The sequence below is a fragment of the Papaver somniferum genome, chromosome 7 (genome assembly GCF_003573695.1).
Source record: "Papaver somniferum cultivar HN1 chromosome 7, ASM357369v1, whole genome shotgun sequence".
Taxonomy (NCBI): Eukaryota; Viridiplantae; Streptophyta; class Magnoliopsida; order Ranunculales; family Papaveraceae; genus Papaver; species Papaver somniferum.
The window spans coordinates 25590394-25734572 of record NC_039364.1 but is presented as its reverse complement, the minus strand read 5'-3'; the positions used below and the strand labels follow the sequence as shown (position 1 = coordinate 25734572).

Here is a 144179-nt window from a genome sequence, read left to right as displayed (position 1 = left end):
TATCATACTTATACGACTGTTGTCTCAAGAGTAGGAGATAGAGTAGATAGACTTTTGAGTGACAAGATGAGTTCAAGTCTCCACATACCTTTTAGTCGGATGAAGTTCCACCGGTTCCTTGAGTAGTTCCTCGTCTTTGCAAGATAATCTCCATGGAGTCTGGAGCTCAACTATTCCTAACTATCCCAGACCGAGACTTAGTCATAAGTATACTAGAAATCAAGACATATAGTTTTGATCACTAATATTGACAAACATGCTTGATATAACAACGCATACGAGTTCGACTGAGCAATGCTCTAACATAAGCATATATAGTGTGTTCCCACATTAGTGTATAAATCCACAAAACTGGAACCAAGTGTATGCATATGTGTGTATACCAAATTGGTGAAGGAGACAAGATAAGTATGCGCACCCGTACGCATACTGGTGGAAGTTTTCGAACCGAAAATATCTGCTGAGTTTGGGAATTACAAACTCCTAAACTAGTCACCTTAAGTATGCGTACCCATACGCATACTGGCGGAAGTTTTTGAACCGAAAATTTCTGCTGAGTTTGGAAACTTAACAAACTCAAATTCGGTTACTTAAGTACGCATACCCGTACGCATACTTAAGCTGGTTACTTTGTCAAATCGGTCAGTTCATGGACTTAAACATTTAAATCATAAGGAATGCAATCTTTGCAAACCGTGGCTATAATGTTCATGATTGATTCAAGTGAATCAAACCGATTTGGTTTCAGTTGTGTTTTCCATAACAATTGAACAACTCTTTAACTAGTTTCATTTGAGTCATTTGAACTAGTTATGTTTGAGATGAATATGGTTGATATGAGAGTAATCATATGGCTAACCTTGGTTAACTGTTTGTGAACCAACATGGTGTACACGTTTAGGCACGGTTACATAAACCTAAATGAGGGTACATTTTTGTGTAACAAGCTAAGTTCGATCTAACAGTTGAAAGATATTGAATCAGGTTTTTCATCTAACAATGATTATTGAATGCTTTGTTACCAAGGTAACTTGGATTGCAAACTCTGATTTGAAAACTATATAAAGGAGAACTCTAGCAACTAGGAAACCTAATCCCCACACCTCCCGTGTGTTACTAGTTGCATAACTAGAGTCGATTCTCCTTTAACCTTAGGTTTCTTCTCGAGACCCTGTAGGTTAACGACTTGAAGACTTCATTGGAATTGTGAAGCCAGACCCAACTATTATCTTTGTAGTTGCGTGATCTGATTTTGCTGTTTATATCGTGTTGAGTACAATTGAAATAATTGGCTCGAGATTTTATATCAAATTAGTGTATAAATCCACAAACCTGGAACCAAGTGTATGCATATGTGTCTATACCAAATTGGTGAAGGAGACAAGTATGCGTACCCGTATGCATACTGGTGGAAGTTTTCGAACCAAAAATATATGCTGAGTTTGGGAATTACAAACTCCTAAACTAGTCACCTTAAGTATGCATACCCGTACGCATACTGGCGGAAGTTTTCGAACTGAAAATTTCTGCTGAGTTTGGAAACTTAACAAACTCAAATATGGTTGCTTAAGTACGCATACCCATACGCATACTTAAGCTGGTTACTTTGACAAATCGGTCAGTTCATGGACTTAAACATTTAAATCATAAGGAATGCAATCTTTGCAAACTGTGGCTATAATGTTCATGATTGATTCAAGTGAATCAAACCGATTTGGTTTCAATTGTGTTTTCTATAACAATTAAACAACTCTTTAACTAGTTTCATTTGAGTCATTTAAAATAGTTATGGTTGAGATGAATAAGGTTGATATGAGAGTAATCATATGGCTAACCTTGGTTAACTGTTTGTGAACCAACATGGTGTACACGTTTAGGTACGTTACATAAACCTAAATGAGGGTACATTTCATTTGTGTGTAACAAGCTAAGTTTGATCTAACGATTGAAAGATATTATCTTGGTTGAATCAGGTTTTTCATCTAACGGTGATTATTGAATGCTTTGTTACCAAGGTAACTTGGATTACAAACCCTGATTTGAAAACTATATAAAGGTGAACTCTAGCAACTGGGAAACCTAATCCCCGCACCTCCTGTGTGTTACTATTTGCATAACTAGAGTCGATTCTCCTTTAACCTTAGGTTTCTTATCGAGACCCTATAGGTTAACGACTTGAAGACTTCATTAGGATTGTGAAGCCAGACCCAACTATTATCTTTGCAGTTGCGTGATCTGATCTTGCTGTTTATATCGTGTTGAGTACAATTGAAATAATTGGCTCGAGATTTTATATCTTCGATAGGAAAGATAGAAAAGTAATCACAAACACCTTCGTCTCATCGTTTGTGATTCCACAATAACTTGTTTCGCTAGTCGATTAAGTTTATTGTGAGGTTATTGATAATACCAGGCTGTTCTTCGGGAATATAAGTCCAGTTTATCAATGGGTTCCTGTTCACCTTGATTTATCAAAAGACGGAACAAAAACTCTTGGGTATTTCTATGGGAGACATATTTATTCAATCATATATACTTTTCTGTGTGAGACAGATCTGTCTCACACAGAAAAGTATATATGATTGAATAAATCTGTCTCCCACAGAAATACCCAAGAGTTTTTGTTCCGTCTTTTGATAAATCAGAACATGAACCAATTGATAAACCAGAATTATATTCCCGAAGAACAACCTAGTATTATCAATCACCTCACAATAAACTTAATCGACTAGCGAAACAAGTTACTGTGGAATCACAGACGATGAGACGAAGGTGTTTGTGATTACTTTTCTATCTTGCCAATCGGAGATATAAATCTCAAGCCAATTTTACAATTGTGTAGATGGTGGATTTTCGACAAAGGCTAAATTCGTAAACTCATAATTATACGAAGCTCTGATTCAACAATCAGACGTGAGTATCGAGACACGGGTCTCTCATCGAATTCTCAACGGAGAGTACTGATGAGTCCTAAAAAGTGCATATTTCTATATATTTTTCTTGGCATTTAACTCATCTTTTGTGCATTAATTCTACATTTTATCCCATATTCTGTATTTTCATTGTTTTCAAGAATAAATATTTTTATTAATTAATTTTGCATTTTTAGGTAATAAATAAAGCTTGGATGAATCGCGGAGAGAAAAGAGCAGAAAAGTGGTGAAAAAGCCGGGAGGAATCACGCAAGGAATCCGCGAAGAATGTCGTGCGCAAGACTCAAAGGCTAGAAGTGGGCTTGAAGAGGAAGAATTGTCCTTAAAGAAGATATGGGCCCGGCATACCCAAGGCCCAAAACCTTTACCCAAACTCATTTCCAATATCCATACCCGCCTTCATCTTCAGCCGTCAGATTGGATCCATCTCATCATCCAACGGTCGCATCATCTTCATGCATCGAAATCTGAAGCTCCTGTCAAACACTTCAGCACCTAACTCCATCTTGAGCCGTCAGTTTCGTTGTATCAGGCATCCGACGGTCGCTCCAAGCTTCCTTCCATCTCGCCGTCAGATTGATCTATCAATTCCCAATCCAACGCTTATCCTCGCTGTTCATCAACATTTTCTACACCCGCCTAACACTACAACACCAACCCCACCCTCACCTAATCGAACCAAACACACCCCTTATCTTTCCCATCGATTTCTTCTTCCTCCTCCTTCTCTACACAGCGACACCACCACCACCAACTCTCTGTCCCGTCGCTGCCACCACCATAACTCCCACCAAAAGCCATCAAGGGTTCTAACAACCACAACCCATCATCACTATCACGTCCTACATCTTCCTCAACAACTAATTTCATCTATTTTCACGCCACTGAACCCTAGGTGTGAAGTTGGTGAGATAGGTTGATGAGCTAGAAGTAATTGGAGCAGGACATGGAGCGGGAAGAGAAATAGAAGCATGGGTCAACGTATTGGAGTGGATATCAGAGATTAGGTAAGGGTCAATTTCACTTTTTGGTGAAACCCTAATTTTCTGATAATTTGGGGATTTTTGGGTTTTTGCTTGCTTGTATAAATAGAAGGTGTTGGGTGTGAAATTGAGGTATGCCCGGAGTAGCCGGTGCACCAAGTTGTAGTAGTTTATTTTCAGTATTGTGTTCATCATGTTATAATTTAATAACTAGGGTTTTGATGAAACCCATAATCATATGTTAAGATAATTCATGTTCATGTTGTTGTTCTTGTTGTGCTTCATTGCTTTAGGAATGATAGTTAGCTAATGGATCAAATTAGCCTGTGATCAATTGTACTGTAAGAAGACAGTTGATACTAGGGGTGAGTTAGTGAAGTTGGTTGATAAGTCATCCATTTGAGACCTCTCTGGAGGAAGAAATGTGCTTAATTGATAAAGGAATGACAGTTAGCTAATTGAACCAAATGAGCCTGTGATAGGTTGTGCTGTAAGAAGACAGCTTATACTAGGGGTGAGTTAGGGAGACTAACTGATAGATCATTCATTGTAGTTTTATCTGGAAAGGAACAAGAACATAATTTGAATAGGTATTGCCTCAGCTTAGGATTATTGGGTGGATTCAAATGCCCTAGTGCTTTTAGTCACTAGAAAGATTTAGAAAACAACACCATCTCCCTCCTTGTCCCTGTGGACTTCCCCTTATTTGCTCACTCACTACTTTAGATCCTGTATACTTGCAAGTTTAGGTTAAAACATAGTTTTAGGACTCATTCCTTGAGCTACCAAGTACCTTCTCTCAGAGTACATGTGGATATGTAGTCTCACGACTGGACAACGTCATATCTCATGAATACTGAATACTTTCAGTGATTATTTCTATATAGTATCACGAGATGGACGGCTCCTAGACAACTTGCTCTACTCGTATGGAGCGATAACGTCTTCAGGAACAAACAACGAGTTTACCCTGACTATATAAAGGATATGACTTATCGACAAGCTCATATCGGGATAATTATTACTCCTAGACAGCTTGCTCTGCTAGTATAGAGCCACAAAGTTAATTATTCCTAATTGGTCCTATTCCATGGTCGAATCCACGACTGGTCCCATGGAATGGCAATAACAATTGTTCTGATTCTATGATCGAATCCACGACTTGATCCATAGAATAGCAATAACTATATTATCTCATTACTCCGATTTCATGATCGAATCCACAACTGGTCTCATAAATGGTAATAGATAAATCTTAATTACTTCGATTCTATGGTCGAATCTACGATCCCATGGAATGGTAATGCTCACTTTATTATTCTGAATTCGTAGTTGAATCCTCAGCTGATCCTATGAATTAATAATAAACATCTTATTACTCAGTTTTGTGAATTATTCTCCACTGGATTCCATAATTAGTAATAAATAATCAACAACCGGGCGTCTGAGCTACCTCTAAGTAAGCCCCGATTCAAATGGTGAAGGTGTATTCAACGACGATACACTAACAGTCACCGCACGAACGAGTATTTCAAAAATACAACGAAACGATGAACCTATGCAAAATATGGAAGAAAATAATAAATAATTAAAAATATTAATCAGGGTGCTGGGAGCACGGACACACGACCGACCGACCGTGTCGTGGCCAATCCCACGCCAGTTTTATATTTTTAATGCATTTTTATTATTTTCCATGATTTGATGAAAATTCTCTCATTTTATCAAATCTCCTTCGTCTCGAGGAAACTCCTCGGTTTCATGGTACTTCCATAAATCCATAAAAAAATAATATAAAATTAAGGAAAGGAGTGTGGGGCGTGACCATTGGCCAACCGGCTATGCCTTGGTCCCAACCGGCCCCACACCCCATGGTTCCTTATTATTTTATTATTTTTATTATTATTTCTCTAATTTCATGAAAAAATTCCTTGATTTCATGGTATTTCTCTCAAATTAGGAAAAATTCTCTCAAATCATCAAAAATACCTAAAAAATATTAAAAAATTATGAAAAACTCGTGGGACCAGTCCATAGACGGCCGGCCATGCCTTCCACGGTCCCACACGCCCTTGTTTTATTATTTTAATATTTTTTTGCTTCCCTGAACTCATCAAAGCTCCTTCAATTCATGGAAACTCCCTAAATTCATCAAATTTCTCAAAATTCATGAATTTTTCATAAAATCATCAAAATATTATAAAATTAAGGAAAAGGCACCACGTGACCGTGGTCACGACCGGACGACCATGCCTTGACCACTGCGGTCCCACGCCTCCTCATTCCTTATTTTATAATTATTTTTCATCATCTCATGGTGTTTTCCTCAGTTTCGTCGAAACCCTAATTTTGGCATATTTTCTCGAATGGATGCTCAATTGCACGCCAGAAAATATCAAAATTCTCAGGACTGAGACGCGGACGCCTTGGGGACACGAGCACGCTATCTTGACCGACCAAGATTGGTTCTTTGGCTCACGGAAGCCGGTCCCATCAATTTTCACAATTTTGACCTAATTTGCAAAATTGCTCGTATTAGGTCCAAAACTCTCCCAAACACTTTGGATTTTCATGAAGTGATCGTCAGGCGGTCACGGGACAACCCAGGGCCGGTTTCATGACTCCATGGTCGGTCCCTCGCCTCGTCATAATTAATTAGGTTTTCTTACCTAAGGCTCAGACGAGCATTTTTGAATAAATGATTAAGCCAACATTTAATCATTCTTCAACCAACAAATCGTCAACTCTTCAGGATTTCTTCGTATTGGCTCACGTGAGCATATGAACACTACATTGTTGATCCACGGTCGCATGTAGTCGCTCCCTTCTTCGTCCCATGGTTAAGATTCTGACGAACCGTGTCAATTGATCAAATTAGGGTTTCTGAATCCAAGGATCATCATTCCAGAATCCAACCTTAATAATTTTACGACGACCTCATGGTCATTAATCTTATTAATTATGCTCGGTTCAACAACCAGTACTTTAATTAATATTTTTTTTGGTATGCTGCCAATAATCCATCAGATGAGCAACACATGCTCAGACGATCAAATATTCAACAATTCATCACATGAGCAGCATTTGCTCAGATGAGGAATACTTGCTCAAACCAAGGAATATTGGTTCAACAATCGATATTCAACGATCCATCGAATGAGAAATACTTGCTCACTTCATCGTAAGAACTATATCTCTGTCTCATGACATGTTCAATTCATGAGTTTCAGAACATCATGTTCAACTCAACGACTACATGGACTCATCGTCCCATCAAACCACGAAGTCATCAATTGACTAAAAAATCACGAGACGTCAATCGTGTCACTTGGGGGGATATCACTTAGGGTTTTGGTCTGGCGGTCTACGGCACATGTGTTCAAACACACGATGGAATGTGAGCAAGTCATGCAATCAGTTGAAGGAATTCACGAGGTAGTGGGTGGAAAATCGACCAAGTCTCCACACGTTGAGCAACTGATTTCAAACACGATCTCTACTTCCCCACTCCTTGATTCCATCAACTGTCACACTTCATGGAATCATGGTGTCTAAAAATTCCAGCAATATAAATAAGTCTCTGAATCATGATTGAATCATCAGCATCAACAATATTATCAATCTCACGTCTCATCGAAAACACGAGATCATCAACTCATCAATTGAGCAACTACTCTCGATTGAGCAATTTCAATCATTCAGAGCTTATCATATTCAGAATTCATACACCCACAATCTTTGATTACCATTCATTCCACACTTTTCTCCGCTTCCCTCCTACAGATCAACCCATCCTCTCTTGTGACCGAATTTACTCTGGAACGGTCATTGTCTTGATTTAGGCCGGAGTACTACAGATTGATCTCTCGAATCTAAAGCACCCCCTTTGCAGCGGTGCATCTGTGTGAGGTTTAACATTTCGCTCTGTTCGAGGAGTCTCCTCCGTACGGTCGTCTCCTCAATTCCTTAAAAACCAGCAAATCGTTTTTCCTCATCTACAGATTGGCGACCATAGTGGGAGATCATTCTCTCGGTTGCAATCTCAATTCTCACAAGGATGGACAGTCTTAGGTCTACCAATTCGGGTTCAAACCCGATCCTAATATCACAAGCTCTAGTGGTACCGCTAATGCCACTCCTCCGACGCAACCTGCTACTACTACTGCTCCAAGCACTGGTGCTCAAGTAATCACCCCTGCAAGTGACGACACTTGCGCCATCAACAATCTACTCTTCGTTGATCTCCTGAAGAAACCATAGGAAATCAGCCTGCCATTATTGATCTCATGAAGGTTCAGATTGACGTGGCTGCAGCACAGAAAGAGTTGTGTACTTATCCCAAAACTCTCACAGAAAAGCTTGCGTCTGAACGAACTCAGCCTCAGCGCGAGAAAAGAAAATTTAAAGAAACATCTTCAACTGCTGATCCTGAAATCTCTCCCATCCATGTTGTACATGATGAAGAATTCTGCAACGCTGCAAATGACTCTCCAGCAATGGAACCTGCAAGTTTCATCACTCGTGAAGACCTGAAGTACTCTTTTGAGGATCGAGGAAAAGACAAGACATCATCTGTCCATCTTTGCCAACCTCCATATCCTGCTGCCAATACTCAAAAACATATTTCTCGATTTCTGGAATTATTGGGCGAACACGAGAACAACCATGTCGTCCGTCTGAAGGAATTGTTCAAAGTCTTTGACAGACAGAACATACACCTGGTACAACAGCATCGCACCAGGAAGTATCACCGATTTATGAGAGATGATTGATGGTTTCTACAGAAAATACTTTTTCGTGTCAGAGAAAGTCACTCTCTCTGATCTAGGAAGGATGTTTCAGAGGATCAACGAACGTCTTGATGATTATGTGAAAAGGTTCAGAGTTCAAGCCTTGGACTGCCACGACCCAACGTCACATCGCAGCAACTAGTAGACTTATGCATCAATAGAATGATCCCGGTCTACAGAGCCTTACTGTTAAACCTCCGGTTCCATGCTTTCTCAGAGTTTTATGAAGCATCCAAATGATCCGCGACTACTGCACCTGCTTTCTTGAAAAGAAAAGTCTGCAAGATCGAAGAACCTCGAATCAACCGACGCCTAGTCAGCAATCAGTGCAATCTCCAGCCTTCGACAAACATTGTTGCTGAAAGAAGTGAAAGGAAATCCTAGACACGGCATCAGATCGCTTCTCCAACATCCCAGACTCCTCTAAAGGCGCAAAATATAACCAACCTTGAAATGCACAAACCTCGACCCGACATCAAACAACGGGGAAATGATCGGGGACTCAAACTGCCATCTTCCAACTAAAGAAGTGATCGAGTTACTGGAATTCTGGGTTTAAGATGATGCAATCTAATGTTCATCATAGAGGGCCAACTGAAGGAAAAATGGAGAATCCCAGGTACCGCCGTCTTCATAGACTCATCAATCATCCAACAAGTAACTTCAACATATAAGGTGGATCCACCATGGCTTCAACTGGGGACTGAAGGAGTACACAAGAATCCTCTCTCAATCGGAACCTTTACACTCTCCGAACAACCAGTCGAAGAAGCAGTTCAATCATTGATCGAGCATATCTATGAATTGCTCTATTCATCAAAGGCACAAAGAAAAGACATATTCACAACACCGAATCATATTGTGTCAGACGTCTTTCCATCCTGGAAAACTCCTTGAAATATTCATCCACAGACAAGGAGATGCACGACCGGGGACTGCTTACCACAGTCAATCTCAGAAGAAATGAATTTGCAAGAACGTTGATTGATGCTGGCACCGCCATCAACAACATTCCACTGAAAACCATCAGATCCGCAGGCATCACTCGACAAGAAGCCGCTCATGCTCCCGTCTCAGAGACCTTGAAGGAGCGCTCGGAAATACTTCTGGCTACATCACTCTCAAAATGAACATAAATCCAAACTGGGCAGAAACCATGTTTCACATAACCAGGAAGATCCAGGACATGACATGTCCTTCAGAAGAACGTGGATCCACGCTGAAAAGATGGGTACCTACAAAGCGCCTCTGGTTACACATCTCTCCAACGAAGAAATTTCTGATCCAGAAGATTTTACGGACATACCATCATCATAACACTTGGAGGAATTTCGAACTTTGACGAGATTGAAGCAAGAACCTGCAAAAGATGCATAGACATTCATAAAGAGGTTCCCTATTCAGGCAAGTCTCATTCCTCCCGTGTCTACGTCATTTATTTCTTCACATGCTATCCTAGCATGGGGACTCAATTCTGCTAGAAACTCTGCAAGACGTTGTGAATGGTAGCCTCTCCAAATCGAGCACCGAACATTCATTACCGAGATGATATCCAAGCATGGCAAAGAATACTTTGGGCGTTTCTCCATAGATTTGCATGAGTGTCCATGTGTGCCACAAAATCAGAAAACTCTGATGGCTGCACAAGTGTTGAATCTTACTACCGCAACGAGAAGAATGCTGCATCAACAGAAAATACTCAGGGCCGAGATGATCAAATCTACGACATTTGATGCTTAAGGGATATGATGCTTCAACAATCAAGCATCTAAGAAGCCTTCAAATTGTACTCCCAATCAAAGAGTACACCTTCGATAATGGCGCCTCTGGATTCAACAAAAATATTTCTACACTGATTCAACACCAGCACGATCACAGTATTACTAAACTACAATCGATAAGTCTTCATTATCCCATGATAATACTTCTGAAGCAGATGCAACATCATTCATACATGGATGGCATTAACTCCTTCAACATACACTGGACAACCTGAGGTGATTCCGTGAAACTTCATCAACGGGGACTTCTCTACATCACAAAACCCTGCATGACTGAGGAACTTCTTCCCTTCACCGATCCAGAATGGAGATTTATGCTGCTATCTTACACAACAATGTGGATTCACTTACAAAGACGCTTCACGATACAATCATGCTTCCAAGAACACTCAGGTTGAACTCCCAGTATACCGGATTCTCAACTCACTAACTAGTTCGTCAATATAAATGCTCACTGAATGGAGGAGCAACCAATAATCATGGTTCCAGCCTTTTTCGATCTCTAGAGCAGCTCTAACCATAGCATCAACATCAGCAAGGATATCTGGTGGAAATCCTTCCATGGTCTCAGCATCAATAAGAATATATGGAGAAAACTCAATCGTGATCTCAGCATCAACAAAGGAAGAAACATCCTCATGACATGGCTTCATCAACTAACCGTTCTCTGAAGTGTTACACATGAAGCGGGCTTCTCCAAGCACTAATGATTCATATCAAGGTATCTAGACGTGAAAACACGTTAGCATGAGCATCTTCCGAAAGCTTGCATGGTGGACGGTCACAAGCCAAAGTCTTCTACAAGATGTTCTACAGATAAAGTACAACATACTTCATCCCATGGGTTTACAAAAACGTACCAATGAGTGAGGAATAGGACAATACTTCCTCAACAAAAGATGTTCATCTATGTCTCTTCTGCAACATATCAAAAGGGTGCATCAATCAGACATATGAGCTAAAAGATATGGCCTTTACTGTCAGGTCTACGAGATCTGAAAAATATGTACGGGATTACAAATTACAAATGTGCACGCCTCGTTGGCTGACTTCTACAACTCCAAATTGAGTGATTCTTTTCTCATGTGATAACTCAATATCTTAGCTTCAAAAGTTGGGGTTAAGCATCGAATTCCGACATCGTATATGGTTTCTACAGCTTCCAGAGCATACAACGCGCAACCGGAGATTCGTGGACGGGATTCATAACTTCCACAGTCGATCGGTGTCTACCAGGTCTTTTCGCTAAGTCCTTCATCAAGGTACCTCCAACTTCGACCACCTAGGTCTTTACATCGATTTTTCTACCCGGGTCCTCTATCTAGGTCTTGCCAGAAGAAGGGAAAACGAAAGAGGGAGATTCAACAATATACTGGGGACTGTCGGTCCACCGATCATGACGATCAATTTCACATCCCAACACTCGTGGTGCCGGGCTCTCCAGTGCTAATCATTCATCATAAAAGGACTGCTACCACCGGGACATGAAACCATGGTCATTACATCATCCCCTCTTGAGAGCAACCTTAGTTATGGTCCCATGACCAGGGTTTCAGAAGTAATGTTTCTACGATTGACAGAAACAAGGTGGTAATCAAGCACCATGATCATGTGCCAATCAAGGAGTCCTTATATCAATTGAATCAATGGCATCAATCCTTCACAAACCGTTCAAGACACAAGCGAATGGTCTAAAGACGTAACATGAGTGATTTACAACAAGCCCGTCTGAAATAATTTTATGCTGTCCTGTACAAACCGACGAGCTGTGAGAAATTGGTGAAGAATCTAGGTATGTCATATACCATTTTCTTCGCATGGATGTCCTCTACAACATATCCAAAATTCACAACAATTGGAGAAACGAGCGAGGAGTTGTGGCCAAAACATTGGACCCCATGCCAGTTGTAAATTTTATGAAGGTTTCCTGGAAGTTTACTGTTTCGTCGATTTCGGATCCTAAACAGGCTCTAAACTCAAAAAGATTATTTGATAAAGCTTGGAAATTTTCTGGGCTTGAGGATACATATGCAGATGTCGAAAATACGACCCCAAACGAAGATTCTACAGCGTTTTTACTAAAGGCTGAAGTCTGAAATTTCTTGGTGACGTATTTCGGCAAAATTACTCGTGTATTCACATGGGTTTTCATTCATTCACTCACAAATCAGAAATTTCATACTTCTATTAAGAGGTCACAAGAGATATACTTACTAGGGGAGTCTCTAAACCATTTGAGGGTTCGGCAATGTTGGAATCTCCGTTGGCAACTCCATTATCTTCATTCTGTTCGGGATTTTGGGAACTCTCCATATTCTCATATCCCAAAGAAGAGCACGCTTCATCAACATAATGCTTATATACCATGATTTCTTCCTGGGTTCGTCAACAACAATTATTATGTCATTCAAGGAGATGCCACGATCACGTGCACAAAAAGGGTACTTACATCGACTTCTTCATCAGTGCTGGATTCATGAATTGTTTACCCGGGAACAAGTTAAAGACCGTCAATGGATGGAGCAAAAGTCTGAAAAGAAGTAACAAACCTTGATCTCATGATCCTAATTACACGGGTAAAGTCATGACACAAGGAGCGGCTGGGGACTGCACGTCATTTGCTAACACCCTATAGTCCTTACTTCTGGGCTCTCCGCTCCCGTAGATTTTCCTCCATTTCCATGGAGTCTACATTGATCCGGAATCTCACTACACGATCATCCTATGGTAAATCTAACGGAATAACCAGGAATACAACTCAGTATGAAGGATCTCTCACCACTCAGAGCACATCGTTCATACAAAGCGCAGGATTCGACAGAACAATGAATCATGGATTAAAGGTGCTCACAACAGCGTCTACAAAAATGGTAATCCTCCACTCTTACCTATTTACGTTTCACGAACTTAGTGATAATAACGTAAAACCCTCAAAAAACTTGCTCGCATCTTCAAACTTGCCAAGATGAGCAAAATTCATTATTTAAAACCAGCACCTGACTTTTCATGAAACTATGAATAATTCACATAACCTTTCATATGAACATTCGCTGGTTTTCTACATGTGTGCATACACTATAATATCGCCAAACTCACAGACATTATTTCGCCATGTATAATTGTCTATTTTCAATAGTTGTTCAAAATCAAAACATGATTTTACAAAATATGTAAATATTTAACGTGAAACCCATGTAAATTTGAAAAATATATCTATATACTTTTTCTCCTTCGCGCGAGCATCTGTCTTTGAAGCGAGAATATATTTTCAAAAATTTGTGAACGCTCACATATCGAAAATAAAAATTTTCATGAAAGCTCATAGACAAAAATTTTATTAACAGACCCACGTCTTTTCAAAAAAAAAAAAAAAAAACTTTTCTCTCGTGCGAGCATTCACCTTTGGAACGAGAGTTCATTCCATTTTGTGAAATTTCAATAAGATAAAATTTTGGTTTTCGTGAAAACTCATAAACAAAACTTTATATCATTAGACTCAAGTCTATTTGGTTTGTTCTTTAAACTAATGAACAAACGAGCGTCTATTCATAAAATAAGGATTTACTTATTGGGCCCAACCCGCGAATCCTAACCGACCACGGACTCGTCGTCCAAACCAGCGGTTCAACACCAATTTATGCTCATCAAACGACGTTCCAATCATGACATTGAAGCCTTCATCAAGTCGTGGTTTGCTCATGCTCTCTAAATCCGGTAACGTCTCAACTTACGACTAAGTTCAATTACTGGTATTATTATTTATGGCCGGAAAATCACCATTTAATGCTGACTGAGGAACACAGCTTTCCTCAGTAAGCAGGGGACTTAATGTAGAAGGTGGATTTTCGACAAAGGCTAAATTCGTAAACTCATAATTATATGAAGCTCTGATTCAGGAATCAGACGTGAGTATCGAGACACGGGTCTCTCATCGAATTCTCAACGGAGAGTACCTTCTCTCAGAGTACATGTGGATATGTAGTCTCACGACTGGACAACGGCATATCTCATGAATACTGAATACTTTCAGTGATTATTTCTATATAGTATCACGAAATGGACGGCTCCTAGACAACTTGCTCTGCTAGTATAGAGCGATAAAGTCTTCAGGAAAAAACAACGAGTTTACCTTGACTATATAAAGGATATGACTTATCGACAAGCTCATATCGGGATAATTAATACTCCTAGACAGCTTGCTCTGCTAGTATAGAGCCACAAAGTTAATTATTCCTAATTGCTCATATTCCATGGTCGAATCCACGACTGGTCCCATGGAATGACAATAACAATTGTTCTGATTCTATGATCGAATCCACGACTTAATCTCATAGAATAACAATAACTGTATTATCTCATTACTCCGATTTCATGATCGAATCCACAACTGGTCTCATAAATGGTAATAGATAAATCTTAATTACTCCGATTCTATGGTCGAATCTACGATCCCATGGAATGGTAATGCTCACTTTATTATTCTGAATTCGTAGTCGAATCCTCAGCTGATCCTATGAATTAATAATAAACATCTTATTACTCAGTTTTGTGAATTATTCTCCACTGGATTCCACAATTAGTAATAAATAATCAACAACCGAGCGTCTGAGCTACCTCTAAGTAAGCCCCGATTCAAATGGTGAAGGTGTATTCAACGACGATACACTAACAGTCACCGCACGAACGAGTATTTCAAAAATACAACGAAACTATGAACCTATGCAAAATAGGGAAGAAAATAATAAATAATTAAAAATATTGACCAGGGTGCTGGGAGCACGGACACACGACCGACCGACCGTTTCGTGGTCAATCCCACGCCAATTTTATATTTTTAATGCATTTTTATTATTTTCCATGATTTGATGAAAATTCTCTCATTTTATCAAATCTCCTTCGTCTCGAGGAAACTCCTCGGTTTTATGGTACTTCCATAAATCCATAAAAGAAAATAATATAAAATTAAGGAAAGGAGTGTGGGGCGTGACTATTGGCCAAACGGCTATGCCTTGGTCCCAACCGGCCCCACACCCCACGGTTCCTTATTATTTTATTATTTTTATTATTATTTCTCTAATTTCATGAAAAAATTCCTTGATTTCATGGTATTTCTCTCAAATTAGGAAAAATTCTCTCAAATCATCAAAAATACCTAAAAAATATTAAAAAATTATGAAAAACTCGTGGGACCAGTCCATAGCGGGCCGGCCATGCCTTCCACGGTCCCACACGCCCTTGTTTTATTATTTTAATATTTTTTTGGTTCCCTGAACTCATCAAAACTCCTTCAATTCATGGAAACTCCCTAAATTCATCAAATTTTCAAAATTCATGATTTTTTCATAAAATCATCAAAATATTATAAAATTAAGGAAAAGGCACCACGGGACCGTGATCACGACCGGCCGACCATGCCTTGACCACGCGGTCCCACGCCTCCTCATTCCTTATTTTATAATTATTTTTCATCATCTCATGGTGTTTTCCTCAGTTTCGTCGAAATCCTAATTTTGGCATATTTTCTCGAATGGATGCTCAATTGCACGCCAGAAAATATCAAAATTCTCAGGATTGAGACGCGGACGCCTTGGGGACACGAGCACGCTATCTTGACCGACCAATATTGGCTCTTTGGATCACGGAAGCCGGTCCCATCAATTTTCACAGTTTTGACCTAATTTGCAAAATTGGTCGTATTAGGTCCAAAACTCTCCCAAACACTTTGGATTTTCATGAAGTGATCGTCAGGCGGTCACGGGACAACCCAAGGCCGGTTTCATGACTCCATGGTCGGTCCCTCGCCTCATCATAATTAATTAGGTTTTCTTACCTAAGGCTCATACGAGCATTTTTGAATAAATGATTAAGCCAACATTTAATCATTCTTCCACCAACAAATCGAGTTCTTCGTATTTGCTCACGTGAGCATATGAACACTACATGGTTGATCCACGGTCCCATGTAGTCGCTCCCTCCTTCGTCCCATGGTTAAAATTCTGACGAACCGTATCAATTGATCAAATTAGGGTTTCTGAATCCAAGGATCATCATTCCAGATTCCAACCTTAATAATTTTACGACGACCTCATGGTCATTAATCTTATTAATTATGCTCGGTTCAACAACCAGTACTTTAATTAATATTTTTTTTGGTACACTGCCAATAATCCATCAGATGAGCAACACATGCTCAGACGATCAAATATTCAACAATTCATCACATGAGCAGCATTTGCTCAGATGAAAAATAGTTGCTCAAATCAAGGAATATTGGTTCAACAATCAATATTCAACGATCCATCGAATGAGCAATACTTGCTCACTTCATCGTAGGAACTATACCTCTGTCTCATGACATGTTCAATTCATGAGTTTCAGAACATCATGTTCAACTCAACGACTACATGGACTCATCGTGTCACTTGGGGGGATATCACTTAGGATTTTGGTCTGGCGGTCTACGGCACGTGTGTTCAAACACACGATGGAATGTGATCAAGTCGTGCAATCAGTTGAAGGAATTCACGAGGTAGTGGGTGGAAAATCGACCAAGTCTCCACACGTTGAGCAACTGGTTTCAAACACGATCTCCACTTCCCCACTCCTTGATTCCATCAACTGTCACACTTCATGGAATCATGGTGTCTAAAAATTTCAGCAATATAAATAAGTCTCTGAATCATGATTGAATCATCAGCATCAACAGTATCATCAATCTCACGTCTCATCGACAACACGAGATCATCAACTCATAAATTGAGCAACTACCCTCGATTGAGCAATTTCAATCATTCAGAGCTTATCATATTCATAATTCACACACCCACAATCTTTGATTACCATTCATTCCACACATTTCTCAGCTTCCCTCCTACAGATCAACCCATCCTCTCTTGTGACCGAATTTACTCTGGAACGGTCATTGTCTTGATTTAGGCCGGAGTACTACAGATTGATCTCTCGAATCTAAAGCACCCCCTTTGCAGCGGTGCATCTGTGTGAGGTTTAACATTTCGCTCGGTTCGAGGAGTCTCCTCCGTACGGCCGTCTCCTCAATTCCTTAAAAACCAGAAAATCGTTTTTCCTCATCTACAAATTGCACTCAATCAGATAGAAACAACAAGATCAGATCATGCAACTACAAAGAGAATAGTTGGGTCTGGCTTCACAATCCCAATGAAGTCTTCAAGCCGTTAACCTACATGGTCTCGAAAAGAAACGTAAGGTTAAAGGAGAAAGAACTCTAGTTATGCAACTAATAGCACACATGAGGTGTGGGGATTAGGTTTCCAATTTGCTAGAGTTCTCCTTTATATAATTTTCAAATCAGGGTTTGCAATCCAAGTTACCTTGGTAACAAAGTATTCAATATTCACCGTTAGATGAAAAACCTGATTCAACCAAGCTAATATCTTTCAACCGTTATATCGAACTTAGCTTGTTACACACAAATGTAATGTACCCTCATTTAGGTTTATGTAGCCGTACCTAAACGTGTACACCATGTTGGTTCACAAATAGTTAACCGAGGTTAGCCATATGATTACTCTTATATCAACCTTATTAATCTTAACTATAACTAGTTCAAATGACTCAAATGAAACTAGTTAAAGAGTTGTTCAATTGCTATATTCTCATGGATTTATACAAGAACAAAATTGATTCAAAATCGGTTTGATTCACTCGAATCAATACATGAACATTATAGCCACGGTTTGCAAAGATTGCATTCCTTATTGATAAATGTTTTAGGTTCATGTACAACCGGTTTTAGAAAGTAACCACTTAAGTATGCGTACTTAAGTAACCGGATTTGAGTTTGTTTTAGTTTTCAAACTCAGTAGAAATTCACGGACGTGAACTTTCTGCCAGTATGCGTACGGGTACGCGTAATTTAGGTAACCAGATGAGTTTGGTTTTGGTTTTCAAACTCATCAGAAATTCACGTACATGAACTTCCGCCAGTATGTGTACGGGTACGCATACTTACCCAGTCTCCTACAACCTTTTTGTATACACACAAGTATGCATACTTTAGGCTCCCGGTTTTGAACTTACACACTAATGTGCGAACACACTGTGCTTATATCCAAAGATGGTTACAAGATTCGAAACTCTTTATTTCAATCATTGAAACATTATTCTATAATGATAATAGCCGTTTTCACACACTATTAGCATCAAAACAATTTTCAAGATATTGAATATCGAAACATTCCAAGTCTTACACCAAATGATTGTATCACACAAACCATGTAAGATGTTACTCGGCAATTTTCTCATGATATAAGATGAACTTGGTCGAAGCGAAATCTTACCAACACATATTTCAAGAAATATGTAAGCGAGATATACTCAGTTCGAAATCTCAAATGTGTATAGAGAAAACTATATTGTAACACGACTTATGTCTCAATATATGAGATAGAGTAGAAATAGACTTTCCAAAGTGATAGATGAGTTTAAGTCTCCACATACCTTTTGTCGATGAAGTTCCACAAGCTCTCCTTAATAGTTCTTCGTCTTCAAGTGATAAGCGCCGTGAAGTCTAAGCTCAACTACACAAACTATGTCCTAGTCCGAGATATCTATAAATAGGCTAGAAATCAAGACTTATAGTTTTGATCACTAACATTGACAAACATGCTTGAGATAGCAACGCATGCGAGTTCGACCGAGCAGTGCTCTAACATCACCTAGTTTGTTTTTGCTTGAGAATCTTCTCTTCTGATATAAGATTCACTCAGACTAGATCAAATATTTAACGTTTCTACGAATCTAAGTTTTTCTAGATCTGTAAGATAGCTTCATTGATTTTCTATTGTTAACATACTCCGTTCTGTGCGACAAATCAATAAAGAATAAGTTTCTTTTTGCAGGTTGTTACTTTGAAGATTAAATCGAAGATTGAAGACTTTGAATATTTGAAGACTTTATTCTTGTGTTTGGATCTTGGTGTGACTTTCTGTGACTTGATTTTTTCGGGATTAAAAGGTTGTTTATTTTCGATAAACATAAGCCTTTTGAGATCAACAAGTTCTTTGTGATTTTATCATAAACCTTGTAATCAAGATTGATTATTTAGGTAATCATTGTCTTGTTTGATCTCGTAACCTAGGAGTTTCGGATGTGGTAACGGGTCTTCAAAACGAAGATCCGTAATTGTGCTTTTATCATATGTTTCGGTATTGTGATTAGAAAGTGAGTTTGGTTATCAAACAATTTTGATCATTTACTGTTTGGAATACGATTCAAAGGAATCTTGTCTTTCCAGTTGAAAGATTGGCAGAATAAGTTATTGTGAACCATTAAGAAGATAAACTAGATTTAGTCCTAAAGAGAACGCCTGTTCTGCTAGGATATCTAGTATCAAACGTCTATTGAGAACTTTCGGTTCTGCTAGATGTTATCAAAACAAGAATACTGCTGAAGCTGAGTAACTAGGATTTTAGAATGCTTGGTATCATCTACACGAAGTTGCAAGTTTACTTTTTGTAGCGTCTTAATTAATTGAGTATTCAAAACTGGACTAGGTCCCGGTGTTTTTCTATAAGATTGTAGTTTTCCTCGAAATTCTGGTGTGTGCTTTACTTTATTTCTGTATTATAATTGTGTTTATATTATAACTAAAGTAAATACACTTGTACGTTAACTAGGCACTTGATATTGATCTTATAATGGTTCGATCTTGTACCGTAACTATTATAAAGTGAACATCTTGTTGTTGTATTGTCTCGACCTTGTATCCATAAACGATCACACAAGGTGTATTGTGATTCGCCACTTGGCTTTGATTTCTCACATTTTTAGGACATTCCGGACTAACCCTGTTCCAAGTGGACACCGTGTTGAAATATTCCTTTAGTGATTGTTGCTTAAAGAGGTTTATACACGGTGGGACTTGAATAGGTTGTGATCAAAATAAAAGATTGTGGTGTATTTTGGTACCCTCGTCTTTTTTCCATGTATTTTATCAGATCACATCAACGATGTTATACTGGATTTTAACCATGCTGAAAACATTTCAAAAAACCTAAATGGAAGGAAACTCCTTAAAAGATCAGTGGGAATAATGCTCTGATCAATGACATCCTTGCATCACAGGACGTTGCCAGGTATGAAAACATAGTAAATCAAACCACGAGTGGAGTTCATGAGAGAGTTATTGAGGTTTTTGTACCATCCTTGGAAACAATTTTCACTATTCGACATTTGATGTTGTATACTTTCATTAAGTTCCCTAGCGAGTATCCAAATTATGGACAACAAGTTGCAATGCATTTACATATGTAATATTTTATAATGTTTTATACTATCATGTTTTGAGGAGACAACTTTCCAATAAAACCTGCTCTTCAGCACATTTCATGCCCAAAAGATGTTGATTATCAGACAACCATAGTTACAATAAGCTTTAGTATTGGAGGTGGTATTTGTATAGTCGTTGATGGCTTGGTTCATTTACCAAGAAGGGATCATGATTTAGAGGAGCTTGAAGAATATGACCGAAAGGAAGATGCAACTTACTTAATGGTTCAGAGGAGTATGAAGATAGGTCAGAGAATAATTAAATAAATTAATAGCAGGAGAGAATAAAAAAGCATACTACCTCGACGAAAATTATATGATTATTGCATACTTACAATTGTGGGATATAATATATGGTTTGATATCATTATCCAAAATTTAACATGAAAGGTAGTTTTTTTTTATATATATTTGATTGTGCGACTAAATAATTAGTTATTAACATTTAATAACAAGATATAATTAAGTTTCGTTTTTATTTGTAAATGGGGCAGTAAGAAGAAGCTCCCCCAACTAAATGGTTGAATCCTGAGGACTGCGCAAGATACACTCATTTTTTTCTCAACAAAAAGAGATGTAAGCCCGATGTAAACAAATACCCAAGGACACTTGTTGCGCTAAGGGATACCAATGATGCGAAATGTGAAATCATTTTCGGAGCTTACATTCCTCAGCAGGTGAGTATCTGCCAAAAGTTATATTTTAAGTGAAAGTTTCCACTTGAATGGTATTTGGAAATAAAACATAAGTTCTATAAATCGTTCACCATTGACGGATTACGAGGAGGAAAGGTTGGGGAACGCCTCTATTTTCTTCTTGTGGAAGTTTAATGATGGCTGTCGTAAGTGCAATCAAATTAATAATATTATTTCCACACAATTAACTGGTAACATAATGGAAGTAAGGATCGTTCCCACGAAGAGCAGTGATTTTTAGTTGTCAAAGTGTCACAAAGGGGGGTTTTGTTTTAGATTTTAAACAAAGTAAATAAAAGCAATTGAAAATATTAAATTTTAAGCAATAAGGAGAGATATAATCGAGGAATCCTTCTTCGTTAATAAACTGTCAGTGAGTTAATATATTAATATATTCGTCATTAATCATAGATTATCACCAACCGTAGAATAACAGGTACGCTTAGCTATTCCCAAAATTCCTTATATCACTGGATAACAGGTACGCTTAGATACCAGATTCTATTCGTCCGAACCACCTTGAGGTACGCTTACAAGATGTAATTCAGTCGACTGTTTTAGGGTTTGTGAATTTAGGTTCGATCCTAGTAGTTAGACTCAGTACACTCGGTCTACTTGCTAGGGTTGTGTTTACACGCGACTGCTTTACAGAATCCCTCTGCAAGGTTTCACGTTCTCTACTTGTGTAAGGAATTATTCAACAATTACGAATATCCTAACCCTTACTAGCAATAGATTAGATCAACAAATATATTTAGTTGTCCACCTAAACAATCAATCAATCAATCATAAGTATTTTTGATAGTAAACACAAACGATAATCATATGAAGAAATCAAAATAGATTCATCTATTAAATCAAATAGAGTTTACAACTTAGAATTCATCCTCAATCCATAGGTTTTTAGCTACTCATGTATGTAAAAACATCCATGTTATACATATCAAAAAAGTTTAGAGATATCGTTACGATTGAATAACCGCTACGAAACCCTAGCTTTCGATCCATGTGTTGTTTCTCATCTCCAAGACTTACAATTTCGTGACCTCTTGATGTGATATCATTTTACATGACCTAATACCTTTTTATAGGTTTACATTGCTTGGCCTTCAAGTATCTAAGTCGGTTCAAGAACCTAACCCGAAAAATAGTAAAGAAAGACCCTAACATGAATTTTAGCCTTCGTGGTTTGCATACCAGTTTGCAAACTGAAATTTTAGTTACTCATGTTTGCATACCAGTTTGCAAACTTGCTTGTCTTCGGTATTTGATAAAACTTGTTTCGGACGTAACCTCTTCGTCCGGACTCGGAATGACCTTATTTTTTTGCATTCTTTTCCTCTTTCAGTTCTCTTCAAGACGGTGATAAGAAATCCTGAATTTGAACGACTTAAGATTGGTATTTGTCCCGTCTCTTGATTTTGAGCGTTTTGCTCCTTTTCGTCGCATTTCTTTCACTTCTCTTGGACTTGGGCATTTGGATACTTGGAGTAATACTCTTCTTAGATCTTTTTAGAACCTTTTATATCTTTTTTGGATGATTTACCTAATCGGAACACATAAAAGAAAACAAGAGTAATAATACAAAACTATGCAAGAATAATAGCTAAAACAAGTATGGAATGGACACTAAAATCATATGAATTATGTATTTATCATTCAAGGTCGATAATAAAGTAAAAACCTCCAAAATTAAAATTTTGGTTAAGAAACTTGGCATACAAAAGCGTGAAAAGGTTTTGAAATATTAGTGATAAAAATGATAGAGCTACTACATAAACATATTTTGTATGGCATTATACGCGTAAGAAGTACATACTGAAAATATGAGAGGGTTTTGGAATATAAGCAATAAACAAGTAAAACTATGTTAATATAACATGTTTATGTACATGCATTGGAAACACATACTGAAAATATAAAAGATTTATTGTGGCCGAAAAAAATATTATTTTTGTTTGATCATTTTTTTCTTCTCCTATTCTCACCATCACCTATTTTTCTTTTTTAAATATGTTTCTTTTAAGTTATTAATATTAATATGAATTAAATTTGAATTTTTTAGTTATGGAAAGCCAATACTAAACGATAAAGATAATCATTCTTTTCTTTTGTGAGTATCAATGGGAACTATTGAAGTAAGTTGTTGTTTCAAGAAAAAAACTATGATTAGATTACCACTTAATATCTCGCTAGCTAGTTAACTGATTATATATTTATTATCGCTAACAACTTAACATATTGCATTAGAATTTCAAATGTCATTTCAAAAACAATAAAAGCTTAACATAATTATATATATGTATAATCCGAAGATTAAACATAATTCTAAAACCCCGATTCAGTTTAAGATATTATCCAAAAAAAAATTCTCTTAAACACCATTCAATTTCTCATTCATCCAACTCCTTACACCCTAATCCCTAAACCCTACACAGCCGATTCAGTTGAAACTTATTCAGAAGCCGATTCCTTGAACAGATTTTTTCAAAAAAAATCTCTAAAGAAGATCTAACTTCACATTCATCTCCTTCTTCACGATAATCTCTTCCATGATATGGAAGATTACCTTTTTTCCAGTATCAAGAACTTCATCAACCTCGGTAATCTTATAAATCTTTTCCTCCCATTTTTCTTCTTCCTTGGAATTTTTTAAATGGTTGTAAATAGACCAAGAACCCTAGACAGAAGCGCACCCAATCAAAGACCATTTTGCATAGACTCTATTTTTATCATCTCTAAAAATTTGAAGAGTCTTCATCATACTGTCGCAGGTTTCTTTCAGACCAGTGTATTTTTCCTTAAAACCTTGGTAATTCTTGTAAGCTTAATATGCACCATAACCAGCAACAGATGAAATAGAAATCCAGACTCTGAAATCCATGAGGGTTGGTGGTGGTGATGGCGGTAGGAGAAAAATAGATATACCTATATATAATATATATAAAGAAAATGATTTATGGAATGACAGTCTTTTTTTGTGGGCCGAAAAGCCCCTCCGTGTTTCCATTTTATTGAATGGTATGTCATAATAACATGGGAACATAAATGATGAGTTATATTCTCTTTTTTTCTGACCAAAAAGTCCTTATGTGTTTTTAAGGTTTTGCATGTATCTTGAAAAGATTTTGGTAGATTAATAAAAATAGGGGTATTTATGTAATCATCATTCTTTTTTTATTTTTAAAGAGTTATCGTTTCTTCCTCCTCCTCTCAAGATTCTTCCTTTTCTTCTCCACCAGCACTTCCCTCCGCCTCTCTAACAACATCATCACCACTTTTAATTTACCTACACTTCACATTGATGTAATTCCTAGCATGAAATAATCATATTTTAAATGTTAATAGGTAGGCCGTGATCCAACCCTAATAACAACTGTTAGAGCATAGATCGGTTGAACCCACCAAGCGTTGGTATGTTAAGTTTGGTTTTCATATTTTAGTGAATCAAAACTCATTTTAAGAGTCACTTGATTATGTACTAGAGTCAACTTCGTATATGTTAGCTTGAAAGTATTAGGATACGAGACATTACAAATATTGCGAAGACTTGAAGAAGTGAAGAAGTAAGAAGCTACAACGACAACATCATCCTTCCACTTGAGGTTAGTGATATTTGACTTGAACTGTTTCATTCCCTAACATATCTTTCAAGTCGTGCATATTGAATACGGAACTGCGAAGCATGAACACTCTAGATAGACATAGTATTAAGGAATACAATATGAAGTTTATTGCTTAACCATTAAACTTTGTAGATAAGACATCGACATAATCGTTTAAAGGATATTGTGATTATGCATGTGTATGAGGTGAGGATTTCATCCTAGGAAACAATGTTTTACATGTTTTTTAAGGAAGTAAGTTCATAAACTCGTTTATGAATCGAAAAGGAAATCGCCAGGCGTTATTGGGATTGTTATTCATTGCATATCTTATGAACATCCAATATGTGTGATTTAGTATAACCGCTCACGAATTGTTTGTGTTCTTGGTAAAACTATTCACAAAGGCCTGACTTATGTATTGGTATGACTTTTATTAGTGAAACCGATCTTAAGTAATCACCTAAGATGGTATGATCGAGTTTGTGATTTGTTGAACCGAATCTGGGTAAAGGGGAACCGATCCTATGAAGAGGTGCAACACATCACAAAGAGGAATCGATCCTTGTATGAGGTGCAGCAAGTTTGTAGCAGAAAGGGGAACCGATCCTATGGACATGTGCAACACATATAAGTTAGATACCATATATATGTGGGGAACCGATCCTAGTACCTAGTCAACCAAATTTTGGAAAGCTAGTGTGACTATGCACAATACTCACATGAAGGTAGAACTGAAACTTGTTTTGGTAGAACCGTTAAACCCATGATTTGTGATTGAGTGTTTCTTAATCAATCGCATAGTTCTTGAAAGTAAGATGAACTAATTCTAAACTTGTTTGGAAGTGTGGCAAACCGGTTTCAAGGTTGTAAGTATGAAAGAGGACATACAAAGTAAGAATGTCAACATACTTTGAACACGTACAATAATGTTTATATTTTATTGTTCAAAGTTATTCCTTAATAGCTACAGGAAGAAAATACCAGGATCGAAATATAAATAAGTTAAGAATCTTTTAATTAAGGTTGTTAATTTTATTTTAGGAAAATGAGAATTAGTGATGTGCATTTTCTAGTTGAGATTTTCCAAAGAGATTTTCGGTCATTATTTTGGACAGAGCGTTTCCAGGAATTATGAAAACCGAATTTTGAATATATAGAATATCTTAGAGAATATTTTCGGTTTTGGAAATTCCTTGGTGTCCAAACTTCCTTGTCTATAAATACTTGAAATTTGCATTTCTTGCAAACTAATCCTTCGTGATAGCAAACTTCCTTCGTTGTGTTGTTACTGGTGTAGACGCCTATTCGTAGAGAAGAGTAACCTAATTAGGCGAAATCTCTTATGGATGCTCAGTTTAAAGTCTTCTTTGGGATTGAGAAGCTCTACGAGTACCATTGGTGGGAAACTAGATAAGTGCGGTTTATCTTGTGTTTTCGATTGATTTGATTGACTAACGGTGGTTGAACTTTGATTGCACCTAGTTTGTTTATGCTTGAGAATCTTCTCTTCTGATATAAGATTCACTCAAACTAGATCGAACTATAATCGGTTCATAATCAAACTATTTATGATTTGGGGTTCATAATCTTTGGTGTGCACAATACTTGTTTCGGTATAAGAGGATCCAACTATAATCGGTTTGTCCTTGTGGTTGATTAGATTGATTAGTTGTGTAGATCAGCATCAATATAGTTCTTTGTGATTAAAAGTATTGATTGTAAAATCTTAACAATTACCTTTGGTGATTGAACATAAGATAGATCTAAGAACCCGACGAAGGAGTTTATGTTAAGATAAACAGAAGAGCCTTTTTCCGACTCACATCACTTGGTTGAATAGAGTTGATACCAAACAAATTTGTTGTTCCTTTACTGTTTGGAACGAACCAAAGAAATTGTTCCAAGTACGTGACTTATTCATAAGTTGGAGGCGTGGGAATACAGACGAAACTAGGTGAACTATAGGTTTAGTTGCTTGGTATCAACTATACGAAGTTGGCTTAATTTTGTGTAGCGGCTTAATCCTGAGAGTATTCAATTCTGGACAAGGTCCCGGGGTTTTTCTCCATTTGCGGTTTCCTCGTTAACAAAATATTGTTGTGTCATTTACTTTATATTTCCGCATTATAATTGTTTTATTATAATTAAAGTAAATTACACAAACTTTAATTCCTATTTACTTGATAAGCAATCCTATTGTGTTTGGTTAAGTCCGAACCTTTTTATCAAGTAAACATACTTCGTTGTTGTATTGTCTCGATCTCGTATCCATAGACTATCACACGAAGTGTGAACCGATTAGTTGCATTGTCTCGACTCAGTCCATAGACAATCACTTTCGGAAAAAGGACTTATAGGTAGGAAAAGTTTTAGCTTGAAGTATATTTGGGTACCCTCTCCTTTTAAATTGGTATCAGAGCAGGCAAACACGAAAAGATCTAACAATCTGTGTTTGGTGCGATCCAACATATAAGAAATTGAATCTTTGTCTGATTCAGTTAACGTTATGCAAGAGTTTGAATACTCAAAAGTTGAAGATGTTACTGCTTCGTTGACTCATGATCCAGGAGTTGCGAAAACATCTGTGTCCATCTTTGATGGAAAGGAAAATGCTGATAAAGAGTTGGTAAAACTCCTAAAGCCTATAAAATCTCTGTCTTCTAAAGTGGTGTTATTAAAGTCAGAGACAAATTTTCTTAAACAGGAGATCAGAGATAAAGACATTCAACTGAATTGTCTGGCTAAAGAGAATATGGATCTCACTGTCTAACTAGAAGCTCTTGGTAAATCTCTTACTGTTAAAGAGGCATGTCCTACGACACTGACTAATGATGCCGTTGTGATTTCTTCTGATGCTGAGGAAACTAAAAGTCCTTGCTCGACTTTTACAGACTGTGATAAAACTGGTTTAGTCACATCTGAAACATATCAAGATGATGGTAGTTTTCCTAACTACATCAAGTCAGAAGAGGATGAAAAACCAGCTTCTAGATCTACTGATGATCAAACGAAATCTTGTGCAAAGGAAACTTTGAACCGATTCCGGGAAGGCGATCTTAAGGAATACAATTTTCAGTCACTGGACAGGAAACTTATACTTCTTCAACCTACGTGGTAAATTTTTTGAAGGAAGTTTCTTGTCCTAAAAAACTGAAAGATCATTCCTCAGTAGAAAGACAGATTATACCACTACCCGATAAGATCAACTCAAAAGAATCTGAGGAAAGAGTTGATAATCGCTTCTGGAAAAAGGTTCCTCCTCACCCATATCGAAACAATCCTTGTTTTGATGAAGAACGACCCCAGAAGAAAGGGAAATAGAGAATCTCTGTCAAACGAAACAATCAGAAGTTTCCGATAATTGTTTCAGATAATCACACTGATGTGAATCATAAGGAAGTCCTTAGAATGAGAAAATCTTATGAAAATCTCATTGAAAGAACTAAGAGAGATTTAGCCATCTCCGAAAATTCTCACGTCAGTACAGTTTCTCCACATGATCATATCTCTAGAGTTAGAAAAGATCATCGTCTTGGGTAGAGCTGGCAAACAAGCCAAAACCCGCGGGTTTGCCCGGCCCGACCCGTGAAAAACCCGCATCCGGCTCGGCTGGTGTCTAAACAAACCGGGTTAGGGTTGGAGAAATGCCGGCTTGTGAGTAAACGGGTTAACCCGGCCCGTAAATCCGCGGGTACAACCCGTAAACCCGTCCATATTACCTTATTAATAAGTTTTATGTAATCCTGACCGTCAGATCATCTAGGTTTCATCTTATCCCTACGTTTAAGGTATAAATGCACCAAACCCCTAGCAGACAATAATCATTTCCTTTCGTTTCTTCTTCCCCTTTCTTTTTCTTTCTCTCCCCACACCCTACTGTCTTCTCCGCGGCTGCGCCTCCTCACCATCTCCATTTTTCTTCTTCTGCTTTGCTTTTTTATTCTTCATCTCTGTATCTCCTACACATAGTTGGTACTTTAACTCCATGGTGATGATGATTTAAGGCAATAAATTGAAAATTTTAAAACTAGGGTTTAGTAATATACTAATATTGGTTTTGCATGATTGATTGTGCAGATTAATTTGAGGAACTTGAACTTCTGTTTTATCAATTGTTGAATCAATTTCTGAATCTGGGTCAATTTTTATTTTCTTATTTAGATTTTGTATGTATCCTATTGCCTGATTCTATAGGGAACAGTAAGTAAGAAGCAATAATGGGTTCTGTTGCCCCTTGAAATGATGGGTTTTGTGGGAGTTTGAATGCTTGAATGATTGTCGAAACATCACAGCTTTCTCATCTCTTTCACCACCAGAATATGTATGTTTGATAAAACACCTGAAAGATCAGTGCATTCACCAACTTTCTCTACCAGCAATTGGGGTTTACACAAGGGTTTAGTGAGAAGAAGTGAGAAGAAGGGTTTAGTGAGAAGAAGTGACGCGAGATTGGTGGTTTCGGTCATTCGGTGTTCTGGTAGTAAAATCAGTCAAGACATGTTGATACAACGGGTTCTGGTGGTTATACTTGAAGAGATAGAAGCCTGGAAGAACAATAATAAGAACTTGATGATGATGATTGTCACGAGTCGTGACTAATGTGGGCTGTTCTGTGCAGGTTAACTTAATTTTTGTATCTTGTATTATTTTACGATTTTTATCCTTGTAATTTGATTTTTATCCTTGTAATTTGACATAAATTGACGTAATTTAGTTTTAATTTTAATTTTAATCAAACAAGCCGGATAACCCGCAAACCCGCAAGCTTTATCCGTTACGGGTGCGGGTTGAAGAAATGACCACCCGTGAAGAATATCAACCCGCAGGTTTTAGCCCGTGTTAACCCGAACCCGTGTAACCTGTAACAATCCAGTCCCGGACCGCCCGTTTTCCAGCTCTAGTCTTGGGAGAAAATATTTTGGGCAGAAATTCCCTAAGAGAAATATGAACTATGTTTCTGATATTCACTGTAAGCTAGAAAAAGCTTACTCCGATGCAACCTAGTTGTATCAAAATTATGCATTCTCTTCCTCTTTCCTGCTCATGTTCATGGATGGGAAAGACACAATAAATTTGGAGCACATTTGTTTGTGTAGTTGTTTATCAGAAAAGTTGTGAAACTTTATGGATAGCTGCGAATCCATAGTTGTCTAAAAATGTTCATTTTTATCATGATCTTCCAAAAATTAGGTTATATTTGGAAGTTTCGAATTTTAATAAACCTTTCAACTTGGGAAGTTCGGACAAAGGAAACAAAATATATTTTTTAATATTTTCGGTTTCTCCTGATATCTTTCAGACCGGAAGTTGTCTCTTTTAAAGAGAAACTATCTCTTGTGTGTATTCTGATACCCTGATCAAACCTGTATTTATATATATATGAGCATGCATGCCTCCAATAACTCGCAGTATCTCAAAGGCCAATAAGGAGGAAGCTCAAAGGGTTAAAGATTGTCAAGGAATCAATACAGAAATGAAGAAGAAAATCATATCAAAAATCATGTCTGATTATGATTCTGATAGTTCAGTTGGTTCACAAGACGAGTCATGTATGTTGGCTTACAACCTGCAAGATCCAACCAAAACCAAGTGGATTCGTTCTGACAGTATGATTGACTATATCCAAGGTTTTGAGGAACTAAGAACCAATCTCATCATAACGGTTCGAAATCAAGATTGGCTCAAAGATAAAATTGAGGAAACAAAAGCTGATATTGCTGATGTGAAGATTCAAGTTGAAAAGCTTGAGAAACAAGAAGTGGTTACTGACAAGTCTCTTGAGACATGCTTTAAAAGTTTGAACACTGAAGAAACCTCAGTGAACAACAAGAGCACCACTAGAGATTAAGTTATATGCTGAAATACTTAATCCTGGAAAATAGACATCAATTTTTGATTTCTTTCAATGAGTGTATTAAGTCTATTATGAATAAAAACTATTATGAATAAAATTATTTGATTTATAATTTTCCGTGTGATGGTTTTGATTTACATAGCCTGTTATTGAATACTTTATTATTGCTATAGATGTTTATGGGATGTTTGATTTCAGTTTTTATTACCTTGATATTCGATCTCATAATGTTGTGAACCCTTATGGTTTGGGTGACTTTTTGATTTGGAAGGATTAAGTTCTAGCCCATGTTGGTAGGCTTTATCAAAGGATCATGAGGGGTTCTGGTAGAAACAATATGTGAAAAAGTCACAATATGTTGAATCGGTTTTGGTTTAGCATAAAAGCATATGTGTTTCGACGGTTTTCAACTTTTGCTTGCAATTGTTAAAATCATTTTTCAACGTTTCTCTGGTAAAGGTTGGTTGTTGTTATTCTTTTGTTTTGCATAAGGATGACAACATAATGATATTTCGATATCAATTCTCCCTGGAAGAAGATGCAAACATATTGGAGAAGTGGATGCGAAATTTGAGGTAACAATGTTGTTAGTTAATTGATTTCCTGTTTAAGAAAAACCTGATTTTTATTTCATATATATTTTGCTTTTGCTTAAAAAAATTTCGGTACAATTGATATTTTATTCCATTATGTGTGTATGAATGTGTGTGTGATTCAATTGGTTCCGGTTAAGAAAAATTATTGTTATCTTGCTTTATTGTATGGTATCAATTGTTTAGGATTACAAAATTTCGGTGTAATTGTGGTGTTTTAATGCTTACGTTGATTCAATTGCGTCAGGTTGAGGTGAATAATTATGCAAGTTGATTTATTTAGTTTGTATGAATTATTTATTGCTTAACGAAAAGGTTTACGGGATGGATTGTTTAGTCCAATTCGATTTCGGATAAGAGGAGCTAAGTTTATCTTAGTTAAACTTATCAAAGTGGAGGTTTTGGTTATTCAAGTCTAATCGAATGCCTTAACAAGAAATGCTAGTTAACTAACCTAGTACTTGTCTTGTTTAAAACTTAAAGGTCTAAGTTATATGGATAATTAGAACCTGATGACAGAAATAGAGTTATTTTTATTTTGGTCTTATCGAATGAAGCGGTTGTATTTGTGCAATCGGTTTAGCAAAGAGACTAAGTTGCTTAGTTGATTTTTGGTGTGCTAAACTAAATTGGGAAAATTGCTTCGGGCAATTGTTTCCTTGATAACATATCAAAACAAATTACTTTGTAGTTTCGGTTTTGATATTGGTTATCAAAAATGGTGTGTGGAACCCTCGTGCTTAACTCTATAGGTTTGCAAGTCTATTTTGAGATTTGTAAGATTCTTTTCGTGTTGTCCTTTATTTTTTCGTTTCTTTGTCATTTTGTGACAAAAGGGGGGAGAAATATATGGAGTAAACAAGTGATACTGGTATTGATTTTATATTGATTGGTATCACTAAGAAAAAGAACATTTGTGCTTAAACGTTTATCTAACGAAAGAGTGAAAACATAAACTAAGGGGGAGTAGCATATCATATTAATTGGTATAACAAAGACGTGCGGATCGATGAAATCTACCTATCTCGCCTTTAGGGGGAGTAATATATTTGTTATTATAATGTCAACAACGGCATTTAAGGATTGAATGAATGCAGGTTATTGTGCTGTTGAATTCGGGAATCAAGCGTATGTGTAATGAATTCTTGTAATTTGTTTATCCATATGATTGTAAGAGTTTTGTCACTAAAATTGACAAAGGGGGAGATTGTTAGAGCATAGCTCGGTTGAACCCACCAAACGTTGGTATGTCAAGTTTGGTTCTCATATTTTAGTGAACCAAAACTCATTTTACGAGTCGCTTGATTACGTACTAGAGTCAACTTCGTATAGGTTAGCTTGAAAGTATTGTGATATGAGACATAACAAGTATTTTTAAGACTTGAAGAAGTGAAGAAGTAAGAATCTACAATGACAACATCATACTTCCACTTGAGGTTAGTGATATTTGACTTGAACTGTTTCATTCCCTAACGTATCTTTAAAGTCGTGCATATTGAAAACGAAACCGCGAAGCATGAACACTCTAGATAGACATAGTATTAAGGAATACAATATGAAGTTTATTGCTTAACCATTAAACTTTGTAGATAAGACATCGATATAATCGTTTAAATGCTATTGTGATTATGTATGGGTATGAGGTGAGGATTTCATCATATGAAACAATGTTTTACATGTGTTTTAAGGAAGTAAGTTCATAAACTCGTTTATGAATCGAAAAGGAAATCGCCAGGCGTTATTGGGATTGTTATTCATTGCATATCTTGTGAACATCCAATATGTGTGAATAGTATAACCGCTCACGACTTATTTGTGTTCTTGGTAAAACTATTCACAAAGGCCTGACTTATGTATTGGTATGACTTTTATTAGTGAAACTGATCTTGAGTAATTACCTGAGATGGTCTGAAGAGTTTGTGATTTGTTGAACCGAATCTGGGTAAAGGGGAACCGATTCTATGAAGAGGTGCAACACATCACAAAGGGAATCGATCCTTGTATGAGGTGCATCAAGTTTGTAGCAGAAAGGGGAACCGATCCTATGGACATGTGCAACACGTTTTTAGGCAAAGGGGAACCGATCCTATGGACATGTGCAACACATATACGTTAGATACTATATTATGTGGGGAACCGATCCTAGTACCTAGTCAACCGAATTTTGAAAAGCTAGTGTGACTATGCACAGTACTCACATGGAGGTAGAACCGAAACTTGTTTTGGTAGAACCGTTAAACCCATGATTTGTGATTGAGTGTTTCTTAATCAATAGTATAGTTCTTTAAAGTCAGATGAACTAATTCTAAACTTGTTTGGAAGTGTGGCAAATCAGTTTCAAGGTTGTAACTATGAAAGAGGACTTACAAAGTAAGGATGTCGACATACTTTGGACACGTACAATAATGTTTATCTTTTATTGTTCAAAGTTATTCCTTAATAGCTACAGGAAGAAAACCCCAGGATCGAAATATAAATAAGTTATAAATCTTTTAATTAAGGTTGTTAATATTATTTTAGGAAAATGAGAATTAGTAATGTTCATTTACTAGTTGAGATTTTCCAAAGAGATTTTTTCAGTCCTTATTTTGGACAGAGCATTTCCAGGAATTATGAAAACCGAATTTGGAATATATAGAATATCTTTGAGAATATTTTCGGTTTTGGAAATTCCTTGGTGTCCAAACTTCCTTGTCTATAAATACTTGAAATTTGCATTTCTAGCAAATTAATCCTTCGTGACAACAAACTTCCTCGGTTGTGTTGTTACTGGTGTAGTCGCCTATTCGGAGAGGAGAGTAACCTAATTAGGCGAAATCTCTTACGGCCGCTCAGTTTAAAGTCTTCTTTGGGATTGAGAAGCTCTACGAGTACCGTTGGTGGGAAACTAGATAATTGCGGTTTATCTTGTGTTTTCGATTGATTTGATTGACTAACGATGGTTGAACTTTGATTGCACCTAGTTTGTTTATGCTTGAGAATCTTCTCTTCTGATATAAGATTCACTCAAACTAGATCGAAGTTTCGATAGGGATCTTTAGACTGTTGTTAGTGCTAAAGACGATCTTGTGATAATTCATTGTTAACAGACTCTGTTTTGTGCGTGATTGATCACAAGAGATTCAAGTTGTTGTGCGCATGTGTTTATTGAAGATCTAAGGAGATTTGAAGACAAAGAAGATATTGAAAATTTCTGATTTGGGGTTCATAATCTTTGGTGTGCACAATACTTGTTTCGGTATAAGAGGATCCAACTGTAATCGGTTTATCCTTGTGGTAGATTGGATTGATTAGTTGTATAGATCGGCATCAATACAATTCTTTGTGATTAAAAATATTGATTGTAAAATCTTAACAATTACCTTTGGTGATTGAACATAAGACAGATCTAAGAACCTGACGAAGGAGTTTATGTTAAGATAAACAGAAGAGCCTTTGTCTGACTCACATCACTTGGTTGAATAGAGTTGATACCAAACAGATTTGTTGTTCCTTTACTGTTTGGAATACGAACCAAAGGAATTGTTCCAAGTACGTGACTTATTCATATGTTGGAGGCGTGGGAATATAGATGGAACTAGGTGAACTATAGGTTTAGTTGCTTGGTCTCAACTATACGAAGTTGGTTTAATTTTGTGTAATGGCTTAATCCCGAGAGTATTCAATTCTGGACAAGGTCCCGGGATTTTTCTCCATTTGCGGTTTCCTCGTTAACAAAATCTTGCTTTGTCATTTACTTTATATTTCCGCATTATAATTATTTTATTATAATTAAAGTAAATTACACAAACATTAATTCCTATTTACTTGATAAGTAATCCTATTATGTTTGGTTAAGTACGAACCTTTTTATCAAGTAAACATACTTCGTTGTTGTATTGTCTCGATCTCGTATCCATAGACGATCACACGAAGTGTGAACCGATTAGTTGCACTGTCTCGACTCAGTCCATAAACAATCACTTTCGGAGAAAGGACTTATGAGCAGGAAAAGTTTTAGCTTGAGGTATATTTGGGTACCCTCGCCTTTTCAACAACAAGACATGCTAAAATGGAGAGAATAAGCTTGCCTTTATTATGTGTCTCTTTATTTCTCTATTTATAATCATCTCTCCTTGGTATTATGACCAAGCCTCTCCTTCAAAGGTTATTTACAAGTGCACCATTCCTTCCTTTCCAAGCCAAACTTGACTCTTTCATCTTCCCTCTTGGTCTAAAACCTTAACCTTTCTTAATGAATCATTACAACCTTTCCTATTAGGCCCAAATCACCTTAAGACAACCATAAAAACCTCTTTAATATGTTATAGTTTGCGCGGCACGCACGTGTACCATTTTAGTGGGTACAAACATTGCCCCTTTTAATTTTCAACTTGTTGATGAATTAAGAAAAACACAACCCTGCTACCTCTATTTCAAAAAAATAGGTTGGTTTCATGTAAAATTCACACATGAAACCTGCATATTATTTTGAAACGGAGGGAATAACTTTCTACCAAAAGGTATGGCCAGGGATGTATTGCTTCAATATTCACGTACCAAAAAATTTGACGTCCGAAATATTATGCACATAATTTTAGCGGATCCACATCTGTTTTACGTGAGAGACCAATTTTTTCCCTAAAATGTTTTGTTAAGTGATGTTTGTATGTCAAGGGCCACGTGCCAAGGATCATTAACTTCTTCCCATCAAACTAACTCATTAATATTACATTAGTTGTTCTCCTTAATTACTACGAGATTTTATGTGCACATTACAGTTTGAAAACATATTCATTGTTATAGCAACACGTGTATATCTATTAACTTCTAGTTTAAAAGAATATGCAGACTCATTTGCCATTTTACGTGAATCCTTGAAAAATTGTAACTCCAAAATCTTTATATACGCGAAGCTTTTAGATTGGTGACGATTGTCCCATAACAAGGTAGGATGCTCTCATTGACGAAAATACTATCCCACAGTCAAGTACGTGATTACAGTTCAGGTATTATTTTTGTTGTTTATCTTTGCTTGGGCTGCAATAAGAACCTCCATATAATGTCTCGCTTCAACCACCTCAATTTGATCATTGTAATTTGAGACTATAATTCCCAATGAAATACCAATTATTGGAGTTTATTTGTTACACGAAGATCTTGGGCCTGTCTTAATATAAGTGGACGTGCCATACGTCTTCCTTCATAACCGTTATAGTCGTTGTGATAACCTTGCTTACTTTTCTTAAAGGTAAGTTCCTTAACTTTTCTTCTTATGTTGTGTCATTATTTTAGTTTTAATGCTTACCTTCCACATATATTATCTTGTCATTATTTTAGTTCTAATAATAGAAATTGAGTGACATAGAATAACTTTAATTCTTGTATTGTTCATCAGATATTTTCCACAAATATTATCTTGTTAGAACTTTGGTTTCCTAGTTTGAATTTCTTGTATCGCCAGAACTGTATAATTTATTGTGATCAAAACCGATATAAAACTTGATCCTGGATAATCAGTTGATTTTCATGTCCATATAAAATGATTCTGGGTAAAAGCAAATTTCAGTATGTTTTTGAAGTTACAATCTGTTGATAACAATGTTAACATAAACCGATTCTAGGTTAGTGTTCTTAAAAAAAATTCGTCTTTTTTTTATTTTTTTCACGTTTTGATGATTCAATAACACAAGTTAATTCCACATGTAACACGATATTTATACTACTAATCAACTAAATTAATGCTAATTAATCAATGACAAATTAGCCATTAACTAAAATAATTGGATAAGGAATTTTTGATTTTACTTCAAAATATCCCTTTTGTCTTCAAATCGTAGGCCTCAAATAAAGTGTATAGGCACCGAACTAGGAAGAATGATTAAACCTACAATGCCTACGTCAAATAAGGACACCATCAATTATTATTCTTTTAATTTTGTAAACGACACTGGATTGTATGGGCAATCATCTAACATGATAAGATCGTCAGAGTACAGTCTCTAGGCACGTAAAAAGAGGATCCTTGTATTTATTACGTAAATAAATAAGAGGGAGGATCCGTGGGCACTCTTAGATGCACACTATCGTACATGATTTTTGTCGTTTTCTCCACAATACCCAGACAACATTGAATTTAAATCTAATGTGATGATGATACATTCTTCTTGTAAGACTCTATATTCCTACCGAATATGAACGCACAATTTTAGGCACAATTTTAGAAAATAGGTTGGTTTCATGTAAAAATTACACATAAAACCTGCATATTATTTTGAAACGGAGGGAGTAACTTTCTACCAAAAGGTATGGCCCGAGATGTCTTGCTTCAATATTCACGTACCAAAACATTTGACGTCCGAAATATTGTGCACGTATTTTTTGCGGGTCCACATCTGTTTTACGTGAGAGACCAATTTTTTCCCTAAAATATTTTATTGAGTGATGTTTGTATGTCAAGGGCCACGTGCCAAGGATCATTAACTTCTTCCCATCAAACTAACTCATCAATATTACATTATTTGTTCTCCTTAATTACTACGAGACTTTATGTGAACATGTACAGTTTGAAAACATATTCATTGTTATAAAAACACGTGTATATCTATTAACTTCTAGTTTAAGAGAATATGCAGACTCATTTGCCATTTTACGTGAATCCTTGAAATTTTTTAGCTCCAAAGTCTTTATATACGCGAAGCTTTTAGTTTGGTGACGGCTGTCCCATAACAAGGTAGGATGCTCTCATTGAAGAAAATACTATCCCACAATCAAGTACGTGATTACAGCTCAGGTATTGTTTTTGTTGTTTATCTTTTCTTGGGCTGTAATAAGAACCTCCATATAATGTCCCGCTTCGACTACCTCAATCTGATCATTGTAATTTGAGACTATAATTCCCAATGAAATACCAATTATTGGAGTTTATTTGTTGCACGAAGATCTTGGGCCTGTCTTAATATAAGTGGACGCGCCATCCGTCTTCGTTCCTAACTGTTATAGTCGTTGTGATAACCTTTGTCGCTTTTCTTAAAGGTAAGTTCCTTAACTTTTCTTCTTTCTTTATGTCATTATTTTAGTTTTAATGCTTAGCTTCCTTTATTCTAATAATAGAAATTGAGTGACATAGAGTAACTTTAATTCTTGTATTTTTCTGCAAATATTTTCCATAGATATTATCTTGTTAGAACTTTGGTTTCCTAGTTTGCATTTCTTCTATCGCCAGAACTGTTTGATTTTGTGTGATCAAAACCGATATAAAACTGATCCTGCATAATCGGTTGATTTTCATGTCCATATAAACTGATTCTGGGTAAAAGAAAATTTCAAAAATTTTCTGTATGTATTTGAAGTTACAATCTGTTGATACCAATGTCAACATAAACCGATTCTAGGTTAGTGTTCTTAAATTTTTTTATTTTTTTATATTTTTTTTCACGTTTTGATGATTCAATAACGCAAGTTAATTTCACATGTAACACGATATTTATACTACTAATCAAATAAATTAATGCTAATTAATCAATGGAAATTAGCCATTAAATAAAACAATTGGATAAGGGATTTTTGATTTTACTTCAAAATATCCCTTTTGTCTTCAAATCGTAGGCCTCAAATAAAGTGTATAGGAACCAAACTAGAAAGAATGATTAAACCTACAATGCCTACGTCAAATAAGGACACCATCAATTATTATTCTTCTAATTTTGTAAACGACACTGGATTGTATGGGCGGTCATCTAACATGATAAGATCGTCGGAGTACATTCTCTAGGCACGTAAAAAGAGGATCCTTGTATTTATTACGTAAATAAATAAGAGGAGGATCCGTGGACACTCTTAGATGCACACTATCGTACATGATTTGTGTCATTTTCTCCACAATACCCAGACAACCTTGAATTTAAATCTAATACGTTGATGATACATTCTTCTTATAAGACTCTATATTCCTACCGATATGAGCACAATTAGACATGTATAACACCATCTTATGCCCTTTGAATATCAGCCGTTAAAAGTTAACGGTTGAAATTAAGATTGGTAAATGGTGAGGTTTGGTATCTTGGATCATGCTCACATTCGTAGGAATATAAATTCTTATAAGAGGAGCATATCATCAAAATATTAGATTTAAAATCATTGTCGTTTAAGTTTTGTGAAAAAAATAGCATAAATCATGTATGTCAATGTCAGTCTAAGAGTATCCACGAATCCTCTCTCAATAAACAAACATCTGTTACCACAGAGCAGGCTGTCTATTCGTTGAATACCCTTTCATGTTGGTTCTTTAGTCACTTTCCTAAATTGTCTATCCGGTTGTTTCTCCAAAGCGTCGATTGCAGGCTGGCCTCCGGTGTAAATGATGGATTTTTTTTGTTGTTGTTGAAGAAGTGACATTTTGTAAATTAATTATTATTCTTATGATTCCAATATCCTTTTAAACATGTCAATGCATCCTTATTTTACTTTACTTTAAGCGAAATTATCATTCATAAGGCCAAGCATTATGATTGATGATTTCTCTACGCTATAGCTTAATTGTAGCAAAATACAATTACTATTGTCTTCCACAGCGCTTCAGAATAGCGATATCCCTTAGCTATTCTACAAAGTTGATCATATTTGACACCCATTGTAGCCAAGATAATTGGCATGGAAACCCAGTTCGTTCACATTTTCACTTTAAAAACTAACTCTTTACCTATTATATCTCCTTTTTTTTTTCTTTTAATAATTATCTTTTAACCTATACAAATATTCTGACGGAAAAAATTTAGGAAAAAAAAGAAGCAAAAATGGATCTTGCTTATTCTTTGTCGAAGACGAGACATTTTATCTACCAGTTTCTTGATTTCAGTATCATTTTACGATTACCCTAAAAACAGTTATCATTCATTTATGCAGATTTGAGTGGCATAGCCAATGTGCATAGACTATTGCCAAATCTTTGAATGACATGGTTTCCACACAACCACCTTTGTCATAAAAGAAAGAAGAAAAAGAAATAGAAATAGTCCAATGCACACGAGAGCGTAGAAGGAAAGAGACCATGTCAACATAAGTCAAAGGCGTGCTTGAATTCTTTGACTCCTAGAAAGAAAACGACTACATATTACCTGGCAGCTACTCAATAAAGAAAAATCAAAAGGTAGTAAATTTAAAAAAACAAAAATAGTACACTAACTGTAAAGAAATTTGCAAGTTGGTAGTGTTGCAGCTGCAGCAACTTATTACATGTTGCCACCTAGTAGTAAGTCTTAAAGATGCTTCTTCTAACAGTGATCCTTAATCAATCCAAAGGGGGAGATGGAGAGAGGGGTTGGTTTGTGTTTGTGGCCTTATGGGGTTGTTGTTGTTAAATACTAACATATACAGCTATGTTGAGAAGGACTGTAAGAGAGAGTTGGAGTTGGAGTTGGAATAAAGAAAAGTCAAGTTAAAACCGGTGGCTACTTAAGGTCAATGGGTAGTGAGAGAGGTTTTCTTCTTCTTCTTCTACTGCCTTCCTTCCAAATTCAAGACGATTGACTCCAAGTTTGTTGTATATAATTTTCCTTTTCTTTTCACCTCCTCCTTCTCTCTCTTTCTCTCTGGGTTTTAATCCTCCTTGAGAGCTTAAAGTGACCCAAAATGGCGGTGAGTCTTTAATAATTTTCAGCTTTTTTGTTTTGGTGGGGATAATTTTAGATGTGGGTATTGATTTATTTGCTGTGAAATTAGTTTTCCTTTTTTCATTTGCTAAGTTGGGTTTATATCTGTTCTTTCAATTATTTGAATTGGTGTAATTTTTTCTGTTTTTGTTGAATGGGGTTGTTGTTGATTGATTTCTTTAGTTATGCTTTTCCATGTGTGAAGCTGTTGGTGTTGTTGATTCTAGTTTTCATTTCATCTTATTTGTTGAATAATCTTGTTGTTGGTGCTAATTCAAGTTCATGATAATGAATTCTGCTGGTAGATTCTTGATTCAGTCTATTTCTAATCTGTAGTCATGTTGAAATTGCAGTCTTAGCTATTTTAGGGTAGTTGTTGTGATTGTTGAGGGATTATAAAAGGTCATGTTGTGTTGTGTAAAACTTGAAACTGGCGAGAAATTCGGAACCCTCGATACAAATCGATCTTGAAAGATTAGTTAATACTGAGATTGCAATGTTGAGGCATCACATTGCCAGAAGCTTAATCGTTTCCTTTTTAAAAGAAAAAAGAGAGAAATTGCTGAGTTAGTGTTGCTGGTTAGCTCATATATGAAATTATTATGTCTTAGAAAGTTGTTTGTTTATCGGGTGTCATGATCTTCGATAGTAGTGGTGGAGCTCAATTGAATTATGAATTATCTCATGCATCAATTGAATGATACATGACTGTTGGGGTGTCTGACTGCAAGTGAATCCCAAGTTATGAGAACATTTTTTATGTTATTAAGAACGGTTGGATATTAGAAATGATGCTAATTTTTGTATTCATCGACAGCAAAAACCGCATGTACCTGAGTTTGGGAAGTGGCAAAATGGAGAGAATGGCCAATACACAGCATATTTCGATAATGCAAGGAAGGGTAAAACTGGAGGGAAGATGATTAATCCAAATGATCCCCAACAGAACCCAGAAATCTTTTCAAAAGAAACACCTCAGCCTGCAGTAAAAGCTACTTCTTCTCAAGGTAGGTTTGAAACAAACACACATGGAGGTAAGAATCGTTCAACTGGGGAAAGTGAGGATATTAGGAGGCAAAATGATTTTCCTTCACGCCAGGATCCTACAACACGTAGAGCCTCTGCAGATTCTCTTTCAGACCGTAGTGATGGTAGAGGAAGGTCTAGAGATAATTCAAGACAGGCTGCTCAGCGAGTTTCTGGACTTGACCGCGAAGGAATTGAAAAGTCTCCTCGTCACCCAAATTATCAGGCTAAGGTTGCAGAAACAGATAACTCGAGAAGGGCTGCACGGCAAACTGGTGGTCTTCCTGAACGCAGAGGGAGTAGTGGGTCATCTCCGTTACCAGAAAGAAGACAAACAGAAAGTAACAATGGGGCTGCTACAAACACTACGCCTTCCAGAATGAAATCGGTAAGACTTCTTCTTAATTCCTTACACGTTCCATGCTGTATTTATAGATAATTCTGTTTGAGCGTGCATATCAATATGGATTTTCCTTCATAACACTGTACATTGGGATCATTTCTTCCCAATATATTTGGTAATGCCAAATTCCAGCACTAGTCACTGTAGTTTTTCATATTTCTAAATAGTTATTGAATCAAAATTCTCTCTTAAATAAGATGGATGTTTTTCATTTAAAAGTGATTATTTGTAGTTTACATAATTAGCACTGTAGAAGGGCACTTGAACATTCTCATGGATTGCATTTGAGATGCACTACATATATCTGTGAGTTTCATTTAAAAATGATCTAAAGGCTGATTTCAAGAGAAGCTGTGCTCCTTGCAATGTAAATCATCAATCATCATATATCAAGATATTAACCTGTTCTTGAACTTCTGGCCCCAACAGTTGAGTCGAGTGTTACATGTTGGAATGGTGCTGGGATTGACCATTAAATATCCCACAGCTAGTTGATGTATGTTTTGCATTGCCACTTTACAGAAAACATGCTATGCAGGTTAAGAATAAATATTTTTTCATAGACTCAAAAGTTAATAGTCCGTTAGATAACATTTTACTTGTGAAGGCTTGATTAGAGTTGAGAACATAATGTAATTTCTGGTTCTGCAGCCTGCAAATCCTTCAACTATACCAAGATTAGGTGATTGGGACGAGACTGATGCTTCTGGTGGTGAGGCATATACTGGTATCTTTGAGAGAGTGAAGGAGGATAGAATTGCTGAAAGGGCAAATGTGATTAGCATGCCAACTCCTAATCGCCAGTCGCAAGAACGCGTTAACGCCAAGGTAACATTATTTGTCTATGGAACTTCTATTGGTCAGGTTCCTCACCTAACGGTTGGTTACTGCATCTTTTAATATTCTTCTGTTTACTTTCAGATTCGATGCTGCTTCTTCTAAAGATTACCCATTGTTTAGTAATCATTCTTTCTATCACTACTTTTATGTCTGGTATGTGATTTTGTGACATAATGATTTGAGATTTTTTTTTTTTGTGAGGAAACATTTTTGTTTTTCTTTTGTCGTCTCTTCTTCTGTTGTTTGTATTTGTATCCTCCTATGTATATGTGTTTTAAGTATGATATAGAAATATATTCTTTAGTTAATTAAGTTTTAGGTATCGTAGTTGTTTCCACTCTTTTGGATCTACTGGGTATTTTACTAGTATTTGTTGTGGCTATCTTGTATCAGGAACTGTATTAATTATTGTGGTTGATGTAACGTTTCTCTTTTCCCCATTTTTTTTCTTGCTTGCGTATGATTCTTTGTTTCATGTTACATTTTGAAACGTGCTATGGTGTATGCCCTTCTAGAATACCTTAATCACTTTTGAATGGATATCTTGTTGGGCTGAAACGCGTGTTTTCTATCATTTTGCCAGAATGTGGGCATACTTTTGTAAGAACGACTTTTTGGGGACCATGATTTTTTTGGGGAATCATGGTTTTATTTTGGGTAAAGACATTAGAAGTAAATCTAGGTCACCCCTTATCTGGATATTTATATTAATACCTAAATTACCCTCCTGATTAATTTTGGTGATGATTAGTTAGTGTTAATAATAGTTAGTGTAATAATTAGTGAGATGATTAAGTTAAAGATAATTAGTGAGATTAAAAAGTAGAATTATTGAGAGAGTAAAGTTAGAGAAGATGAAGAAGGAAAACATGAAAAATGATGGATTTTATCAACCACAGCCGGAGGAAGGGTATTTGGGTACCCAGGTGTGCTTCAAACTTAGATAATGTTGGTTGAATTGCTCCAAACTTTCAAAAAAATGAAAATTTTTATGTAGATTTGGGTCAGTTCGGTTACCATATGTCAAGAACATGTAACCGAACACACCTGAAAGTGTAGTTCGGTTACGTTTTCCAAACACGCAGGTTACCGAACTCGCTCGTTAATGGAGGTTTTGGTCGTACAGTGTAATGTTTGGTTACCTAGGATAAAATGGTAGGTAACCGAACTTTGAACTTAACAATTTATTTGGGTACATCTTGTGTGTTCGGTTAGTTCGCAAACTTCAACGCAACCAAGTTCCCAACCGAACTGCAGGTTAAAAGTAAACTAAGAAAACTTAATATTTTTGTGAACGAACCGAACTTGTGGACTTCTCATTATTTTCGTAAACTAAAGTTCGGTGATATCCTTATTTTGCGAAGGAACCGAACTTATGGACTTCTGTTGTTCTAATACAAGGAGTTCGGTTAAAAGTATTTTTTGCGAATCAACCGAACTCTATTGGCTAAGTTCGGTTACTTTGTAGTTTTAAAATTTTTTGCGAAAAAACCGAACTCTATTGGCTAAGTTCGGTTATTTTGGAACTCAAGATAGTGGCCACAACAACACAGTTCGGTTAGACTGGATTTGTTTTTTTTTTCGGTTCTAAGGGTGGAGTTTGGTTACTTTGTAGTTTTAAATTTTTTTGCTAAACAACCGAACAGAGAGTTCGGTGACTTAGTTTTAAATCCAATAGAACCGAACTGTTTTTCGTGTTCTTCATTTTCAAGAAGTTCGGTTAGTAAACTAGGGTTTTTTGGAAAATCGGCCTAACCGAACATGGCTCTGTAACTCCTACTAAAACCCTGTTTTGATGATTTCTATTCGATTGAAGCAATCAAAATCAAATTAAAGTGAAGGGTTTGTTGGAAAATACATCCGGAGTAGTCCCATGGCAGAATCAGGCTGCGGATGGCGTCTTTTATACTCGATAAAATTATCATGTAACAGAACTTAATTGTGATTGGATTGATGTTGTTACATTTCTTAAATAGGCGGTGGTGGTGGTGGGAGGAGGTGGTGGTGGTAAACGGTGGTTGGTGGTGGTGATAATTGGAGGTGGTGGTAATCGGCGGTGGTGGACGGTGGTGGTGGTAATCGGAGGTGGTGGTGGTGGTAATCGGCGGTGGTGGTGGGAGGAGGTGGTGGTTATATATATATAGGTGGTTATTAGGTTGGTTTTAAATTAAATTAGGGTAAAGATAGGTTAGTCATTTCAACGTTTTAGGACACCCCTTATCACTATAGGGAAGGTGACCTAATAAAACCATGGTCCCCTCAAAAAAACCATGGTCCCTAAAAAAATCATTCTTTTGTAAAGAAACAAGCTAATCTGACCCAAATCCCTTTTAACTTGATTCCTGACAGTTACTTATGTTTAAGTTGCTTGTGCTTTCTACAATGCATACCAATTGGCCAGTGACAGCAGAAGTAGAACCATCAGTTTTTGATTTGTGGTGCTGGCAACTAATTTGCACTGTATCTTTTCAGAAAACAATGAAGTAACTTGATGTATGTTTTGCACTCGTCTCATGCTTGATGAGTTGTGGTGCCTTAACCTTACGGTTTGCCCTTACTGGCCTTCAAAGATTTCTCTTCACTATCTCCCTCTCCCATTTCACCCATCATGGAATTACTCTTCTTGTAAAATGAACTGTCAGGTATCTCGAACTCTTCAATCTTCATCACTTACTTTCTCTTCGGAGATAGTTTTCATGTGTGCTCATCATCCAAAATTCCGAATTAATTGCAGAGATAACTTTTTTGGGGCTGCAGAAACTCGTTTGCTTACTACTTTCTTCTTTGCCGGCCCGGTATGGGGAAAAAACAGATAAAACTTTTGGAACTCATCCTCTTATTTCTGAACCTTACCACCCACTGCAGCCACCTCTATGGCATGCCCTGCAATGACATTATCTACAGAAAAAGAAAATAGAAAAAATATCTAATACCCACCAGTCTTCTTGCTTCACTAGCATTTGGATCCTAGTATCATACGATATGTGACGCACCGTACTTGGTAGTTGGTACTTCCCCTGTCATTCATATGGATGTGATACATCTATCAGTAGCATTTGGCATCATCTTTCGAGAAGATTTTTACCGCTTCCAAAAAAAAAAAAAAAACAGATGAAGAATATAACTTGGTGTGCTTAAATTTAGGTGGTAGAATTTCCATTCAGTAACAACAACAAAGAAATGTAACATATCAGCTCATTCACATTCTCTCGAAGAAAATTGAAAAATATTTGGTCAGAGATAGATGATTTGAAAAGCCGGGACGCGAAATGGTGCGTGAAACCACTTTATGATCGTCACATCACTTCACTTATCAAACAACTTTTATTTTTTCGTTCCCCCTTCTTTATACTATCGTCCTCTTATAATGGATGCCAAGAGAAAGGTTCTTGCTGCACAACTTGCATACCATTTCTTTCTATTTCATGTCCCATTTGAAACTAAAATATGTACAATTATTGACACAAAGTAAAAGCAAAAGAACGCGATATGGTGAGGTGACCCCCGCCTTACAAATAAGACTTTGTCATTGCGGAGGCTTTTTCAGTTGTCTTTCTTTGGCGCTCCAATGAAGAAGAAGTAAAAGGATTCTACATTGCCAGAAACTAATATTCAAAATTTCAAATGGACAACGTGATAGACAACATCTCCTTTCTGCCTAAAAATTACATTAAAATATTTAAATAACAAGTTGTAACCTTAATAGTTATCCTGAAAAAATCAATAGAAAAAAAAAAATGATACAAAACACACAACTACCAGCATGAATTTTTGACTTGACCACGTAGCGGCGTTATCATTCTGTAATCTCGCAACGTTTCGCATTTACCCAATATTTTTTTACACTCAACAATGATTAAGATATCTACGAGTCGTGCATATACTAGCTAAAATACCCATAACGAGGTGTATTCGTGTATCCTATCATGGTTCATTAACAAACAACAGATAAGAATATATGTGACAGGGAAATAACTAGCTAGACAAATGAGTTGTTTGTTGGTTACAGGTTAGTTGTTGGCTGATAACGTATACGGCTGAGGGAATGAGATGGATTTGTGCTTAAAAGAGACAAAGAACGGTTGGAAAGGTCAAAAGGTGGCTCAGGTCAATGACAACGGGTACGAAATGTTCTTCGTTTCTTCTATATTTCTTTAATCATTTTCTTAAAAATTCAAACTTTTTGATGAATCAATATATAGATAGAATTACACGATATCTTTTCATTCTATTATGCTTTGTTTTCTTCTAACAGGTTTTTGAAGAAGAAGTCTGTGAATCTTTGTCTTTTCAGTCATCTTCTTCTTCTGATTCCACCACCACCGCGTCTTTGATCCTTTGCTATATTGAGAAGCGGAAGCTATTAGCATTTTTTTTGTGGTGATTGTATAAGCAAAAATTCAATATCTTCTGAACCTAAAATGGCTGTGAGTCTTTCTTTCTCTCTCTCTCTCTCTCAATTTTTATGAATTTTTTGTTGTGGGGGTTGAGAATTATGATGGGATTATGGTGGTTTAGGTTGTTGATCGTTTCATTTGCTGATTTGGGTTCGTTTTGATGGAGTTTTTTTATTTCTTCTTCTTCATGTCTGAACCTCGTTGTTTTCTGGCTTTTGGTAGAACATGCATAACATTCTCTGGTTCATCTTTGAGGTGCTTGTAGAAAATCTTCTGACGATGATGTGAAAACTGAAGAAAGTGGTGTTTTCTGTGGTTTTGTTAATTGAATTGTGTTTGACTTCAATTGATGCAATTAGAATTTCGGGGTTGACGGTCAATTTAGCTCATGCTGTTGTTTTAATCTTTGGTTGTTGATAGAAGAAAACTTTTTCAGGTCTATAGGGGTTTCACCTGTTCAAGAATTTTCTTGGGCAAGTAATCTGTACTAGTTTTTCTTCTGTGATTCCTTTCGTTGATGCTAGGTTGCGGTGTTCGACATTAAACACCCTTTGCTTTCATAAAATAACCAAGCTCATGGTGTTGATTGTTTCTTGCAGAATCGTGCACACGTACCTCAGTTTGGCAACTGGGGAAATGGTGGAGAAAATGTCCTTTACACAGCTTATTTTGATAATGCAAGGAAAGGTAAAAATGGGAAGATAATGAATCCTAATGAAAACCCACCGGCTTTTCCTGCTCAACCACAACAACCGCAAGTGAAATCCAATTCTTCTCGAAGTAGACCTGAACAAGTGGTACAAGCAAGGCCCCAAAACGACAACCGGTCAACCAGAACAAACGATAATGGAGGCAGACAAAATGATTATCAACCTCGCCCGAATCCTGCAGTTCGTGGCCCCCCAGCTGCTGATTTATATAATAAACAGAACAGTAATGATCGTGGTGCAAATTCCAGGGATAACTCCAGAAGACCTACCGTTCCACAAAACAATGCCAGAATCGAACAATCTCCGCATCACCCATATCAGGCTAACAATGGAGGCAGAGCAGGTGTATCGCCTTCTCCTTCATGGGATAATAAACCGTCTGGAAACAACGCTGGCTCAACTCCAAACAGACGACCAGTAATTTTCTTCCCCATCCTTCTGCATTATTTGCTTTTATGATATGCATTTCAGTTTTATACATGTCAAAATCTGCTCGAGGGAGTAGATTGGCTTTGACCAAATGCCACCTTAGAAACCCTGCCTGCCTATGATTTGTGATTTGAGTTCTAAATCTGTCTCCGGGAGCTATTCTTAACTCAAAGTTTATACTAGTTTGTGCAAGCTTGATATTGTAATGACATTGTGCATTTTCTATACGACAGCAACAGAGACCCGCAACTGTGCTACCAAAGTTTGGTGATTGGGATGAGAAGAACCCCAATGCAGGTGCCGGATATACACAAATCTTCAATGTCGTGCGGGAAGAGAAAAAACAAATTGCTGCAAACGTAAACACCCCGCAACAGGAGGAGGCTCCCATCCGTGGAAAGCCTAGACATGACGCTAAGGTATAATTTGTTCACAAAAAAACTTCTTTTTCAGTTGCTTGCTGGTTGTCAGTTTTTGGATTTCCAGTTTGGTACCTCTATGATCTAAACTAGATTATCGTCTTCTTTTTTTCCTTGTTTCTTACTTCAGATGGCTTGTTGCTTTCTCTAAAAGGCTCGTCTATAAGTAAGATTGTCTAGAAATGCATCTTTACTTGGCTGGTCTTGGAGATGATAAAATGTGAAGTTTTGTGAAAAAAGTTCCCTCCTGTATGTAACTGTTTTCCCCCCGGTGTTCTTCCGTTATTGTGATCGTATTAATAACGAATCTCATTCTTTGAATTGTTTGTAATTTATAAAGTTGTTCATTTCTTGGAGATAGTATATACTTGTGTCTTATTCAATTTTAACCAAGGTCACATCATGTCTTCATGACAGTTTCTTGTGCTGAGTTCCACTGCGTTGTAATTGTATTGTACTAGCATTGCGACTGGTTCTACGACTAAATCATCGATGCCGAAAATGGTTCAGAACTAAATTTTAAGTCTACAGGTTCAGTCTCCGTTTTCTTTTTCTTTGCCTCTGAACCCACTGATTCTTCTTATCCAAATAGCTCCTGCACAACCTGTCCTCCTTCTGTCAGTTCCTAAAAACCGACAGGTTCAGACCTCATCCCTCCTACAGACGTCCTCTCAGGCCGCCTATGCCTATGGTTCAGTTCTTGGATAGTACTCCCTCCGTTCTTTTTTAATAGGCCAGTTTCTATAAATAAAAGTTTCAAAAAAATAGGCCAGTTTCCTAATTGGGAAAGTCAAATGTTATTTTAATTTTTTGGGACTACTTTTCTCTTAACTTCTTTTGATGACAAGTGTCATGTGGACCACTTCACTTTACTTCTTTTGCTAACAAGTGTCATGGGGACCATTTCACTTCACTTCTTTTATTGACAAGTGTCATGAGGACCACTTTCAATGATTAGTTCTCTTAATTTCCTTAAATTTCGCTAAAAACAAAACTGGCCTATTATAAAAGAACGGAGGGAGTACAAAACAGATCAGTTTAGACCCCATCCCTTCCGCTTCCACATAACATCTCCCTTTGATCTACCAAACCAGGTCCACCTCCACCTAATACAAGCTGTTGGTGTATTATTCGAAGTTTTAAATTTTTTCCACGTTATTAGGTAAAGTAATGCAGATGAGAGTTACAATATTTTCGGCAATTCCTAGAAAATCTATAGGTTTGCACCAAGCTTTTTATTGACCAAAGAAAATAAAAGTTTATGCTCTATAATTCAAATAGTAGAATTCTTGTTTCAAGAAAAAAATATAAAGATACAAGATGAGATTTACAAAAATCAATTTCCAAAAAAAAAACTCCGTAAAAAATGAAAAAATTCAGAGAAGTCAAAGATAAAAAAAAGAACAAATAATATACAAAACAACAAAAAACGAGAGATATATATTTTGTACCAGGTAGTCCTATGATACAGACCACAATCCTTTATCCAGAAAATATGTTTATCAGTTTTCTCCACCATCTTATTCTTTAATCATAATAGAACTATATGGACTTCTTTTCATCTTTTCTTCATTACAACTCTTTAATCATAATAACCATTAACCAACATATCACATTTGTAAATAAAGAAACATAATCAATAAAATTGTTTCCTTTTGAAGGGAGGTATATTGAGATAAAATCCATACCTGGTGAACACACCAACCATATAAATTAGTACATGCAACTTTTGTTTTGTGTGATGGCTCATGCACAATTTATTTCGAGTGAAATTAACGAGAACTGTTGGAATTGATATAAAGTGCTCATGAGTCAGATTTCCAGGCTCCAAAGTTAAACACAGGTACAGCTCACTTAGCTGAACAAGTTGTACTGGGCTGAAATCTTCTAAAAATGAATCTTGCCAGGCAACTTGCTAATCCTAGTAAATACTTACTGTCCGACGTAGACGGTGGTGTAGATAGCCCTCACCTCATCCATAAAATTAAAAAATCCTGGGATGTTGCATCTTTTGAGTCTGAAAAAATATTGAGATGTTGCATCTTTTGAGTCTGATTTTGCGGACACTCCTCGCCATCCCCCACATCAGTGTCAAGCGCATATAACTTTTTATTTTGTTTTTGGTACCATGCTGATGGGCTCCAAAGACGTGTTCAGACAGCACCCCAAGGCTCAAATGGGTTATTAAGAGAAGGAATTGTCATCTCTTAATTCTTATTCGGTAAAAGACCGTCAACAAAATTCCTATCATTACTCCCCCAAAATCAAGAAATTGCAGGTCATCGATATAAAAAGATGATTCAGAATTGCTTTTTAGCTATCAGGGATGGAAATTCTCCAGGTTCATCGGCAATCAGTTGAAGACAAAATTGATTGGATGTCTTTATAAATATGCATTCAACTCAAAATATTAATGCAAACTTTCAAAATGTTGAGGGAATAGACATTTTTGGTGGTTACAAACTTTAAGAATTTAGGTGTTCTCTGCACAAATGGATGTGCATTCGGTAGTGATTCTCTAAAGACCAATTTACTCTTTCCAGTTTTTGGTTACGCACGGAAAATAGCTGTTACTAAATATGGTTGCGAATCTAAATTTCCTAATTTTTTACTGACGCAAATATCCTGTTTGAAAATTCGTGAAGAGACTACAGCAGAACACACTACAGACTCCTGAGATATTGTGCGTTATTCCAGCTGAAAGACTTCATTTGACGCCATTGACGACAAAGTATCGTCATCCACTGAAACAAAACCCCATTATAGCAACATGCCAACATCTCTAACCTCGCATCAGCCTGGAACCTTGCATTTCCACCTGACAGTTTTCTGGAAAAGCGAAAAATTTAAGCATTCGTTTCATGAATGAAGTTGAACTGAATGATAAACAAAAGAACATACTACATAACCTATCTTGTGGTGCATTTCATGTAAAAGTATATCCTACGATAGGAAGGAAGAAATCTTGTGAACTAGTAAAAAGTAGAGCAAGAATAAGAAAACATAGAACACCGACAACAAACTATACGAGGCTACACAAATTTCCTAAAGTTTTTTTAATTTTATAATCACACTGAGAAACAAAGATATAACTCTTGGATATATTTTCCTTGATTGAGTCTGACTGTCTAGTTGATTATCTTGGAGTTAGTCCATACAGATTGCCGAAACGAAATATTGGGTGTGGTTGTTGTACCCCCATTTTTTCAGTTGTTATTTGCGAAAAGTGATTGGTAAGAGGGTTTGCTAAATCACCTGTCGAATGAAACCATCTTATATTTGAGTCTTTTAATGAAACTATGCTATTTCTAGCTTTCCTTCTATTCGCAAAAGCGTAGAAGTCAGAAGTGTTATTATCAGCTTCTTTGACCCATTGATCACAAGATTTTTGCTGCCAGAATTCTGCTTCAATACTTATCCAATAATGTATATTATTGATGGTGCAATCTATTTGGTGACTTATCTGTTCATTGAATGCCAATGATTGCAGATGAGACAAGTGCTTCTTCAATTGATGTAAATGATGTTCTATATGACCAAATTTCCGTCTCTTCCATCTAAATAAGTTTGCTCTTGTAAAAGAGAGTTTCTGCTGAATACTTTGTTCTGACCAAGAAATGTATTGAGATGACCATGATCTAGAAATAAGTTGAGCACAAGAAGGATCTCTTATCCAACATTTGTAGAATTTTCAGCAGTCTTTGGGTGTTCTACAATCTGCTTTTGTCACTAAGAGGATATGATAGTGATCTGAGCCTAAGAAAGGTAAATGAAACAGTATAGAGTTTAGATACTCTATCTGCAAATGAGCATTGTGAAGAGCCATATCTAGTCTTGACCTTTTCTAACCCTTACCATTTGATCTTTTAAACCAAGTAAATTTTCTACCTACAAATCCCAAATCCATAAGACGCACCAATAGTAGAGGAGACACAATTGTTTATTGATGTTTGATCTGAAGATTGGCCATTTAAGTTTATGTGAACATTGAGGTCACCTAAAATCACCCAAGATTGGGAAACATTTTCACTGAGGTCTTTTATAAAATCCCATTGCACTGTTTTCAAATCATTATGAGTTGATCCATAAATGCAAGAAAGAACCCATTCTTCTTTTGAAGGATTTGATTTGATTAATAAGAGTGAATCATGTTGTCCTGAGAGCATACTACATCACATGGAAAACCATTTTCCCAAAGAAGAATGATGCCACCGGACAATCCTATTGAGCTGACAAATAAAGAATTTGGATAATAAGGCCCTGTTAATAGTTTAGCTATATCTTCTTTAATTTTAGTTTCAACAAGAAAGATTATATCTGGGTTATGTTGTGTAATGATGTCTTCTAGGTGATCTCTATTTTCTTTTGATGCAAAGCCTTTAACATTCCAGCTAAGAATTTTCATTGTGAAAAGGAAACTATGATTGAAATTATAAGAAGTAGAAAATGAAGATATGCAAGCAAATTGACTGAAGCAGTATATATATAGATTGAGAAATATGGAAAAAGATTACTTGATTATTCGCACTTGAAGATTTGACTTTGAACCTCTTTGAGTAGTTCTGCTCAGACACTGTCCCATGATAAGAAGGAATGAAGTTAGGCGATTCGGTCTGACTATCACCAACAATCAGAGTGTTTTCATTGGAATGATCAATCTGACTTGATTGAGAGGGTTGTTAAAAATGTTTAATTAAGCTTTGAATTGGATCTTTGAAACAACGAGTTGGATGAATGGAATCTGGATCAAAATTATTTATATTGTAATTACCGAAAGTGACATCGGATTCCCCCATAGCCAAGTAATTTTGGAGTAAATTTGGATCGATTCCCTCCTCCACATTTGTATTGTTATTACCCATGAAAAAAATATTGGAAGTATAATCCAAAATGTTTCAGGGTTCCGTATTGATTTTTGGAGAGGGTACGTTATGAATCTACACCCTGAGAATTACTAGGACCGCCTTCTTCCATTCTAATTCTCTTTCCTTGTCTATGAAAAATGACATCCTAATCTCTTCCTCTATTAAAATGTATTTGAATCATACCTTGTTGATTTCATCCCAGAGTTGCAGCCGGCTCAGTACGAGTTAGCGAGTTGACTCCATGATTCAACATCTGTTTTGTTCATTAGTACATGTCATTATTTGTGAAGAAACTTGTGCAGGATAACATGAGTTAATGAGATTTTCTTTTACTTTATGTTGCGCCGTTATTTCCTGAGTCTCATTTATTGCATGCATCCGATCATTAGTTGCATTAGCTGCATGTTCATTCTCTTGTTCCATTATCATTTGTGATCCCCTACTATTGCTTATTTTGACACCTATAGTGTTAGGGTTATTCCAAGAGGGAGGTTCAAGAATTGAACTTGAAGATAGATAACCGATAAGTGCATAATTCATATGATTTTAGTGTTTATTCCATACTTGCTTTAGCTATTATTCTTGCATATTTTCGTATTATTACTCTTGTTTTCTGTTGTTTGTCTCCAATAGGTGAATCATACACAAAGGAACTACAAAGTTCTGAAAATATCTAGGAAGAGAAGTATTCCAAGTATCCAAATTCCCAAGTCCAGGACAAGTAGAAGAAGTGCGATGAAAAGGAGCAAAACGCTCATAATCAAGACTCAGGACAAATACCGATCTTAACTCATTCAAATTAAGTATTTCTAATCATCATCTTGAAGAGAATTTAAATATAAAAAGAATTCAAAAATAATGAGGTCATTCCGAGATCGGATGAAAAAGTTGTGGCCAAAACAGTTTTTATTGAATACCGAAGACAATGAAGTCCGCGAACTGGGTTTGCAAACCGAGTTCGCAGACTTATTTCCGAAAATATCTACCGGAATTTGAAGTTTGCGGACTGGGTACGCGAACTTATCAAATGGGAAACGTGTATTCACACCTTGGGAGGCCTAAGGGCACGTTTGGAGTCGTTAGGTCATATTTTCGGGTCGGGTTCTTAAACCTAACTAAATACTTGGAAGCCAAACAATGTAAACCTATAAAAAGGTATTAGGTTATGTAAAAGATATCGAATCTCATATCACAAGTCCTGCATCAAAACCTAGGTTTTACCCCTTTAGGGGGAAACCACCATTCTTCATCTTCTTTGTAATATGAGTAGCTAAATCCTTTGTTGATTAAGGATGAATTCAATGTTCTAAGCGTGAAGCTTTATTAATAATACAAATCTATTGAGAGTTTTTATCATCATCGTTTGTTTTTACCATATCTAGGGTTTATGAGTGATTATTGGATTGATTTGGAGTGCATGCTAGATTGATCTATTAATTGTTCTATTGCTAGTGGAAGTTAGGAGATAAGTAATCGTCGAATAACTCTCTACACCAAGTAGAATCAGGAGACCTTACAAAGGGATTCTGTGGAGGAATCATGTGTGAAAACAACACCAGTAAGTAAACCTTGGGCTAAGAGTTTAACTACTGGGATTAACCTAATTCACAAAGCTTAAAGCATTCATTGGATTACACGTTGAGTGAGCTACTAATTGGTGGTTCAGTTGAATAGAATCTGATATTGGAGAGCTTCCGTATCCGTGGTACAAGGAGTTTTGGGGATAACACTGAGCTAGGTGTTATTCCACGGTTGGTGATGAATTGTTCTTGCGAAAAATAGATAAGTATATTAATCCAGTTATCGCTTGGTAACAGCTAAGGATTCCTTGATCATCTCTTTTATTTATTGTCTTTTAATTTATACTTCTTAAACCAAATCCCCCCTTTGTTATTTACTTTATCTTGCTGATCAAATAACCTATCAATTACACAGCTCTCTGTGGGAACGATCTCTTACTACCGCTATATTACCAGTTAATTAGTGGGAAGTATATTTATTAATTTGTTGTGCCTACTACAGCCCATACAAATTTTGGCGCCGCTGCCGGGGAGCAGTCGCTAATTGATTTGTTATTTGTTTAGCTTGTTTTTGTTTTTGTTTTTAGGTTTTTGTTTTGATTTTGCTTTCCTTGTAAGTCGTCATGTTTCCTTACGGAAATAACATGTACGAAGCACAAGATCAGACATATAATTGTGGTAATCAATATGATTTTCAATCTCAATGTTATGACAACTACCAACCATCCCATGAGTATAATCAAACTCAATCTTTTGACTATGATCAATATCCTACGGAATCTTACGGATATTCTCATACATGTCAACAACCTTATGACGGGCATGTAAGTGAACAATCACAAGGATGCGAGGATAGTTATGCTTATAATCCTATTTCTTCAAGTGTTACAGAACAAAGGTGTACCAGGATGGAAGATCTTTATGTGCAAGTAGAAAAATATTATGAAGGATTAAAGCAACATCAACAAAGGTTCCTTACAATTGGACAGAAACAGTACGAGCAACTTCAGGAAATTCAAAGGGATGTGGACAACTTAAAAATACAAATTGCTCAACTCAAGGAGACAAGGAATGAAGAAGGAGTATGGTTCCAAAACCAAAACAATTCTGAAATTCCTATGGATGAAGATTCTGATGAAGATGACCACCCTTTTGAAAGTCCTTTCAACAATGATACGATTATCCCAACTCCAGATCATAATAACGATCATTCGCCTATTCAAAATGAGGAGGTTGGGTATGACATATCTATTGTTACAAATGGTGTAACGTACTCAAACGAAGAAATTAGGAGTTGCATCAATGATTCCGATGACGAGGCTGTTGAAGAGATGGAGATTGAGAATGAAATCAAATTGATTAAAGTCGTGGAAGACCCAATTGAGCTAGATAATAATAGTTCGATAGAGGACCACGATATACTTGAGGTAAAAAATTCATTGGAGATAATTAATGAGGATCACGTACAAGGTTTGTCTAATCCTTTGCATAATTCTATATCTATTGATCCTTTCCATCCAATTGAAGTAGTTCCCCAAAAAGTTGTTAACCCAGCTTTTAGGAAAATACCTCACTTAGGATTGGAGTTGTGTGCTTCCAATGTTTTAACGGATTATTTTGCTTCCAAGTATCCACCACTAATTGTGTTTGATCATAGCGATGTGCAGGTTCACCAAGCTGAGGAACCTTTTGAAGTTCCCGAATTCTATGTTCTTTATCCACTTTCGAGTGTAGAAAGGACTAAGTGTGGGGGAAACTTCAATAAAGTGATAGCTTCAATATTTATATTTTGTGCTAATGTTTTTGTGAAGCTGTTAATGGAATTGCAGATTGTTATTTGCAAGGATTACCAAATTTTCAAATTGTTGGTGTACGGACGATAACAATAACGTCGGGATGACGACGTTAAACCGTGGGAGGCAACCTATCGGTTTTGTATCTCTATACATTTTGTTTTTAATTTTCTTAGTTTTCATATCATATCTTGCATTCCCATCTTAGATTTTACAAGTCCTATTTCTATAATCAAAGTTTTGACGAATTCTCGTCAGAAAATTCTGACTGCGCAGTTGTCACGAAAATAGCTCTCGAGACTTCATACGGAGTCCAATTTGAGTGGTTGACCCCAACTTTTAAATAGGACAGACTCATCTTTTTTTTTACATAAAGAAAATCTGAATTTGGAGTCTGTTAATTTGGAGAGATAGGCCTGGAATTTGAGTTTTGGTATTTTTCCAGAATTTTTTCAGATTGCATATCAGTCACTCCGGAGGACATAAAAGTCAGACCATTTATCGAAAAACTGTGCTCTTTTGACATGTTATAGAAAAGACGTAGGAGAACAACTTTTGTTTAGGATGTTTTTCCTAGTTCCCTACCCATTGGTACAGTTTTTGAGTTTTTTAGGGCTGTTATGTCAGAAATCAGAATCAGTTTTGAACATTGAGGACAATGTTGAGTTTAAGTGTGGGGGAGTAGTTAAGCATATTTGGATTGCATAAAAAATAAATAAAAAATAATCATACTCTTTGATTTCTTGCATACTTGAGACTTCATCTTTTGGAGTTAATTTTGAGCTATTTAGGATGACACTCTAAACCTTTTTAAGGTTGGAACAATTTTTACGGCTACAGATTAAGTTTCATTTATTCCAATCCTTCAATATATACGTTCATAATTGAATGCGAAACTAAGCTATGGTAGTCGTTTGAAAGATTCATCCTCGCAATTAATCATTACTTGAATCACTTTTTTATTTTTATTTTTGCAGTTATATGTTTGTCTAAAGTGATTTGGTGGGATCCTGATACTGCCGTGGATGATGTAGCAAGGTAATCATTGGTTGAGTTTATATAAAAGCCCCATAATACAATTGTCTTATACTCGTAAAGAGTAAAGAGTGAGCCGAAAAAGAAAAAGAAGAAAAAAAAATATAGAAAAAGAAAAGAAAAGAAAATTATATATAAATAAGGCTCTTCTTCATTTATCCGACACTAATAAATGATAGGTCTGGAACCGCGGATAATCACAGTCGATAAAACGAAACCATATCATCATTATATAGCAAGTCAAAAAGACTATTTATGAGGTTCTTGACACTTTGATAGTAGTATGTGTGAAACGTTGTCCCTGTCTCCGTCGCCTAAGCAAGCATGGAGTGCAGGATCCAAGGCAACTATCACATACTTGTTGAAAAGGAACATGTGCTTAGAGTATCTAATCATGTGGTCGAGTTAAATGGGTGCTTCTCTCAACTAGTGCGCTATAAATATATATCCTTTGACGACATTCATACAAGTATTGTGGGTAACATCTTTCACCTAAGTCAACATTTGCATACTTCACTTTTCTATCTCCATTTTCTTATCTATCCATGTGATTTCAGTATACGAGTGTTGTGATAAACGTTGCAACAAGTACGATGACTATCTTAGTAGAGTTTTTTCAATCAGGTTGAATGTCATACGTAAGTAATTACTTATGTGTGATGATTGGAATGCATGTGGGATGTTTGCAGCTAAAGAACATAAGTATGCTGATTATCTTATTAGCTACTATTTTGTGTCTATCCTTAGTGGTTCTCCCAAGGCAAGATATTGGAGTAGGTTTTGTGGGTATACCTCTTGTAATCCCTCACGAGACTATAACTCGTCCACTAGGGACACCTAGGGGTTTAAAGGCATGTTATTCATGCTAAGAGCCTCACGACATGGAGTTTTTGTATTTAGGGTTAGTTTTATTTAGTTTGCTCGAGGACTAGCAAAATATAATTGTGGGGGAATTTGATAAGTGCATAATTCATATGATTTTAGTGTTCATTCCATACTTGTTTTAGCTATTATTCTTGCATATTTTCGTATTATTACTCTTGTTTTATCTTGTTTGTCTCCAATAGGTGAATCATCCACAAAGGAGATACAAAGTGATGAAAAGATCTAGGAATATAAGTATTCCAAGTATCCAAGTGCCCAAGTCCAAGACAAGTAGAAGAAGTGCGATGAAAAGGAGAAAAACACTCATAATCAAGACTCAAGCCAAAGACCGATCTTAACTCATTCAAATTAAGGATTTCTCATCATAATTTTTAAGATAATTGAAATATAAAAATAATGCAAAAAGAATGAGGTCATTCCGAGTTCGGATAAAGAAGTTGTAGCCAAAACAGTTTTTATTGAATACCGAAGACAGTGAAGTCCGCGAACTGGGTTTGCAAACCGATTTCGCAGACTTATTTCCGAAAATATATGCTGGAATTTGAAGTTTGCGGACTGGGTACGCGAAATTATCAAATGGGAAACGTGTATTCACACCTTGGAAGGCCTAAAGGCACGTTTGGAGTCGTTAGGTCATATTTTTGGGTCGGGTTCTTAAACCTAACTAAATACTTGGAAGCCAAGCAATGTAAACCTATAAAAAGGTATTAGGTTATGTAAAAGATATCGAATCTCATATCACAAGTTCTACATCAAAACCTAGGGTTTACCCCTTTAGGGGGAAACCACCATTCTTCATCTTCTTTGTAATATGAGTAGCTAAATCCTTTGTTGATTAAGGATGAATTCAATGTTCTAAGCGTGAAGCTTTATTAATAATACAAACCTATTGAGAGTTTTTATCATCATCGTTTGTTTTTACCATATCTAGGGTTTATGAGTGATTATTGGATTGATTTGGAGTGCACGCTAGATTGATCTATTAATTGTTCTATTGCTAGTGGAAGAATTAACTGGTAAGAAGAAGTTTTCTATAGTTTCACACTAAACAAAGTTAATTTGATAAGTGCATAATTCATATGATCAAGAATTAATTCATAATTTGATCAAGAATTAATTTGATCTAATAAGAAGTTTGTTATAGTTTCACACTCCTGATCTTTGTGTTCAATCATGTAGCAGTACCCACAAAGGTTAAATGGTTATTTCTCATAAAAGAGCCTGATCCGCACTTGTTCACCGACAACATTTTTCATCCAAAATCCCCTCCTTAAAGGATCTCTTACATCTTAAAGAACTTTTAATTTTGCACCTTACCTTTAGGAACAATACAATCAGGAGGATCTAACTCTATAACGTCACCCATTGCTCATGTTATGCTTCTTTCAATTGGAGGGTTAGCAAATTCCGATTGCATGATATATAATCTCATCCAGAGAAGCTGTTTCATAAGATCTACACTACTTATTGGAATATTAGGATTCCACGGTTCCATTACTAATAAGTCTCCCTCTACAAACCATGGCATGAGTTTGAGGACCATATCATATTCCTCCTGAGTGTAGAATTTTATCATGTAACAATCTTCCTCTTCTCCCTTCTTGATATAGATGTCTTTACTCTTGATCCATAGTTTTTTGAGCTCCTTATCTAACTCAGTTACTGTGTAATCCTTGTAAGAATACACTTTGCCTAAGAAGCAAAATTTCCATAGATTGACTCCTTGAATTAAATCTTCAGTTATAGGTTGTTTTAAAGCTTTAATCTTTTTTGAAAGAGAGGTTCTTTCCATGACTTGCTGAACCTATGTAACTTGGTTCTCCATGTAAGAACTGAGTGTTTTGGAGATGATGCTACTTAGTAAAGGAAGATGAATGAGAAAGAGAAGTGTGGTTAACATTTTAATCCTACCGAAAAACTACATGGTGAATGTGTTACACTTGTACGAAGCTTGAGATAATGGAATATAAGTTATATGGGTAGGTCTAGAGTTAAGATGGCTAGATGTCTGTTAGACACGAGCGTGCGAATAAAATAGAATAATATGGGAAGCCGAGGTGAAGATTTACAGAAAGTGAATTATGGATCTTCTTGGAGAAACAACTAATGAAAGTGTGATTCAGAGATTCTAAAATGAGAATCAAGTAAAAAGTATGATATTGATGGTGAGACAGATATGCAAAACCACTCTATATGTCTGCAGGCAAATCCATAAAGTGATTTAATAAATTATGGGTATCATTGAGTCGGATTATCGATTAGACGGAAAGGAAATCAAAGAAAACAATGATTAAAGTGGTTCGGCACTAACGCCTACATCCGCTGACAGAACCCGTAGGGTGAATTAGATAGATCTCCAGAATTAATGTTTTGTGATAGTTACATTTATATTGAACACTCTTATTTATAGTGATAAGAGAGAACCTATTGACTAACCAACGGATAAGCAATCTAACTAGATTGCACAATATCTTCTGACTCATTCTACACGTATCTTGATCAGAGTCCTTGATAGTTAGAACATGACTCAGTCCTCTCTTCACGTACACACACAATAACCTTTGGCTAACTGCACGATCACTTTGGTTCATTAAACTCTAGTAATATTCCAGTACCCACCCACAAGTTGGACACGGAAAGAATTTGAAGTGTCCAACTTGGACAATATCTTTAAAACAACCTTATAACATAAATCAACCATGGCTATGTTTGATCTTCAATCACATCCACATAAGAGATAAACGACAGCAACAAGATGATCTTCATAACTGATGTAGTCTTGATTACATCCCAATAGACTCAATAGAGTGAAATGAGTTCTAGTAATATCCCGCAACCAATGTTTTCTCAAACATAAAAAAGGTAATACTGGACCAGAGTGAAAAATAAACATATCTTTTTTTTTCTTGAAAAGCCACTAAACGACGGCAGAAATCAAAAATGAAAACTAGTTAGATCAACTAGTTGTTCTCAATGTAAAACAAATGAATAATATTGAACAACCACGATCAATTTGTCGAAAAGTTGTAGCAGTATACTGTAACAGAATCAAAATTAGTTGTCACTTATAATGAAAAACAACTAACATGACGAGATGTACGGAAATTAAAGTGATGAGGCATCTTGAATTAAATGCCAAAACAGGAAAATATATTTTCATAAGGAAATGAGATATTCTCGAAAAAAAGAATGATATTTCGGAATTGATTGGATATTTCTCAGAAAATATGGAAAGATTAATGTCACAGTTGGACAAAGTTCAAAAGAGTACTGACACAGTTGTGAACCGAGAACATGAATACCCTGTCGTTAGGTATTGATAAACAAAAAAAAAACATCTTGCGATGAACAATGGCAAGAGATCTTGCAATATTTTTTATTTTTTTTTGAAGCTTTAAGTTGATAAAGAATACCAACATAAAATGAATTGGTGATGATCACTCTGAAGGTGGATTAATGAATTTGCGATTAGCTCATGCTAAATCGATTTTAACTTTGATGCAGAAACGCATTATTTCATGTGAACATAAAATTTTTAGGTCTTGGTGAAGCAAAACCACAATGATAGTGTTTTGGGGTAAAAACTGATTCTGCTGGAAATGGTAAATTTGGGTTTGCCGCTGAGAAACGAATCTAAACCCTAAACAAATGCACTGCACGGGAGTACTTTAGATTAGAGAGATCAATTTGTACAATCCTGGCCTAAACCAAGAAATGGCCGTTCCAGTCTTGCTTCGGTCACAAAGTGAAGGAGAAGGGTTGATCTTAGGGAGGGAAGCGAAGAAGGTGTTGAGATCATAATGGTGAATTCTGAAGGTGTGACTGTTTTATGACTTATATCAGAATATGTAACTGGCTTGCGGAATGTAAGCTATCAGTTCTTGGTGTTTTTCTGGATACTTGCATTGATAACACTTGTCCTTTCGAAATAGATAGAAAACCTATTTATAAAAGTCATGATTGAGCACCTCTGATCTCGTAGGAAGTGGAGACAGTTAAGTAGTGGATAAGTGGATTCGTGTAAAAAGTGGTGACCACCATGTTTCCGTCACGAGGGAAGACTTGTCAGCCTTACACCCACTACTCACTTACTGCTCATTAACCGTCTGCCCTTTCCTAACACTTTCTTGTAATGGGCGTGTTGTACGCCGCACGTTGTAAACCTCCAGACCAATACCCCAGTGAGCATCCCCCAGTTTGCGACATGTTTGATGTCTCGAGTATTTTCGTGGAAAATATGCAGCAAATTGCTGAGTGGGTCTTGTGTGCAAGACCTAGTTATTCTGACCAATCGCGCGCAAACTAGGCGGCGGGTAATCATGTGTGGCGAGCTAAGTCATGAGACTTTCCGCAAGAAATAGCGTGTCACGCTATTAAGTTAGTTTTGGTTGATCTCCTAAGATTTAATCTAGGCCGGTTAGTTCGGCTGGCGAAGTTGGACGGCCGAGATTGTAATTTATGGAAGAGGGTGGCCGTTGATTATGGCCACATCTTGTTGGTGCCTGCAAGTGGCATAATGGCGTAATTGGCGACTTCCAGTGGCATAGTGGCGGAGTGGCGCCTGCCCGGCCTGGCTGCGGCCCTATATCATAACATATACTATTCTAGCCATGCTGAATAAAGAAATTATGGCGAGGCCATAATCCAGGGGCGATCATGAACGCGAGGATAGCCATGGGTATCTATAATATGGCGCGGGCGCAAATTTTAGGGTCTTCTAAATCCCACATGGCTTGTGGCATGTTGTGGGCCCAAGTGGCACAATTTAGGCCATGACCAGAAATTAGGGTTTCTTCTTGATTCGACCAATGTCGTTAAAACAAGAGTTTTATTCTGATCAGAATACCCTGGTTAGAGTTTTTTATGGTGTTGGCCACGAACGAAAAGTGAGATAGCACGCGGCTGCGCTGTTATGGCACTTTGGCATATTGCTGCCACGGAATAGCATGGCCTTCCAATTAGCATGTCGGCACGATTTAGCATGGACGTCTTGTTGACGCGACGACCACTAGGTGTTGGCGCATTTTGGCTTTATTTAATGCGTGTGGCGGGTTTAAAGAGACCTGATTGGTCGATAAGAAAGGAGGCCGTCAAGCAACATGGGACCGGCCCCATTCCAAGTGCGTGTAACGCATTTAGAGCGAACTGATTGGTCGATGAGAAAGGGGGATGGAAAGTGACATGGGCCCGACCTCATTCCAAGTGCGTGTGGCGCATTTAGAGTGACCTGATTGGTCGATGGGAAAGGGGGCCGGCAAGTGGCATGGGCCCGACCTTATTCCAAGTGCGTGTGGCGCATTTAGAGCGATCTGATTGGTCGATGGAAAATGGGGCCGACAAGTTGAATGGGCCCGACCTTATTCCAAGTTCGTGTGGCGCATTTAGAACGACCTGATTGGTCGATGGAAAAAAGGAGGCCAGCAAGGGAACATGGAGCGTGGCCATCCTGCTACAGGTGGTGCCTGATAGGGAGAACTGGCCGGCCTTGTGGCACGGCCACGCCTCCTCTTGTTGCTGCTCCTATTTGCCGCAACTCCTCTTTTATTTCTTACTTTCTGATTTTTGGTAGGACTTTGCTCCTACTAGTCCATGGCGAATTAATTGCCTAGCTTACCTAGGTTTGGTCTCGACTAATAGGGTTCGAGATATTGCGCGGGCGCAAAAACCTAATTTTTGCAAATTAATTAGGCCAAGATTTGAATTTTGTGAGCTATCACAAAATTGAACAAATTTGATAAATTCGGTGTGTTTGACACAAAATTCTTTAACTTTATCCTCAGAGAGCAGTTAGCACGTCTTCTGAATGATTACCTTCATACATACCTTAATCTTCATACTTCGGGAAATTCATGCTACTCAGCTACGAGTGAACACTAATTGTCATGTCATACCAATATTAAGGGTTCACCCGGGGAACATAGCATAGGAAAAATACTCAATAAACCATACATTAATGAACAATGCAGGCGAGAGTTTACAGAATGTTTGGGATTGTTGCTACATGCACCATTCTGAATAAATATACTGAATTGCTCAATACATGTGTAAGTACAGAGGCCCGGGCACTCATTACTTTTAAATGACTCAGTCTCTTTACAGAGCGACAACGCATTAAATACAAGGTTTTACAATTTTATCCCTGAACTAAAAACCACCATCAACATATATAAGCTTGTTTGACCGATAAACAAGACATGAATAGAGAGACAAGCACATGGAGATATTTGATCATCCACGGAATACTACACACGTCTTCACTGTTGAATGTTTGAGAACATAAAGACCTGTGCAAGAGCATCTTTGATGAAAATTGATAAATATGCTTAACAAATTATACACAATGATAAAAATTGATTTGCTTAGGTAAACCCAAATTTTGATACTCCCTAGAAATGGAAGATCCGAACGTCCAAATTATATTTGGAGAATAGAAAGACATGAATCCTTTCCTAAGTTTGATACCCAATTTTGATAAAAAGGAAATATTTTGATTCAAGATACCGACCCTAAGAAATCTGGGTAGTAGAGAAAGAAAGAATGAGCACCATATAAACATCTCATTAACGTCAATGTATGGATAAAAACATCAAACTTAAAAAAAAAAAAAACTGCTGATAGGTGCGAGAACAAAGATTTTAATTTTGTAGTGGAAGCAATACGAGCGGATCTCCCCGCTCTGATACCATAATAAATTATGGGTATCATTGAGCCGGATCATTGATTAGACGGAAAGGAAATCAAAGAAAACAATGATTAAAGTGGTTCGGCACTAACGCCTACATCCATTGACAGAACCCATAGGGTGAATTAGATTGATCTCCAGACTTAATGTTCTGTGATAGTTACATTTACATTGAACACTCTTACTTGTAGTGATAAGAGATAAAGAGATAACCTATTGACTAACTAACTGATAAACAATCTAACTAGATTGTACAATATCTTCTGACTCATTCTACACTTATCGTGATCAGAGTCCTTGATAGCTAGAAACATGACTTAGTCCTCTCTTCACGTACACACACAATAACCTTTGGCTAACTGCACGATCACTTTGGTTTTTTAAACTCAGGTAATACTCCAGTATGCTTCAAATTAGAACCTAAAAAAAATTTAAAAAAAAGTAACCATTAGAAATCATATAAAAATTGAATCAGAAGGTAGATAATCGAAAGATTAATACATGCAAATGACAATATAGAAGTTTAGAATAGAGAAATTTGCGATACCGATCCTATAATTCAAAGAGTAGAATTCTTATTTCAAGAAACAATATAAAGATACGAAAGAAGAACCATAAAAATCAATTTCCAAAAAAAAAACTCTATAAAAGTGAAAAGATTTAGAGAAGCCAAAAGTAAAAGAAAACTAAATAATAATCAAATTAAGAGGAAATGAAAGCCATCTATTTTATACCTGGTTAGTCCTATGATACTGGAGACTTTCTTTTATCCATAAAATATGTTTCTCAGTTTTCTCCACCATCTCATTCTTTAATCATAATAGAACCGTATGAACTTCTATTTTCTCATTTCTTCATTACAACTCTTTAACCATAATAACCGTTAACCAACATATCACATTTGTGCATTAAGAAAAATGATCAACCGTGAATAAATTAGTACATGCAACTTTTGTTTTGTGTGATGGCTCATGCACAATTTATTGGGAATGAAATTAAAAAGAGTTGTTGGAATTGATATAAAATGCTCATGAGTCGGATTTCAAGGCTAAACACCGGTACACACATTCAGCTCACTTAGCTGAACAAGTTGTATTGGGCTGAAATCGTCTAAGAATGAATCGCTCCAAGCAACTTGCTAATCCTAGCAAATACTCACTGTCTGACGTAGACGGTGATGTAGCTCGTCACCTCATCCATCAAAATAACAGTCCCGTCGAGACATCCAATAAAATTTGTTTAAAGAAAGAATAAAAATAAAAACCCATTAAAAAAGAATAATCCTGGGATGTTACGTATTTTGAGTCTGCAAAAGTCTTGAACAACTTAGAGGCCAACGGTGTCTAAGGGAGGGGCACCGAGGATCGGCGATAAAATCGAGTCAACCCAGTTTCGAATTTCCTTCGTTTTCCCCACAAAATTCTTCCATTAATTTGCAGAATGATTTAATCTACCTTCAACCAGTCTTCCCTTTTTTCATAGATTAGTTATTTAGATTGGCTTTTCCCTTTAATTTTGTTATTTTTCTTTAAGTTTTCCCCCCGTTTTTCCTCTTGAATATGTTTCTAGGTTTTCTTCTGAATTCCTTACTTCCCCTAGTTTGTCTAGTTCAGATATTTTTCAAAGTCAGTTTAATTTTCTTAATTTTTTCTTTTTTCCCTTTTCAATTGTGTGATTCTCTTCTTTAGGTTTCCAATTCGACATTTTATTTCTTCCCTTTCTCAATCTCTTTCTTTCAAATTTGTTCTCTTTTCGACCCAATTTTAATCATGAGTAATTACCACTTCCATAATCTGTTCACAATCTTTTGCTTGCTTTTCTGTGTTTGCATGGAAAGCATTATTGGAGCCAATGCTCAGTTGAGGCCATCTCTGGTCAATACCTCCGTCCAGAGAAGGAGCGATTCGCTACAGTGTTTCGGAAATCTATCTGGTCAGAAAAAGTACACACTTTGGGTGCAAGAAACGTTTCAATCATCTTGAGTAAGGACAATCCCCACAAGCCAATTCCAGTCTATATTTTATTTGAAGTAATCATTACTGTCAGACATATATATTACTTGAAATTTTCATCTAGAAAAGAAGCTAGCATCAGCAATACAGTTCATGTCAGTGACTATATAAATCAAAACTTTGGTTATAACGACCTTTTATTACAAGTGTCAACTTCCTTGAGAAGTAGTGTTTCCCCTAATAATCACAAAATAAAACTTATCCCTCAAGGATCAGAAATGCAGAGACATTCAATACAAGTGGCAAAATTCTGCAAATTCTACAGTTCTAAGATTGCATGCAAACAGAAAATCTGCAATTGCAATCATTCCATTCCTCAGTCACCTCCTTGCAAGCACTTACAAGTGTCATACAAACCCAGTGAAATTATCTATATATACACTAACCATTTACTTGTTTCTCTCAAAATACACATTAAGAAAATCCTTGCAGAAAAGAATTACAAAACCAAATACAAAAATTCTCTTCACACACTTCACAACAATTCCCATAAACTCCTATATCCTGTGAGATTAGGAAAAGTGTCTGATGTTCCAACTAGAAACTATATTTCTCACCTTACTGATATACTAGAAAATGAAACCCAGCCACTTACAAATTCAGTTAAGAAATATGTTGAATTTCTTAGAAATACTGCTGTGGATATTGAAAACAGGAAATATCCTAGAGTTATTGTGAAGATTTTCAAGGAAATAAAGAAAGGAAATGATCCTAGAGGCCTCAAGACAGGAGAACTAGTTCATGCTTTAAACTCGTCTTGGTCTCCAATAGGAATAATAATAGTGAGGAAGACAACAGACCCAAAGATTTTCATCATCAGATTTTCAAATGCTGCGGATTTTGCTGCTGCAATCTATTCAATCCTGAATAGAGCTCAAGGTTTCCTTCTTTCCATGAGAATGTGGAACAATGAAACTAAAGTGGAGAATGTAGACTTTGCAGCTCATCATTTCTGGGTTAAATTTATTCTAAGGGGAAATTTGGTTGAAAAAGAATTTGTGGCGAAACAAGTAGCTGAGAAGATTGGAAAAGTTCTTACTCTAATTGGTCCACTGAACAATCGAGGAGAGTTTCAAGCTCATGTTGTTGCTGATATTTCACAAGGAAAGTCTCTTGTCCATGAAGTTAAAGTCATCATAATCGATTCAAATGACAGAGAGACGGTTAAGGTGAAAGTTTTCTTTATGGAAATTCCACATGGTACCTGCTTCAAGTGTTGGCATGTTGATGCATCTCATTCTGAAGAGAAATGCAGAGTTAGAAGAGGCATCTACAATAGAAACTGCCCAAAAGTGTTTGTTTATAATGATGAAGAGGAGATAGGGAATGATCCAGATCATGATATTCAGACAAATGTGGGAGTGAAGAATTTAGCCAATGCAGCTGTTGGAATTAGAATATATGAAAGTGAGATTGATAGAGAAGATCAGCAAAGAAGGGGTACAAAGAGGAGAAGGTTGAATGAAGATAAAAATTTCAGCTTCAACAATCTGGAAATGACAGGAGTTGGTGTTATTGGAGACGGAAGGAAGGTTGCATGTGATAAGGAATGAGCATCTGGTCTTGTCAGTAATATTGGAGAAACAAGTAGTAGTAACACGGAAGATAGGCTGGATGAAAAAATAAGGAGAATTGCTAAAGGAAAATCTTCCATGATCGAAAGCAGTGGAGCTATCCCAAAAGAAAGTATACATAAGAGAAGACAAGAGAACTGGTTTAGACTTCTAGATCATTACTCAGAAATGGAAAAGAAGAATGAGAACTCATGGGTCATGATCAATAAGAGGATAAATAAATTTGAAGCTGGTAAGACTGGGGTGGCTCGAAAAAATGCTGAAATAATTACTGATGAGGAGGAGAATGCTCTTTATTGGAGTATAATTGAAGAAGAAGCTGAAAAATATGGTGAGGTAACAATGGTGGAGATGGCCATCGCTGGTGCTAGCTCTGATAATACTTTCCCTGTGGATCAAACTACAACTCATGAGGTATCAATCGATTACTCCTCTTTTAGAAAGCATATATCTAAAATTTCTTCTACCTTAGTTGCTTACCATTTTTTCCTTGCATTGCAAAACTATCTCTACTTAGTATACTTCAATATCGCCTTTTTACTTAGTCCATTTAGATATGTTAAATACAAATCTTTTCCTTTTAAAAATTGTGCAATAATTAGTGTCTATCATATATGCTTATTTCTGAAATGCACCTGCAATAGCTTTTTACCCTTCTATCAAAAATTATTATATAAAAATATGGTTATGGATGATTCGAAATATGGGAATGACTTCAAGGTGTTATCCTGGAATCTTCAGGGAATTAGAGCAAATTTAAAACAAGATCATCTAAATCATCTTTGTAAATCTCACAAACCAGACATGTTTTTCCTATCAGAAGCTAAAGTTAACATGCAAACAGTAGATAAAGTCTTTAACAAAATGCATGTTAAAGATTGGTTTATTATTCCCTCAATTGGAAAATCCGGGGGCTTTGCGAATGCGTGGTACTAGGGAGTATCTGCAAAACTTGTTTCTTTCATGCATAATGTTTTTAATTTTCATGTTATTAAAGTTAATTGTAGTTTTAATATTTCTTTTGTTTATGGAGTTCTTGATAAAAACTTAAGAGTTAAATAGTGGGACTTTATTAGTAACCTAAATGAACCCTGGGTAATTATAGGAGATTTGAATTTTATTTTGCATCGTGATGAAAAAGAAGGAGGTAATGAAAAAAACTCTAGTAGTCTAGCCTATGTCTATAGCTGCATTCAGAAGCTTGGTTTAGTGGATTTAAAGTTTACAAGGTTGCCTTTTACTTGGACTAATAAAAAATTAGGAAATGAGAACATCCAGGAAAAAATTGACAGATCTCTAGTTAATCATAACTGGTTAGAACTCTTCCCTAGATCAGTCACGCAGCATTTGACTAGAATTATGTCTGACCATTCCCCTATAATGCTTGAAACCCTACCAAACAGAGTGAAACACAATAGGCCATATAGGTATATGAAGTGTTGGCAAGAACATAACGATTATAAAAACCTAGTTGGAAATTCCTTGGAAGTCAGTAAAAATAGAGAGGCTGATTTAGGAGGCATTTTAAAGAAACTAGAAAATGATTTTAGAATATGGAATAAGAAAGAATTTGGAAATATTTTTAGAAATATCACTAGCATATTGAACGAGATATAAAATGAAAACAAAAAAGCTTTAAACTTTGAAATTAAAAAAAGACTGGAACAACTTCATAATGAATTAGATTCTTGGTATACTATAGAGAAAATTTACTGGGGCAGCATGTTAAAGAAAAATGGATTAGAAAAAATGATCATAACGCGAAATTATTTCACCAAAACGCTTCTAAGAGGAAAAGAATTAATAGTATTTATTCCCTTAGAGACGATGTAGGTATGTGGATTGAAGGTCAAGATAACCTAAATGAGCTTACTACAAAACATTTCAAAAATATATATCAAACTAGTGACCAAGTTATTGACCCAATCTTTGAAAAAATTATAGAGCATAAAGTTAATATGGAGGACATTAAAAATCTATGTAAAATTCCTGAAGAAGAAGAAATAAAAGAAGCCCTTTTAAGTATGAATTCTTGAGGGGCACCGGGGTATGATGAATTTTCCCCAGGTTTTTATCAAGATCACTGGAATTAGTTAAGTGCTGATTAAAATTATGTCTGACCATTCCCCTATAATGCTTGAAACCCTACCAAACAGAGTGAAACGCAATAGGCCATATATGTATATGAAGTGTTGGCAAGAACATAACGATTATAAAAACCTAGTTGGAAATTCCTTGGAAGTCGGTAAGAATAGAGAGGATGATTTAGGAAGCATTCTAAAGAAACTAGAAAATGATTTTAGAATATGGAATAAGAAAGAATTTGGAAATATTTTTAGAAATATCACTAGCATATTGAACGAGATAGAAAATGAAAACAAAAAAGCTTTAAATTTGAAACTAAAAAAGACTGGAACAACTTCATAATGAATTAGATTCTTGGTATATTATAGAGAAAATTTATTGGGGGCAGCATGTTAAAGAAAAATGGATTAGAGAAAATGATCATAACACGAAATTCTTTCACCAAAACGCTTCTGAGAGGAAAAGAATTAATAGTATTTATGCCCTTAGAGACGATAGAGGTCTGTGGATTGAATTTCAAGATAACCTAAATGAGCTTACTACAAAACATTTCAAAAATATATATCAAACTACTGACCAAGTTATTGACCCAATCTTTGAAAAAATTATAGAGCATAAAGTTAATACGGAGGACAATAAGAATCTGTGTAAAATTCCTGAAGAAGAAGAAATAAAAGAAGCCCTTTTCAGTATGAATTCTTGGGGGCCTCCGGGGCCTGATGGATTTCCCCAGGTTTTTATCAAGATCACTGGAATGAGTTAAGTGATGATATTGTTTGTTGGGTTCAACAAATTTTTAGAACTAGGAAATTTCATCAAAATGAAAACCATACTTTTATTTCTTTGATTCCAAAAAATAATACACCAAAACTCCAGGAGAATTTAGATCATTAGTCTAAGCAATGCTCTGTACAAAATAGTTTCTAAGATTATAGCAAATAGAGTCAAACCTCACTTGGATAATATCATATCTCAAAACCAGTCGGCTTTCATTCCAAAAAGACAAATTACAGAAAACATAATAGTTTCTCACGAAGTGTTGCATACTATGAAAACTAGTAAAAGAAAGAATGGGTACATGGCTATTAAACTTGATCTCTCTAAAGCATTTGATAGGGTCGAGTGGAATTTCATCATAAAATTTTCCAGGTGTATGGGTTTCTCGAATGATTTCTGTGATATTTTATATGCCTGTATATCTTCTGTTTCCTATGTTGTGTTGGTTAATGGAATTCCAGGGGAGTCTTTTCTCCACACTAGAGGAATTAGGCAAGGTGATTCTTTATCACCTGCCACATTTATCATTTGTATGGAAGCTCTCTCTAAATTACTCATGTATGAAGAACATATATGTAAGATAGAAGGGATAAAAGTTACCAGAAATTCTCCGTATGTTTCACATCTTTTCTTTGCGGATGATTCGTTTATATTTATTAATGCTAACATAAAACAAGCTCATAACATGCTAGATATCCTTAAGATATTTAGTATCTCTTCAGGTCAGCTTATTAACTATAAAAAATCTGGTATTTATTTCAGTAAAAAAGTTCAGAACAAACACTGTAAATTGCTGGCTAGGATTCTCAAAGTAGGAAGAATTACTAAAGATAATACCTATTTAGGTACTCCGTTTTTCTTTAATAGATCGAAATCCTTTAATTACCAACTTCTGCTAGATAGAATTTAGGGTTGGAAGGCTAAGTTCCTTTCACAAGACGGTAGAACTACGCTTATAAAATCTATCACTAGTGTTATGCCTATGTTTCAGATGATGTGCTTCTCTCTTCCTAAAAAAACCCTTGATAGAATAGATGCTATGCAAAGAGATTTCTGGTAGAAAAAAACTAAAAATAACAGGGGTGTGTACTTGAAGGCTTGGGATGCAATGTGTATTAGTAAAGAAAGTGGGGGTCTAGGCGTCAGAAACCCCCATAAACTTAACCTGGCTCTGCTAACTAGATTGGCTTGGAGGCTCATCAAAAACCCTGATAAGCTTTGGCCTGTGATCCTTAGGTGTAAATACTTTAGAAATAGGGATCCCTTGAACTATAAGAAAAAGAAGATTAAGTCTTGGGTTTGGACTAGTATTTGTAAAGGTCTTGACATAATAAAAGAAAATCATAATTGGGATATTGGTAATGGTGAAAAAATAGAAATTTGGAAGGAAAAATGGCTCCCAGAAAACACTATACCTGTTCCTAATAACAACTACTCAATTGATTTAAACATCAAGGTTTCGATTCTCATTAACAGTAATGGTACTTGGAATAATAAAATGCTGAATGATATGTTTGACTCTAGAACTATACAACAGATTAAATTGATAGAACCTAATGTGGAGGGTGGAAGTGATAGTATTAAATGGATAGGTACTCGTAATGGTGAGGTTTCTGTTAAATCTGCCTATAATTATCTGTGTAACAGGAATCATACCAATACCAAAGTTAATTGGATAGGGATTTGGAACCTAAAGGTCATTCCTAGCGTTCAGATGTTCTTATGGAAGGCTTGCAGTGATTGCTTACCTGTTAAAGATAAACTTGGTAGACATATACCCATAGATGTTCAGTGTGTGCTTTGCAATAAACTTGTTAGTGAATCTACTAAGCATTTGTTTCTAGAATGTCAATTTTCTGAAGCTATCTGGAGAGGCATGTCGCTTTCTTCAGTCTTTTATAATGGTAAAGCTCTAGATTTTAATAGTTGGTGTGTGCAGTGGCTTTAGGATAAAGAAAATAAGGAAATGTATGCTTACATTCTCTGGTTTTTATAGAAGTATAGATGTTGAGTGGCCTTTGATGACATAAAACTAAATCCAGTTGAACTGATAGAAAAAATTAAAAGAGATCTAAATCAATTTATCGGCAACACTTCCAGGGCCAACCATAAATATTTTCATAAGATCAATACTAGCTGTGAATGTTCTCATCCTGATTGTAAATTTGGAAAAGACAGTTACATGTGTAATAACTCCTGCTACATTGCTTTTGATGCTTCTTTTAACAAATCAAACTTAAACTTTGCTTATGCCATTGTCATGTTTGACCACAAAGGAGCTATTATGAACTTTGCAGGAGGGAATGGGAGTTGCACAACAGCAGAAGAAGCAGAATCAAGAGCTTGTCGAGAAGCCACTAGATGGGCCAAAGATATGGGATCAACAAGGATAGTCTTCCTTAACGACAATCTCAATGTCATCAACGCCATGAGAAGAAGAAATTTTGCAGTCAATTGGAGAAGCAAAGTTTTTATACACAAGGCTTTAGAAATCTCCTATTCTTTTGCTTCCTCTTCCTTCTATCATATCAAAAGGGATTGTAACTTTTTAGCGGATAGGTTTGCTAAGTATTTGAATAAGTTAGGTGTGTCGGAAATAAACTCTAAAAACTGGGTTAGGAGTAGGAAGATAGATTTCTTTTCAAAAGTCTGTAATATAAACTATGATGTAATGTTTTCTGCTTAGTTGAACGAAAGTTTTCTTTTATGAAAAAAAAAAATCTACAAAAGTCTTGGGCGGCATCTTTTCTGTCTCCTCACCATCCCCACATCAGTGCCGAGCGCACATCACTTTTTATTTTGTTTTTTGTACCACCACGCATATTGATGGGCTCCAAAGACGTGTGCTCAGACAGCCCACCCGGCAAGGCTCAAATGGGTTATTAAGAGAAGACTGTCTCTGTCTAGGGGTGTGTAACGGACACACGGTTGCGGATTAGGGGTCACCCGTAACCGAACCGTCAAAGTTGCGGATTTGCAAAATTGAACCGTGATCGGCCCAATCACCCGCGGATTTAACCTTTGCGGATCCGTGGATTGTACGGGCCGGTTGCGGATTAACCGCGGATTTGACCTAGTTTTGATTGTACTTGTTGGGCCTAAATTCAGTTAGTGTCTTAACTTAGTTTTGATTGTATTCAGTTAGTTAACTTAGTTTTGATTCTATTTATTGGGCCTAAATTCAGTTAGTGTTTTAAGGACTTTACTTCTTTCTCTTTGGGCCTAAATTCATTTAGTTAACTAAGTGATCAAAGAACTTCACTTCTTTCTCTTTGGGCCTAGGTTCATACTCAGGTAAGAAAACTTTGCTTCTTTCTACGGTTGCGGTAATCCGCGGTTTTCAAATGACAACCGCAATCGCATCCGCACCGCATGCGGATTTGAGAATCCCACCCGTGTCCGGCCCATACGTCTTGCGGTTTGGATGAAATCCGCAATTTTACGGACGGATACGTGTTAAATCCGCGGTTCCGGTTTTTATGCTCACCCCTTGTCAACACAATTTCCATCATTACTCCCCCAAAATCAAGCAATTGCAGGTCATCAATACAAAAAATGATTCAGAATTGCTTTTAGCTGCCAGGGTGAAGATTCTACAGGTTCATTGGCAAGCAGTTGAAGACAAAATTGATTAGTTTCCTTATAAATATGCATTCAACTCAAAATTTTAATGCAAACTTTCAAAATGTTGACGGAATTGGTGGTTACAAACTTTAAGAATTTAGGTGTTCTCTGCACAAATGGATGTGCATTGGGCAGTAATTCTCTAAAGGCCAATTTACTCTTTCCAGCTTTTTGGTTACTCACGGAAAATGGCTGTTACTAACTATTGTTGCGAATGTAAATTTCCTAATTTTTTACTGACTCAAATATCCTATTTGAAAATTCGTGAAGAGACTACAGCAGAAAGACTTCATTTGACGCCAATGACGACAAGTATCACAATAAATTTGTACCTATTAAGCTTCTCTTGTCATCCATTAAAACAAAACCCCATTGTATTATAACAACATGCCAACATCTTTAACCGTCGCACCAGCCTGCAACCTTGCATTTTCCACCTGACAGTTTTCTGCAAAAGCGTAAAATTTAAGCATTGTTTTCATGAATGAAGTTGAACTGAATGATAAACAAAAGAACAGACTACAGAACCTATCTTGTGTTGCCTTTCATATAAAAGTATATCCTATGATAGGAATGAAGAAATCTTGTGAACTAGTAAAAAGCAGAGAAAGAATAAGAAAACATAGAAGACCAACAACAAACTATATGAGGCCACATAAATTTCCTAAAGTTTTTCTAATTTTATAATCACAAGAACAAAAAACATGCAAGTAAAGAAACCTTATCCAGATAAGGTGATACTTGATAGAGATGTAAATTGTTTACTACCTCAACAGTTACAGGATTTGGCGAAAAACTAAAGGTTTTTTTAGCTCATCTGCTGAGATAGTGTTTATCAACAAAATAACCACAGAATCACTGGGTACAAATTTTCTTCCACGCATCTTGCAGAAAAATTGCGATGCCTTGTCTGTCTTCTTTCCTTCAAGAAAGCCTTTGATGATAGTATTGTATGCTCTAACATCCGGTAAACAACCTTTGGTTTCCATTTCAATGATTAAATTGTTAGCCTCCAATAACATCTTGTTATGAAAGAGGCTAGACATCAATGTAGTATATGTTACCATATCAGGAACTAATCCTTTTTTTGGAATCTCGTGAAACAGTTTTCTCGCGTCTTCCATCTGGCCAGCCCGACAAAAACCATGAATGAGAACATTGTACATTGCAACATTGGCTAAGATACCACCCTCCATGGATTCAAACAATTTCATTGCCTCGTCCATTTTTCCATTCTTGCAAAGACCGTCTAACATTGTACAGTATGTAACTTCGTTTGGCCGATGACCAAAAGATTGCATCTCATCAAGAAACCTCTGTGCAGTCTTCATTCTCCCATCTTGGTATAGTCCCCTTAAAAGCGTACTGTAAGGAACTATAGTGGGTTTCACTCCGTTTTGTTTCATTTTGCTGAATAGCTGCATAGCTTCATCCAACTTACGATTCTTGCAATACCCATCAATTAACACAGTGTAGGTGATTTCATTTGGCTCAAGGCCCCTATCTACCATCGAGTCAAACAGTTTAACCGCTTCTTGCAGCCGACCTGTCAAACACAAACCGTCAATCATCTAGGTGTAAGTAATCTGATCCGGTTTTATGTTTATCTTGTTTATCAATTGAAATAACCCCCAAGCATCTTCTGTCATCCCATCTTTACAATGTGAGTCTATTAATATATTAAAGGTTACTATATCTGGTGAAATCCCTCGATCCATCATTTCATCAAAGTATCTTCTTGCTTCTTCCCATTGACCATGTAGGCAATGACCATCAATCATACAACTATATGTTTTTACATTCGCAGAGATTCCTCTATCAGCCATCTCTTGGAGGAATCTCTTTGCCTCCTTGAACCGGCCTGAACTGCAAAGACCGTTAATCAAAGAATTGTAAACAACAACGTTAGTGACAACATCTGAATCTCTAAGCATCTCGGAGAAGAGAACCAAAGCTTCATCAACCAAACCTCCTTTGCAAAGTGTATCTATAATCGCACAATATTAAACAACAGTAGGTCTGCAGTTCCATTTTCCCATTTTGTTTTTTAACTGAAGAGCAAGACTGACTTTACCGGTTGTACAAAGCCCATGTATAAGAATATTACATGTAACCGCATTAGGTTGAATGCCTGACTGAGTCATTTTACCAAACACTTGGAATGCAGAATCAATCTTTCCTTGTTGACACAACCCTTTAATCAGTGTACCGAAAGTGAAAACATTAGGATGATAGCCTCTCTTAATAATTTCTCCAAGCAAACAAAACCCATGATTCACTTTGCGCCAATTCACAGCAGCATTTAATCAAAATGGTGAATGTATAAATATTGGGCTGTACCCCAACCAAAGACATCTTCTTCCCCAACATAATCACATCCGAGTAACATCTAATCTTGGATAGAGAACTCAATAGCTGACAGAATGTAATATTAGATGGCAATGGCCTCTCCGAAATCAACTGATCAAAGTATCTCAAACCATCATCAAGCTTCTTAATCCTTCCTGCATTACACTCATCTCTCACAAAACGCTCAAGGTTTGTTACTCCACTATTATAGTAAGCTCCTGGACTATAGAAATCTCTCACACACGTCATAAATGAATGATTATGAAGATGATGATGATAAGAATAACTGGAGATCACTCTTGTAATCACCGACTTCTTTGGTCCCAAATTCATCTTTTCCTTCTTCTCAAGGGAAGACAGAGCTTCGTGACTCTTTCAAATACGTCGACCGGCGATATGCGAGGAGGTACATGCTCCCTACGAAAAAATTGCATTTTGTTTCGATAAAATCCACGTGACTTCTCACATTTGACTTTCCGGCTAATGTCTTGTTTGGTATTTTTAATCCACAACGGAATTTTCATTCACAAAATTAATTTAAAAGACCAAAATCAACAATTCCTGGGTGAAAAGGATATTTAGATTTTGATACTGTTTAAATGGACAAGAATTTAAAAATAGCTAGGATACAAACAGTTTCATCCTACCCATTTTCAGATATTTTTTTTTATTTTTAATTTACATCAGGATGCATCCAGTTTCATCCTTGCTAGTATTTTTTAAGTCAGGATAAATCCAGTTTCATCCTTGCTATTTTTTTGGTGTCTATTTCACCCATACTAATTTTTACTCGTCCATTAAAACCATGTTTTAAAATTATTTGGACAAATGACCGATTTTCCGATTTCTATTTCCGCAGGGCAAATTAATTACAAAGATCATTTACTATGAATACAGTATCTCAATATGTCAGTAACCGACATGATCTCTAGTACTGTTTTCAGTAGCGCAATCCCCTGTGGCGCTAAGTGCTGTTTTCAACGAGAACACATGCATGTGCTCTTTAATTACCCCAGCTCACGAGTACTAGTTATGGATAAACTTCTAGCAAATTGCTTCATACTAATGAATAGAATATAGCCATTTGCGAAAGCATTAAGAAGCATCAAGATCGAGATGGCAATAAATAAAACTCAAGCCTAGCTAGTTAGTACTGATAATCTTCCAAATCCCATGACTTCTCCTTTTAGTTCTTGTATTATTCAGTTTTTTCTTCTTCATCTGCTGCTTCTTTTCTTCTTTATTTCTGTCTCCGATGCTCAATTACCATCCCCTGCTGCTGCTAGACCTACCAGTATAGTCTTCGATACTGACAGAGATCCATTAACCCGCCAATACATCATCAATATTAACCAAGGAACTCCTTTGGCTGAAATAAAACTAGTCCTCGATCTCGGGGGGAAGTTACCTTGGCTCCGATGTAACGAAGGCTACACGTCATCGTCGTACAAACCAGTCAAGTGCACGTCATCCAAATGTGCACTAGCTAGCAAACCTATCAAATGCGCATTGTGCAATGGCACTGCGCCTCATAACACTTGGTGCCATAAAAATGCTTGTATCGTTCTTACAAGCAACCCAGTAACTCAGGCTGTCGTACCTGGTGAGCTAATCTCAGATTTTGTCACTGTTAATTCTAATGAATGGTTGTCAGAGAAACCTGCTCTGACTGTTCCGCCTCGCCGGTTTGCTTTTGGGTGTGCAACTACTAGTAATTCCTTACATGGACTTGCTAAAGGTGCTCAAGGGGTGGCTGGTCTAGGACGTTCATCTGGTCTTTCTCTAGTTTCACAGTTTTCATCTGGGTTTCGATTTCCTCGTATATTTGCTCTGGATTTTGGATCACGTAGCACAGATGGTAAGATTTTCTTTGGTGGTGGACCTTATGTCTACTCGTATCCTTATGATAATGATTTGAGGCAGTATTACTTATCTTACACCCAACTCTTGATTAACCCAAAAAATAGTGAAGATTATTTCATTGACGTCAGATCAATCAAGATACACGGTGAAACGGTACCAATAATCCATAAAAGATTGTTGTCCATTAACAAGACAACCGGAGTTGGAGGAACGAAAGTAGACTTTCAAACTCCTTACACTATTCTACATAGATCAATCTACAAGGCCATTACGAAGGTTCATATCAAATGGGCTAAATCTATGAATATTACTATGCTTCCTCCTGTTGCACCCTTTCGTACATGCTATAATGTATCCACAATACCTAGCTGGCCCCTGGAGGGAGACTCGGTGCCACCCAGTATCACTTTCATGTTTCCCAAAAATGAACTGAGAACCATTAGTGATACGGTATGGATTGAAGGGACTGATGCCAGTTGTTTGGCATTCATTGATGGAGGTTTGAATCCTAAGACTTCCATTGTTATTGGCGATTATAATTTAAATTTCTTCGTAGAGTTTGATATTTCAAGATCAAGATTTGGGTTCACGCAACCATTGTTTCCTTGAAAAGTACTTCATTTGTATTAAGTTCTCAGCTAATTAAATTAATGGGTGTCAATGATTCAATATCATGTGTCATCTAATTGATTCAATATCTCACATTCAGACTCCTGCAATTAACAAAGCAGATAAGAAACAGAGGCAACAATATTGTTTATACAAAAGAAAGTATTTCTTACTACTTTGTTATGCGATGGTTTCCTTTTGAGAGATTCTTTGTCCTTCAAGCTTGAAAAAGAGTTAGGGTTCGGAATTGTGAATTTGGTACTCCTAGAAGAAGAATTTTTGCTGAAACATGAATAAGTATGGAGATTAATATGACGACAAATCGGTAACATAACGAAAGATCAGATCAATTCCAGCAAAAGATCAGATCAGTTTCAGCAAAATATACAAACCTTTGATCAGGATCCATAGGAACAACAACAAAATTTAAAGATGAAGCCTTGAAAGAATGATGGAGGAATCTGGAGAAGATAAAGATTTGCAGAGAATTTGCAGAGACAAGAAGGGAGATGAAATAGAGAAGACAAGATTATCTCTCCTCAAATTTGGTTAATAAATAGATGAAAAAAGTGACCGGTTAAATTCGAATGTGCCGGTAAAAAGGGAGAAAATCAGTACGTGTAGTCGGTTACACTCAAATCACGGAAACTTGTCGGCTGATAAGAATATGAAGAGGTGAATGAGTGCGGCATTGTAAATTGGAATTTCTCATATCGCTCCCTTTCCAAAGAAACAACATGAGAAGAGGCAAAATGTAGATACTAAATACCGCACATCTATTACGTGAGCGAAGTAATGGTTCGATGAATGAGCGAAGGTTATCGCGTACAGTATATTTAAGATGACGCATCAGATGATGTCAGAAGAATCACGAGTAAAGTGTGATGATCGTGCGAAGTTATAGAGTACGTGCGAGAAGAGTCATAGTAAGTGTGCGTTAATGACGCACGCCAGATCCGAAAATAAGGGCTTTTTAGATGTCATCCACTATGTAAAATCCCTATATAAGGGACCGAGCGACCATGTAAAGAGGGAGATCTTTTTGAGAGCTTTGACTTGGAATCTAGGAGAGAGAAAGGTTGTTTGTTTTCCAAGTTAGAGTTCATCTCAAATCTTGTAACCATATTGAAGATTCTATGAATGAATGTATGAATTTTAAGATGATTACTTGAATTGTTATTAAGATTTCATTAAGGGTGTGGTTGTAGGATTTCCTGCAGCTACATTTTGGCGCTAGAAATCAGCTTGGAGTGATATACCGTGGTGGTGAAGGTTTAGAAGTTCAAACCTAAAAGTTCAGAAGGATAGCCTCAGAAATTTTATCTTCATTGTTCAAATTTTTAGTTCTTTACAGAGAAGTTCTTCTTTTAATTGAAACAAGAAAACAAAAATGATAAAAATCATTGAAGCAACAGAGGGCAGTAAGAAATTACAATGCAACTTAGTAACCAAAAATACTATCGATGATTTCCATGCAAGAATTACAGGAAAAATACACAAGCGTGATTTCGAAGGAAAGAAAATTATGACGGTAGAAAAATTTTCTCCACTAAAGGATTGGGAAAAACAGAGTATAACATTCACGGCGGAAGAAATACCAGAAGAAATTTAAGACGAACAGATCCTTTGGTGGTTACAGTGGTTGTAGAATGCAAAGAAAAACATGCTGGAGCGAAAGAACAAGGTGGATGGGTGGTGGATAGAACCTTAGTAGATACCGGGAGTTCGGTGGACATCTTATTTTATCGCACGTTCAAAGGAATGGGATATAAGGATACAGATATGGATCGCTCAAGTTACAATATTCATGGTTTTAATAAAACAACAACAAAACCAAAAGGAGAAATAACAGTACGAATACTGTTAGGAGAAATACAAACACAAGTGACATTGTGTGTGGTTGATGTGGAATTACCGTATAATATGCTCTTGGGACGACCATGGATACATGCGATAAAAGCCGTAACATCAACTCTTCACTTATGCATCCGATTTCCAATACCAAGTGGAATAGGAGAAATCAAAGGATATATTGAGAGTGCGAAGATCTGCAACCAGATAGATGCAAAAAACTATGAAGGTCGCCCAAAAAAGCGAAAAGATCGCTGGAGAAGAGCAAGAGAATTAAGGAAAGAAGAAGAGTTCTGAATATACATGATCAGAACACAAGAAGGAAGAGGGATACCAAGCGAAGTTCCAGAAAAAGAAGGCGAACCAATGCATGTAATAAAAGAGCCAACATCACTAGGAGAACCTAAAGCGAATTTTATCGCATCAGAACCGATAAAAGAAATAAATGTTGGAACAACATAGGAACCAAAGATATTAAAAATTGGAACTAAGATGGGAAAAGAAGAATAAGAAAAAACAATAAACCTCTTACGAGAATATATAGACATATTCGCATGGAGCATGGAAGAAATGCCAGGAATACATCCATCCGTTGCATGTCATAAGTTGGATATTAACAAGAATGCAAGACCATTCAAGCAAAGGATAAGGAAGATAACAACAACATACCATCCTCAAATATAAGAAGAACTACAGAAGATGCTTGAAGCAGGAATCATAAGACCAGCGAAATATGCAGAATGGACAGCAAACATGGTGGTGGTGCCAAAGAAGAATAAGTGGATAATGATTTGCATTGACTTTATTGATTTAAACAAAGCATGCCCGAAGGACAGTTATCCATTGCCAGACATACCACAGATGTTTGAATCGGCAGCAGGAAATGACAGAGTATCATTAATGGATGGATACAAGGGGTACAAATTCCGTTAGCTGAAGAAGACCAAGAGCATACTGCTTTTTTCGCGCCTAGAGAATTATATTGTTATACAAAAATGCCTTTCGATTTGAAAAATGCAGGTGCGACATATCAAAGAATGGTGGAGAAGGTGTTTGCACATTGGATAGTACCACATTAGAAGTCTATGTTGATGATATGCTAGTGAAAAGTAAGAAAGTTGAAGATCATGTAGACAACTTAAGGGAAATCTTTGAGCAAATGCGACAATTCAATATTAAGGTAAATCCTGAAAAGTGCATTTTCGGGTAGCATCGGGAAAGTTTTTGGGTTATATTGTATCAAAGAAGGTAATAGAAGTTGATCGAGAGAAGGTACAAGCAATTCGATAAATTCCATCACCCACGACTGTAAAAGATGTCCAAAAATTAAATGGATTGTTAGCTTCACTGGGGCGATTTATTTCGCGATCATCAGACATGTGCAAACATTTCTTTAATATTCTGAAAAAGGGAACTAAGTTCAAGTGGACGGATGAATGCGATAAAGCGCTGGAAAATATAAAGAACCATCTAATGAATTTGTCCATCATGCAAAAGGAGGAAAAAAGGAGAGGAGTTATTGATATATTTAGCATCAACACCGCACGCATTAAGTGCCGTACTGCTACGTCTGGATGAAGGAGTAGAAAAACCGATATATTACATAAACAAAACTTACAATGCCGCAGAGAAGAATTATTCAAAGATAGAAAAGCTAATACTCGCACTGATTTATGCAACACAAAAGCTTCGTATATATTTTCAAGCTCACAAGATCAAAGTGTTAACAAAAATACCAATTGAGTCAGTAATGAAAAATTCAAAAATATCAGGAAGGATCGAGAGGTGGAATGCACAAATAGGGAATTTTGAGATCAAATGTGAAATATTATCTTCCCCAAAATCGCAAGTAATTGCAGATTTCTTGTCAGAATTCCCTTTAGAAGATGATGAAAGTGTGGAAGAGATGATGGATATATATGAAGAGTGTGGGAACCCTAAAGACTTGTTGATAGATAACACAAGATGGGAGATATTGGTGGATGGATCATCAAATGGAGAGGGTAATGGAATTGGAATAGTTTTTATCTCACCAGCAGGAACAAGAATGACATATTCATTTTGATTGGAATTCACATCCACCAATAATGAAAATGAGTATGAAGCGATTGTGCACGCGTTACGTTTGGCCATTGAAATGAAAATAAAAGATGCGCGAATAACTAGTGACTCACAGTTGGTTATTCGCCAAATAGAAGGGGTATATAGCACAAATAAGCCATCCTTGCAAAAATACAAAAAGCTTGTTGGAGAGTCATCAACACAAATTCCAAAAATAAATTGGAGGCACATTTCGAGGAAAGATAATCGGTTAGAAGACGCGCTTGTTTTTATTCCGTCTATGATGGTGGATCCGACTGCGAGGGACATAAAGATATAAACACTCTTTTTACCCTCCATTAATAAAGAAGAATGCGAAGATGTAGATGTAATGTTAGTTGACAATGAAGAAGAAGAGCAGGCAAAGAAAGCCGCAGATTGGAGAACCCAGCTCCATTTGTATTTAGAAAAAGGAGAAGACCCAAGAAACAGGTTGTAGGCACACAAGTTAAAGAGCAGAGCAACAAATTATGAGTTGAGAGATGGTGTACTTTACCGAAGATCATTCCTTGGACCATCGCTTAGATGTTTAACAAGAACAGAGGGAATGGAAATCTTGAAAGCATTACATTATGGAGATGCATGAAATCATAGTGGAGTAAGGTCTTTAGCGTATAGAACGAAAATACAAGGTTAATATTGTCCATACATGCATGAAAACGCGAAAGAAGTGTCAAGGCGGTGCGAAGAGTGCCAGCGTCATGGAAAGAAAATACACGCACCCGGGGAGATGCTCAACTCATCAACAAGCGAATGTCCATTTGGAAAATGGAGGCTATACATTGTGGGTCCATTCATACCAGGAACATGGCAAAAGAGATACTTAATAGTAATGACAGACTACTTTACAAAATGGGCAAAAGTGAAAGCGGTGCAGCACATTCGAGATAAAGATGTTTTCACATTCATTTTGAGAATATCATTTGCAGATTCGGAATCCCGGAACAACTGGTTTCGGATAATGGAAAAAAATTTGAAGGAGAAAATATAGAAATGTTACTTAATGCGTTCAAGATCCAAAGCGGGAAGTCTACTCCATTGTATCCACAAAGCAATGGTCAAGCTGAGGCAACCAATAATACAATTGCAGATATATTGAAAAATAAATTGGAGGGATATAATAAAGGATGGTGCGAACAAGTACACAATGCAGTATGGGTATACAGAACAACTAGAATGGAGGCTACAAGAATGTCACCTTTTTTCCTGACATATGGAGTTGAAGCGGTATTGCCAACTGAGGTCATAATTCCTACAACTAAGTGAGAGGCATGGGAAAAGAATTTAAGTGCAAATTTAATTCTAACAAAATTGGATGACCTGGAAGAGCGAAGAGAAGTTTCTTTGAGACATATGGAAAATTACCAACAGAGGATAGCTCGAGAATATAACAAGCGCATAAAAATAAGAGACTTTCAGCCAAGAGAATTAGTGCTGCGAGAGATACCACCTTATCAGAGAGGAAGTGATGGAAAGATGGAGAAACGATGGGATGGACCCTACATAATTAAGAGAATAATTATAAATAGAGATTATGAATTGATGGATCCTGAGGGAAAGAACACATGTCGAAAATTGGAACGTCCATGGAACAGATTATATCTGAAGAAATATTATCCATAGACCATGCGATGATGATCGCGTACATATAAGAGGCAGAAACATGTATGTGAAAGTGAAGAGAGCGAAAATGATGATGCGAATTCCTAAATATTCAATAAGGATGTAATATTCAAATGGATGAATTTGAAGATTTCGTTATAATGATATTATACAAGAAAAAGGCAAAATTAAGACCTTATAATAAGACCTTCATAGAAGGCATCAGAAATAAAGACTCCAATTAAGGAGCCTAGCAATCTGATTTTGGCGTGCACCCTAGTTCGCATACAACAAGAGGCAAAATAAGACCTAACGCGCGTCACAATTCAAAGGTTAGTTAGCATGGCTCAAGTGAAAGCTACACCGACCCTGGAGCTTGAGTCATGGAGATTTTGGGTGAAATAAAAGCCCATCCAGGAGAGGCGCCAAAATCGAAAGATTAAGGTGATGAGGGCTCTCCTAAGTAGTGCAGAAACTCGATCAAGGCGCCGAGGTACACAGTTGAGTCAAGGGTGCCTGGGGCGTCTGGAGCGTACCTGGCCGCTCTTGACAAGTCTTGACTATGATGCACTCGGTCCGAAGAAACCACACTTAGGGTGCGGTCTTGTAACCATAAGCCATATCGGTGGAGGGATAAGACGCCGCGAAAATAACTGATTGTTGCATTACTGGATGGGAGGATCCCACCCTAACCCGGTAGGGGTACGCCTCCTTGAAGGGGCAGTCAGGGGGGATATAAGGACGACACCCTCCATTAGGGAGCTGAATTGTGTCAAAAGACGCAAATATTATGAGGCTTTTTACTCACGGGAGCATTAAGACTTATCATATTTGCGCAATAATAAAACCTGAAGAGGCAATAATACAAGAATATGATAAGGCGAGATCAATGGGTCATTGCGCGAAAGCGTAAAGACGTCCTGCGATCTCATCGCACAACAAAGATATAATATACTAGGCAAAATAAGACCTTTACTTAGGAAGGCAAGATAAGACCTCATGAGAAAACACAAATTCACCCTAACATTATTTTGCAGGTTACATAAGAAATATCCAAATTTACTTCGCGTTTCTTTCAAAGAATATAATAAGAGGCAAGTACGGAGATTGAAACAAAAGGCATATTATCTTCCTTATTAAGAAACGAGTGTTTAAAGTAAGTGAATGTTTGATGTACCCCAAAATACATATGCGAAGAAACAAATAACTAAGAAAAGAAAAAGGCTAAGCATTATGAGAAGGCGAATCTTGAACAACTGCAGAAGCTTCGATGTTGACTTCGCTCTCAGGATCTTTAGATAAATATTCACCAGATTTGTCCTCCACAAGTTGATTCTCTTGATGTGGAATGTTAAGGTCTTCTTCGTCATCACTTACATGATCATAATCACTATCAGGCTCAGGGAGTCTTTCATTATCACTTATCTCAAGAGGAGCAATAACCGGAGGAAGTGATTTGCTCAGAAGAATCTTATTGAAAATATTCTTAGTTTTAGTGTGAGCTTGGCGAGCAATACCCTTCTCAGCATTTCTTCTATCAACCTCCATAAAATCTTGAAGAAATGAAACCCTCCTTTCAGCTCGGTCACGAGAAGAACTGAGTGCAACTGAAAGATCTTTGGATATTTTTGTTTGTTTCGCACGCTCTTTGCGAACCTTGGCCAGATCAGATCTTAGATGGGAGATGGTAGACTGGTGCGATTTTTGAGAATCTGCTTGAAGAAGTTCAGAGTTATAAAAGAGGAGAAGTTCTCGCAATGACATAATTTAAGCAATAGCTAAAAAAGATAAATAAATAAAGGCAGTCAGCTCCATGTGACTACCTTCCCTTTGAGAAATGAGATATTGAGCTAAACCAAGACCATTATTCTTCATACTCTCCATAGCCTTATCAAAATCATCACCAACTAGACCTTTAAGACGAGATCGAATTATTTTTCATCTAAATAAAGGGAAGTATTCTCTTTCATAAGAGCATCGTGAAATTATTTCAATTGACTATACTCTTCTCGAAGTTGATTCATTTTCACCGTCAAATTTATCCTACTCTGAATAATCTTTTCATTCTGAGTGGTTAATTTCTCTGAATATTCATCATATTGTTTCTGTAATAAGCGAAGAGATTCTTCTTTGTCTTCACAAACTTTTTGAAGAATAAGATATTGACGCGAAAACATCGCTTCCTTCTTCAGAAAAGCGTTTCTCTTGGAAAGACCCTGATTTTTATCTGATAAGGTTTGATGTCTCAAGTCATCAATACCCAATAAATAAGATACATGGGAAAGTTGGGAATCTAATGTTTCGTATAGTTGAGACAAACAAACATTCTCATTTGTTAGATTTTCAATCTGGTCAAGCGAATACGAGTTTTCATTGTTTATTTGAATTATCTGATTCTGTAACTTCTCATTATCAGAGCGAGCGTCTTTAGCAGCAAATTGAAACTCATATAACTCCATAACGCATTTCTGATTTAAATCTTAACGTGCATGCGAAGAAATTCATAAAACATGGATAGGAAAAGTAGATTACAATAAGAGAAAAGTATAAAGGAAAAAAGAAGGGCACCTCTTAGGTCTTGATTTCTCTTATGAAGATCATCAGATTCAAGAGTTGCGGTCTGGAGCTCTCCTTTCAATTTGTTAATTTCATTTCTTAGGATGGTGTTCTGATGAGAGAGTTCCATTGTGGAATTACGATATTCAAAATAGCCTTTAGCCAAAATCATGCGACGACGAGCTTCCTATAAGGGGAATAAAAAATAAGAGTAAATACGTAGTAGTAAAATGAGAATAAAAGGATGTGCGAAAAAATGGTTACCAGGTGTTTGAGGGTGAAAACGGTTTCTGCTGATTTTGGTAATTTCGGGTGTGCGGGTGAGAAACGAATTTAAACCCTAAACAATGTACTGCAAGGGAGTACTTTAGATTCGAGAGATCATCTGTACAAATCCGGCCTAAACCAAGAAATGGTCGTTCCAGACTTGCTTCGGTCACAAAGTGAAGGAGAAGGGTTGGTTTTGGGGAGGGAAGCGAAGAAAGTGTTGAGACCAGAATAGTTGATTCTGGAAGAGTAGTTGTTTTCTACGACTTGTATCAGAAAGTGGGAATCTAACAAATGGAAAGCTAGAAAATATTTTCTGAGTGTTGTATCCTCCTGATCTGAACTTGTTGTTCGGTGGAAATAGGTAATGCTTATTTATACAAGTCGAAGTGAAACGTACTCTGGTCTCATTAAGAAATGGAAAACGGGTGAGTAAATGGGAGAAGGTGGTAACCAGTAACGCCTGGAATTAATGTTCCATAAAAAAAAGCGTTTCACCATTACTTCCTGTATTTACTAACCGCCTCATCCTTATGTTACTTTCTTATAACGGGTGTAGTGTACGTCGCACGCTGTAGACCGCCAAACCAATACCCAATGAGCATCCCCCAGTTTGTGACATGCGTTGATGTCTCGAGTGTTTTCATGGAAAACATGTAGCATGTTGTTGTCGTCTGGCAAGTCGAGCTTGAGAGACTTGCCGGCTTGGTGACCTTCGACGGTCGAGATTTTGCATCCTAAGAGGAAAGGTATCCGTTGATTATTGCAACCCTTCGTTTGGTAGCCAGTGGCATGAAACATGCTCGGTATGGATTTAATATGGCCTGGTTTAGGCGCAGCCAAAAGTTAAGGTTTTGGCTTTGTTTAGGCGCGACCAAACTAGGGTCAAAAGTTACCATGTGTTAGCTGGTAACCTTGGACGGCTAAGATCTGCATCTTAGATGAGAAGGTGGTTGTTGATCGTTGCAGGCCTTAGTTTTGGCATTCGCGTAAGGAAGGCCGGTATGGCGTGGCGCGGCAAGGTTGTTGGCATGCCATTGGCACATGTGGCATGGCATTCCTTGGCATGGTTTGACGTGGCCGAAACTAGGGTTTGGGGCCAAAGGTTACCGTGCGTTGTTTGGAAACCTTGGACGGCTAGGATTTGCATCTAGGATTGAAGGTTGGTCGTTGATCGTCGCACGCCTTCATTTTGGTGGCCGCATAGGGAAGGCTGACATGGAATGGCACGGCAAGGTGGTTGGCATTCCATTGGTACATGTGGCATGGCATGCCTTGGCGCGGTTTGGTGTTTCCAAAACTAGGATTTTGGGCCAAAGGTTACCATGCATTGTCTGGCGACCTTGGACGGCTAGGATTTGCATCTAGGATTGAAGGGTGGACGTTGATCGTCGCACGCCTTCGTTTTGGTAGCCGCATAGGGAAGGCCGGCATGGTATGGCACGGCAAGGTGGTTGGCATGCCATTGGCACATGTGGCATGATATGCCTTGGCGCAGTTCGGCGTGGCCAAAACTAGAGTTTTTGGCCAAAGGTTACCATGCGTTGTCTGGCGACCTTGGACGGCTAGGATTTTCATCTAGGATTGAAGGGTGGCCGTTTATCGTCGCACGCCTTCGTTTTGGTAGCCACATCGGGAAGCCGGCATGGTAGGGAAAAGACAGATGGCGCGGACGACTTGGCATAGTGGGGCCAAGGGTTTGGACGGCTTGGCATGGTGGGGCCAAGACGGAATGGTGCGAACTGCATGGCATAGTGGGGCCAATGCAGAATGGTGTGGACGGCTTGGCATAGTGGGGCCAAGGCAGAATGGTGCAGGCGGCTTGGCATAGTGGGGCCAAGGCAGAATGGTGCGGATGGCTTGGAATAGTGGGGCCAAGGGTTTGGACGGCTTGGCATGGTAGGGCCAAGGCAAGGTGCGGTTGGCTTGGCATGGTGGGGCCAAGGGTTTGGCATGCCATTGGCGCATGGTGCGGCCAGCATGGCTAGGGCCAAGGCAAGGTGCGGTTCTCTTGGCATGGTAGAGCCAAGTGTTTGGACGGCTTGGCATGGTGGGGCCAACTGTTTGGACGGCTTGGCATGGTAGGGCCAAGGCAAGGTGCGGTTGGCTTGGCATGGTGGGGCCAAGGGTTTGACATGCCATTGGCGCATGGTGCGTCCAGCATGGCTAGGGCCAAGGGTTTGGCATGCCATTGGCGCATGGTGCAGCCAGCATGGCTGGCATGCCTTGGCGCGGTAAACGTGGCTGGCATGGTTTGCCATTGGCACAGTGGTGCGGCTGGTATGGTTGGCATGCCTTGGCGCGAAGATGTGGCTGACATGGTTTTCCATTGGCACGGTGGTGCGGCTTGCATGGTTGGCATGCCTTGGCGCGGAGACGTGGATGACATGGTTTGCCATTGGCACGGTGGTGCGGCTGGCATGGTTGGCATACCTTGGTGCGGAGACGCGGCCGACATGGTTTTCCATTGGCACGGTGGTGCGGCTGGCATGGTTGGCATACCTTGGCGTGAAGATGTGGCTGGCATGGTTTGTCATTGGCACAGTGGTGCGGCTGACATGGTTGGCATGCCTTGGAACGGTAGCATGAGAATTAGGGTTTGGCATGGATGATGTTAGTCAATATTTAACTGTTTTTCCGTGGAACACGACCCATGTAAAAAAAAGGTACCCTGGTAATTCTTACGTAGGCATGTTGATCGGTTCAATAAATGTGATAATGGTCATAGTGACGTCATGTCAGATGTATGGTTTTACGATTTTAACCCTAAGCTAAAAACCACCATCAACATTAAGTCCCCTGCTTAGCTCGGAACAGGAGCATTGTTGCGAGGTAAGCATGAGATGGTGACAGGCGAGGACAAAATCGAAATGACAAGTCGTGAAAAGATGGTCAAGAAGACCCGGCTAACCTTTTTCGAGAGGTAGGAGAGTTCGTGATTCTCGTGTTGGAGGCCTTGCATAGATTCTACTTGTGGTTTTGCTGGCTAGACCGTGAAGTGGTGTCAGCTTGGGATGGGAGCCACAGGCGTTGGTCGGTTTGGAATGGGAGCCGCAGGCGTTGGTCGGCTTGGAATGGGAGCCACAGGCGTCGGTCGACTTGGAATGGGAGCCGCAGGCGTCAGTCGGCTTGGAATGGGAGCCACACACGTTTGTCGGCTTGTAATGGGAGCCGCACGCGTTGGTCGGCTTGTAATGGGAGGAAACTGGCTTCGGTTCGCGGAATGGTGGAAACTGTCTTCAGTCCGCAGAATGGTGTAAACTGGTTTCGGAACTTCGGCTACCAAACGATGGTGATGACGCTGGAACTTCGGTTATCAAATGGTAGTGATGACGCCTGGCAATTTTGTCTAAATTAGGGTTTGGCATGCCGAAATCCTAATTAGCGCCCCTTACTAGAATCGTTGTAGAATTCTCTTACAAACTCGGATTTTGACGGTCCGCCCCTCCATCTGACCGGAAAAGAATTTCCTATCTCCCTACGAGGGAATATTTAGGTTTTGAGCTCGTTTAGGAGGTGAAAACGGCCCGATAGTGAAACTCATGAAGAATTCAAGAGGGATGTTGCGGGACCGTGGAATGATGTCAACTGGCTTCAGTTCTGTGGAAGGATGACGACTGGCTTTAGTTCCGTGGAAGGATGGGAACTGGTTTTGGAACTTCGGATACCAAACGGTGCTGATGGTGCTGGAACTTCGGCCACCAAACAGTGGTGATGACGCCTGACAACTTTGTCGAAATCGGGGTTTGGGATGCCGAAACCCTAATTAGCGCTCCTTACTAAAATCGTTGTATAATTCTCGTAAGAATTCGGATTTTGACGGTCGGCCCCTCCATCCGACCGGAAAAGAATTTCCTATCTCCCACTAGGGAATATTTAGGTTTTGAGCTCGTTTAGGAGGTGAAAACGTCCCGTCAGTGAAACTCAGGAAGAATTCAGGAGGGATGTTGCGGCCCGGGGTAACATAGTCGCTCCAATGGATTCCAAAATTTACTAAACTCCATTGCATTCTTGGGACGGATGGATGTGGTTGCGTTGTCGGTCCATCCTTGATTTTAGGTTGTTCAGTCCTGGACCTTCTGATCGCGATGATATTATGCTGTGGATGCTTGTATGGTCGAAATCTTCCGGAGCCACTAGATGAAATAGATGAGTTGGGAGACGTTTCGTTACCGACGTGCTGCTATCAATTCTTCAAGGACTTTGTTCCAAGATACATCCTTTGAACCATCTTCTGAATCTTGGACTATCATATGGAATGAGATGCGGTGAGCAGTCCTCAGTTATATTTCTGTTAGATCCGATGGCACGGCCGAACATGTGAATGTATCTCTGTGGCGTACTTTTGGAGTCTTCGATGCACATGTACGGCTTTGTGTTGAGAAATTACCGTGGCTTGTAAAACTTCGACAGTGATGATGTTGAAATCAGAAATAACCTGGTTGAGGGGAGTGAAAGCGTCCCATGCTGGTAGTTCCCATGTGTAGCCTACTTTCATTGCATCGTCTTGACTCCACGTCCATGGGGTTTGATACAAGCTTATTGTATTCTTTTGGATGAGACGCTATGATGTTCAAAATATCACATGGACGAAGTATTCTGGATAGCGAAGAGGTAGAAATGAGAGAGTTATGTTGTTTATCGTGGCTTCCTCTATTTCTTCAAGAAAATGTTTTAGCCGCGTCTCTGGAGTTATCTCATGAGTTTTTGATGGTCGTCGAGTGCGATGAGCAGTCCCCAGTCACATTTTTCTTTAGTTTCTGAAGTTATTTTCCTCTAAGCAGGCTTGGGATCCTCCGTGGCCTCGCAAAGTGTTGAAGGCGTCTTCTAGACAGAGAGGTGATGATATTCTTGCGCTGCACCCTTGAAAAGTATATGACCTTGTTGTGGCTATGGCCTTTTGGTTGACTGTGTCTTCTGAGCTTTGACAGTAAAGGGATTCCGTGTATATCCTCAGTCCCTAAGTATGGTTTACATGTTTTCATCTTTGTAGCAATTGCTGCTGTGATGAAGCTCTGGCTGGTATCAACAAATGAGTGGTAACATTTCTTGGTAGCAGATGTAATCAGAAGAGACTGCATTGTCGTGGTAACAAAGTAGGTTGGCTGGAATTGTATGGGAATCCATGGAAGTAAAAGGATTGGCTGGATGCGTAAGCGAGCAAACTGTCCATGATCATGAGTTTTGGCGGGATGGATCAAAAGGAGGTCATGACTACGAAGATTGGATGGCTGCGATCATGATCCTTGACATGGGGAGCGTGGATGTACGACCCTTTGTAGGAAGAAGTGGCGGCCCCGGTACGATCCTTGGAAGGAGGAAGCGACGTTGAGGCGGCTTCGGCTCTTGGAGAGAATGTTGAAACTTAAGAAGACAAACGCTGAAGCTTCGGCTTCAATCTTGGAGCAGCTTATGGAGAGAATGCTGAAGCGAAGTGGCTGCTGAAGTGAACGTTGAAGCGGAGCCGCTGCTGGAGGACATTGAAACGGAGAGGTTGCGTCAATCAGTGTGCTGTCAAACTGGACACCCTTCAAGCGAACAGTGGTTAGGCGTCCCCAGTTCCATCTATCGTGCTTTACAAGAGAGGTAGGGGTTTGGGAACAACTTCTTGGATGGAAATATATGTTTTTAGGAACGACTTCTTGGCTGGAAATAGATGTTTTCCTGACACAGCACGGTTGAGGGCTGCAAATATGTCTTGACGTTGCACCTTCGTAAAATATAAAATCTCTCATAAATGTTCCACCATAGACTGCACAATTTTGTGGGCGAAGTCCCCCGAAATCATGCATCTCCTGACGGGAAGAAAGTCTTTGTGAACTCAGGGGGTTGCTGATCTCCTTGCCTCGATTTTGGAGAAGTTGTTCCTGATCTTTACGTGTGATGAATTTGGATTGATGATTCCATTCTATTGAGCATTCAAGAGAAACGCTGGAAGGATGCAAGCTGTTGGCGCTGGGAAGATGCAAGCTTTTAGCGCTGGAAGGATGCAAGCTATCAGCGCTGGAAGAGATGCAAGCTGCTAGCGCTGGAAAGATGAAAGCTGTTAGCGCTGGATGGATGCAAGATGTTAGCGCTAGGTCGGCTTGGAATGGGCGCTGGCTTGGCGTGGATGCTGGCTTGGCAAGACGTTGGCTTGGCTTGGTGTGGCGCAGTAGCAATAAAGTGGAAAAGCATATTCCAGGTATGTACTCCAGCGTTTCTCTTTCAATTTGTTTTCTTGTTTTTCTTGTGTTGGTGCAAACCTTAGCCATAGGGATGCCTTTCATAAACTTGTAGAAATAATTCATCGTAAACAATTCCTCTTCGAATATCACCGTAGTAGCGTCGGCTACCTCATGAATAGTGACGGGTAATCATTATTATGCAATGTGGGTACGTACGGGTAGGTGACTGATTCCACGAAGAACCGGGCGTTAGGTTTTCCTCTTTTTTCTTTTTTTTTTGTAAGTCAAGCGCCTGGTTTATGGTTTGATTTTCTGGATTTTTGGGTTGATAGACAAGTGTTACCTATGAGGGTTTTGGATTATTATTCGAGATGAACTGTTTTAGGATGATGCCATTTTTGGTTATGATTGTAACTGACACAAACATCCCAGGGAAGATATGGAACCGTGAACGTTGCGTGTCGGTAGATGACATGGGATGAAACATAACATGGCTATCGGTTTTATCATTCCCGTGAAAACTTGAAATAGTAAACCATGTATTTTTTCTAGCCAAGACTTACTCGGTTTTTCGGATCTGCTAACGAAAAATGTGTCAGGTGCAAGTCCGAGTTTCGTGGGAAGCACCGCGATTGTGGAAAGTCCTCAGTCGTCCCTGAGTCACTTGATAATCGAGTCGTCGATCCCTGGGCGGATCGTTTGCTTTTAACTTCAGTGAAGTCCCCAGTCGCCCCTTGTGGTGTCTTGACTGGTAATCGGGTCGTCTGGTGAATGAGTCGTCGATCCCTGAGCGGATCGTTTGTCGCTACCGTCCTGGCGTCTGGGTCGAAGTATGAGATCGAGGATTGAAAATTGACATTTTAACCGAAAGATCAATCTCCCACTATGGTCGCCAATTGTTTGAGGGTGAAAACGGTTTCTGCTGATTTTGGTAATTTCGGGTGTGTAGGTGAGAAACGAATTTAAACCCTAAACAATGTACTGCAAGGGAGTACTTTAGATTCGAGAGATCAATCTGTATAAATCCGGCCTAAACCAATAAATGTTCGTTCCAGACTTGCTTCGGTCACAAAGTGAAGGAGAAGGGTTGGTTTTGGGGAGGGAAGCGAAGAGTGTTGAGACCAGAATAGTTGATTCTGGAAGAGTAGTTGTTTTCTACGACTTGTATCAGAAAGTGGGAAGCTAACAGATGGAAAGCTAGCAAATGTTTTCTGAGTGTTGTATCCTCCTGACCTGAACTTGTTGTTCGGTGGAAATAGGTAATGCCTATTTATACAAGTCGAAAGTGGAACATACTCTGGTCTCATTAAGAAATGGAAAACGGGTGAGTAAATGGGAGGAGGTGGTAACCGGTAACGCCTAGAATTGATGTTCCATAAAAGAAAGCATTTCACCATTACTTCTTGTATTTACTAACCGCCTCATCCTTATGTTACTTTCTTATAACGGGCGTAGTGTACGCCGCACGCTGTAGACCGTCAAACCAATACCCAATGAGCATCCCCCAGTTTGTGACATGCGTTGATGTCTCGAGTGTTTTCATGGAAAACATGTAGCATATTGTTGTCGTCTGGCAAGTCGAGCTTGGGAGACTTGCTGGCTTGGTGACCTTCGACGGTCGAGATTTTGCATCTTAAGAGGAAAGGTAACCGTTGATTATTGCAACCCTTCGTTTGGTAGCCAGTGGCATGAAACATGCTCGGTATGGCTTTAATATGGCCTGGTTTAGGCGCGGCCAAAAGTTAGGGTTTTGGCTTTTTTAGGCGCAACCAAACTAGGGCCAAAAGTTGTCATGCATTAGCTGGTAACCTTGGACGGCTAAGATCTACATCTTAGATGAGAAGGTGGCTGTTGATCGTTGCAGGCGTTTTGGCATCCGCATAGGGAAAGCCGGTATGGCGTGGCGCGTCAAGGTGGTTGGCATGCCATTGGCACATGTGGCATGGCATGCCTTGGCACGGTTTGGCGTGACCGAAACTAGGGTTTGGGGCCAAAGGTTACCGTGAGTTTTTTGACAACCTTGGACGACTAGGATTTGCATCTAGGATTGAAGGGTGGCCGTTGATCGTCGCACGCCTTCGTTTTTGTAGCCGCATAGAGAAGGATGGCATGGTACGGCACGACAAGGTGGTTGGCATGCCATTGACACATGTGGCATGGCATGCCTTGGCGCGGTTTGGCGTGGCCAAAACTAGGGTTTTGGGCCAAAGGTTACCATGCGTTGTCTGGGGACCTTGGAAGGCTAGGATTTGCATCTAGGATTGAAGGGTGGTCGTTGATCGTCGGACGCCCTCGTTTTGGTATCCGCAGAGGGAAGGCCGGCATGGTATGGCGCGACAAGGGGGTTGGCATGCCATTGGCACATGTGGCATGGCATGCCTTGGCGCAGTTTGGCGTGGCTAAAACTAGAGTTTTGGGCCAAAGGTTACCATGCGTTGTCTGGCGCCTTGGCGCGGAGACGTGGATGGCATGGTTTACCATTGGCACGGTGGTGCGGCTGGCATGGTTGGCATGCCTTGGCGCGGAGACGCAGCTGGCATGGTTTGCCATTGGCACGGTGGTGCGCTGGCATGGTTGGCATGCCTTGGCGCGAAGATGTGGCTGGCATGGTTTGGTATATGTACAGTGGTTCGACTGGCATGGTTGGCATGCCTTGGCGCGCTAGCATGAGAATTAGGGTTTGGCATGGATGATGTTACTCAATATTTAACGGTTTTGTCGTGGAACACGACCCATGTAAAAAAAAGGTACCCTGGTAATTCTTACGTTGGCATGCTGATCGGTTTAATAAATATGCTATTGGTCATAGTGACGTCATGTCAGATGTATGGATTTACGATTTTAACCCTAAGCTAAAAACCACCATCAAAACCAGGACATCCAGAAGAATATGCACGCTTGGGTCGATTTCAGAGAAGATTTCGCTCCTGGTTGGTTTGTTGGGTGGAGAATCGCACACCAATTTCTTTAGAGCGCTACAGATGCGAAGCTTAAAAGGGTCATCATAGGATGAGAGAGCAGAATCTATAAGCTCAAACAAAGCTTGATAAGTGGAACTCATCCCTCCTAAAATCTCCTTATCAATAGAAAGGGATTCTAGAGAAAGAGGAGAAAATTTAGAAGAAAGGGAAGAAGAGTCCGTTAATGTAGAGGGATCTTTGCCCATTACTGAAGGAGAGGTAATCTTCGCAGAGGCAGGAGCAGTAACATTCTCCATTGATGCGGGAATATCCGCAGAAGCAGAAGCATTTCCATAGGTGCGGGAATATTCGCGAGCATAGGAACATTGACAAAGGTAGAAACAGTGTGGACCACGATTGGTGCGGTTACTGACGGAGAAAAGGGCATGTTCTTTGTTATTTCATCAGTAGGAGTATCTTCTGAGGAGCGATAACCTCATTTGGAGAAGTAGTTGAATCCAAAGAAATAGGAACAATCAAGTCTGGTGCAGAAGTGCCAGTATCAACGCGAGAAGTAGCATCAACCTCCTGACAATCGAAGTCCGGAATTATGAGGTTCTTGTTGAGCGGAGTTGCTTTGCGAATTCTTCTCACCTTAGGTTTCTCACCACCATCAATATCACATTCGGACTCCTGCAAATAACAAAGCAGATAAGAAACAGAGGCAACAATATTGTTTATACAAAAGAAAGTATTTCTTACTCCTTTGTTATGCAATGGTTTCCTCTTGAAAGATTCTTTGTCCTTCGAGCTTGAAGAAGAGTTAGGGTTCGGAATTGTGAATTTGGTACTCCTAGAAGAAGAATTTTTGCTGAAACAGAATAAGTATGGAGATTAATATGACGACAAATTGGTAACATAAAGAAAGATCAGATCAATTCCAGCAAAAGATCAGATCAGTTCCAGCAAAATATACAAACCTTTGATCAGGATCCATAGGAACATCATCAAAATTTAAAGATGAAGCCTTGGAAGAATGATGGAGGAATCTGGAGAAGATAAAGATTTGCAGAGAATTTGCAGAGACAAGAAGGGAAGATGAAATAGAGAAGGAAAGATTATCTCTCCTCAAATTTGGTTAATAAATAGATGAAAAAAGTGACCGGTTAAATTCGAATATGCCGGTAAAAATGGAGAAAATCAGTACATGTAGACGGTTACACTCAAATCACGGAAACTTGTCGGCTGATAAGAATATGAAGAGGTGAATGAGTGCGGCATTGTAAATTGGAATTTCTCATATCGCTCCCTTTCCAAAGAAACGACATGAGAAGAGGCAAAATGTAGATACTAAATACCGCACATCTATTACGTGAGCGAAGTAATGGTTCGATGAATGAGCGTAGGTTATCGCGTACAGTATATTTAAGATGGCGCATCAGATGACGTCAGAAGTTATAGAGTACGTGCGAGAAGAGTCATAGTAAGTGTGCGTTAATGACGCACGCTAGATCCGAAAATAAGGGTTTTATTAGCTGTCATCCACTATGTAAAATCCCTATATAAGGGACCGAGCGACCATGTAAAAAGGGAGATCTTTTTGAGAGCTTAGACTTGGAATCTAGGAAAGAGAAAGGTTGTTTGTTTTCCAAATTAGAGTTCATCTCAAATCTTGTAACCATATGGAAGATTCTATGAATGAATGTATGAATTTTAAGATGATTATTTGAATTGTTATTAAGATTTCATTAAGGGTGTGGTTGTAGGATTTCCTGCAACTATAATTGCTATGGTGATCCTTTTGTAATAAACAATAAATTAGTTAAAAAATTCATGAAATAATAATGTGAACCTAAATTATTACTTTTCTAATATCTTAGAAATTTTAAAAATGATGCATAAACCCAAAATTTACAGTCTGTTATTCACTGTAACCTTGGTTTTTACAACGGGGGCCGTTGACATACTTATTTTTACACCTACTGGATTATGAAGATGATAAGAATAGTTGGAGATTACTCTTGTGCCAAACTCATCTTTTCTTAAGTGAAGACACTAGACAGCTTTGTGGTAAACCGGACTCTTTTTTACAATCTTTTAGTTTCTCTTTTTATTCTTCTATTTTTTCACGTCGACAATAAATATGCGAGGTACACATGGGTCCGTCACAACTTAATTAAACCATTTGCGTTAAGTAATCACCAAATGTCACGTAAATAGAAATTTGGACCCCGAACAGTGTTCTGCGTTAAACTCCCACAGGGTTACTGGATCACTGTATTAGTAAGATTTTGGATCGGGTGATGGCCATGGTAATGTCAACTAAGAACATGGTGATTGAGTAGCCATTAATAAACGGTCCAAAATAACGGCTAGTTATGTAATGATTAAATGTCAGCAGCAGAGAGTGCCGACATGATTTTCAGGAGACCCTTCGAGCCTCGAGGGCACGATCTTATTAGACTCAACTTGATTAAATATAAAACCTGTTTAGCAGAGTTGACGACGTTAGAAGGATGATCTTCTTCATGAGTGGTAAGGGTTGAACGTGGCAGCGCAATCCCCTGCGGCGCGGACGAGTTGTTTTCAACAAGAACGTACACCCATTTTAGAAGTACTAATTATCAAACGAAAACCAAAAATATGGCATTGGATTAATTATGCATAAACTTCTAACAAATTGCATGCTAAATGAATAGAATATACCCATTTCCCAAAGCATTAAGATGCATCAGGATGATTATAAATACATGTCATTCCTAGCTAGTTAATACTCATCCATAATCACACATACTGATCATCTTCTAGATCTCATGAATTCTTCTGCTGGTTCTTACATTATTCAATTTTCTATTCCTATCCTGCTTCTTTTTTTCTTACTTTCCTTCTCCGATGCTCAATCACCTTCCCCCACTCCCTCCCCTACTTCTAGGCCTACTAGTATAGTGTTTGATACTGAGAGAGATCCATTAACCCGCCAGTATGTTATCAATATCAACCAAGGAACTCCTCTAGCCCCCGTGAAACTAGTCCTCGATCTTGGGGGAAAGTTACCTTGGCTCCGTTGTGACCAAGGTTACATATCATCGTCGTACAAACCAGTCAAGTGCACTTCATCCGAATGTGCACTAGCTAGCAAACCCGTCAAGTGCGTATCGTGCAATGCCACTGAGCCTCATAAAACCTGGTGCCATAAAAATGCATGTAGCATTCATACAAGCAACCCGGTAACTAAAGTTGTCGGGTATGGTGAACTAATAACAGATGTGGTTAATGTTACATCTAATGACGGGTTCAGGTTCTTAGATGTACCTGCTCCTCCTGCTACTCACTACACCAAAATCAGGATTTTGTAACAGTGCAACCTGTCACAGTTTATTTTTCAGTCACAGATACACCTGTGATAAGTCCTGCAACAGTTATAACTGTTATTATATTTTCTATTCGTGATAATATTAAATTCTTTTATTAGTCACAATAATATTTGTTGACAATTTTACAAACAGTCACAATTATAATTCAAAGTGATGATTCCACCCAAATGTTTCACTACATCTAAAACAACCCCAAAATTATAACACTTTGAATTTTACTTATCACTAATTTTCCCACATTTGTACAAACTAACAATTATATTTCATTTTTATAAATCAAAATACATTTTTCTTTTTCTTTTTAATTTTCTTAATATCAGAAAACAGGATCAAGACCAAGTCAACAAGTCATAACTTTATAGAAATTTGACTTTGATATATCTGCTTCTTCTGAAGACGGTGAAAATTACCAGACTACCCTTATCGGAATAAGTGCAATAAAAATTCCGAAGATTGTGAAAATGACCAGACTACCCTTATCGGAAATAAGTAAAGTAAATATTACAGACTGTTAAAATGACCATATTACCCTTAATGGAAAAAAGTGCAATAAAATATTACGCAGACTGTGAAAATGACCAGACCCTTATCAGAAATAAGTGAAGTAAATATTACAGACTATGAAAATGACCATATTACCCTTAATGGAAATTAGTGCAATAAATATTATGGAAACTGTGAAAATGACCAGACTACCCTTATCGGAAATAAGTAAAGTAAATATTACAGACTTCAAAAATGACCATTTTACCCTTACTGAAAATAAGTGCAATAAATATTATGGAGACTGTGAAAATGACCAGACTACCTTATCGGAAATAAGTAAAGGAAATATTACACATTTTCAAAAGACCATATTACCCTTACTGTGATAATGACCATATTACCCTTACTAGAAATAAGTGCAATAAATATCATGGAGAATATGAAAATGACCAAACTACCTTATCAAAAATAAGTAAAGTAAATATTACATGCTATGAAAATTACTATTTTACCCTTACTGGAAATAAGTGTAATAAATATTCGGAGACTATGAAAATGACCAGATTACTCTTATCAGAAATAAGTAAAGTAAATATTACAGACTGTGAAAATGATCATATTACCCTTTCTGTACATAATGCAATAAATATCATGGAGACTATAAAAATGACCAAACTTCCCTTATCAAAAATAAGTAAAGTAAATATTAAAGACTGAAAATAACCATATTACCCTTACTGGAAATAGGTGCAATAAATATCATGGAGACTATGAAAATTATCAAACTACCCTTGTTAAAAATAAGTAAAGTAAATATCACAGACTATAAAAATGACCACTTTACCCTTATTGGAAACATATGCAATAAATATCATGGAGACTATGAAAATGACCAGACTACCCTATTGGAAATAAGTAAAGTAAATATTACATACTGTGAAAATGACCATATTACCCTTACTAGAAATTAGTGCAATAAATATTATTGAGAGTGGGAAAATGACCAGATTACCCTCATTAAAAATAAGTAGAGTTAATATTTAGACTGTGAAAATGACCATATTACCATTACTAAATTAATGCATAAACATCATGGAGACTATAAAATGACCAAACTGCCCTTATCAAAAAAATACAAGTACATATTATAGTATGTGAAAAATGACCATTTTACCCTTACTAGAATAGGTTAATAAATGTTACAGAGACTGTGAAAATGACCAAACTGCCCTTATCGGAAATAAATAAAGTAATATTACAAACTATGAAATGAACATATACACCTTAATGGAAATTAGTGCAATAAATATTATGAAGACTGTGAAAATGACCAGACTCCTCCTTCGGGAATAGTAAAGTAAATATTACAAACTGTAAAAATGACCATTTTACCTTTACTGGAAATTAGTGCAATACTGTGAAAATGATCAGACTACCCTTATTAAAAAAGTAAAGTTATATTTCATACTGTGAAAATGACCATATTACCCTTACTAGAAATTATTGCAACAAATCATGGAGACTATAAAAATGACTGAACTTCCCTTATCAAAAATAAGTAAAGTAAATATTATAGTCTGTGAAAATGACCATTTTACCTTAGTGGAAATAAGTGCAATAATGTTATGGAAATTGTGGAAATAACCAGACTACCCTTATCGGAAATAAGTAAGAAAGAAATATTAACACTGTAAAAATGACCATATACCCTTATTGGAATAAGTGTAATAATATTAGACGGACTGCGAAATGACCCATTTTAACCTTACGACCGTAAGGGTCATTTTCCAGTAAGGGTAAAATGGTCATTTTCACAGTCAATAATATTTGCTTAACTTATTTCCGATAAGGGTAGTCTGGTCATTTTCATTATCTCCATGATATTTGTTGCACTAATTTCTATTAAGGGTAATTTGGTCATTTTCACTATCAGTGATATTCACTTTACTTATTTCCGATAAATGTAGTCTGGTCATTTTCACATTCTCCATAACATTTATTGCACTTATTTCCCATAAGGGTAAAATGGTCATTTTCACAGTCTTCATAATATTTATTCCAGAAAGGGTAGTATGGTCATTTTCACTGTCTGTAATATTCACTTTACTTATTTCCGATAAGGATAGTCTGGTCATTTTGACAGTCTGGATAATATTTACTGCACTTATTTCCAATAAGGGTAAAATAGTCATTTTCACAGTCTGTAATAGTTATTTTACTTATTTTTGATAAGGGTAGTCTGGTCATTTTCACAGTCTCCATAATATGTATTTCACAGTCTTCATAATATTTATTTCATTAATTTCCAGAAAGGGTAGTATGGTCATTTTCACAGTCTCCATAATATTTATTTCACTAATTTCCAGAAAGGGTAGTATGGTCATTTTCACCGTCTGTGTGATATTTATTGCACTTATTTCCAATAAGGGCAGTTTAGTCATTTTGACAGTCTCCATAACATTTATTGCACTTATTTTCCCTAAGGGTAAAATGGTCATTTTCACAGACTGTAATATTTACTTTCCTCATATCCGATAAGGGTGGTCTGGTCATTTTCACAGTCTCCATAATATTTATTGCACTTGTTTCCAGTAAGGGTAGTATGGTCGTTTTCACTGTCTGTAATATTCACTTTACTTATTTCCGATAAGGATAGTCTGGTCATTTTCACAGTCTCTGTAATATTTATTGCACTTATTTCCAGTAAGGGTAAAATAGTCATTTTCACAGTCTGTAATATTTACTTTACATATTTTTTATAAGGGTAGTCTGGTCATTTTCACAGTCTCCATAATATTTATTTCATTAATTTCCAGTAAGGGCAGTACAGTCATTTTAACCATCTGTGTGATATTTATTGCACTTATTTACAATAAGAGTAGTTTGGTCATTTTGACAGTTTGCATAATATTTATTGCACTTATTTCCATTAAGGGTAAAATAGTCATTTTCATAGTCTGCAATACTTATTTTACTTATTTTTGATAAGGGTAGTCTGGTCATTTTCACAGTCTCCATAATATTTATTTCACTAATTTCCAGTAAGGGTAGTACAGTAATTTTCGCCGTCTGTGTGATATTTATTGCACTTATTTACAATAAGGGTAGTTTGGTCATTTTTTCGGTCTCCATAATATTTATTGCATTTACTTCCAATAAGTGTAAAATAGTCATTTTCACAGTCTATAATATTTACTTTACTTATTTTTGATAAGGGTAGTTTGGTCATTTTCACAGTCTTTGTGATATTTATTGACTTATTTATATTAAGGGTAATATGGTCATTTTCAGAATCTGTAATATTTACTTTACTTATTTCCGATGAGGGTAGTATGGTCATTTTAATTGTCTCCATGATATTTATTGCACTAATTCCTAGTAAGGGCAATATGGTCATTTTCACAGTCTGTGTGATATTTATTGCACTTATTTCCAGTAAGAATAATATGGTCATTTTCACAGTCTGTAATATTTATTTCACTTATTTCCGATAAGGGTAGTATGGTTATTTTCACCATCTCCATGATATTTATTGCACTAATTTCTAGTGAGGGTAATATGGTCATTTTCATTGTCTGTACTATTCACTTTACTTATTTCCGATAAGGGTAATATGGTCAGTTTCTTAATCTGTAATATTTACTTTACTTATTTCCGATAAGGGTAGTCTGGTCATTTTCACTAGTAATCTTTGAACCCGTGATGTTCAATTATGATGTTACATGTTACTAGAGTTAGAAAATCAGGTCTAACTCTAGTAATCTTCGAACCTGGGATGTTCAATTCTGATATACTTCATCTTCAGTTCATCCGAACGAGAAACTCAGGTCTAACTCTAATAATCTGATATATTTCGTCTTCAGTTCATCCGAACGAGAAACTTAGGTCTAACTCTAGTAATATTTGAATCTTTGATGTTCGAACCTGATGCATTTCAGTCTTCAATTCATCCGAACGAGAAACTCAGGTCTAACTCTAGTAATCTGATATATTTCATCTTCAGTTCATCCGAACGAGAAACTCATGTCTAACTCTAGCAATCTTTGAACCTGTGATTTTCCAATCTGATATATTTCGTTTTCAGTTCACCTGAACGAGAAACTCAGGTCTAACTCTAGTAATCTTTGAACCTGTGATGTTCGAATCTGATATATCTCGTCTTTAGTTCATCCGAACAAGGAACTCGGTCTAACTCTGGTAATCTTCGAACCTGGGATGTTGGAATATGATATATTTCGTCTCAGTTCATCCAAACAAGGAAGTCAGGTCTAACTCTGGTAATCTTCGAACCTGGGATGTTGGAATATGATATATTTTGTCTCCAGTTCATCCGAACAAGGAAGTCAGGTCTAACTCTGGTAATCTTCGAACCTGGGATGTTGGTAGGGTGTCAACGGGTCCGGGTCCTCCCGGGTATCACTAGACCCGGACCCTACTTATAAAGGTCGGATCCGGGTCCTAACGGTTTCGGGTCCGGTTCCTACACTTGTGGACCCAAATCGGACCCGTTTAAATACCCGGGTACCCGTTGGGTCTTAAGAAAACTATTAAAAAACCTCAAAAACTTAATATTTGTCTTTTTTGGCTTGGATTTAAATAACTTTTATAAAATTTATTATTATTTCTATTAATGTAATAAATAAAGATTAAATGTAAGAGAAAAATTTAAAACGAGTAAACTATCAAAGCTAAAACTAGCAAAACATGAATAAAAGTATGAATAAACGGGTACCCGATACCCGCGGGTACCCAACGGGTATTACCCATTTGGACCCGTTTAGATTCGGGTCCAATCGGGTAATTACTCGTCGGGTCCTAAGTTGCTAATGGGTCCAACTTTAGGACCCAGAACCGGACCCAAGTCTACCGGATCCGGTTCCGGTTCCGGATAATGAGTACCCATTAACATCCCTAGATGTTGGAATATGATATATTTCGTCTCCAGTTCATCCGCACAAGGAAGTCAGGTCTAACTCTGGTAATCTTCAAACCTGGAATGTTGGAATATGATATATTTCCTCTCCAGTTTGAAGAACTACCGATCCGGTTCCGTTCCGGATAATGAGTACTTAACTCTAGATGTTGGAATATATATTTCGTCTCCAGTTCATCCGACAAGAAGTCAGGTCTAACTCTGTAATCTTCAACCTGGAATGTTGGAATATGATATATTTCGTCTCCAGTTTATCCGAACAAGGAAGTCAGTTAACTCTGGTAATCTTCAACCTGGATGTTGGAATATATATTTCGTCTCCAGTTCATCCGAAAGAATCTCAGGTTAACTCTAGTCTTTGAACCTGGATGTTTATTCTGATAATTCGTCTCAGTTCATCCGAAAGAAACTCAGGTCTAACTCTAGTAATCTTTGAACCTGGGATGTTTAATTCTGATATATTTCGTCTTCAGTTCATCCGAACGAGAAACTCAGGTCTAACTCTAGTTATCTTTCAACCTGGTTTGTTCGATTCTGATATATTTCATCTTCAGTTCATCCGAACGGGAAACTCAGGTATAACTCTAGTAATCTTTCAAACTGGGTTGTTCGATTCTGATATATTTCATCTTCAGTTCATCCGAACGGGAAACTCAGGTATAACTCTAGTAATCTTTCAAACTGGGTTGTTCGATTTTGATATATTTCATCTTCAGTACATCCAAACAGGAAACTCAGGTATAACTCTAGTAATCTTTGAACCTGGGATGTTCGATTCTGATATATTTCCTCTCCAGTCCATCTGAATGAGAAACTCAGGTCTAACTCTAGTAATCTTTGAACCTGTGATGTTCAATTCTGATATATTTCATCTCCAGTTCATCCGAACCAGAAACTCAGGTCTAACTTTAGTAATCTTTGAACCAGTGGTGTTAATTCTGATATATTTCGTCTCCAGTTCATCCGAATCAGAACTCAGGTCTAACTCTAGTAATCTTTGAACCCGGGATATTCAATTCTTATATATTTCCTCTCCAGTTCATCCGAACGAGAAACTAAGGTCTAACTCTAGTAATATTTGAACCCGTGTTGTTCTAATCTGATATAAAAATTAATACTTCAAAAATCATCTTCCAAATAAATTTAGAATTTAAACCACTAAATCTAAAAACATGAAGATGAAAACATTGGACATAGCTATGTGTAATCACAATAATGGTTATTCCAAACTCCAGTTATTCTTCTAACAAACACAAGAAAAATACAATTTTCACCTCTCGAGAACTCGAAAAGTAAAGGATGGTGATCCGACTGAATGGGAGACAAAGTGCCGCACTACGCACTTTAATTAGAAATGATTACATTCTATAAGTTAGGATGCAAACATGTTCAATGGAAAAAGGGGTAATTGTGCACTTTAAATTTTGGGTTGTACAAATTTAGATATGATTGATTAAAATTATATCAAAAGTTAAAATTAAAAACAAAGTAAAAGTTCATTGATATGTTGATTTTTTTTAGTTTTTTCTATATTCACCCTAGTTTTAGTTTTCCCTTAGTAAAAGTGGGTTTCCCTCTATTAATTATTTTTTTAATTTAATGTGGTATACGCGTCGGAATAAACGTAAATTTATTAGATTTTTCATCCCGAACTTTTGGACCCCTTAGAAACGACGTCACATGGTTTCACTAAGTTATAAAATGACACATATTAGTAAAACATGAACAACCGTTTAATGATTCTTGGTTTGGACACGTGGTTAGCGATTACTCCTTGAATCTCTAAGAACCAATCAAATTCGTGTGGTATACCATAATCATCCATCTGTGATGCACCATAACATAATAGAAGAGAGATAAATTCTTCAAAACCTAATCTCTATTTCTTTCTCCTTCTCCGCCCCCGCCTACACCTCTCTCAACTAGTAGATCGGTACAAAAACGATTTTGTCTTTCACTATCCCAGTGCAAAAACTAGTAGATCGGTTAGATCTCTGTAAAAACACCTTAAATCTGTTATCGATGATGTTTTTGAGTCTCAAAAAGTTGTTGGGGTTTCATATCCATTTTCTGCATCTACGGCGTTTGGTTTTTTATGGATGGGTATGAAACAAAAAATCTCTCTCTGCATTCTCAGCAATCAATACTCGTCTTTGTATTGATTCTTTTGATCTATGCTATTTTCAGGTATTTTTGGAGATTCATTTGAATTTTTGGAGTATTGGAGATTGTTTTTAATTATCTTTGCTATTGTTTTGGGTGATTCAAGTCATGGCGTCTGTAAATGCAGCTTATGAATCTAGGGATTAATTTTAGTTTGCATCGGTTTTTCTTTATAGGTTTTAGTTTCCAATTGAAAATTTGGTTTTTCTGTTGATTGTAGGATGGTTAATTATTGGTCTAATTTTTCTTCTGCAGTTTGGCTTCGGTGGTTAAGGCAACCGAGGTGCGGAAACAAGAGACAATCTTGAACAAAATACCAACAAAACTGCCCATGAGGTGTTAGAGAAGAAGCCTGAAAGAGTATACAAGGGTTAAAAATTTGTATTTTATTCTTTACTTTCTTCATTAATGGTAGGGCTGGATAATATTTGTGTTTTCAATTAGACCATCTGATTTCAGAGATTTGATCTTATCCTTGCAATGAATATGCAAAACAACGGTAAATTAATAGTAGAGATGACTATAACTGATTAGATTAGTATAAATTAGTGGTTAATTTTAGCTTTTGTCTTATCTGGTTATGTCTTGATGATTTCAATTACTGGATGATATAATGGGTGCAGTTGAGAGGTGAAAATTTAAAGAGACTCTTCCTGACGATGCTCATAAGAAGGTTATATTTGGAACTCCTATAAATTTTGTATCTAAATTCAATTTTTAGTTTTAGGCTTGGCTTGAATGTTACTGACTAGAAAAATGTGTATTCGTTCATGTTGTTGGTGTTGCAGGTTAAGTTAATTTGCTCATACCACAAGAAGCATACTGAGAAAGAAGTACCAGATCCTTAGTATGGTGGACTACAATGTTTTGAGAAGGTAAATTTTTTGAATTTGGATTCATATTTGACTGATCTTTGGATTGTAGTTTTCAGTGCTGATATGACTGATCTTTGGAGACAATCTTGAAAAAAAGACCAACATAACTGCACATTAAGTGTAAGAGAAAAAGACGAATGAATAGAAGAAGGGAAAATTCTTATTGTATTCTTTACTTCAGTAATGGTAGAGCTGCTATGTTGATATTGCATGATAATCTTGCAGGCTGTAGTTCTTTAGTCTTGGGACTTGTTGGTTTTAACTTTCTTAGGTTATTTTGCTTAATTTGTTTTGAGAAAAAAGTTTTATTCTTTGTGTATCATGTACGGTGCTCAACTGTCTGTACATATACAGACCGTTTGTACCAATAAAAGGAGTAGTAGTACTGTTTGTATCTGTAGTAGAAATTGTAGGAAAGTTTGTACATGTTGCAGGAGTAGTTTTAGTGTGTGTATGGTGGTAGGAATTTTAGGACAGCTTGTACTTGTAGTAGGAACAGTATCAGCAGTAGGAGCTAAGACGACTTGTATCGGTACTAGTAGTGGCAGTAGTGTTTGAATCTTGAACTGCTGGCCCAAAATAAGATTGCGCTACCGCAATGTTGGTCGAGGAAAACGCTATGATGATCAGACACAAGACAGATAAAAATAGTTGCGAAGAACCCATGGTTATTTCGTTTAGGTTAGACAAAAAAAAGAGATGGACATAATTTGTTGTGGGATGATGAGTTTTGGCTTGTTTATATAGGCAATTGCAATGATTCAAGAAGGGACTATCTCTAATTACTCATTGATGTGCAAGTAATTTAATAAACATGCATAAAATGTAATAGGGATTGTTATTGGCGTAGTTAACTTGTATTCATATCTATGCAATCTATCAGTTCTATTTCTCATATCTACAATAAATCTAATAACTATAAGGATACTTAATGCCAATGATATTCTAGGTAAATTGATTAGCTATGTATCTAATTAATTAATCTCACATTTATGATACATTGTTTATCCTTTTCTTCTTTTTTGTTACTATGTAGATATCATTTCGTCATTAAGGTAGTGCTCAACATTAAGGTACGGTGCTCAACATTCTGGAACATGTTATCCTTTTTGTTTTTTTTTCAAGTCTTTTGTCATGCCTAATGCCAGGTACAATTGTTACTGCATATGTAAATTTAAGCTTGTCTTTAGGGGTTAGTAAACATGGACTATCTGTTCTTCATGCTAACACTAAGAGGGAAAAGGTGTGTTCTTTATTGTCTCTATCTTTTATGAGACTCTCCGTCACTACAAAACAGATGGCTTCTAGGGACGGTCTAATTCTAAACACCGTCCCTTGAAATTTTTACTTGAGACAGTTGGTTTTGAACTGTTCCTAGTAATGGTTATAATGTCCTTGGAGATTGGCATGTTAATTCTTGCTCAACCATATATTTTCACGAGACATGTGTAGGTTGAGTTCAACAATTTCGAAATATCTTTGATCGCTGTAATAAACTGATAGACTGCGCCTCGCTGGCACTGAGTTACAACTAGTTTGTGTTAGTGGCTGCATTTCCGAATAGAAGGCGTTGTGCTGGGTATTATTTGTAAGCAAAATAATTAAGGAAAATCTTATCACTTGCTAGCTCTTAGATATTGTTTGTTATGATTAGATTCACATACCTATCTGTATTTTCAGGTCAAGAATATTATGAATGTTTCCCATATTCCCATGGTTTTGGTGGAAATAAAATTACTTGATTTTTAATCATCTCAAAGCTGATGTATGTAAATTTCAAATGTACCAATCGAATCTGATTCTATTTTAATTGTCTTGTAGATGTCAAGCAATCCATTTCCACTAAACCTAAACAATGGAGGACATGAGGTATTGTGCATTATTCACTTTTAACCTCTTCTGTTTTGCTAATCTTCTTTTTACGGCTCAAAAAGTTACACAATATGCTCATAATCTTTGAACAATAGTAATCCTGCTTGCCAGAAATACAATGGCTGAACTGGTATGGTTTGTTAATGATGTTCAAGATAGTGACTTAATTAGAAGTTATGGCCGTAGACTTCATTTGTCATTTAGCAATTTTAAACAAAAAACTGCAATGTCTAATCCTCAATCTAAGTTTTACATTTATGTTACCTAGTAAATTTTTTTTCAGCTGACATTTGTATAAGTTGCAAGAAATGTAAGTTTTTTAGCTAATGAACTCTGTCAATTTACAAGATGATCAAATGTGACTAGTATTTACATAACTATTTCCTATAGAGGAGTGTATTTCCTTGTTAAAATTTGACATTTAGTTTGCATTTGCAGGGTGAAAGTCTAGGATCTTTGTTGGACGTTGATGACCTTGCAAATACTTTTTTGAAGGTTAGTTTTCTGAAGTCGTGCCAGTTCTGGAATATGTGATAAAATTTCATCTATCGCCTATCCTACAATTTGTAAAAGTATTTTCTTTATTAAACAGTAGTTTTACTTGAGGCAATTACTATGGCCGATAATCTATATGAGCTTCAAATTGAGAGTATGTCGATCACCTTAGGATGGGATTTAAGGTTGGTGTGGAAACACTTGTCTCGACCACTCACAAGTGATATATGTTGCCTTAGTTTCAACTTGGTCAATGTTCTCTTATAAACTTTTAAACCATGTCTTTTTCAGTATAGCTGTCCTATTCTGAAGCATTTTTTGTCTGCTTTGCCTAATAGCAGATCCGCCAGTGAGACAAACATTTTTTGTCTGTTTTGCCTAATAGCAGATCCGTCAGCGAGCCAGTGAGACCAGGAGTCGTCGGTGATAGGGGAGGTTCTTTTTCTCGGCCTATAAACCGGAAGCCCAGGTCCACGAAAATGATCTGGGCTACCCATTTTTTTTATAATTGTAACTGAAAGAATTGTCACGGAGATAACTGTGACAAGAATTGTGAAGTAAAATCAACACGTGTCATCATCTAATTGTTGTTACAAGAGAGAGTAACAGTTTAATCGTTACAAAAGACGTGACTAGAAGATGACAGGTGTCTATGAGTATTGTTATAAAACAATGGCAACGTTAATATATGTTACTTTTCACGTGACGAAAGGGACACGTGCAGTAGAAACAATCGTTGCAAGGTTTCAATAACAGTTATAGCCGTTGCTGTATATGTGGCTCTTTCAGACTGTCACATTTTGACTTGTTGTAAATAGGGAGTAACAGTTAAAACCGTTCAGATAAATGTTACAAATATGACACGTGTCGCTTCCCTAAAATTAGGTAAATTGTGACTATTACAACTGTTTGTATATGTGACTGTAGCTGGCCATTGTCACTGATAAAACCGTCACAAAAAGCGATCACAATTATTAATAACGGCCTATTTAGAACAGATATAATCGTTACAAATCTTTTCAGTAACAGGTTATAGCCTGTGACAAAATCCTGGAAATGGTGTAGTGACTATTGTTACACCTCGCCGGTTTGCGTTCGATTGTGCCACTTCTGGTGAATACTCATTAACGGACTTGCTAAAGGTGCTCAAGGAGTGGCTGGTCTAGGACGTTCATCGGTTCTTTCTTTAATTCACAGCTTTCAGATGGATTTCGATTTTCTCGTATATTTTCTTTGGATTTTGGATCTGGATTTGGATCAGGTGATCGCAATAACAAGATTTATTTTGGGGGTGGACCTTATGTTTACGCGTTTCCTTCTTATGTTGATTTCAAGCAGGGATACTTAACCTACACCCCACTCTTGGTTAACCCAAAATTGAGTGAAGAATATTTCATTGATGTTATTTCAATCAAAATACACGGTGAAACAGTACCGATAGTCGACAAAAGGTCACTTTCCATTAACAAGATAACCGGAGTTGGAGGAACAAAAATCGACTTTCAAGCTCCTTATACTATCCTACAGACATCAATCTATAAGGCCGTCACAAAGGTTCGTATCAAATGGGCTAAATCCATGAATGTCACTATGGTTCCTCCTGTTGCGCCGTTTGGCACATGCTATAAGTCATCCACGTTACCTGATTTTGTGTTAGAGGGAGACAAGGTGCCACCTGGGGTTGCTTTCATTTTCCCCAAAAATGAACTGAGAACTGGTGAAATGACATGGACTGGAGGAGATGTCACTTGTTTGGCATTCGTCGATGGAGGTTTATATCCTAAGACTTCCATTGTTATTGGTGTGTTTAATTTAAACTTCTTCGTAGAGTTTGATATTTCAGGATCAAGATTTGGGTACATCCAACCAATATTTCCTTGAAATGTAATACACTTGGATTTCTCAGCTAAATAAGTTTCGTATATGATTCAAGTAATGATAGTATCACAGATATATATAACTTCTGCAGAAAGACTCCTTTGAAATTCTGACTCGACCAACTGGCTTTACATTTGTTCATTTGACTTTCTTTTGCTCTGAAAAAGAACAATGTTGACTGTTAGCCCGTACTTAGCAGCGCAATTTCCGTATGGCTAAGCTTTGTTCACAATGTCAACTTAGAACATTGTCCATTCGCTCATCTGAGTATTCATTCCATTTACTAGCTAATTCCGAATGTCGAAATTTGGGAGGAATCCAAATTTGGTTCCTCTCTCTTCTATAAACCCATCATTAATATGATATATATTTCCAGCCAAAAATATAACGGTCAAAAATGATAGGCTTAGATTGGATTCAAATTTTTGAATTTCACCTAGACTAAATTAATCTGTATCCATTAGATATTATTAAAATAAAATAAAAAAATAAAAATCTAGTTTCATTAATAATCGGTCACGAGTCGGGGCGTTTTTTGTGGGAATTAGTTAATATTCTCAAGCTTTATTCCGCCTTCCTTGTTTAGTTTCTGTTTACTTAAAATCTCGTATTAATTAGAAATTTGATTTGTTACCATAAATTAGCTTATTCTTTTAAAAATTAATTCTCACGGGTGTTCTCTTTCTTCTCTATGCAAACCCTTATAAGTTATAACACCATATGCACCATCCGCCATTACCATTGTAAACTTCCAACTTTTCATGCTTCTGTTGTCGTGATATCATTTTGATGTCACGAATTTTAATTTTTCATGTTCAAGCCAAATTATTGTCCCCATCTGTATCACTAACTTACCTCCATATGAACTTGTGCTCTCTTAATCTAGCAACTTTGATTAATTTTTGCAAACTCAACATCTATTTTTCTTAGTTGATTCGGTTGACTCAATGATAGGATGTCACTTGAAATTGTTAAACTTTTGTAATTCATCCATCTTGTGATTTTCTATGGGAAGCACTCCAGTCATTTTTTTTATTTTTTATTTGCTTTTATTTTTAGGGTTTGCCTTGAAAGTGAAAATTGCAATCATCACTAAATGTGATAATTAAAGTTAGCGTCGGGATCCGAGAACAAAGTGTTACAAACCACTTTGACAGACCCTACCAGATGCTAGATTGTTTGCATCTAATGATTAATATTGATGTTTATGTGGCAGTTTAACTAACTCTATTTCGTGTTTGGTTTAATTGAGAAATAGAAAGATGAAAACCTAAATCCAATAACTGTCGACCATGTCTCATGTTTCTTCTCTGCAACAGAGACCCAAACTCATAGTTAATCATTCCCAATTTTTTGTTTTACCTTACTTTTTAATGAAATCATTTATCAAACAATAGATCTTATGAATTTGTCAATTCAAAATCCATCCTGTGCAAGTTACGGTTTACCACATGTAAGAATAATCGTGCAATCAATCAAATATTTTGTTTTTAAACTCGTTCTTAATCGTCCTTAGAATACAGGAATTCAAGTTATCCATAAATCTAAGTATAAATAGCGTAGCACTTTCGTCTTAATTACTTTGTTCACTCTCGGAAGAACGATACATTTCCTGGTTATAGGATTCTTAACACTCAACAGCTTCCCCTCGTTGATCTTTTAAATTCTGCTTGGTAAAATTCTTAATATATTCTATGTCTTAAAAAGAAAAGAAAAGTGAATTTAAATCAAGATCATGGTTAATTCATTGATCAAAACCTAACGAAAAAAAAAACAACGAGACTCAATTTTCTTTGAACTTCTCCGTAAATAATTTCCCAAAATTCTTTACTCTGCCCCGGAGATATGTACTACCAAACAGGGAACAGTGTTTGTTAGATGCCACCTCAGTTGAAATTATCAACCATATGATAGATAACATCCTATGGTTCAGAAATTTTGTTAAAATAGTTTGTCAAAACACTTTGTTCATGGATCTTGGCTCTTAAAGCGATCCTGCTACTTGAACAGCTGGGTAACAGCTGCTTGACCGCGATGTCTACATGGCAATGTATGAGTCGGAGAGAGGCATATGTTGCTATTAACACGTCACAGTAAAAAAAAGAAAAAAAGTCATCAGTTGGAACTTGGATTTACCAAACGGAAAGTAGAGTTTAGATTCTCCGGAAACATACATCCTCTTCTTTTGTTCTTTTTCGCGGCAAGATCAGGATTTAAAATCCTAGACTAATTTTTGAAGCCATGATTATCATCGAGGATCGAAAGCAAATGAAAAATTTGTGGAACAAAGTTTAAAAACTTTAAAAAAAAGATGGAGTTTTCAGTTAACTCAAATTGATAATCCCACTTTTCTCCATCTCGACGAATATTGTTCTTAATCAATCATATCTCACAAGCATGAGATCTGGATTTAGTTTTAATTAGAGGCTTATTAATGTAGTTTCTTCTTATTGATTTTAAACTAGCCATTAATGGCGGTGGAAGATTCTCGCAGCAGAAGAAAAACAGATCAAAAGATGAAAGATGGCTTGATTGTGCATGATGTTAAATTTAATTTATCTTTCCATAGGAACTAGGAAGAATTTCCATTCACTATTCAATAAACTGGTACTCGGATAAAAATAATTTACGAACAAAGAGAAGAAAGAATTTATGCCGTTTTTTTTTTCCTAATTTCAGACTGACATGGCAAAAGTTTGAACAATCTCTTTCCGCCACATAAGTAGCCACATGGAAAACGCTGTTACTCAGCTGTTATGCAGCTGGTTATATAGCATTTTCGCTCCTAAAGTTATCTCAGCTCGTGATAACTTTGATTTTCACATGGGATAACTATATTTTCCACAAAATGAAAAAGGAAAACATTGATTTTTCACATCAATAAAGTGTGATAATTATATCTGTCACAATAATAATAATGTTAAGTTTCCATTTTTCATGGTGATGTATCATCAAATTATCTAAAATTTTGAAAACTAGATTTTATTTGGCTTGACGTGATAATTACAAAATTACTATATAACACGTAAAAAATTGATATTATCACTTGTGAAAAGGAGAGTTTTCAATCAGATGTGATAACTACGATTTTCACAAATTTACACCATGTGAAAATTGCAATTTTCATTAAAGTATGGAAACTAAAATTTCCGTAGTCAAAAGGATGAATTATTTTAGGGAGATTTTTTAGGTTTAATATTTATCTTAATTAAAGAAACGTTAGGGAGTTATTTTAGGGAGATTTGAAAGAGTTATTTTAGGGAGATATTTTTGGAAGATTTGAAGGAGTTATTTTACTGTAAATTAAAATTAGTAAAAAGAGAGCCTCAATGGAAGATTATATTATATTAAAAAGAGAGCCTCAATGGAAGATTAGTATTCATATGTTGTTGATTCACATGGAAATCTAATGGAATCCATGTAAGTTAGAATTTACTGTTTATTATTTGTGGTGATTTGACAGCAGAATTTTATGAGTTTTTTTTTCTTTTTAAATAATAATCAACAGTGAACACTTGTTTGCATATGGGTGACGTCCTTGATTCCCCCTGTTGGAGCACTTGTTTGTTAATTCTTCCTAGTCATATTTTTGGATGTTTACGTATAATGATGCAGTTAATTCTTAGATAATTAAATTGTGGAATTATTGGTGGAGTGGGATTAGTTTTAGTCTGAATTGCACGTATTCTGTTCGAGGAAAAGCTTCAGCGAATCAGGCTTGATTACATTGTTTGCTCAGTAACTGCACGAGAGTGAGGCAGTTTGATTTGATTAGAGCAGTGTTATGGGTGAAGTATAACTAGCCTCAAGAAAGTTTTTAGACTGCGGAGGAGGTTACACCTTGGGAAACTGTATGAAGATTCTGAATCACTAGTCATGTATGGTTGTTTATTTTGCTGCATCTGTTGGAATCGTGTTGTAGTATTTGACTTCAAGGTTTTAATTCAAGTGGTTCGAGCATTTCAGAGTGACAATACGTCTTCAAATTAGATGCATACTTCTAAATATGAAGTTGTTCTAGACGACAGCCTTTGTCATTGCCCCTTCAAGAAAGTTCATGGCTGCCAGGATGGAATTAATGGCAGGGGTTATGTAAAGGGTTCTTTCCTGAAGCATGTTTATGACAGGCATCTCTCCTCTGAAGATGACAAGATCATATGCAGGGATTTGATTGCTTCTAACTTGCACATTTACTCGGCTTGGGAGAATTTTCTACGTCGCTTGCATATGTGGTTATGTTGCAGATGTATGCATTTCCACGGTTGGAAGAAATCTTGCAAGGGGAGATGGAGAAGTGGAGCTGTGCATGGAGATGTCATAGCCGGGCCTCTCAATGGTGCATAGGTTGAGTTTCTTATTCACGGTTTGGACAAACCAGGTGAGCTTTTGCCAGGTGGTGCTGATGCCTGCTTAGTTTCTACCTGCAATACAACCTGTGGACCTGTAGCCTGCTTAGTTCCTTCCTGTAATACAACCAGTGATGCTGTAGACTGTATTGGTGATAGTGACGCTGTAGAAGTGTCTACTCCAGGACCCTCCCTTTCTACAGACTTACTAAACGCAGTGCTTTAAAGGCAGTTCACGACAGTCTCTAGCATTCCGTATAAATGCAGGCTTGCTTTTGCGAGAACACTAAAGGTATGTCTTGACAGGATTATTGTAAATCCTGGTAGCTTATCAGCTTGGTTACATCTTATCTTTCTCCCAATCTGCACGCTAACCTTGTTCAAGCCAAGAAGCTCCACCGAGAAGAAATCCGGCAACAGAAAACGTTTACAGGTTGCAGCCATTAATCGGGCTCTTGCTGTTTGGAAAGAGCCTAACGGCTGTTCTATTTTGTTAAAGAAACTTCTACAGCAGCCTTTACGTTTTGGGTCTAAAGAGGCATATGAGAAGAGACAAGACGCAGCTACCTTGTTAGCTTGTCAAAAGAAGATAAGTTGTGGCCATTTCGCAGCAGCCATTCGAGTGCTCTCTTCGTCTGGTTTAGCTCCTCGTAACGAGTACACGTACTTGGAACTGCTAGACAAGCATCCACCTGCGCCTATGCCCACTGTTTCCTGTGATGAGGCCATGGTTGACCCAATTATAGTAGATTCTCGGGTTGTTTTACGGGCTATCAGGAGCTTCCCCAAAGGCACTTCATGCGGTCGTGATGGTTTGCGTGCTCAACATCTGGTCGACGCAATCAGTGGGGCGGCAGCTGCTATTGCAGATGATTTACTTGTTTCGATTACTGGGGTTGTCAATCTTTGGTTGGCTGGTAGGTGTCCTGCGGTTTTGGGAGAATTTATTGCTAGTGCACCTTTAACCCCTTTACTTAAACCTGGAGGTGGTATTAGGCCCATTGCAGTTGGTACAGTTTGGCGCAGATTGGTCTCGAAAGTAGCTGCTGTCTCGGTTGGTAAGGATATGTCTACTTATTTGGGCGATTACCAATTCGGGGTTGGTATTCCTGCTGGTGGGGAAAGTATTTTACATGCTGTAAATCGCCTACTGGAGATGAATGGTCACTCAGAGGAAATGTCAATGATGCTCATTGACTTTTCCAATGCCTTCAACATGGTGAGCAGATCGCAGCTCATCAAAGAGGTTCGCCTTCATTGTCCAGGTATTTCTCGTTGGGTAGAATTTTGTTACTCGAGGCCTGCCAAACTCTACTATGACCATTATATTTTGTCATCTGCACTTGGAGTTCAGCAAGGTGACCCCCTTGGTCCTCTGCTCTTTGCATTGACACTTCACCCCCTAGTGAAGACTATTGCTTCTCAATGCAAACTTGACTTGCACGCTTGGTACTTGGATGATGGTACAATTATTGGTGATACATTAGAGGTAGCTAAGGCTCTGAGCATAATAGAAACTGAGGGACCACGCAGGGGTTTACATCTTAATGTAAAGAAAACCGAAGTCTTTTGGCCTTCTACTGACCCCAGAAGCACAGCTGACGGAGTTTTCCCCGCTGATATTGGTAGACCTTCTAATGGTGTTAAACTATTGGGTGGACCGGTGAGTCTGGATTTGAATTTTATCAGTGATATGATGTTGAGCAGGGTGAATAAGACTGTTCAATTGATGTCTGCTATCAAGAAACTCAAAGACCCTCAAAGTGAGATGCTATTACTTCGCAATTGCACTGGAGTTTCTAGATTGTATTTTGCAATGCGTACTACCAATCCTGCAGCCTTACAATCTGCCACTGCCCTTTTTGATGATCACTTACTTAAGTACTTGAGACTTCTCATCACTGGTGATGGTGCGGGGTTTGGTCCTCTACAGCAGCGACTATCTACCTTGCCCATCAAAGATGGTGGACTTGGCATTTACACCATGGCTGACACTAGCGCCTATTGTTACCTTGCTTCTCAGTGTCAGACGACTTCGGTACAAAAGGTGATCCTTGGTAATTCATTCTCAACTGAAAAAGGCTCTGCTTATCAGTTTGCACTACAGAATTTTGCTCAGGTATGTGGCTTGCCTTCTACATACTGTGTCGATGATACTGCCCCCCCATCCATGCACTCCCTGGCAGTCACTTATTTTGATACAGTTAAGAAGCAAATCCCAGACCAATTTTCTATGTCCGCAAGAGATTCCATCCTGTGGCAGTGCAACCGTATGAAGCATGCACAAGATTATTTAATGGCTGTACTCATCATTGGGCTTAATCAGTGCCTTGGACATAGACATTTTAGAGCTGTACTTTGCTATCGTCTTGGTATCCCATTGTTTCTTGAGAATGGCTTGTGCCCAAGTTGTAATAAAACCATGGACATCTTTGGTGATCATGCACTTCATTGTGCTAAGGATATAGGCCCCAAGTTTCGACATGATATTGTTCGTGATGTAGTCGTCGACATTTGCTTCAAAGCTAGTGTTCCTGCTCGTAAGGAAGTTTCTTTGGGATTTCTGACGAATGATGACAAAGAGCTGAAACCTGCTGATATTCTTGTGCTTAACTGGGAAGACGGAAAGGATGTTTGTATGGATGTCACTGGTGTTTCGCCCTTCGCAGGTGATGGAATTCGCTCTTTCGTCCCAGGGAAAGCTATATCTAATGCGGTTTCACGTAAACACTCTAAATACTTGGACAAGTGTATTTCACATGGCCATGGATTGAGTGTTTTGGCTTTCTCTACTCTAGGAGAGTTGGGTGAGGATACTTTGTGTTTTTTCAAGCGCCTGAAGAATTGTTTAGTTAGTAACGACGCTAGTAGTGGTTTTGGTAGTTTTATTTTTCATAGATTAGGCGTTGCTATTCAAAAAGGTGTTGGAGCCCAGCTTGTTGCTAGGTTACCAACCAAAAGCTTTGTATAATGATTAATTACAAACTGTAAATTAGTGATTTTTTTTTTGTTTTTTAAAATAAAAAAGAAACAAAATTTTTTTTGGAAGATTTTAGATAATTCAATTAAGAGTAATTGAATTATCTTTTTAACTTGTTATGGGTTGTTAATATAGAAATTTTAAATGGTGGGTTCCTTAAATAAGAAAAAAGAGATTGGCCTAGAGATAATTTTCCCCAATTCCGAATGGTCAATTAATGATTACATTAAATAATTCATTTTTTCTTGGCTAAAACATACTCCATCAATCCAATCCACATCATAAACGAAAATGCTTTATATCCCGGGAGAAAATCTCGGAAGATCTATCGTGACCTATAATTTGAGGGCATATTTCTGGCCATTTATGATCCCATTGATGGCCTTTCCCATGTCCGTCTGATCCCCTCATTGAAGGGCGTCAACCTAGCATCACTCCATTATAAAGGCTTTAAATTTACGAAAAATGGGTCATTTGTCCAAATATTTTTAAAATCCGATTCAAATGGACGAGTAAAAATTAATATGGGTGAAATGGACAAAAAAAATAGCAAGGATGAAACTGGATTTATCCTGACTTAAACTTAAAAAATAGCAAGGATGAAACTGGATGCATCCTGGTGTAAATTAAAAAAAGAAAAAGTATTTGAAAATGGGCAGGATGAAACTGTTTACATCCTGGCTATTTTTGTATTTTTGTCCATTTAAACAGTATCAAAATCTAAATGTCTTTTTCACCCAGGATTTGTTGATTTTGGTATTTTTAACCAATTTTGTGTTAAATTTAAACAAACAAAAGCATACGCGAAGTTTGAAACTTGGAAGGAGTTATAATCTGTTTTGGGTAGAATAAATAAAATAGAAAAAATTATAAATCCGAATGATTTTTTTTTTTTTGGACAATCAACATATTTCAATTCATTCAAATCAAAACAATGATTACATGATCGCTTACAAAAATGACAAAAACATCAAAATAAAAGATAATCAAGACCCTAATACAAACAAGGACATCAATTACAAGTAGATCGCAAAGAGAAAGAGCAATAAACTGCAAAAATATCCAATTTCTTCTTATGTACAAGGGAGAGATGATGGTATATCCGGAAATGATTTCCAACCATTTAATCAGATTGTAGTCTTCTTCGAAAAGAGATGCTCCTAAAACAAAGGAGTAATTTTCCCATGAATTTGTCGATCCACACAAACGCATATGCTAATTGAAAGCGATGCAGTGATGAACCGTCGATGTTTTTGAATCGAGATAAGCAAGTCACGAACCAGCCATTGAATTTTGAAGAACTCCCTCCACAACGACGAAGAAAAATCGTCCCAAAACAGCGAAGAAATATGTTAAAAAACACCAGAAACGATGTAAAAACATCTTATTCATTACCTACTACCAAAAACTTAGAAAGAAAAAATTATTGGAGGAGAGACTTTTTTTCTTTTTTAATCTGGATGAATTCTAACATATGAAAATGAGTAACGGCATATTCAATGAAACAAATTAAACTGCCAGACAGATTACAAACTGCATTTAACACGAAATAACATTCCAACCGAAAGAAGATATATAACGCGTTATTATCAGTGTCTCGTATTTTTTTGATTGATCGTCCCACCGTGAGAGGGGTTTTTTAGTTCTACAAGATCCTACTTTTTAGACCTAACTGGCTAACAAGTTTAGTCATCTCGTATTTTTTTTTCGATCGGCCATTCCACTGTGACGGCGGTGTTCTAGTCCTACAAGAGACCCAACTGGCTAACAAACTAAGTCATGGGTAGGCTTTAACTATTCCCATGTGACCCACAAACTAAAAGAAAAAGAAAATGGTGCACAGTTATCAAAGTCTCCCCCTACTCCTAGCTCCCACCTCCACTCCCCCAAAAAGAAACAAAGTGTAGTAAAGGGGACCTTGACGGCGTGACCCACCCAAGGGCTAAGCACCTTGCCTCACGATATTCCACCTGACCTGACCTGACCAACCAAAATGTGTATATGCCACTATATTTGATCCCAAAACGTGCAATGAGCCATGAAACATACCTCGTTACCTTTCAAAACTTGCACAGCGTATTAAAATCTACCATGAGAGCTAAACCTTGCTCTTGATATCCAGAACTTCAGACACTGTTTCCTAGACGCGTCTAGCTAGCGTAAACGCACTAATATACTTCGGATATTCAATGGATATCGTGGATAATAAAAGTAAAGCTGGTTGATGTGTCGCCGGCAACTCCAAATCATCCTGCCATCACGGATACTTTAGCTGGAGCAAAGATTTGACTCGTTTTGTTTTTGAAAAATAGATGGTCATGACCTCGGTTGCACATACGCGGACACGACATGACGCGAATGCTGACACTATAAAATTCTCAAAAAATTAGGACGCGAACATTTATATACATATTATATTTATATATTATTTATATGTACAATCATATATTTATAAAACAAAGTCAGGTGTTTCGATCCTAAAAATTAGAAAATGATGCTACATGTGTATAAATTTCAAAAGGAAAGAAGATATTGTTTGTTTATACACGCCGAAGGTCAAACAATCAATCACTATTGAACACATGACACAATAAAAATGCATTTTTAGATTAATTCATGCCCAACTAAGGGTATACGTGATCTCATTTCCAATAAGAAAACCCTACTCCCTCGGTACCACATATATAGGCGGAATAGACAAAATCTCTTAGATTAAGAAACTTTCTTGATTTTATATATTTCTATGTTTTTTTCCTGTTTTACCCTTATTATATTTCCAATGTTAGAGACATACACTCAATTGTGACGATTCCCAAGCAAACAAATAGGGGTAGTAGAAGTAAAAAATCGTCTTGAAAATTGGACTCCGCCTATATAGTGGTATAGGGAAAATGAAAATTCCGCATATATAATAGGTACAGAGAGAGTAATAAAGACATACACCTATATTTTTTTTCTTCATTTAATTAATAATAGTAAAAATAAAGGAAAATGTTTAATTGGAAATGAAAAAAAATGTGTCAAACCCGAATTATTGGTGTGTCCAAACCAGACGCGCGCAGGACGCGCAAATTAGTGCATCGGACACGTGTCGTGTCAATGTCCCACGCGCGTCCCAACACTGCTAAAAGAATGAAGCGTACATGCAACCCAGGTCATGAGAAAGGGGTGTAGAGAGGAGCAGTGAGCTCTTTAAACATAAGTTAAACCGCAGTGTATAAGATTCGTTGATCCACTATGCTCTAAAATACTATAAGAATAATGTTGAGTGTTAGCTCGTAGTTAGAAGCGCAAATGGCCAAGGATTGTTCGCAATGTCAACTAAGAACATGATCCATTCACTGAGTTAGCCCATTTACTAGCTAATCAATTGTAAATGGTCAATATTTGACTAGATTAAATAACTGATTTTTTTCTTGACAAAAATATACTCCTGAAGTCTAAAAGGAAATTTGTCCACCTAATAGATATACTTAAATTAAAAATGAGTTATGCACCGTTTTTTTTATTTCTTGTTTATAACTCCGTGTGAGATAAGTGATTGGTCCCTCTTTGGTTCCTATCCAATGAGTCATCCAAGTAGAAATTGACGTTTAGTCCCAAAGTTACTGGGTTTGGAACGCTTTAGTCCACCCATCTCATGCCTAGTACTCTCTAGTTCAAAAAAGCTCCGCTTCTAACAATTTAGTCCAAATATGGACGAGTTAGTCCAAAAATACACCGATTCATGGATTTCTCGGATTTTCACAGTACCAAAATTACCCTTTCAAAATTTCCATATACGAACGATTTTTTTCAAATGTAATGTGGATCTAAGATTTCAAATCAGAAGAAATTGAGAAAGATGGAGAGAAAGGGAGAGAGAAACAAAGATGTAGAGAGATTTTGAAGGATTAAGTTGTTTCTTTATCAGATTATTTTGATCTCAGGTTAGTTTTTCATCGTTAATCTTTCGTTTTACTTCTTCGATTTTGTGACCGTGCTTTTTTTTAATGCATGGTAGGAAATCGATTCGATTTGTTATCTTTTGTTAGATCTTTTTGATTTTCTTTTTTTAGTTTTGATTTTTGTTATATTTAAGTTTTGATTTTCATGCAATTCTGATTTCATTTTCATTTCTTCTTCATAAATTTGTTGCTCTTTGTTAGTTTTTCAATTTTGAGATCTGCATATACATGATTAAGATGTTTTTGTTCTCTTCATATATGTTTTTTATAACACGACCAAAGTTATTAATGGCGATTAATTGATAGATTGATTGATTTCTTCTGTTTTTTATTAAACAGAATGTGTACATGTATATGTTTCAGTTTATGGTTATTTTAAGATTGATTCAAAGAATAAATTCTATGATATGTTCAAATGTGATTCAGATATATTTGTTTTTAAGTCTCTGTGTTAGTGGATTCTATATTAAGAAATTTCAGATGTGATTCAGATTTTTCTTGAGCTACCTCTGTTATTATATGTGATTTTTTTAGATCTCTTGATCTCTTCATTTGTTTGCTTCTATAATGCGTTTGATTTTATTTCATGATTTCTAATTGATAGAGTATCTGATATCTTTTTATGGTGATATAACATGTGTACTTTATACACTGTATATGTTTTCTATATATGTATTTTATAATACGCAAGGTATCAACCATGTCTAAGAAGGTTGTATACATATTGTACACTGAAATTCTCTTTGGTAAATGCATAGGTTGTTTTGTTTGAATCAACGCTCTATTTTTGTTATTTTTCTGTAGATATGTACATACTTGTACACTATACTAGCATGCTCTCCGATGAATGCATGACATGTTTTGTGGTTATGGATGCTAGAATTTGTCATTTTTTTTCTGTGGATGTGTACATATTTATACACTAAAATTCTCTATCATAAAGATATAACATGTCACGTGGTATGAATGCTAAAATTTGCTAGGTTTTTATACAGGTGCATAATTTTTTGTATGCTAGTATGCTCTTTCTATGAAGGGATGGCATGTTCTATGGGTATGATGCTATAATTGGTTATTTTTTTTGTAGAGGTGTACATGTTTGTACACTAGTATGTGTTTCAATTTATATAGCATGTGCATGGACTTTAATATACACCATATGTTTTTTTGTAATATGTAGGGTCTGAACCAAGTCTGAGCAGGTTGTGTATGTTGTTTTTGAATCATGGTGAGTATTCATCCATATTTTGGGAGATGCGTACACATTTATATACTAAAACTTTATGTGTGATGAATGCATCGGTTGTTTTCTTTGAATTAATGCTATATTTTTGTTGTTTTTCTGTAGATGTGTACATAATTATACGCTAGTATGCTTTCTCATAATTTTATGTTTTGTTTTGTGAGTATGGATGTTGGATTACTTGCTTTTTTAAAGGTGTGTACATAGTTGTACACCATTGTGTTGTGTCACTATTATATGGCACGCTTTAGGGGTATGGATGTTGGATTTCTATAGGTGTGTAAATAGTCGTACACCATTATGATCTCTCGTAATTTTATGATATGTTTTATGGGTGTGGATATTTGATTAGTTAGATTTTTGTATAATTCTACATGTTTATATACTAGTATGCTTTGTGATGAATTGATTGCATGTCCTGCGAGTATGTACGCTAGAGTTTATTATGTTTCTGTATAGGTTTACATATTTGTACACTTGTATGCTATGTAATGATTATTTTGAGTTTATTTTTAACTTTAAGATTTTCGGGATCATATTTTCTGGGTGTATATAGTTGTACACATGTTAATGTTAATGTGTACATAGTTATACATATTTTTGACTTTATGAATGGTATTACTAGGGTGCATGAATCATTTGGTCGCAGTTAATGAAGATGGTTGGACATGAATACGTCGAAGAGATGATTACCTCTTGATTATTCCATTCATAAATGGTGGATGTCACTAGGGTAAGTTTCTTTACCTTTGCAATTGATCTTGAAACCTTATTTTGACCATAGTTAACCCTAGTAATGATGTAGATGATATTCAGGTCGATAATATGTCACACTTTAGATTCATTGGGTATTATTTGAATTTATATGTATGTATAAATTTAGGGACTCATAAGCTCAAAATAATTTTATTCAATATTGGTAGTGATATTGTTGCTTAGGTACACGATTCAAGTTGTACGTGTGTATATGATTGTGCACGTTGTCCGGTCTCATTTATATATGTCACATCTATGGGTATGGATGTGCACAGGTTGATTGTTTGAAAGATGTGCATAGTTCTGCAACTAAGTGTACATAGTTATACACATGTTTATTGTTTTTGAATCTGCGCATAGTTTTGCAATATTATGTTCTTTTTTTTCCAAATCATTTCATTGGTGAATATGTTTTATTTTCCAGATTGAAGATTATCATGTTGATGTCTAAGAGACGGGTAAAACATCTTATAGGTAGAATCATTAGTCGCATATCCAGGACTCCATTTGGAAGATGAAGAAATCAACGCATCAAAATTGCTAGAGAGAAGTAAAGAAGGCCTATGATGTGCACTGAGTGCTTTACTTGCACCTTACTTAATGATTTACTACCATTCTTGCTTACGACTTTGTACTTTTTTTCTCATGTAAACTGTTACAATGAATGTTACTATCTTATTTATTTTAAGAATTTAGATTGGTTTTTACTTCAGTATATGTGTCTTTATTTCTGCAGGTATGAATAATTTTATAACATGTCAGTACATATTCAACAGTATGTACACTTTGATTTTCTAACCTGTCAGTAGTTGTGCACCATCATGTACATCACTATGTACACATGAAAAAAAATTACTTAAAATATACCATGTAAATCTGAAAAAATCTGCATTCAAAACATCTATATTCAAACTAATAATAAGATTAATTCAAGGTTTTACAAGTAATAATAGTTGTTTAAGAAAGTTAAGAAACATAGTTGTTAAAAGTTTAAGAAAGTTACAAACAACTTAAGCAGGTTTTAAACATAAATCAAGTTGTTTCTCTCCTACTCGCACGCCAATCTTGGTATTATTTATCTTCTGCGATATTCTACAGTTTGGCAGGACCACCGACAGGTTTCTGCAGGTTCTGATGTTACCATCTCCAACAAGTATATACACACCTACAAAAATCAGACAAATCCAACTTCAAAAACTATGAAACATGTCATACATCCATGAGATAACTTACCAGTGTACTAGCATGTATACCATGACATCCATACTTCGAAAATTATAGAACCCGTGACATCCATACCCACAAAAACTTCATATATCCATGACATAACATACTAGTGTGCAAGTATGTACACACCTACAAAAATCTTAAAACCAATATTCATACTCGCACAAGAAAGTTCATACGTCCATGAAATGATACTAGCAGTGTACATGTATGTACACACCTATAGAAATGACATAATCTAACATTCAAAACCACAGAACATGTCATACTCCCATGACATGATACATCAGTGTACAAGTATGTACACACCTCCAGAACTTTAACAAATCCAACATACATGCTCATACAAAACACACCATTTGTTCATGACATGATACAACAATGCATAAGTATGTACACACTTACAGAAATGAAAAAAATCCAACATTTAAAACCACAAAACAGATCAAATGCCCATAACATGATACAATGGCATACAAGTATGTATACTCCTAAATAAATCCAACAAAAATAACATGCACGCCGACGAAATAACCCACACATCCTTGAGTTGTCATACATGTGTACAAATCTGTATACAACCACAACTAATTTAAGTAAAATAGAATTCATACTCACATAACAATACATATACCCCTGAAATGACATGTTGTCGTACAAATCTGTACACAACTGCAACAAATCTAACAAAAATAACATCCATGTCCACATAACAGTTCATACACCCCTGAAATAACATCTTGTATATAAATATGTACACTACCACAACAAAACTAACAAAAACAACATTCATGCCCACAGAACAGTCCATACATCCCTGAAATAAAACGCATATTCTTCTTATATTTTCTCTCTCTCACTACGAGAAATATTCTTCCCGCCCTACGTGGCCCCACTTTTCCGCTCATCCTTTTCCTCCCCCATAAGAGTCAGCCTTTAAAACATAACAAGTTTATTGATAGGTTTGATTTTGAATAAAGATGAAACAACATATGTGTACTTATATGTACACCAGTAATCAAACTGTTTAAAGATTTGATCATGAAGATGAACAACATATGTGTACTTATATGTACACCAGTAACACAGGTGATGGGAAAACAAGTTTAAAACACACACAACTGGCGATATGAAGTGAAACAACATGCTGGTGCACAGTTATGTACATCAGTAACACAAGTAACGGGAGAAAAGGTTCAAACCACACAAAACAGGCCATATGAAGATGAAACAACACACTGGTGGACAAATATGTACACTAGTAACACGAGTGATGGGGAAAGAGCTTCAAAACACACACAACCGGCCATATGAAGATGAAACAACATGCTGGTGCACAATTATGTACACTAATAACACAAGTGATGGGAAAAAGACTTCAAAACACACACAACCAGCCATATGAAGATGAAACAGCATGCTGGTGCACAGTTATGTACACTAATAACACAAGTGATGGGGAAAAGGCTTCAAAACACACACACCATGCTATTTGAAGGTGCTGGTGTACTGTTATGTAAACTAGTAACACAAGTGATGGGAAAAAAGCTTCAAAACACACACAACACGTCGTATAAAATGAAACAACATGTTGGTGTACAGTTTTGTACACTAGTAACACAAATGACGAGAAAAAAGCTTCAAAACACACACAACCGGTCATATGAAGATGAAACAACATGCTGGTGCACATATCTATACACTAGTAACATAAGTGATGGGAAAAAAGTTTTAAAACACAAAAATAAGACCAATATTTGTTACCTTTTCCTTTCTTAACTGGTGATGACTTTGAAGTTTTTGATGTCTTTTTATATGGTGATGATTTTGCAGTTTTTTTACTACAGTTGATGTTGAAACTGCTGCATTCTTTTAAGATTTTGATCTCGTCTTAGGACCTGGTGATTTTGAAATTTCTTGTTCTTCAACTGATGTTGTATCTTCCGATAGTTCTTCTACTTTCCTCTTTTGAACCAGTTTTTCCCAATCACCATGTTGTTACTTCTACCGCAATCATCAACGATTATAAAGCTTTAGGGTTTGATAATGAAGATTTAGGGTTTGATTATGAAAATTTAGGGTTTCGATTTGGGTTTTCTCAGTTAGGTTACAGTTTTTCTTTCTTCTCTTTGTTTTCTCTGATCTTCTTTTCTCTTCTCTCTGCTAAATGAAATAATTTATTTTTCCGTTTTTTTGTTTTGAACGAACGTGTCACATTCACCTTAACGTGTCAGTTGCAAACTGTTTTCATTCACCGTACGTGTGCTTTATGAAACGCGTGCGAAGGATAGCAGCGTCTTTATACAAATTTTGAACTAATTTGTGCCTAGTCAACTAGGACTGGACTAATCTGTACATTTTGAGGCGTTTTTGGACGAAACCGTTTTTTTCCGTCATCCAAAGACTATCTTTGGATCCTCGCACGGAATTACCTTAAATAGAATCTGTTGTAAAATGTGTACGGGGTAACAGCATATTCAAGCGATGAAGCAAATTTAGCCGCCAGACAAAGTACAAACTGCATTTACCAGGAAATATCATATTATGTCAGCACCCGACATGATTTCCAGAAAACCCGAGGGGGCAAATCTCACATAAGACTAAACTTATTAAATTCAAATTAACAGCCTACGGCTTAGTGTTGATTACACGCATATGCTCATTAAGGCATAAAAATGACAGTGGATTAAATATGGATAAACTCCTACCAAATTGCATCATACTAATGAATAGAATATGGCCATTTGCCAAAGCATTAGGATGCATCACACCACTATAAATAAAAGTCATGTCTAGCTAGTTAAAACACATCCACAATCACATATACTGATCATCTTCCAAATCCCATGACTTCTTCTTTTGGTTCTTGCATTTTTCAATTTTCTCTTCTTCCTCTTCTCCTTCTGTTCTTCATACTTTCCATTTCCAATGCTCAATCACCTTCCCCTACTCCTAGACCTACCAGTATCGTCTTTGATACTGAATACGATCCACTAACCCTCCAAATCATGATCAATCTTAACCAAGGAACTCCTCTAGCTCCCGTGAAACTAGTCCTCGATCTCGGGGGAAAGTTACCTTGGCTCCGTTGTGACAAAGGCTATACATCATCATCATACAAACCAGTCAAGTGCAAATCACCTAAATGTGCACAAGCTAGCAAACACGTCACATGTGTATCGTGCAATAATAGCACCAAGCCTCATAAAACCTGGTGCCATAATAATGCCTGCAGCATTCACATAAGAAACCCAGTAACTAAGGCCGTCGGACATGGTGAGCTAATTACTGATTTTGTCACGGCTAGATCTAATCCAGGGTTCTCAGAGACACCTGGTCCTCTTCTTACGCCTCGCCGGATTGCGTTCGGTTGTGCAACTTCTGGTGAGTTCTCATTACGTGGACTTGCTAAAGGTGCTCAAGGAGTGGCTGGTCTGGGACGTTCATCCGTTCTTTCTTTAGTTTCACAGTTTGCAGCTGGATTTCGACTTTCTCGTATATTTGCTCTGGAATTGGGAACAGGTGAGATTTTCTTCGGGGGTGGACCATATGTTTCCACGTTTGGAAGTGATTTTATAGATTTGAGGGAATCTCATTTATGGAGTTACACCCCACTCTTGACTAACCCAAAAAGTCCTGAAGAATATTTCATTCATGTTAAATCAATCAAGATATACAACGTAACAGTACCGAATATCGATAAAAGATTGTTGTCCATTAACAAGGCAACCGGAGTCGGAGGAACGAAAGTCGACTTTCAAGCTCCTTATACTATTCTACAGACATCAATCTACAAGGCAATTGCAAAGGTTCATATGGCTAGATACAAGAATGCTATTATGGTTCCTCCTGTTGCGCCTTTTAGTACCTGTTATAAAGCATCCACTATGGATGTACCTGAATGGATATTAGAGGGAAATAGGATACCACACAGTGTCGTTTTCATCTTTGGCAAAGGTGGAATGAGCACTGTTAGTGACTTGAAATGGATGGGAGAAGATGTCAGATGTTTGTCATTCATCGATGGAGGTTTATATCCTAAGACTTCCATTGTTATTGGTCGATATAATTTCAACGGCTTCCTAGAGTTTGATATTTCAAGATCAAGATTTGGGTTCTTGAATCCATTATTTCCTTGAAATGTACGTACTTCAGTTGGATTTGCAAGCTAATTAAATTTTGTGTATCATGTAATCATTATTAGTTAAGTAATGGTATCATAAATATGTTTCACAACCTTCCTTCCGTCAGTTGTCTAGAACCGACAAGTTCAGACCTCATTCTCGTGCTTCCGCTGAATCTTCCTCCGCCAACCAATCTAGGCCTACCTATCCCTGTTCACTTAGGCCCATTGTGTAGTTTGTCTGTCAGCTACTCAGAACTGACGAGCAGGGGGGGAACCACATGGAAGGGTGGGTGTGCACTTGCCCACCCAACCCATCTGGTTTCCAAGCCCAATTTTTCGAGATAAAAATAAGTTATCCCTTATAACCCGAAACGTTAAATACTAACCCTCCTCATGAGATATATATCAAGCACCTTATTCTCCTATGAAAGCGGCAACTAAAAAAACCCTAGGTTAGTTTCATGAATACGAAAGAAGAAAACCATCATTACCTGGATGCAGTTGAAATACGGGCCAGCAATAGAAAAAAAATACTTACAATTTCGATCACATTAACTGCATCTTGAATCCCTGGTAATCAACAATTCTTTTGAATCCATCAACCTATTACAATGAGCAATTCTAAAGATGTTGGACAAGAATTGTGTAAAAACGGTGGTGATTTAGTGTTAACTGAAGACAATGATATGCGAAGGGATTGCGAAACATTGGAGGCTTTAAGTAGTGACAAAGAAGATTATAAGGTTCATTCGCGATGTAAGATGTGTTTCATGGAAGAAGAAACCAGCAACCATACTGTACTTCACTGCTCTTTTGTTTAAGAGGTATGGAGTTACTTTCTTCAATTTACAGGAGCTGAGTATGGGAAGGCCTTCCACAACAGGGGTTTGACTTGATGGTTGGACAAGACATTAGTCTAATGTCTTCCACAACTTCATCTGGAATGGTCTTTCACAGGCTCTCTATAGAGAGGAATAGAAGACTCTAGTCGAAATGAAGCTGATACAATAATTGTTGTTAAACCTCATGGGGACCCGTCTAAGATGATTTGTGGGTTATATTTTAAAGACCTTGTACATCGTTGGGAGGAACAATTTTACCCGAAGTGCTTAAGTTAGTATTGCTGGCTTATATAGCATTTTTGGATGGGGCATGTAGTTCTGTTTGATTTTCTCTTTTAACTAGGTATCACCGGGGGCTTACGGCCCCGGCTCAACCTGTAATTAGTGTTGTGTGTCAAGAAATATTAGGTATATAACTCGAGGTTTTTAATATGATATGTTTCGTGAGAATATTTTAAAAGTATCATTGATATGTTTTTGTTAATATCCAGATATCATCATTAATTGTTTCTTAAATTTTTTTCCTATGTGGCTTTTTTATTAATTGACATGAGCGTATTTGAATATATATAGAGTCTTTTACCCAAAGTTGAATTATTTACTTGAACGAATTAATAAATTATTTTGAAGAAAATTATTTTAAAAAAATCTATAAACTTAAAAAAATAAATTCTAAACGTATTCCAAAGAAAAAAACAGTTCGATGTGAATAAGAATTCAAGTTAACAAAAATAATTAGGTAACTAATAAGGTAAATAGTGCAAAGTTATTGAAGTTGTCCAAGCAGTAGTTAATGCCTTTTGATATAGCCAAAAAACTGGTGAACTGTAAGATAAAATGAACAATATTATAAACTGTAGTTGTAGCATACCTTTCCAAGAACATTAATATAACAAAAGAATTAAGATCCATTAAAGACTATTCGCAAAAGTGAATATTCATGATCTTTGACCCAACCATGAAATTCAAGCTTTTCTTTTTGGCAATTCACTATTCTTGCATAGTTGTATTCTTTCTGGAGCCCACATTTTCTCTATGCCGGTTCTGTATGTCTTTTCTTTTAAATCGAAGTATCCATTCTATGACAACTTTTGATTTACCCTCTATTTTTGTGTCTTTAGTCGACGTTGTTTGAATTGTCTTAGCACGTGTTTCTGTTTTGGTTTTAACTTCTCCATATTTTAATGGATTAGTATCATGTACTTGTAAATTTTATATTCAGACTTACCCATGGGAAAATACCGATGGATACTCGTTATTTACACACCGTTCGATGATCCAATCTTCTGAAAATGCAATCGCCTCCTTGTCGATTTACTTGAATGCTAAATCGTGATTGTCTTCCTCGTGTTCAATGAACTCTTCATTCTTCAAATATATCTGAAGCATCTTAATATCATATGATAATCAAATATCACTACTGCAATGACGCTTAACGTTGTTCTTAAGATGGTCAAAATCATGCAACATCAAAAACTTTTAAAAGATGTAGTACTATTTCAATATTTTTTCAGTTTCTTATTTGGATTAAATCCATGTTGTTTTGTTGCTTTAGATAAGAAGTTCTTCAATACGTCTTCTTTATCCAAATATCTTGTATTTGATTAAGGACCCACGGGAGTCCTGCAAGAAGTGCTTGCTCTTTCTTTTGTTGTATACAGTATCTTGCTCTTTCTCGGTATCATTGTTAGTCTTTCCTTCCATGATCTCTTGATCCTTCATGAAAGTTTAGTCACCTCGTTGTCAAGCGATGCCTATCTTTTCTTATATCTCTGTGCATAATCAAGTTTCAACAAGTTACACGGAAAAACAATATTTATCTTCGCATGGCGAGAAATATTTTCCTAATTTTGGTTCCATTTTGAACGAATTGACCTGTGAAAATTGTATCATCTTATATTTATAGAGATATTATAAAATAGGGATACTTTGACACTTTATTTAAAATCATCGATATCTCTTAAAAATATCGTACGTTCATGTCGTTATTTTCTAATCATAAGAACATTGTTATCTGATTGAAGAGATCATTTTCTAACCATGCATTTCGAAACAAGAAAGCATAATTAGAAACATACATATATGATAAAGAATATATCATTTTCTTATACACAAAGATTTTGTTCCTTCAACTACCTGGACCATGTACTTTACATTTTGCAAGTCTTAGAAAGAGAGTTGGTTTGGTTTTTTTATCGAGAAATTTAGCACCCATAAATTTATCAACTCGTTCCACTATTCATATCTTTTACATCTACTCAAGTATTAAAAAAAATATGAGGTAATCAACGTTCTTGGAATTTAATGGCGCACACATATGCAACAACTTTAAGGTAGACATTTCATTCCTTAGTTTCTTTCATCAAGCGATCTATTTTCAACCGAAACGAATATGATCAAAATTCAACTTTCAGAGTAGAAGTTATCGCTAATATCTAACCAATTCGGGATCGCAGTAGTTGTCAGACTGATATTTAGGTGAAAATTAAAGCATATCATGGTCACTAGGGCTTAACCCGTGCGGTAACGGCACGAGAAAGGATGTGTATTTCAAATATATCCATCGGTTCATACATATCATAACTGTTGGCGAAAAATCGATCCAGTCGATCCAAGTCTAAAGGTTTTTGAGGTGTTGGTCAATAAACATGTCCTTAGCCTCAAATCTTTTAATATTATGCCTGTAAGTCATACAATCCTTTAGAACAAACATAGTTAATCGTTAATCAACTCCTCAAGTTCATATGGGCCTATGGGTAATATAACACTACTCCATTCATTTCTTCAAAACAAATTAGTGTCCTTACTTCGAAAACATACAAAATCATCAAAGGTCGTTCACCAAATTTGTAACAAAACCGATGACGCAAAATTACTTCAAAATCTGTTAGCTTCAGGAATCAGTTTTCTCCCTTTGATGATATATATATAAATTATTCCAAAGTTACATAGATTTTTGTTTATTCATTTTCCTAAAGTTTAATAATTTGTGATTCTTGATCAAAATCGTTTCTTATCTAGCTACTTATCTTCTCTCTATACCTATTAGTATTACCACGAATTATTTCTCAAGCATGCATAATCACACGAAGTCGAGGAGAAATGACAGAAACAGAAATCATGACAAAATGGGAATAAAGAGAGATAGGAGAAACCAAATCAATTACAATTCATTTGTGTGTAGCCTTGTATAGAGTCAATTATTTTTATAGGTTTCATCTTTTTTCCTGCCCCGGCCCGAAAAATCTTAAAACTACAGTTGTTGATTTATCTTCTCCCTAAAATAATCTGGTCTTTAATATGTATTCTTATTCTAAAAAATTAAAAAAATAAAGAAAAATAAAACAAAAACTAATATCAAATATAAAAATAACCAAGGGTAACTAAATAATTTATCTACCTTAGGACACCTTCTCATCCCACTACCACTACTTCTTTCATCACCACCACCATTATCGTCATCAATCAACCATTTTCACCACCACCCACCACCATCATCCCCACCGCCTATCCATCACCCCCGCCCACCATCAAAACCACCATTAATGCCTACTGATTAAATATAAAATAAATTTATTATATACTGTTGTTTGTGGGTGAAAACTGTTTCTGCTGATTTCGGTAATTTCGTGTGTGTAGGTGAGAAACGAGTCTAAACCCTAAACAATGTACTACACGGGAGTACTTTTGATTCGAGAGATCAATCTGTACAATCCTGACCTAAACCAAGAAATGGTCTTTCCAGGCTTGCTTCGGCTGGTCTTAGGGAGGGAAGCGAAGAAAGTGTTGAGACCAGAATAGTTGATTCTGGAAGTGTGGGCGTTTCGTGACTTGTATCAGAAAGCTGAACTGTCTATCTGACTGAAAAGCTATCAGATGATTTCTGGATGTTGTATTGTTCTCCTGACCAAACTTTTTGTTTGGTGGAAATAGGTGAGACCTATTTATACAAGTCGCAACAAAACGTACCCTGGTCTCGTAGGAAGTGGAAGCGATTGAATGGTGGAAGAAAGCAGTAACGGGTAATGAAAGATACGTTTCACCATTATTTCTTTCCATTACTAACCGCCTCACTTTTATGACAATTTCTTGTAACGGGCGTATTGCATACCGTACGCTGTAAACCGCCAGGCCAATACCCTGATGAGTATCCCCCAGTTTGTTACATGTTTTGATGTCTCGAGTGTTTTAATGAAAAACGTGTAGCGCTTTTCTACATGTGGAAAGTTTAAAATTGATAGGATTGCCGTAAGTAAATAGCGTGTGATGCTATTAGGCTCGTCTTGGTTGGTCGCCTAGAACTTGCCACAAGCTCGCCGGCTTGGTGGCGAACTTCGATGGCCGAGATCACATCTCATGAAATAAGGGTAGCCGTTGATTGTGGCTACCTTGTGTTGGCGTTCGATGAGTTTGGTGGCGCGACCAAAGGATTTGGCGTCGCGGCCAAATTAGGGTTTGGCGGCACAAACCAAAGAATTGGGGTTGCGGCCAAAAGGTCGCCACAAGTCTTGCGGTTTGGTGGCGAACTTGGACGGCTGATATTTGCATATTATGAGGAAAGATGACCATTGATCATGGCCGCATCTTGTTTGCATAGCGGCATTGGCAACATGTTGGTGGTATGTCAGTAGTGTAGCCATGGCATAGCGGCAGCCAATGGCATAGCCGTGGTATGGTGTCATGCTAGTAGCCGCGGCATAGCGGTATGCCAGTTGCGGCATGGACAAAGCTAAAATTGGCGTTGTGGAAGAATTAGGTAGCAACTTGCCCAAATTAGGGTTTGGCGTGTCGAAACCCTAATTAGTGCGTGTAGTATGCGATGACATGGCGCTTTTGGCATGCGCGTCTGACGTGCGCGTCTGGCATGCGTGTGTGGCATGCGCGCTTGGTATGTGCGTCTGGCGTGCGTGCTTGGTATGCGCGTCTAGCATGCGAGCCTGGCATGCGCGTCTGGCATGCGTGTTTGGCATGCGCGTCTGGCATGCGCGTTTGGCATGCGCGCCTGGCATGCACGGTATGCGCGTGCGGCATGTTGGCGTGTTTTGGGAAGTTGGCGCGTTTGGGGAAATTGGCGCGTTTTTGGGGAGTTGGTGTGTTTTGGGAAGAGAACTTAGTATGGCGAGCTCTTTTGAGGATGTGGCAGGTTTGGAGCAACCTAATTGGTCAATGAGAGTAGAGGGCCGACAAGCTAGGGCACGTCCACACTTTTAGTGCACCGTGGCGAGTTTGATGTGACCTGATTGGTCGACGGGAAGTGGGGCCAGCAAGCTAGGGCGTGACCACACTTCCAATGCGATGTGGAGGATTTGAAGCAACCTAATTGGTCGATGGAAAGAGGGCCGGCATGCTAGGGCGCGGCCGCACTTTTAGTGCGTTGTGGAGGATTTGGTTGCCTAGTTTGGATAAGCATGGTTTCGACCAACGGGGTCTAGTATACTGCGCGGGGCACGAAACCCTAATTTTGCAATTTAGCCGGGTTTATGAGTTCTTTGTGAGTTATCACAATAAATGGCTGGATTTTGTATGCTGCCATAAAAATCCTTATCTACAGAATGCAGTGTGCTTTCCGTCTGAGCATTTTGTGCAATGGCCTTAACTTTAGTACTTGGAGGTTCATGCTACTCCGCTGCGAGTGAACATAAATCCGTCATGCCATACCGATTTAAGGGTTTTGCTGGGGAACATAGCACAGGAAAGTACTCAGTGAGTCTCGTATTGGCGGGATGCCGAAATTTATAGAGTGTTATGGATAAAAGTATATTGAGCGGCTAAATAAATATGTCAGTGGAGAGATTAGCACTCACAACACCGCTTCCTTGCAGAGTGACGTCACATCCGATGCAAGGTTTTACGATTTTAACCCTAAGTTCAAAACCACCATCAACATTAAGTCCCCTGCTTAGCACGTAACAGTGGCATTGTTGCGGGGTAAGCATAAGATGGTGACAGAAAAGGATAAAATCGAAACGACAAGTCATGAAGAGATTTTCAAGAAGATTTGGCTAACCTTTGTCGGGAGGCCTGAAGAATCTGTGACCCTTGCATTGGTGGCTTTGCATAAATTCGGCTTGGCCATAGTGGGTTGGCGTCAGCGCTGCAACTTTGGATACTAATCGGCAAAGGTAGCACTACAAATTGGTCCGCGGAACGGGTGCTGGCCAGCTACAAAAAGGTAGATGGCGCTGCTTTTACTGACTAGGTCAATGACGCTGCTGGCTATGGAAAGGTGAATGGCGCTGTCTAGGACGCGGACTGTTGGCGCCGGCTGTGGAGCGGACTGTTGGCGCTGGCTATGGAGCGGAGAAGATGGCGCTGCTTTGAACGGGTAAGATGAGTGTTGAGGTGGTGGAGCCGTCAGCACTATAATATATTGAGGCAGTATGCATGACAATAGAGTAGTGAGTGTTGAGGATTTTACACGTCTCAATACTAAGAGGATGGATGTGTTAAGAAAGTATGACTTGCAACACAATAGTGAGTGTTGAGGAGTTTACACGTCTTAACACTAAGAGAAAGGATGTGTTGAGGCAGCATGCATGGCAACACAATAGTGGTGTTGCCAGGCATTTGCACGTCTCAACACCAAGAGGACTGTGTGTTGGGGCAGCATTCCTGGCAACACAATTGTGGTGTTGAGGAATTTGCACGTCTCAACACCAAGAGGAAAATGTGTTGAGGAAGCTTTCCTAGCAACACAGTAGTGGTGTTGAGGAATTTGCACGTCTCAACACTAAGAGGAAGAATATGTTGAGGAAGCATGCCTAGCAACACAATAGTGGTGTTGAGGAATTTGCATGTCTCAACACCAAGAGGAAAATGTGTTGAGGAATCTTTCCTAGCAACACAGTAGTGGTGTTGAGGAATTTGCACGTCTCAACACCAAGAGGAAAATGTGTTGAGGAAACTTGCCTAGAAACACAGTAGTGGTGTTGAGGAATTTGCACGTCTCAACACAAAGAGGAAGAATGTGTTGAGGAAGCATGCCTAGCAACACAGTAGTGGTGTTGAGGAATTTGCACGTCTCAACACCAAGAGGAAAATGTGTTGAGGAAGCTTGCCTAGCAACACAGTAGTGGTGTTGAGGAATTTGCACGTCTCAACACCAAGAGGAAGAATGTGTTGAGGAAGCATGCCTAGCAACACAATAATAGTGTTGAGGAATTTGCACGTCTCAACACCAAGAGGAAAATGTGTTGAGGAAGCTTGCCTAGAAACACAGTAGTGGTGTTGAGGAATTTGCACGTCTCAACACCAAGAGGAAGAATGTGTTGAGGAAGCATGCCTAGAAACACAGTAGTGGTGTTGAGGAATTTGCACGTCTCAACACCAAGAGGAAAATGTGTTGAGGAAGCTTGCCTACCAACACAATAATGGTGTTGAGGAATTTGCACGTCTCAGCACCAAGAGGAAGAATGTGTTGAGGAAGCATGCCTAGCAGCACAGTAATGGTGTTGAGGAATTTGCACGTCTTAACACCAAGAGGAAAATGTGTTGAGGAAGCTTGCCTAGAAACACAGTAGTGAGTGTTGAGTTATTCCTGTGGCTCGTAAAACTTCGACAGTGATGATGTTGAAATCAGAAATAACCTGGTTGAGGGGAGTGAAAGCATCCCATGCTGGTAGTCCCCATGTGTAATTATCCTGAGCCTATTTTCTCGTGGAAGATGTGCTTCTACTGCATTCACTGGTAAGGTGGTGACTGCATTCAAACTTCTAAACTTAAAGGAGGTTTCAGTCCCCAAGTGTAGCCCACTTTAATCGCACCGCCTTGAACTCACGCCCATGGGATTTGATACAAGCTTATTGTACTCTCCTGGATGCGATGTTGGGATGTTTGGAATATGACATGGACGAGATATTCTGGATAACAAAGAGGTAGAAATGAGAGAGTTAAGTTGTTAAGCTGGCTCCCTATGTTTCTTCAAGAAAAATTTTGTGTGGCGTCTTCGGATCTATCTCATGAATCTTTGATGGTTGTCGGAATGGACTGCGATGAGTAGGCCCCAGTCGCACTTCTCTTTAGTTTCTGAAGTTGTTTTCTCTGAGCAGGCTTGAGATCCTCCGCGGCCTCGTAAAGTGTTGCAGAGGCCTTCTAAAAAGAGAGGTGATGATATTCTTACGCTATACCTTTGAAGGGTGGATGGCCTTGTCGTGGCTATGAATTTTTGGTTGACCATGAGCTTTGACAGTGAAGGGATCCCGTGTAGAGCCTCAGTCCCCAAGTATGGTTTACATGTTTATATCTGGTATGGTCGGTGAGTTGACCATGATAAGGATATCACCATCCTGCATCCGTACTGGTGACTCTATTACTTCTTCCATGTGAAACTAAAACATGGAGAAGTACGGAATACCCTTGTAGCGGTTGTTGCTATGGTGGAGCTCTGGATGGTATCGACAAGCGAGCAACAATAGTTCTTGGCAGAAGATGTGATCAGAAGAGACTATATCGCGTGGGAACCAAAATAGGTTGGCTGGAAATTGCATGGGCGTCCGTGGAAGCAAAGGGATCGGCTGGATGCATAAGTGAGTAAACTGTCCACAACCACGAGGTTTGGAGAGATGGATCAAAAAGTGGCCACAAATGCGATCCTTGGTTGGCTGTGATCACGATCCTTGATAGGAAGGAGTGTGGTGGCTACGAGCTCGAACCTTGGAAGGAAGGAGTGTGGCGGCTACGACACGATATGTGGCAGGAAGAAGTGGCATTGAAGCGGCTTCGTCTCTTGGAGAGGACGTTGAAGCTTATGGATCAAAACGCTGAAGCTTCGGCTTCGGATCCTGGAGCATCTTATGGAGAGAATGCTGAAGCGGAGCGGCTGCTGGAGCGAACGTTGAAGCGAAGCGACTTCTGGAGAGAACGTTGAAGCGGATCCGTTGCTGGAGAACGTTGAAGTGAAGCCGTTGCTGGAGAACGTTGAAGTGGAGGAGCTGCTGGAGAACGTTGAAGCGACTCCTGGAGGAAACTCCAGTGAGGGGGCTATTAACCATTGACTTCGAAAAATGACTTAATACAATATGGTATATGGGAAGACGTCACAAATAGTTCTGGTCAGCAACTAGTGTTTTTCTCCTCATGGGAAGGAATACGCTTCTTTTGTTTGACTTTCCCTTGCAACTCTCAGAGCCTCGACGGTTACAATGTTGAAGTCGGAGGCTGCGTCAATCAGCATGCTGTCAAACTCGACATCCTTCAAGTGAACAGTGGTTAGGAGTCCCCAGTTCCATCTATCAATCATGCTTTCCAGGAGAGGTTGGGGTTCGGGAATGGCTTCCCTGGCGGGAAACAACTGCTTTCCTGATGTAGTGCAGTGAGGGCTGCAAATATTTCTTGACGCTGCGCCTCGGAGAAATACAAAATCTCACATAAATGTTTCATCATAGACTGCACAATTTTGTGGGCGAAGTCCCCAGAAATCATGAATCTCTTGACCGGAAGAGGGTCTCTGTGAACACAGGAGGGTTGCTGATTTTCTTTGCACCAATTTTGGAGAAGTCGTTCCTGAAATTCACGTGTGATGAAATTGGATTGTCGATTCCTTTCTACTGGGCGTTCAAGAGCAACGCAAGACTCTTCATCCATAAACGCGCGTCCTGCTGAAGTATCTGCGTCGGATGTTAAAAGTATTCCTTGTCAGTTCCATCTGGGGTTGACGTGAATCTTGTGGTAGCCGCTCCGTTAGTGTCTTGAGGAAAATAGGTATCTCTTTCTGAGTTGTAGCCATGTTTGTCTAAGCCTTACGAGAACCTTTTGTTTTTCCATCAAATCAACAGTGGTAAGAGGAGATTGAATTCTTCTGGCTCCTCCAGTCTCTCGTCCTGATGGTGGAGTAGCAGCGGCTCTGGTGATGGTTGGAGTTATCACACTTGAAGAAACGTTGGGAGCGGCGACAGCGGCTCTGGATCTGGCTCTGGTGATCGGCGGTATAACACCTGAAGGAACGTTTTCCGCTCCGCTGGTGTTGGCAGGTGGTTTATTAGTGCCACTGGAAGGAGCGTTAGTACCAGGGATGATTTCAGCAATAGTGTTCTCAGGGTTTGTTGCTGATCCGGACCTGAGTTCTACCATCTTGAGATCGGGTTGAAGATGAAATCGGGAATTGGAAATTGATATTGTAAC

At 37.4% G+C, this 144179-nt stretch overlaps 6 protein-coding genes and 1 long non-coding RNA gene across 8 annotated transcripts; 6 read left to right on the top strand and 1 right to left on the bottom strand.

Annotated features, from left to right (window-relative positions):
* Nucleotides 1-40907: 40907 nt before the first annotated feature.
* LOC113296748 (RPM1-interacting protein 4-like) lies at nucleotides 40908-43886 on the top strand. The gene is made up of 4 exons (XM_026545076.1): nucleotides 40908-41163; nucleotides 41995-42591; nucleotides 43258-43434; nucleotides 43528-43886. Exons 1-4 carry the CDS (start codon nucleotides 41158-41160, stop codon nucleotides 43546-43548), a joined length of 801 nt encoding a protein of 266 aa, XP_026400861.1. The 5' UTR covers nucleotides 40908-41157; the 3' UTR covers nucleotides 43549-43886.
* Nucleotides 43887-47440: 3554 nt separating this feature from the next.
* Nucleotides 47441-49831, top strand: LOC113296747 (RPM1-interacting protein 4-like). The gene is made up of 5 exons (XM_026545075.1): nucleotides 47441-47567; nucleotides 47702-47873; nucleotides 48443-48970; nucleotides 49216-49401; nucleotides 49532-49831. Exons 2-5 carry the CDS (start codon nucleotides 47868-47870, stop codon nucleotides 49550-49552), a joined length of 741 nt encoding a protein of 246 aa, XP_026400860.1. The 5' UTR covers nucleotides 47441-47567; nucleotides 47702-47867; the 3' UTR covers nucleotides 49553-49831.
* Nucleotides 49832-76342: 26511 nt separating this feature from the next.
* On the bottom strand, nucleotides 76343-78851 carry LOC113294399 (pentatricopeptide repeat-containing protein At1g64583, mitochondrial-like). Its single transcript, XM_026542797.1, has 4 exons — nucleotides 78674-78851; nucleotides 78266-78558; nucleotides 77022-77824; nucleotides 76343-76701 (listed from the first exon to the last, which is right to left on the bottom strand). The coding sequence occupies exons 1-3, from the start codon at nucleotides 78849-78851 to the stop codon at nucleotides 77030-77032; spliced, it is 1266 nt and encodes a 421-aa protein (XP_026398582.1). The 3' UTR covers nucleotides 76343-76701; nucleotides 77022-77029.
* Nucleotides 78852-79775: 924 nt separating this feature from the next.
* On the top strand, nucleotides 79776-81074 carry LOC113294398 (basic 7S globulin-like). The gene has a single exon (XM_026542796.1). The coding sequence runs from the start codon at nucleotides 79776-79778 to the stop codon at nucleotides 81072-81074; it is 1299 nt and encodes a 432-aa protein (XP_026398581.1).
* Nucleotides 81075-112338: 31264 nt separating this feature from the next.
* On the top strand, nucleotides 112339-114596 carry LOC113294397. The gene is made up of 5 exons (XM_026542795.1): nucleotides 112339-112350; nucleotides 112659-112715; nucleotides 113007-113119; nucleotides 113643-113744; nucleotides 113858-114596. Exons 1-5 carry the CDS (start codon nucleotides 112339-112341, stop codon nucleotides 114594-114596), a joined length of 1023 nt encoding a protein of 340 aa, XP_026398580.1.
* An 11132-nt stretch (nucleotides 114597-125728) lies between these two features.
* Nucleotides 125729-128577, top strand: LOC113293103. 2 transcript variants are annotated; one of them, XR_003332047.1, is made up of 4 exons: nucleotides 125740-125848; nucleotides 127047-127094; nucleotides 127735-127842; nucleotides 128290-128577. It is a non-coding gene; the product is annotated as an uncharacterized LOC113293103 (long non-coding RNA). The 2 variants fall into 2 exon arrangements; XR_003332046.1 differs by lacking the exon at nucleotides 127047-127094 and having other exon boundaries at nucleotides 125729-125848.
* A 3361-nt stretch (nucleotides 128578-131938) lies between these two features.
* Nucleotides 131939-133231, top strand: LOC113294396 (basic 7S globulin-like). The gene has a single exon (XM_026542793.1). It carries the CDS (start codon nucleotides 131939-131941, stop codon nucleotides 133229-133231), a length of 1293 nt encoding a protein of 430 aa, XP_026398578.1.
* Nucleotides 133232-144179: the final 10948 nt, after the last annotated feature.

Coding starts and splice junctions, on each gene's coding strand:
- LOC113294398 (XM_026542796.1), top strand. CDS start 79,776: ATGACTTCTCCTTTTAGTTCTTGTATTATTCAGTTTTTTCTTCTTCAT.
- LOC113296748 (XM_026545076.1), top strand. Junction 42,592..43,257: donor CGCCTTCCAGAATGAAATCG/GTAAGACTTCTT, acceptor CTGGTTCTGCAG/CCTGCAAATCCTTCAACTAT. Junction 43,435..43,527: donor AAGAACGCGTTAACGCCAAG/GTAACATTATTT, acceptor GTTTACTTTCAG/ATTCGATGCTGCTTCTTCTA.
- LOC113294397 (XM_026542795.1), top strand. Junction 112,716..113,006: donor TTGCAAATACTTTTTTGAAG/GTTAGTTTTCTG, acceptor TGTCTTTTTCAG/TATAGCTGTCCTATTCTGAA. Junction 113,120..113,642: donor GCAGATCCGTCAGCGAGCCA/GTGAGACCAGGA, acceptor ATGTGACTGTAG/CTGGCCATTGTCACTGATAA.
- LOC113294399 (XM_026542797.1), bottom strand. CDS start 78,851: ATGACGTGTGTGAGAGATTTCTATAGTCCAGGAGCTTACTATAATAGT. Junction 78,559..78,673: donor GCCATCTAATATTACATTCT/GTCAGCTATTGA, acceptor CACCATTTTGAT/TAAATGCTGCTGTGAATTGG. Junction 77,825..78,265: donor AATGGAACTGCAGACCTACT/GTTGTTTAATAT, acceptor ACTTACACCTAG/ATGATTGACGGTTTGTGTTT.
- LOC113294396 (XM_026542793.1), top strand. CDS start 131,939: ATGACTTCTTCTTTTGGTTCTTGCATTTTTCAATTTTCTCTTCTTCCT.
- LOC113296747 (XM_026545075.1), top strand. Junction 48,971..49,215: donor CAACTCCAAACAGACGACCA/GTAATTTTCTTC, acceptor TCTATACGACAG/CAACAGAGACCCGCAACTGT. Junction 49,402..49,531: donor AGCCTAGACATGACGCTAAG/GTATAATTTGTT, acceptor TTCTTACTTCAG/ATGGCTTGTTGCTTTCTCTA.